The sequence below is a fragment of the Lissotriton vulgaris genome, chromosome 2_1 (genome assembly GCF_964263255.1).
Source record: "Lissotriton vulgaris chromosome 2_1, aLisVul1.2, whole genome shotgun sequence".
In the NCBI taxonomy this organism is placed as follows: Eukaryota; Metazoa; Chordata; class Amphibia; order Caudata; family Salamandridae; genus Lissotriton; species Lissotriton vulgaris.
Genome location: NC_141687.1, coordinates 597,134,143 through 597,278,321, shown reverse-complemented (window position 1 = coordinate 597,278,321; position 144,179 = coordinate 597,134,143).

The following is a 144,179-nucleotide window of genomic DNA, read 5'->3' as shown; positions in this document are numbered from 1 at the left end:
ACGGGACTGAAAAAGCCTTCCACTTTCAATCCTCCCGTTGCTGTTTTACCTCCAAAGGTCTTGACTTTCGAAGCGGCAGTGGAAAATGACATTAAACGTCTCTATGAAACAGAGACTAGACCGTTCATGAATCTCTCGAGGGATGAACAGCTTGCCCTCCGTTCATTATCATCTAATGACAGGATTACTATCAAGCCTGCTGATAAAGGTGGTGCTACAGTCATCTTAGACACTGAGACATACCGAAATGAGTGCCTTCGGCAATTGAGTGACCGGAAATCATACCTCCCACTGAGAGAGGATCCAACAGAGAAATTGCAAACCAAAATTAGCAATTTGGTAGAGGAAGCAACCACTGAGGGTTGGATTACGCCACAAGAAGGACAGTATTTAATCACCAAACATCCTACAACTCCGTACTTTTACTGTCTTCCTAAAGTGCACAAACCCCAGAGGCCGCCACCCGGCAGGCCGATCATTTCGGGTATTGGCTCGGTCCTTGAACCTCTATCAACCTTTGTTGATCATTTTTTAAACCCAATGGTCAAGGCCATGCCCACGTTCCTGCAGGATACGAAAGATGTCCTAAGACTACTGCCTACAATACAATACGACATCGAGACTGATATCCTTGTATCATTTGACGTAGAGTCTTTATATACGTCAATCCCACAAACCGAAACGCTGGAGGTAGTAGGTGTTCTGTTGGAACAGAGTAATCCCCAATCCATCACGCCTACGAGCTTCATTATGCACTTGGCTGAAATTGCCATGAAAGAAAACTACTTTCGCTTTGAGGACACCATTTACCTGCAAACATCCGGGACCAGTATGGGCAGTGTTTTCGCGCCGAGCCTGGCGAATCTTTACGTCCATAACTTTGAACAGCAGGAAGTCCTTACGCCCGCCAACCCATACTTACCATCACTATATGTATGGAAACGTTATATTGACGACATTCTGGTGGTATGGCGAGGCACGGAAGAAGACCTAGTGCTATTTCATGGTTGGTTGAATAGTAAGAATGCTTACCTCAAATTTACCATCGAATACAGCAGAACATCTTTAGCTTTCCTTGATCTGAGGTTACATGCTACCAACAATGGTATCGAATCGGAGCTCTATCGGAAGCCAATGGCTAGAAACGCACTATTGAGGTACGACAGTTGTCATCCGCGAGCCCTTAGGGACAATTTGCCTTTCGGCCAATTTCCAAGGGTACAAAGAAACTGCTCCTGCAAAGAAGCCTTCAAAATCCATTCGAAGACCCTGGAAACCCAACTGAGTGAAAAAAACTATCCGAAAAAGATTATTCGCCAGTCAAAAAAGAGGGCGTCTAACAATAACAGGGAGTCCCTATTAGAGATACACCCACCCAAAGATAAGACCAACCGAATTGCATTTGTTAACACATTTAACAGCCGATCGAATCAAGTGCAGAAAATTATAAAGAAACATTGGTCGATCTTGAAGACTGGCAATGACTACATCGCTTTACCCATCTTTGCCTTTAAAAGAGGACAAAATTTAAAAGATCAACTGGTCCACACACGCCCACGCAATAAAGAATCAAGGCAAGTGGGGATGCTGTGGGACTTACCTCCTGTCGTCGGACATCACCCTTGTGGGGCTTGCACCGTTTGTCCCCAAACCTGTAAATCCACCGTGGTCGACATAGGGACTAACCGCCCTTGGACACAAAACAGATTTACAAACTGCAACAGCAGTAATCTCATATATCTGATAACGTGCCCATGCCCACTACGATATGTTGGCATGACGACCCGGAAAATCAGGACAAGGATACAAGAACATAAAAGTACAGTGCGATGCCGAAAACAGGCTACTCGTCTCACCGCACATTTTTTGGAGAAGGGACACGGCCCTGATGACTTTTGTTGGACAGTCCTGGAACAACCACAAATCCCTGATTCTTGTACTGACATCAGCCGTTTCTTGTTCAAAATTGAACAAAAGTGGGTTTACCGCCTGAACAGTGACAAAGAGGGACTCAATGAGCCAATACCTTGGATGTCCCTCTAATCAATGCCATCTTACTGACACTATGAACCCTTAACTGGCAGATAAGAAGCTCTAATGTAACTAATTGCACGGGTTTTCGCTAGTTTCTCTGACCTACCTCTCAGTACCCCCATAACACCACTACTGGGTTTTGCCATTGTAGGCATCATCTTACTGACAATACCCCTGGAACCTTAATCTAATATACTGCCTTCGCTTGCATGCGCAACCTGCCCATAGACTAATATGCCTTGTTGGCAGCATATTGTTCGCCAACATCCGTTCGGGACTACATGTCCCAGCATGCCCGGCATCACGTGATCAAATCACATCACGTGACCCCTACCCTGCCGTGCTGAACGCGAAGGTACAAAACAGTTCCCTTTGAGGAGCGCCGGTGCCCCCCCAGACAGTACGGATGACTGCCAGGAGACACCGACGGACAGGTAAGCGAGCGCTCGCTTCCTATGCGCACGCTGGCAGCCTGTTTTACACAGCGCGCTGAAACTTGACAAGACAAACGCGCTGCCTTGAAAGCGATCGCGCCTCCATTACCGATGACAATGCTTACACCCGAGTTTGGCTAATTTTTAAAAAACTCGATCAGCGGACAAGCGCACTGAAACGCGCAGCTTTTAAAGCGATTCCGCCTTTCATTATTGACGCCATTTCTTCCATCTTAGTCTGGCCTCATATCTATAACATGATCAACGGACTATTGTCCGCGTCCTTGTCGGATTGATGGAGCATAGTACAGGCGGGGTGACCCGCACAATACCAACGTTGATTCTGAAGGAATAATTAAGTAATCTGCCTCCCTGTGAATTCCCTTTTAATTTTGATTTTCAGCTCTAAAAGTTACTTGTGAATTGTTTTTAGAGCGGTGCTCCTCATACCTGCGCTGCAGCCAGGTGGGGTGAAGCCTCTCAACCATCATATATGGGTGAGTCTGCGAAGCGGAATGTTTGTCCTAATACATGTGAATGTGTACTCATTACAGTATATAAACCATTGGAATATGATATCTTCATGTTCTTTATTTGTTTGTTTGTCTCTCTGTGTGGATCCAATACCGTGCGATGCAACAGTATACGGTTGAGTACGTACCTGAAGTTCAGGTGATATTGTTCTTAATTTTTCATTACTACAAGCAGCAGTGTTTTTATATAAGGTCCTGAAGAATGCATTTGAAACTATGTTCTATGTAATGCAGAAACATGTTGACCACTATTAAGTACGGATATTATTTAAAACCCGCACTTACACTTGCTTTTTAAACTTTAGGGATTGGGAGACACTAATAAATTTTGTTTGTCCACCCGATTCACCTAATTTTATTTCATTTCCCTCACTCTCTCACACCTCAACACTGCTTTTTCAGTAGCCACTTCAATCTTTGTACATAATACACCACCCACTTACCACATCTATCGGTCACGGTAACATCTGACCGGCCGTTTTGTCTCCTGGGTAAGGAGAACCCAAATGATGAGAAAGAGGGCGGTACAGTGTGGCTTCTGATGGGAACTATTTCTCCATATGCTCTTGAGCCTTTACTTGGCCTGCATTCACTAACATGCATGGCGTCCTCACTGGTGTCCTTTGTGTAGTATTTGTGTTGTGATCCACTCTGTTTGACTAACTATTTTTGACCCCCATGTATTATTTGTTGTGATAACATTGTGTTTTGGGGTATGTACCTGGTTGGTCGGTAAACTCGCCCTTAGACCCTCCTCCCATTGTTTGTTGTGTGTGCCACTTGAAAGGGAGTCAAGGGGAGACAGTGTAACCCACAATAGGGGGCACAAAGTGCTACCGCCTGGAAGGTGCTTTTACATATTGTAGGAAATATGCTTTCCTCATGGCCACCCCATATTTTTTGCTTTTCGCTGGACCCTTTATTTTTGCCGGTTGAAAAACTCTACACTTTAAACCCTGCTATCCAGTATCAAAGTGCTCCCTCTTTAGGCGTACTCATAATTGGTATATTTAACTTGTCTATAAGTCTTAGCATATGGTACCACATGTACCCAGGTCCTGTAATTGAAATATCAAAAGTGAACTGCAGCATCTGATGTGCCAAACACTACAATGATAATGTAAAACACGGCTTCAGGTCTACCATTGTAGCATGACTGGCAGTTTAGCCACTGTAATTCGACCCATCAAAAAAAAACCTTTGCCAGGTCAAAACATCCCTTTTAAATATTAATAAGTCACCCTTCTGTAGGATTTGTCGCCCACAAGGCAGGATGCATGATATTCAAAAGAAGGATATGAAGAAATGTAATGTTAACATGTCCTTACAGTGACTAGGACACATAAGCTATTTTTCAGTTTGGCAGACCTAGCTGTCCTATATAGAAAACTAAAGTGCAGATTATAATGCTAATACTCTGTTTTGGGAATAGGACTAGCTACAGAAAAATGTAAACAACAATTTTTAACAGTTTTTAAAAATCAAATGTAATAGTGAAGTCAGATTTTTCATAAATATTAAGTAAAAATCACTTTTAGAAAGACACTTTCTCTGCCTGCAGTTCCTGGGGGAGAATTTGCATTGGCTATCATATTTTTCAGCCAGGGATTAGCATTTGAATAGGTGTGAAAAGGGTGTGCAAAAGACAGAAACAATAGGCTGGCCTAAATGGGCAGAGATGATTTCTCTGAGCTTCACAAAATATGTAGGGCGGGCGCTTTGAGAATCTTTTTAGACACTGCAGTGTCAGATCCTGCTGAAGTGTCCAATTAGAATAGATTGGCGTGCTGGGTTTACATATAACACTGGGGGTGTGCTTGAAAGGATGGGAATAGGATGACAAGACAATTCTTGTTATCTACTGTCTGTTTGCTGAGGCCCAAGGATCTCAGTGATTTGGGAATAGGTAAGGCTCCTGTAATCCTTATTTAACTCTGACAAAACTGTATTCCATAGTTTGTTTAAGTGATGAGACTTTTCTGCTAAGTCATATGCATTTTTTTCATTGTCCCAAAGTTTGTGCTGTTATAGTTCATGTCACAGTATAGAGTTTTTCCCCAAATTGACAAACTGGTTAGCTTTGCCACTAGTAGTAGGTTTACCTGCTGTAGAGTGTGAAGAGTATGCTCCTTCCGCGTGTCGTCTAGGGAGGCAAACTCCAGCAATTTGTAAATGTTTATGCAGTGTCTCTGGGAGATAGCAAGAAATACCTTGTCTCAGAATTCCCTCATCTGCAGGCAGGACCACAGAGTGTGAAGCAGAGCCCACCCCACCACATCCCCTCCAGCAGGCATTACAGTTTGTCGCATCAATAGTGTGGAACAACGCAGGGTAAGATGTCAACAGAACACAATCCGGTAAAGTGTCTCTTCATACCTAGCATGTCACAAATAATTGTCAGCTCTTAGGAAAATTTTGTGCGATTGTCCTGTGTCGAGGGAGGCAATAAGATCCCTCTTCCATTGTATTTGACGAGGGAACTTATGCACATTTACTTGGAAATTAAGGAGCGCACAGATTTGGAGACTATGTGCTTGGTGAAGGATAGGTTCTGAAGGGATCTCAACGTGTGTCAGCTCTCTAGTGGCCCCTTGTTTGAGCCCGCTGTGAGTACCCAGTGTCGGATTTGGAGATAACGAAAGTGCTCTATCTCGGGTTCTCATATTCCAGTTCAATCTCTTTGTATGGTTTCAATGTACCTAAAGAATTAAAGCCTGAAACACCCCTCCTACCTCAAAATCTCAAAGTCACTTGTCTCTATCCTTGGTGAGACCTCAGTGTTACCAACTATCAGTTTAAGGGGTGATGGAAACATGGTACGGTCCTCTATACATACTATAGAATCCCAAACCTCTAGTGTGGCTCTATTGATTGAAGAGACATAGAGGAGTTGGCCTCATAGCGTCTTAGAATCCCAGGGGACCTCCTCATAGGTCTGGTTTCCAGGTTTTGATCAATGAAGCATCACTGTTTATCTGTTAAAACCTCAGTCACCACTCAAAGGCAGCAAGTGGGTACACCAGCAGCCCCCTCGACTAGAGCCTACAAGCCTTTATTGGAGTCTTGGTCTCCAGTCATCCTGGATGTAAGCCAGTTAAGCCACCTGTTGTCGTCCTGTGTCTTCTGTCCTGAGTGGAAGAGGCACTGCATGGAAGACATACCAATTCCACTGCAATGGAGTCATTTTCAGGAAAGCTATCCTCCCCATCTAAGAACTTCTGTGGCTTCTCCAATTGGCCAACATTGACATAGTCTCTTGAAGTAGGAACTCAAAGTTCGTCCTGGCACAAGTCATGGCACTGGGTATGAGTTGGGGGTCCTAGCTACTTAATGCTATATAGAGTCCAGCGGACGGGTTTAGAATTTTTCAATTTAATATTGAGAAAATGACCTCCAAATATCACCAAAGCAGATAATATTGATTTGGAAGCCTGCCACCTTTCGCGAAAGTATTTAGCTTGAATGTATCTTGTCAATGCGAGATACCCCTAATCAGAGGATACTTAAATGTTTTGTAGAAGGGGCCCCAAGAAGAAATCAACCAGGAGAGGACAAGAAGGTATCCCTGCTGGGTATCCCTCTTTTTTCATGGATGCTCTGAGGACTGACTGTTGCTCTTTACCTACACTTTGAGGTTGCAGCATAGGACTGCAGTTGAATTTAAGAACATAGGGGCTTATTTATGAGCCCTTGCGTCAGTTTTGCCCCGCTGGTGCGTCACTTTTTGTGACGCACCAGCAGGGTCACTTTTTGTGACTCACCATGTTGCGTCATATTTACAAAGTGACGTATCTAGTTAGATGCGTCACTTTGTAAACTCCTGAGCCAGGTATAATGTATGCAGGGTGGGCGTTTTGACGCAAGTAAGCCTCGTAGAAATGGCGCAGTGAATTTCACTGTGTCACTTCTAGGACGCAAATGCCTCATTATCTTATGCCTGCCTCACTGCAGGCATAAGACTGACGCAGGCACATTGAAATGGGCTGTGCCCATGTTTAATGGGCAATTGCTGAAGTTGCGTCACTTTTGTGACACACTCCAGCAAAGCGTCATTTTTGCGCCTATAGATCCGTCAGTGACATATCTGTAACTCCTTGCGACATGATGCATCATATTTTAAAAATGACGCATCCAGCATGCTGCAAGGAGGGCGCAATGAAAAAAGACCCATTGCTGTTTTCATGCAGCGATGCGTCACTTTTCATAAATGAGGCCCCTAGCATCTAGACCGAATCATTTCAGTAATCTAACACCATCCCCCAGTCCACCCTGTTGAATACTGCTTCAGCATCTATGAACAGGAAGGCTGCCTCTCTCCACCTCCTCCTAGCAGTGTTGTTCAGGTGCAGTGCTTTTTTTGTGTTGTTGCTTGCTGTTCTGGGAAATACAAAGCCTCCCTGGTCTAAATGGATCATATCTGCCATCATTTTTTTAAAACTGGCTAAGACAGTAACAAAAATCTTAGCATCCAAGTTAACCGGCAACATGTGATGTGATGGGCATGCCGGTGGTTGCTTGGATGCTTGCCACATTTGGCCAGTAGAGTAATACTAGACTTGGCCATCTATATTGAAGCCCCTTTCTCCGTATGCAGATCGCTCAAGAGTGCTGTAACGAGAGGGAGGAGTTGGGGTGCACGACAGTTATTTACTAAACTGCAGTGAATCCAGTGTTAAAGGGTGTTGACTGTGCCATGCATCAGTCAAGGCCTTCATTTAACCATTCTCGTCCCTCAACTGAGAATTCTGGGGTCCCATGAAGACGTTGTTGCGCTCTCTACCCTGGATCGCATGAATGACTATGATGAAGTTCCCTCCCCTGTGAGGGAACTTACCCCATGTCTTCCGAGTCAGAGAGTCAAAAATCCCTTAGCAAGGCAGAGAGAGCGCGTTGTTTAACTAACTGGCTGTAGCAGCTTCCCACGCCATTGTTTCATTCAGATGTCACGCCTGGATTCAACACAGATGATGGAAGATCTCCCGCATCAGGTGAACACAGGTTGTGATAATAACATGTCTTTCTTCATCTTGGTTCCAAGTAAGGACCACGGTGCGGTTCTCGTACTCGGAGATGCCGAGAGCTAGTTTGGAAATGTAATAAGGTAAACCATTAAAACATCTGAGGGTATATAAATTTAGGCTCGGTTATGGGCTACCATGGGAGATGCAGCAATAAAACCAGAACCCCAAATATAATCATTCAGTAATGGGGGTGGGAGGTTTCTTTCCAAATGTGGCTGTAAATACGAGTCTAGAAGCCCACATACTAGTACTTTACCAACATGTACGATTAGAGCTGTGAACAATGTTGTAACTAATGCATGCCTAGTCAAAATTAACAAATACCAAGAGGTTGAAGAATAATGAAATGTACATATGAAATGGCGGATAGTTTGTAACAAGCTGTAGTTTTCTTGACACTGTGCACAAACTATGAGCAAATTTGGAAATCTGTAAAGCCTCAATTGCGAACAGAGGCAACATAAAAATGATACCCTGTGTTTTTTATGAAATACACTGATTTCAATATGTTTACCAACAGGATTTCCATGCACGAGGCAACCATCCAGTGCCTCAAAATAGGAGAGACTTATTTTCTAGTCTTGACAAAGATGGCACATTATTGAAAAAGTCCATCGAAAGGCGTCGACGCCCAATATCGCACAATCGAATAATCAAGCTCATCCTGAGAACAACATAAATGAAGCGGGTCTAGGATTGAGCTTTAAATGAAGGTTTTGATGTGCAAACCCTAATGACAAATTGTTGTTATCTTTGTTTGTCTCTCCCTTTTTCTAATTGCATAACCTTTTCTATGCCATTGTTTTAATTTAGGTGATGATTTGCGTTTAGATGATTGATTACAGTACGAGAATTTGTGAATTTTAGATGAACTATGACTGTGATTAAACTGTATAGGAAGTTTATGAAATGACAATGCATTTTTATATGTTTTAGAGGATTTGTTTTAATAAATTTCATATATTTTATATACAAAAATGTTTACGCTTATGTTTCTGCTTAATTAGCTTTGTGTCCATTACTAGTATTTGGGCTTAATTTCTCAGCACCTCTGCCAAGGGAAGTTGTTTGATTTCACTGAGAGCTAGTTTGCTCCACTCACGATCAGAACGCACTGACGCTTCGAGGCCTCCAGCGAGAGGCCCCGGCGCACCCGATGCTCCAAGCCAGCCAGCGCGAGGCCACAGACGTGTCCTGGCCACAATCCCTCCCTCCGTCTCTCAGTGTTTGTCGCATGATGGCCTGGAAACTTCCTTTGATTGCATAACCAATGTGCCTTGGCAGAAGCACTTTATCCAGGATGGTTTCCAAAACAGGAAAAACGGATCATGGGGCCGATTAGTGGCTCTTGGGAAAAGAGGTAAACAACGAACGTTTAGCTTCAAGGTCTCGTGCACCTCCAACAGCTGGCGGGCTGGCCTACAGGGGCAGTGAGCCAGTTCGGAACAGGTCAGTGCTTTCTGAAGGCCGGTGGGGGCTGAAAGGGGACTAATTAAATCTTCCCCATGCAGACCCGGCTTGTCTGTTCAGATCACAATTCATCTCTGGAACAGCCTGCCTCCGTCCGGACCTGAGAAAGCCTCTCTTTGCTGTACCTACTGCCTTCTACATTTAATGGGATGCATTACATCCAGCTCAAAATTCCCTGTAAACTGTTCTGGTTATCCTGAGTGTATCACGGAATAACAATCCACATTTATAAAGCGTGTAAGGGTCTCTAGGCGCTGGAGGCCGTCGGGAAGATTAAGCAAGCTATTGTCCAGAGTCACATGGTGCTGGGCTTATCTGCCGCCGGTGCCGGGGACCGAACCAACCGTGATCCCCAGATTCCGGAGTCAGTCGCCCTAGCCGCGGTGCCACACCTCTCCCACAGAAGAGAGTACACAGGGGAAGGGGCATTCGGCCATTTTCAGCTTTTCAGATATTGCACAGAAATCATTCAGAAGGCACAAGACACGAACTACAGCCCACATCTACTCAACACACTACAGTTATTCCGACTGAACAAATACTTTCGACTCCCAACAAGACACCATACTCTGAATTATTTCACATGCATACTTCAAGGTTAGGGTGCACAGACCGCTGTGCAGCACGTACCAACTGGGTAAAGATTTCTGGATACGCACACCACACCCACAAGCACAAATCTAACATAATATTGTTGGTAGTATCTACTCTACATGCACTGAGACTAACTACAGACACTAAGCTCCATGTAATAGAATAATGGACGAGGGTCCGGCTCATTGTCCATCAGAGTAGGTATGGGTCTTATGTGGGTAGAAAAATTTTATTCTTTGGTACTTCCTCAGTGGGACATGATAGGATTTCCAGGCATATGTTGTAGATGATGTACTTTTAAAACATATTTCAAATGCTCCAACTCCTGAGCCCTCCTTCTTTTGAGCTCATTCCCAATACTATATGGTACATTCAAGTTTTAGAAATATCCTGATTGAAATTTACACCGCTGAGGAGTTCGCGTACCAGGTGAGGCTTTTGGAAACCATCATGCCTGTCTCTCCTCTTGGCAGGTCTCAGAAATCTGGCAATCTCTCACCTGCACGGTGGCTTGTGTGAGATGTATTGATTCATTCATTAATCCATAGTGGGGGAAATAAGACATACATACCTGCCCCCCTGAGATCCGTACTTTCATCCAATGATGGCTTCACTTGATACCACATAAATACCATATACATATATAACCCTGGACCCAGGCAGGGTTTTCATTTTATATACTGTTTCTGACGTAATGAGTGCCTGCAGAAAGAATACAATATTTGCACCTGGCGCCAGTTGAAGTACAGAGATCCAACATAGTGAGATTCTACAGAAAACCAGAGGGGGAAGCATGCAGGGAACCTAAGAAATCCTCCCTTTGCTGTACCTACAAATGCAATACAGTTGACCCACAGTAGCAAAGATTGCACAGTCAACTTAGTCACTCAATCTACAGTTTATGTCTTTTTCGTAGATAATAGGTAGCCAAGACCTTTCTCCAACTGCCCAACAAAGACTCTCTGTACAAGCCAGTTACAGGCTTTGCTGTGGCCTCAGTTCCTCTGGCGGATGGCCTCCCACCATGTTTAAGGATCCCTGGTGGCTCCATGAATGTATTGAAGCTTTGCTGAGGGGGTTCTGCATTTGACCTGCCAGCTAAGCAAAGTTCTGTATTATTCAGTTATTGAAAAAGAAAAAAGGAATGGCCCTGAGGCACTTGAGGAATTTCTCCAAGTGAGTGATGGTAGTTCCTTTTGTTACCTGTTCTGGACCTCGGGGATTTCCCTGATGGTCCCAAAGAGAAACAAAATGTAACAAATGCTCCAATGAGAGCGCACTTCCTGATGTGCTTTGCCATACAGCCCTGTGACGGGCTGTCATTCAAAGGTTCTCACTGGCGGAACCAGCTGAATTTCTGCTGACGGAAACCTAGCACCTGACTGCTTCTAAATAGGGCTGGCAGACCACACGTTTAGTGGAGAAGGCATCCGCCACATTTTGACAGATGCTCTCTTTCCACCAAACTCTAAATGGTTCTGTCTTTTCTTAAGGTTTTATGATTCTGAGAATCAGAAGGCTGGCAAAGGTCTTCTCTTTACCTACCTCTCTGTGCGGTTTTGATAAATGTGTGCCCATTTCCCAGGGCGACTTCTTGTCTCTTTCTGCTCATCACAAAACATCCTGTGCACACTTGTACCGTGATGTGCTCTGGTAAGGTCAGCGAGTTTTGTGGTTTGGAATCATCCTACAGGAACCCAGGCAGCCATTAGCTATAAATGGGGCACATTGTGTACGTCCCTTTGAGATTAAAAGAGGGAGAAATAAAGATGTTTCAGAGGCAGGAATGTGTGTCTGTCTCTCTGGCAGCACGCCAGGAATATGTCTTTGGAAATTTAAGAAAGACTCTTTTTGCCATAATGGCATTATTTTTTACGCCTGTACCTAAGAACATAGGGCTAGATTTATCATTCTTTCTTGCAACGCAACTGTAGTAGCGTAATTCTGGTTCCACCCTTGCACGTCATAAATACGCAATATATACATGCATTTAGTACTACATACTTTTTGTGTTCTATTGTTAAGTGTCACACTTAAATCCAGTACTTAAGTGCATTCATTGTAGAACTAGATATTCATATATGCTGGGAACTTCAACCTTATTAAACAAAATGTAGTCTTTAACAATGGGATAAAACTATCTTCACATTATTAACATGTATTTGCTTTAGAAACAATAACGATTTATCTAAACGTGTGCACTAATGTTTCATGTTTGCATTTAAAATGCAGTTGTTAGGCAAGCTTATATTCATGCATTTGAAGATACATTATGCTTGCCTAAAAGTACAATTTGAATCTAATTTTGTATTTATGTACTGTAGTGTCATTTAGGACGCAAAGGAGCAGAACGGACCACAATGAGACTCCCGAATGTGTGGAAAGACCGCTTTATTGAAGACAGGTGCACCTTACAAAAACATACACTTGGCCTTTGCCTTCCAAAACTTAAACCTCGCTATAGATTGCTTCATCTACTTATCCTCCTCCCCACCTCTAAGGTTTCCCCACCCTTCTCATTTCTTTTCAACAAATTAACAACTCCAACTCAGACAGTAATTTTTGACCCTTTAAACCTTGTAACCTCTTCTCTACTTCACTAAAGATCTAGCTAACTGTGGGGCAAATTACCAAGCAATAGCGATAATTATCGCTATTGCTTGGTTAGAGACAAAAATTTACCGCTGAGCTGCGGCGATTTTTACCGCAAATAAACCTTGGTAGTACCAAGGTTTATCGCAAATGCGATAAAAATCGGCCGCAATGCATGAATATCGCTGAAAAGTCAGCGATATTCATGCATTACCGAGCTAATGCTCTTAGGCATGTTATCCACCTCCCATTGGATAACATGGCTAAGAACTGCTCAGGGGCAGGTGTTAGCTTTTGGAGATATTCGCGCTTAGCGCAAATATCTCCAAAAGTTGGTGATAGGAGATAGCGATGTTAGCGACTATTTCCAGTCGCTTACATCTTGGCACGCTCACTTTGCATGTCATTAGTGATAAATATCACTGACATTCAAAGTGGGGCCCAAGATGGTCGCTATCTCCTACTAGCTGTCGCTAACTAGTGTTAGCGACAGCTAGGTAATAGAGAGATAATTTTATCTCCGCTTTCTTGTCTTTTAAAGCGAAGAAAGCGGAGATAAACCCCCTTGATATTATGCCCCTATATCTTTTCTTAACCTTATTACCTGCTCCTGTAGTAACTTGTGCCCAACCCTAAAGTAAACTGTAAACTTGTACAGAACTAGCTACCAAACACCTTGCACCTGCTTCCTGCGACAACCAAATACATTCTTATTACTCCCCTGGTGCACCTGCACTCAACAACATCATCCCCCGGGCCTACATATCTGCCCCCTAAACCTCCTATTCTACCAGGTGGGTGGGAGGGAAAAATGCTAGCAAACTGTCCCGAACTAAACAGACTGCTTTGTCACCTTCTCACAATGGTGACACAGAGCCTGAAATGGCCGGTTTTAAACCCCCCTGTCTGCCAGCCCAAAGGAAGCCCAATGAGAGCCAAATTGGGCCCGGATTGATCCAAACGGCCCAAAAATAACAGGAGTGCGAGCCTTCCTGTTGTTTGGCCGCCCCTCAAAGCCCCATTGGTCTGCAAAGGAGCAGAATAGACAACAATGAGACTCTCAAATTGCTGGAAAAGGGCAGTTTATTGAAGACAGGTGCACCTTACAAAACATACCCTTGGTCTTTGCCTTACAAACTAAACCTCGCTATAGATTGCTTCATCTACTTATCCTCCTCTTCCACCCCTAAGGTTTCCCCACCCTTCTCCTTTCTTTGCAACTATTTAAAAACCCCAACTAAGTTATTAACTGTTGACTTTTAAACCCTGTAACCTCTTCTCTACTTTTCCAAAGATTTACTTAACTAAGTTTTTCCTATCTTAACCTTATTACCTGCTCCTGTAATAACTTGTTTCCAACCCTAAAGTAAAATGTAAACCTGTACAGAACTTGCTACCAGATGCCACTCAGAAACAGTCCTTAAGACTTTTCTGACCCCCCCATAAGCTACTCTGGAGAATCTTCGGATATTTAATAACATGTCCAATACCTCCTTTATTTGGATTAGGTACAGCTCCATCCTGTAGAGAGACAAATGGACTCCATCGCCTCTGAAAAACTATACTGCTGCATATCTCAATTTGGGATGCTTCACCCTCCCGAAACCTGCTTCGGCACAAAAACCCCTCATGTCCCTATTTATTTTCCTCCTGGCATTGTCGATGGCTGCAGGTATTTCAGCCCTCCTCTACTGCCTTCTAGGTATGAATTCAGTCCAGATAAGATGAAATCCTGACCACCGCTGCCTAATCTTCAGCAAATCTCTTTTCTTTTGTTTTATTAATACCAAACCTCTGCAAATCACTAGATCATTCTCCCCCAGGTACGTTATTAACGCATCAGGACAAACATTGCGATGCAACAACAAATGTAATGCCAGAAGGAGTTTGTGCCAACGCATCCCACCCTTTCTGTGTCAACTTATGGAAAACAATGCAGGGTCCAATCCAGGATTTACACGTTTTCCTTTTTGTATCTCATGTCCTTCTGCCCATTTTACAAAAGAATGCTGACTATCCAAATTGATAGTGACGCTGACTCCGACCCGCTACTGCACCTGAAAAGACACATGCATGAGAAAGGCAAAATACATATTACTTTTCCCCCATCTCCCCAACTTGATGTAATGCTTATAGCAATCCAGCGTCCAATGCTGCAGGAGCAAGATTCTCTCTGGTCTCCAACCCGTCCATGCAACATCTGTTGCTACACCTATCCTAAAAGAATGAGTGCCACATTCCCCTGCTACCTCCCCCAACTGTTGCAGAGCTCTTCTCATAACCCACAGTAGCTGTGCTGCTGTCACCCCTCATTCTGACACTCTGCGAAAAACTTCCCCAGACTCCCCTCTCTGTCAAGCCTTTCAAAATAACCCCTCCCACCCCCTCACCGTACAAGGCAGAACATACGCTTTTCGCTGGCCCCCATTACCACCATTATCCCTGCACCCCTTTGTTCCGTCTTTGAGTACCGGAGAATTTTTTTTAACCCCCTGTCTGCCTTGTCATGCACCACTACCCCCTGCCAATGAAGTCCTGCGATCCCTTTTCTACTCAACAATTCTGATACTCTGAAAGCCCCAAAATATTCCAAGACATTAATGATGCAAATAACTCAACTTCTTCCAGGCTGGAACATATCCCTTGGAGAACCACCAGTATCCTGGCTAATAGCCCCTTGGACATCGGCCTCCTGACTCGCTGCCCTTTGCCCACCTGTCTGGGCCAGTCCTCTAGCATGCACTTTCCTAATTACCCTTCAGACAGCACATAACCCTACCACAACTTGCCCATAAATGCAATCCATGCTAGTTTTGCCGCAATGGTTAATCCTGACAAACCACTATCTATCATTGACATAATGAACTGTATGACATCCTCCTCACTTGACTACATTCCTGTTCTTTCCTTTGCCCCTCTCTTCAAGAACTCCTGCCAAGCTTGGCTTATATGCCCTTCTCGTTGAGACAGCTAAAGACCCTAAATCCAATTGCAGCCCTTTGTCTCCTACAGACCACATCCCACCGGCACTGGTGTCTAGTGAGTGTCTGCTTCCGTGGCCAGCCCATGGAACCTCTCCCACCATGAATGAGACAAAGCATCCACTATGTCATTGTCCACCCCAGGGACGTGTCTTGCCCGAAACTGAATGTCATGCTTCAAACAATCCAATATGAATACTCTCATAAACTTCAGGACCGGCTCATCCCCAACTGATTGCCTGATCACCACCTGCACCACGGACATGTTATCCACTCTGAAATGACCTTCCAATGGGCTAGGCTCTGCCCCCATACTGTGACCTCTATGACTAATGGAAACATTTCCAAGTAGGCGATACTCCTACTCTGATTCTTCCAATGTCGAGGCCACTCCTCCGCTCACCACCTGCCCTGCCAGTACAGCCAAAACCCTACAGCTCGTGCTGTGTATGAAAATATCAGTACATCCCATTCCCAATCTGACAGGCGGCCATGGGAATCCCATTGAATTCCTCTAAGATCCTGCACCACATGCGTAAATCCTCCTTTGTCCCTGCTGACAGTCTCATGTGAGGATGTGGCAATGTGAGCCTCGCCAGTGACCTGATCAATCTCATGCAAAACATCCTTCCTGACCTGACCGCCCTGTATGCAAAGTTCAGATGCCCTAATAGCAGTAGTACTGTCCTCATTGTCACCTTTGTCCTAGCCAACATATCATCAATCAACAACCTCATATGCAGTTTCTTATCAGTCGATAGCCGTGCCTCCAGGGCCACTTAGTCCAATTCAATACCAAAGAAATGACAACACTGTGCATGTGACGTTGTGTCTTCTCCGGTGCCAAAGGCACCCGTAGTACCCCATGACCTCTTGAAAACTTTTGAGCTGTTGCTGACAGTCCGTCGAACCAGGCCGACCCATTAGGAAGAATATGGTAGATAAAGTGAGCAACCCAGTAAACCTTTGGGGGCTTGGGTAAAAACGAAGTAAGATAGGTAAAATTGCCTCCAAAGGAGTTTGTTGTACTACCGAAGTTAACTTACTTATGTAAATGAATTGAGTACAGGTAACTTACTTATCCTGCATAAAATTAATTATGAAGACTTCACAGAACATATACTCAACTAAACATGACAATACTTAACATTAAGACAAAAACAAATGGACATGTGTATAGGCAAAAAAGTAAATTTTATCAGAATTAGATCATGATCATGATCTAATTCTGATAAAATTTACTTTTTTGCCTATACACATGTCCATTTGTTTTTGTCTTAATGTTAAGTATTGTCATGTTTAGTTGAGTATATGTTCTGTGAAGTCTTCATAATTAATTTTATGCAGGATAAGTAAGTTACCTGTACTCAATTCATTTACATAAGTAAGTTAACTTCGTTAGTACAACAAACTCCTTTGGAGGCAATTTTACCTATCTTACTCCATTAGGAAGAAAGCATCAAGGTGGTGTGTCACCGTCTCTTTACCAGTTTTCCAGGAGAAGACCCATTGTAGGAAAGAACTAGACTTTTGAAATAAAGCACATGATATCGAACATCCCATGGACAAGGCCTTATCCACAAAAATCTTCTCATCCAGCTGAATGCCTAGCAGCTGAAAGTCATCAGTGTGTACTGGCAGCAGCCAGAATGTAGCCTTGATGTTGCCCTTTGTCATCTCGGCACCTCTTCCAACCCTTTCCACCAACCCCCTGGCTACGTTCACTGATGAGTATGGCATGGATGTTAGCTTCTCAACTATGAAGTTATTCACTGACCCCCCCCCCTTGTAGCAATGACAGGTGCTGAATCAAATAATTCTGGCCTGGCTCTTTTTTGGGGACCACCCCCACTGGAGAAATGATCAAATCCCTGATTGGACTTTCCTCAAACAGGCCCTCCATGCGCCATTCTGCAACTTCCTTCCTCAATTTGTTCCAAACAATTACTTTATGTGCCGCTACTGTCTTAAGATTTTCTGCCCATCGTGCTGACCGAGGTGTGAGAAGTTGGCCTGATATATAGTGCTCACTATTCTAGTGATCACTGTGTATCATACCAAACGACCCTTATTGATGATTGGTTGTAAGTCAACCTTATAGACCAGCTATCCTAGTAGCATGGACAAGAGCAGTCTTTAGGCTAAACTCTAGAGGGCGTGTTAAGCCAGCTGTTATACCATCACATCTACCCCTTGAACACCAAGTGAAAGGACACCACACAAGTTGTTATGAAAATAAAGGATATTTATTTATAACAAGTCTACCCTGAACTCTTTATGAGTCAGGGAGCTAAGCACAATACAAAACTCTTAAAAAAATACTTCAAGTTGCACAATTTACACAAATGCCCGAGGGGCACGAAAAACCATATACACTAAAAGTGGAATGCGAAATACTAGCAGGTAAGTAACAAGATCCAGAGGCTTCAGGATCGCTAGGACTACACTACTGAACCCTAAGGTTAGGAGCAGGAGGCCTAGGGAGATCGGGTGCAGAGTGTGCACTCTCACGCTGGATGCGGGACAAAGTCTATGGAGGCTAGTATTCGTAAAGTTACTGTTATCGGACGAATCCGACTAGATAGACTGAAAACGAAAAAGGATCTGGACACTTAGATAGTGAACCTACGTTGGAGCACCGAAATGCTCAGGTTACCTAGCCCAGGGGCTGCCGCTGCATAGGGTTCAAAAGACGTCGGGAATCCTCGTTGTAGTCTATGGAGCCTGAAAGAAGAAGTTGCTGGCAGGCGACCAGTGAAGAAGTTCGATGTGATCCAAGCCTTGATCGGTGATGGAGACAACCTGAAAGCAGAGAGGACTCAGTTCTTAATCACTAGCCAGTGATTATGTGGGCACCAGGATGGCACCGGCTGAAGTCACCTCGACCAGGTGAGTGGGCGACGCTGGACTCTGCAGTCACACGGGCTAGGAGTCAAGTCAAGTCAAGTCAAGTCAAAAGATTTGTATAGCGCGCTACATACCCAGAGGGTCTCAAGGCGCTTGAAGAAGGGTGGGGAGTTACTTGTCCAATATCCACGTTTTGAGTTGCTTTCTAAATGCTAGGTGGTTCTGAGTAAGGCGAAGGTGACTGGGAAGTGAGTTCCAAGTTTTAGCTGCTAGGTAGGAGAAGGATCTACCTCCCATGGTGGTTTTGTTGATGCGAGGAACAGTGGCAAGGGCTTGGTTGGAGGATAGTAGCTGGCGGGAGGGGGTGTAGAAGGATAGTCGTGTGTTGAGGCATTCGGGTCCGATTTCGTAGAGTGCTTTGTGTGCGTTGGTTAGGAGCCGGAAAGTGATCCTCTTATTGACGGGGAGCCAGTGTAGGTTTTTCAGGTGATCAGAGATGTGTTCTTTACGCGGAATGTCTAATATGAGCCTGGCTGAGGCGTTCTGGATGCGTTGTAGTTTTTTCTGGAGTTTTGCGGTGATGCCAGCGTAGAGGGTGTTTCCGTAGTCCAGTCGGCTCGTGACCAGAGCGTGGGTGACTGTTTTTCTAGTTTCGGTAGGGATCCAGCGTAATGTTTTTTTGAGCATGCGAAGAATGTTGAAGCAGGATGAAGAAACGGCGTTGACTTGTCTGTTCATTGAGAGTGATGAATCCAGGATGACGCCCAGGTTCCGTGCGTGGTCCGTCGGGATGGGTGCTTTTCCGAGGGCCTCTGGCCACCAAGAGTCGTCCCAGGCGGAGGGGGAGGTACCTAAGATGAGGACTTCTGTTTTGTCTGAGTTCAGTTTCAGACGGCTGTGCTTCATCCATTCGGCTACTTCTTTCATTCCTTCGTGTAGGTTGGTTTTGGCCGTGTTAGGGTCTCTGGTGAGTGATAGGATCAGTTGAGTGTCGTCGGCGTAGGAGATGATGTTGAGGTTATGTTGGCGTGCGATGGTCGCGAGGGGGCTCATGTAAACGTTGAAGAGGGTGGGACTGAGTGAGGACCCTTGAGGTACTCCGCAGATGACTTCAGTAGCCTCTGACTTGAATGGTGGAAGGCGGACTCTCTGGGTTCTTCCGGAGAGGAAAGAGGTGATCCATTCCAGTGCTTTTCCTTGGATTCCGATGTTTTTGAGGCGCTGTAGAAGGGTGCTATGGCAGACTGTGTCGAAGGCTGCGGAGAGGTCGAGGAGGATGAGGGCGACTGTGTCTCCATTGTCCAGTAGAGTTCGAATGTCGTCTGTTGCTGCAATGAGGGCGGTTTCGGTGCTGTGCTTGGCTCGGAAGCCGGACTGTGAGGAGTCGAGTGATTTGTTGGTTTCGAGGAATGCGGCGAGCTGGTTGTTGACAGCTTTCTCTATGACTTTGGCCGGGAATGGAAGGAGTAAGATAGGGCGATAGTTTTTGAGTTCGGTGGGGTCAGCTGTGGGTTTCTTCAGGAGGGCGCTGAGTTCGGCATGTTTCCAGCTTTCCGGGAAGATTGCGGAGTTGAGGGAGCAGTTGATGACGTCTCGGAGGTGCGGTGCAATAATGGAGTCTGCTTTGTTAAAGATGTGGTGAGGGCAAGGGTCTGTGGGGGATCCTGAGTGGATAGAGTTCATCAGACGGATGGTGTCCTCGGTGGAGATTGGCTTCCAGTCATTGAGGATGTTCAGGGGGGGTGGGGGTCCTGCAGGGGATTGGGTGGGTTGGTCTCCGGGTTGGTTGTCGAAGCTGTTGTGGATGTCTGCAATTTTGTTGTGGAAGAATGAGGCTAGGGAGTCGCAGAGGGCTTGAGAGGGGGTGATGTTGTTGGAGTTGGCAGAGGGGTTGGTAAATTCCTTGATGATGTTGAATAATTCCTTGCTGTTGTGGGCGTTGTTATCTAGACGGTCCTTGAAGGCTGCTTCCTTGGCATTTCGGATTAGTTGGTGGTGTATGCGGGTGGCGTTTTTGAAGACGTCCTTGTTGCTGGTCGTTGGGTCTTTTTTCCAGGCCGTCTCGAGGGAGCGACAGAGTTTCTTGGATTTCTTAAGGTCATCGTTGAACCAGGAGGCCTTCTTGCTGCCTAGTTTGATTTGTCGTTTTTTCAGTGGTGCTAGGATGTCGGCGCTGTTGGATAACCATTGGATGAGGTTGGTGGCTGCTTGGTCTGGGTTTGAGGAGTGGGCGGGGGGCTTTTGAAGAAGCGATGAGGAGATCTGGTTGATGGTGATTTTGTTCCAGTTTCTTTGCAGAGTGGGTTGGGGGTGGTTGTTGGATGTGGGCTTGTTGTAGGTGAAGTGAACGCAGCTGTGGTCAGTCCAAAGGAGAGCTGTGGTGTGGCTGAAGGAAACATGCTTGCTGGAGGTGAAGATAGGGTCGAGTGTGTGACCTGCGATGTGGGTGGGGGTGGTGACCAGTTGTTTAAGTCCGAGGTTTGCGAGGTTGTCCAAGAGGGTGGTGGTGTTGCGGTCGTTGTTCTTTTCAAGGTGAAAGTTGAGGTCTCCCAAAAGGATATAGTCCTCGGAGGGGAGCGCGTGTGGAGTGATGAAGTCCGTGATGTCTTCACTGAATTGTGCGCGGGGTCCTGGTGGCCTGTAAAGGAGGGTGCCTCTGAGTGTGGTCTTGGGGTCGATGTGGATCTGGAAGTGAAGGTGTTCAGAGTTGGCGAGATTGAGTCTGAGCTGGTTGAGATGCGGATGGATTTCTTATGGACGATAGCGATGCCTCCTCCTGTGTGGCCGGTGCGGTCCTTGCGAATGATCTTATAGCCTTCCGGGATGGCAATGGTGATGTCTGGGGCTGAAGAGGCATTCATCCATGTTTCTGTTAGGAAGGCGACGTCCGGAGAGATGGTGTCGAGTAGATTCCAGAGGTCAATGGCGTGTCTGTGGACCGAGCGGGTGTTGAGCAGGATGCATTGTAGGTGGTTGGTGTCACATCTCTGTTTGGTGTTCGTGGATGAGGAGTTGTTCTTGGTGCCGTCGAACTTGCAGGAGTAGCAGGAAAAGGGTCCATGGGTGTGTCCAGGAGCGGCTTGGACGCAGTTGGGGGAACGGCCGGGGTTGAGGGCTAGGAGGGTGGTGGCATCGTATGTAATGCGGGAGGGGTGGGCATTACGAGGACCAGGGGGTCTGGCGCTGGGCGCGGTCCAGGCGCGGACGGGCGCAGACGGGCTTACCTTTGGCGCACCTTCGGCGCGAATGGGGCGCGATCGCTGCGCGTGAACGCTGCGCGCAGAAGCATCAGTCATATATGGCTAGTGGCGGGGGAGGGGCGAGGGAGGGTCAGCAGGGAGGCGGGACGGGCTGTGGGGGACGGTCTCTGAGGCACCACAACAACAAGTAAGATGGCGGCAGTGAAATGAAACGAAACTGGAGGTAGGCTGGGGCACAGGCAATCAGCAATGACTATAGTTTACTTTAGAGAGCAGTCTATGTAATGGACACTCAGCCTAGCTGTAAATTCGCACTGCAGTTGTGAAAAGCGCGACTCAAGCGCTCTATTCAATGACCCCAAAAGCGCTAGCAGATTCGAATGCAAATATTTGGCTTTTTTTAAAAAATTTACTCGCACTATAGCGCTATACAGCGCTATGCTCGCACTACAGCGCTATACAACGCTATGCTCGCACTACAGCGCTATACAGCGCTATGCTCGCACTACAGCGCTATGCTGTGAAGGAGGCAGCAGAGGCGATACAGGCTTGAGCAGCCGTACAAGTAACGATACCAATCAGGAGCAGGGGGCGAGGGGAGCGGCCGCCTTCAGCAAGCGTCAGGACGGTCACAGAGAGTATGGGTGTGGGAGCAGGCTATGTGGTCCGTGGGAGGGAGGGTCAGCAGGGAGGCGGGCCGGGCTGTGGGGGACGGTCTCTGAGGCACCACAACAACAAGTAAGATGGCGGCAGTGAAATGAAACGAAACTGGAGGTAGGCTGGGGCACAGGCAATCAGCAATGACTATAGTTTACTTTAGAGAGCAGTCTATGTAATGGACACTCAGCCTAGCTGTAAATTCGCACTGCAGTTGTGAAAAGCGCGACTCAAGCGCTCTATTCAATGACCCCAAAAGCGCTAGCAGATTCAAATGCAAATATTTGGCTTTTTTTTTTAAATTTACTCGCAATATAGCGCTATACAGCGCTATGCTCGCACTACAGCGCTATGCTGTGAAGGAGGCAGCAGAGGCGATACAGGCTTGAGCAGCCGTACAAGTAACGATACCAATCAGGAGCAGGGGGCGAGGGGAGCGGCCGCCTTCAGCAAGCGTCAGGGGCGTTGTCGGCGACCAGGCTGGAGGTGCGAGCTGTCCCACGAAGGTATCTGCTGTCGGCGATGCTGGACCCAGGATTGGGGCAACAAACCTTGGCAAAGTCAAGCCCACGCGGTGGAGTCAAGATGGCGTATGGAGTGGATCAGGAGGGTCCGGGGTGCTCCTCTGTTGGAGGGGAGCAAGGGCCAGTCTGGAGCAACCAGACCAGCGATGCAATCGTCGTGGTTCGTCGTCAGGAGGGCCACAAGCCAGCAGGCAAGTGACCGGACAACGCGGTGAGCAGCAAAGAGCAGAAGGGCCCCACGCAGATCTCGTGGATGCTGGGGGGCTGGACTTCGGTGCTGGAGCTGCTCAGGGTTAGGGATTCTCAAATCCCAAAGCACTCACTCGAGGATCCCTCGGCAGTCGTGCTGGTTAAGCGTCGTGCAGTTTTGAAGATGGCCGGTCCCTTCAGGTCTCGTCACACCCACGAATCTCAGCTGGGCTGATGATGCAGGTAGAGGTCAGAGATGCCAGGGAATCCGGGTCTCGTCGAGCTGGGCAGTCTTGATCCAGAGGATGGACTTACAGCAAACCGCGAGGCTTAGATGGTGCCTGCGGGTGCAGGGCGGCTACTCCTTAGCCACAAGGGAGAGTCTTCAGAAGGTATCAAGAGTTCCTTTCGTGGAAAGTAGTCAAGATTCAGAATTATCCAATTTGGGAAGGGGGCCTGCTCCTACCTTTATTCTAAAAAAAGGGGCTGGCACGCGACTAGGTCCTGCCCATGGGTGGGACCAGGAGGGGGGTGGTTACACCCCTCTCCCTTGTCCGGACTTTCCCCAGCTCAGGGGCTGGTGTGCCCCTGGAACTGGTTCAAGCCGGCATATGCACAGTGAGCACCGGGGTGCCACTTGCAGTCACCTTCCTCTCAGCCCTGCCTACCAGGGATACACAAAACCCTGTCTGGGATGGTGCTAGCACCGCCCCTGACAGGAATCCCTTTGTCCAAGCTCTCCTCGCTGGAAGGACTCCCAGCAGCAGGAGGTCAGACTTGTGTCTGTGGTGGCAGCATCCATTTTGTGATGCTGTGGCTCGAGTTAGCTTTAACCGGGGTTCTCAGTTACATACATGTCGTGTCCCTCTAGATGGGTGGAATGCTAACCCCGTCGCCAGAATTGGCGAGGGGTTAGTATTCCAATTCGTATGACACCTTACTCGACATGTTTTGATGAAGCGATACCAAAGTTGGCAAATAACCACAAGGATTATAATGCACTTAAGAGTATATGGTACGCGTTATCATGGAACAGCTATTAGGACTTGGTTCCCCAAGCTGCAGACAGGCTCAGCTCATGCCAGAGCACCATCTCACATAATTCCAAGCACTCTGCCTTCAGGATTGATAAGGCCTGCCATAGGAGTGACTGATAGGAATACATGTGTCCATTTTAGGGTTAGAAATAGGACTACTATATCTGAAGCAAAGGGTGATCACACCACCTTGCCCCAGCTGTCGTGCAGCCAGTTGTGTCAGATTTGGATGGCCAGCTAGGGGTGGCATAATACATGCTGCAGCCCCTAGTAGGCCCTGGGTGCACCTATGCCCTGGGTACCTAAGGTACACTGTACAGGGACTAAGGTGACTCAGTATCCAATTAGATATGTACCTAAGGTACATGGAATGCATTTTACAGAGAGAGCAGTGGGCCTGGGGCCCTGAATAGCAGGGTCCCAGGTCAACTAAGTCGAAAAACCAGCAAAACACCAGGCACAAAGTTGGGGGTAACCATAGTCAGATATCCACCTTCCTACACGAGGGCCCTCATAATCCAACTTAAAACCCTCTCTAAAACCATTATTCAATCTCCATGCCTCTTGTTCTTTTGGGTAATGTGTCAGAGAGGCATTCAAACACTCCCCGTTAATGGGTGTATGAGCCATTGCCCATGTAACCTTGTGTTCCTCTTCCACTTCTGTCTCCCTCCCAGTGTTCCCCCTGCTGACCATTGTAACCACTGAGTTGCTGAACGTCTTGCCCCCTGCTGTCCCTGTATCCTGTTCCCCTCCCTGTGTATCTGCAACATTTGTGTCTAAATCTACAAAACTCCCTAGTGCAGGTTACTTTGTTGTAATCCTAACAACCCCCCCACTGTCCATGGCCTTTGCTGTATAGCTCACCCACCAACACCCGGGTGGGGCGATTTTGAAAGGGACGATAAACGAATGTCAGCCCGCTGGCCGTATATGTGGGTTTCCCGAATTTGACCGCCCCATGGTTTGCTGGTATTGGTCGGTGTTAATTTCTCCCCATATGGCCTCCGGGTCCCATGCTAGCCTGGCTCTGAATTCCTTGTCCTACTGCGACCAGGAGTAACGCTGTATGTTAAGTGTGCCCATGTTACCACGTCCATGTATTTAAATTAGGACACACTTTTCAGGGTACTTCTCACAATATACACTCGCAAATATAAAAAACACTGCCGTCCAGTTTTCTATAGAAATGGTCACCTTGGGCTTTTCGAGCGCTCTAGCTCCTGTTCCTTCGATCTCCCTTTGGATCTCAGTTCCCTATGTCGCAGCTTCAACATTTCCTCATACTCTCCCTTCCATATTTTCTCCTTTGTGGTCAACATGAGATGTGCCCCCAATGGCTTTCTCCCCACCATGTATGGCATTTTTGGCAGCTTAACCTTGTTACTCTCTTTAGCCTCTAGCTCCTGACCTGTCTCTTCACTTGACCTACCCTCTCCAGAGTCGTCTGTGTCCAATACTGCCTTCAGTGCTTTCTTGCCTACTTTTTCTGTTGCCCTACCTGTCAGCCCCTCCCCCTCTGCCTTCTGCCCCTCTGTCCCCACTCCTGTGTCCCGCACATACCGTCCTTTGCGCAATTTGACCTCTCCCTCCACTTTTTCCCGGCCCGCATCAGTCCCTGTGGATACCTTCCACTTAGTTCCAGCTTGCCGACCATACTCTCCCCCTTTCTTACCTGGCATCAAAGTTGGTGTCCGCACCGGATCTAGCCAACTAACCAGTCATGCAGAGGGTTGAGGTGCGTGAGCCTGAGCTGGGCGAATCACTCCTTTTCCTCTGTTCTGTAACAGACACATCATTACATGTCTCCCCCCAAACATTGTGCAACCCCCTTCTTCTTTATCCACCATCTCCTCTTCTTCTATACTGTCCTTTTCATAATCTAATTGTATGTCCTGCCATGCCCCCCTCTTGCTCCATTTGAACTCTGATTTGTACCTCCCTATGCTCCTGCCTACTGCAGATAAGCTCCTCAATATCAAGCACTGAATGCAGCGGGGCTCCCATTACCCTTCCATCCCCGCTTCCCGTTCCACCGCTGGTCCTCTCACCCCTGACCTAGAGGCCGCATCGGCCCAAGTGGGCTGTCTCCCTGCCATGGCCATCTCAGACCTCCTCTTAGGCATGCTCCTGCCATCCCTTGCCATGGTCTGACTGGCTGCCCTGGACCCTGCCATCTCTTCCACTTGGTATCATATAGCCGCATGGAACTCGCCGGAGTTTTGTGCCTCCTGCATCTGTTGGCCCTGTCATAAATGGCAAGGTCCCGCAATCCGTGGTTAGTATCCCTATCTGTCCCTGCCTGTAACGTGGTCAGACACCACCGCCAATTCCTCCCTAAACTTTAAACCCACGCCTGCCAGCCCAAAGGAAGCCCAACAAGAGTCCAATTGGGCCCAGGCTGAACCAAACAGCCCAACAACCGTGGGGTTGTGAGCCTCCCTGTGGTCCAGCCGCCCGAAGCCCCGTTGTAGCTGCGTGTGCATAAATAACACATATTAATGTGCCCCATTTAATTCTATGCTAGAATTGGCCCAAGTAGGCCCTTTTTTTCTTTTTGCATAAAATTTAGTTTTGTATTCTGCTTGAAAATATTTTTTCCTTGAAGGAACGTTCACAGGGTTTGTTAATTTGAGAATAGATATAACTCTGTTCTAGTGATAAAAACCCTGAGAAGACCTTAACAATTCAATTCAATTCAAGTACTTTATTCGATTTTCACCAAGTAAAAAAATCATAAAAGCAGTACATAGTAAACAAATTACACATTATAGATATACACAATAAATAGTTATAAAAACAGCATTAAATCCAAGTGTGGTGACAAATCGATAATTAATAAATTCATGATAGATTCCGTGATTTTACGACACTTTTTAAAAACATCGACATAGAACTAATACATAGGGGGTTTCCTAATTGTTGGAGATGTAAATAAGCTGGCCTACATTGCCTCCACGCCCCATCTCTAAGATAAGATTTCAGCCATCTCGCCCGTTCTTTTTTATACCGTTTGCAAAATAGTACCAAATGGAAGGTAGACTGGATAGATATGTTGTCGCATGGGCATGGCGCAAGAGTTCTATTCCAGTCATTTTTCTCCGGATATGAAACCAGGCGATGAAATATATTGAACCTGAATCTGGTCAGGACAAAGCGCTCAAAACCCAAAGTGATCAGAGTTAGGTAGGGTTGCATTTTGAGGGTAATCAGCAGCGGCTGATGTTCGAAAACAGTTCTTTTGCTGACTTCATTCCCAAGCCTTAAGGTGTTAAAATGTTCCATACACAGGTTTTTTAAGACTTTTTTAGGAATTTTCCCAATTGATTCGGGTTTATCACACCATTCTGGCTTGTCAATGTCCGTCAGGGCTTTCCTCACATACTCAAGCCATTTGATTCTTTTTGCGTTGGCTAATTTTTTAACATCCAGGATAATTTCTCGATTGAGAGCCAGTTCTTGCGTTGCCCAAATTCTCCTCCAGAGTAAGATTGGCTGGATTTTAATCAGATCTGTCAAATAGTCCATGCCTAGTTCTACATGGCAATTATAATTTGACATACTTGCCGGAAGGGACAAAAGGTAGCGAAAAAAATTATTTTCAATAATCTGGAGCATCGTTACATCCTGATATCCCCATATCCCTGCCCCATACAAGGCGATGCTTCTACATTTGGCCACATATATGTTAAGCATTATACCAGGTTGTTTTCTGCCCAATTTACTGGCGAAATGCTTTATCGCCGCAACTGAGCGTTTAAATGCTAGCGCTCTGTTTTTTACCTCGGGGCCCCATCCCCCTGTTGCCTCGATTGTGACCCCTAGATATGGGAATGTTTTTGTAGCTTGTAGTAGGGTGCCTGCCGCCTTAAGTAGTTTACATCTGGCTCCTCCTTTACCAGAAGCCATCACATAGGACTTTTTTGCATTCAGGTTTAGGCCCCTCTCTTCCATGTATGTTATATATTTATGTAATACCTTTTGCGCGCCGACCTTTGTTCTTGCCATCAACACAGCGTCGTCCGCATACAAGAGGGAGCTGATCTGCGTGTCCCCGGCCTTAGGAGAGTCAATGTTGCTGGCACCCAATTCCCTCTACAAGCTGTTAGTGTAAAGAGAGAAAAGGAATGGGGCCAGCACACACCCTTGCCCCACCCCCTTCTGTATGCGGAAAGACCCTGTGCATTCCCCCCCCAGCCCATACCTTACTCTGGCAGAGGCATTCGAATATAATTGTCTTAGGAAGAGGACTATCGAAGAATCCACTTTCATCTCTTCTAATGTCAACCACAGTTTCTCATGTATAACACAATCAAACGCCAACGAAAGGTCGACGAAGATTGCGTAGAAACACCCCTCTTTTGCACTGGTATATTTCCCCTGCAAAAGAACAAAGTTTAGCACTTGTTCCACAGTACCCATCCCTAGTCGGAAACCATATTGTACTGGGGTCAAGATATTTTGATCTTCAGCCCAGTCCTGGAGCCTAGTCAAGATTACTCTTCCTGCAATTTTTACTATTGAATCCAGTAGTGAAATTGGTCTATAATTTGATGGGCTTTCCCTATCCCCCTTTTTATATATCGGGATAATCAGTGATTCAGCCTAGGTTTTAATGAAGCCAATATCACAACATGCCCCCATTACACGTAAACATATAGGTGCCCAAAGATCTGTGTTCTTTTTGTAAAGGTCACTTGGGATCCCATCTGGGCCCGGGGCTTTATTGTTTTGAGGGGATTTAATCGCAACCTTGACCTCCTCTAATTCGAACTCTAGTGGGATCGGGTGATGCTTACTTGGTAGTTGTGGCTCGGTTAGGGTATCACTATACAATTTAGAGAAAAACTCTACCCATGCATTTTCATCGATAGCTATATCTATTTTAGCTGTCGCCTTGTTATTAATAAATGGCGAGTTAACTACCTGCCAAAATAGCTTAGGGTCTCTACTTTCCGCTGCCTCCAATAAATCTTGCCAAGCCTTCTCCTTGATTGCTTTCTTCCTTTGATCTCTTGTTACCCTATATGCTTTCCTTAACAAAGAACATGGAAAGCTGGAGTGTTGGTTGAATGTTTCTACTCAGTAATGTATTGAGGTGTTGCCCAAGGATAATATCATTCTCAAGACTGGCCTGGGAGAGTCTGCTTATGTTGCAGTTTACAACGTGAGAATGGAAAGGACAAGGGACCCGCTGATGATGTGAATAAAGGGTGTTACAAAGAGGATTTGTGTGGTATTAACAGGTTGATGTGGGCCACTGTACCTTTTCACTTTGAGAGGGACAGACCTCTATGCTTACCCCTTTTATTCTTTGCTGTGTGTGGCTTAGGCTAACACGGTTTTCCTTATCCCTGGAAAACTCTTGACCAATCTTCTGAAATGCTGATACCTTCTCACACTTTCCAAAACTTTCTCTTATCCTGAATTTCTGCAACTTTTTGAGACTCCATTAGATTAAATCACCTTTGATGGTTTTAGACTCTTAAAATAGATGACTTTAGACTTTGCTCATGTTTAGGAGAGATGATCGAAGACTCTTCTCTGAGCAACAGGTTATGCTGTTAATTCTTTGTATTGCTGTGACTGAACTTCTTGCTTGTCTCACACTGCTGCGCTTGAACTTCTTTAGGAGGTTTGGTTATCCAGTTGTTATTGTATACCTTTTCAGCATGGTATTGAGATTCATTTACATTAACCTAACTGCTAACTTGTAATAACACTTCTTGAAATTATTTACAGATTCCTGGTCCTTTTTGTGTAGCAAATGGGCTACACTGTTAAAGTTGTAATTTGTTTAATGCTAACTCCCTGCACTTCTCAGTCAACCACAAAGGTCTATTAAATGCAATTTTGTAACCCCGGCCAATGCACCATCACAACGCAGCAAGACAACATGGAAGAACCAGGAATCCGCCATATTTACAAATATATGGTGCATTCCTGTTCTCTGCCTGCGCTGGCACACAATCTGCTGCATAGTGCTTACGCAGACATCCTTGCACAATGGCACAAGGGTGTTTGCGTTGCAGGCAGAATTTATTTTGTGCCGGAAGAAATACCTTCCTGCACAAAAACAATCCACTAAGGTTTTTAATCTTTCTATGTGTGCTGTCGAATGCAGCCCACGTAGAAAGAGGAAACAAGGAGGAAAAATAAAGATATTTCTCCTTGTTGTACTTCTCCTGGAAAGGAGTAGCATTTCAACGCATTCCCAAGTTTACAAGTGATTGGCAAATCTGGAAAAACTCCAAAATCTGTGAATGGATGTGTGGGAACACCCACCCTCCATCCATGTAACACCTTCCCACCACAAAGTAATGCAAGGCAGCCACTTGCGCTGGCTTGCAGAGACATGCAAGGGTTCCTTGCACAGTTTAGTAAATCTGACGTAAGGATTGGGTTTCCCGTGCGTCAAAGTTAAGTTCAAAGTTCAAAGTTAAGTTTATTATGATTCGGCTCTCATTGAGGGCCACATAAATATACATACATATTAACATAGCAATAATACATAAAAGCTACATACAGCAACAGGAATAACCACTAATTATCTGTGAATAATACAATCATCAGCATCTCCCGGAAACACATTAATATATATCTAAAAACTCTTTAAAATATTTAAAAATTCTAGAGCAGAACATTTCGTTAGGGGGGCAATAAAGTGCATGGGAAAACATTTTTACATTCACAATTCCCAATTGTAAACAAATTGGTTTTATCCATTTTTGGCGCATAAGGCGCAATACCGGACAAATAAACAGTACATGGTTAAGATCTTGAGCAGCATTATTACATAAATTGCATAAAGGAGAAACTCCATACCATTTTGCTAGGAGTGTATTAAGTGGAAGCAAATTATGTCGTAAAAGGTACCATAATCTACGGACACCGTGAGGAATATTCCAAATTAAGTATTGTTGGGCTAGTTTTGGTGTATAGGTTAGAACCAGGGCTTCCCTTTCTTTATACTTCTGTTGGGCAAGTATATCCAGCTTATAGCAAAGCTCCCATGACATTCTTTTTAACTTTAACTTTAACTCTAATGGAGAAAGCAAGAATAACGTGCTTTCATCCAGTTCAAGCAGCGAAACCGCTTTTCTAAAATTTTTTACCAGCTGCGAGAACTCATTAAAGTTGCCCAATAATTCCTTTTTTAAGATTTCTCGTAAGGTGCCCGGTTTACCTCTAGCCAAGCAGGCTACCCATCTTACGAGGGCAGCCAACCCCTGAGCCCAACAACTTCGTAGTCCGAATTCCAGCCTGCATGAAGATGTAGAGCAGGCTGAATTAAATGAGGAGATTTTCCTTAGTACCTTTCCTTCCATTTTTTGCATAAAATCCCATTGTTTCAGATCCACTAATTCCATTCCATAAAGGAGAGTAGCAGGAATTTTCGCTCGGAATACATCCAAGCATAAGGAGAAATGCCTCTTCCCAGTCGCTTTATACAAAGAACATAATCCCCTACCATGGGCCATTGCTTTTCGAGAACTATGTTCGATGTGGGGCTTCTCACTAAGATTAGCAGATATTATTTTGCCTAGAAACATGTAGGATTTAACTACCTCAAGTTTTTCTCCGCTAATTGTCCAGTTGAAGCTACTAGATCTGCACTTCTTCTTACCAAAGATGCACATGATTTTACTTTTAGAGCTATTAATTTTCATATAATGTGCATCAGCAAATTGATTCAATGCATGAAGACGATTAGCGAGACCTTTCGGGGTCAGATCTAAAACAAGTATGTCGTCCGCATACATTAGAATTGATATAGCTGTCCCTCCAATTTTCGGGGCTAGTCCCTCACAATCTGCAACAGTAATTGGTAAATCGGCCATATACAAGAAAAACAATATGGGTGCCAATATACACCCTTGTTTTAATCCGTTCCGGGAGGGGATAGATTGAGAAAGACCCCTTTCGCCGCCTTGTAACACCTTACACCATGTGTTCAAGTGTAGGGACTTAACTAAATCCAATAAGTGTCCCGGCATACCCAATGCCGACAACTTTCTCCACAACGTCGGACGGTCCACCCTGTCAAACGCTGCGGAGAAATCAATAAATGCTGCGTATACGCCACCACCACGTACACGAGCATATTTATCCATAATTACATGTAGCAATGTTAAGTTATCTAAAGTTCCATGCTCTTTTCGAAATCCTGTCTGTTCCTTAGGTATAATATTATTTAAATTTGCCCAATCTGTTATTGACACTAATAAAAGTTTAGCAAAAATTTTTCCTATTGCGTCTAATAAAGCTATTAGACGATAATTGGAGGGATTATCCCGATCTCCTTTTTTAAAAATTGGGATCAGGATACTACCCCGCCAAGAGTCGGGGACTGTTCGAGTTTTAAAACACGCCAGAAATACTGGAAGAAGAATCCTGCTCCAAGTGGTTACGTCTTGCTGAATTATAGACATGGGCAATTCGTCAGGTCCCATAGCCCCGGAGGAGCGCATGCTCTTTATTGCGGTAGCTATGGATTGCTCAGTGGGGAGTTCCATTTTAAAATCACTATTAAGCCCTGGAACCCATGAATCGCCCCCTGCATCATTAGGCGCATATAAGGTGGTCACAAATTGGGTCCAGACATCTTCAGTAATAACTATAGGAGTGGACGTTTTTACGGATCCACAGCCTTGCCTTATTATGGACCAAAAATCTCTAGAATTTTTACAAGTTGATGCCTCTCTTAGCTTGATCCATAAAATATCTTCTTTGTCTCTTTTTAACTTGGATCTCAATCTTACCCTCCTTCTTTTTAATAGAGCTAGCTGAGACTCATTCTCCCCTGATCTATTAAGGTATTGCTTCCTAACAAGTTTATTGATCTCTTTATTTAACCTTAATAAAGGACTAGGAGAAAAATATTTCTTTATGTGATTTCCTGTAATCCTAGCCATTGCGGTAACTTTTATAATGAGGTTTTCAAGGAACAGGAATTCCCTACCTTGCCAGTAGTCAAGCTCAGTTAGTAATTGGGTAAGGATATTTTGTACGTCCTTGCTATTAATAAATCCCCAATAACATCTATCTGTGTGACAATTAATAGTAAAACCTCTGTTCTTTAAGGACCAGAGGTTAGTTTCAGGGGGTATTAATGAGACAGTTATGTTGATAATTTTATGGTCACTCAGGGGGGTATGAGAGATCACTAAATCTTTAAGAAAAGAGAACGTGTCAAAGTCTGTTATTACATAGTCCAAAATAGATTCTCCCCTAATTGAACCATGTGTATAATTAGCCGGGGTATCTGAAGGCATCCTGCCATTTATAATAATTCCCTCCATGGAACTGAGTTCCCCGAGAAGAATCTTGCCTCTTTTATTGGATTTTATTTTATTGGGCAGGAGAGCTTGGGGGATATTATATGCTTCTTCCTTTGCTTTATTTCTAAACATGTCTAAAGAAGTATTAGACACTTTACAATTTAGGTCCCCCACCAATAGTAAGTATGGGGGGTCATCCACCTCTATTAATTTTTTTACATAGGAAAACATACGTTTTAAAACTATCGTAAAATTATCTTCTGGAGGAATGTAGGCATTTAGTATTATAAGCGAGGACCGTTGAGCAACGGAGTCCAGGTTAGAAATGGTTATGGCTTGGAATAGATTACTCTCGTCCTTGTAATGTGAGAATTGCCATTGTAAAGCATTAGATAACAAACAGGCAATTCCGCCTTTAGCATGGCCTTTTTTAGATGGAGTCGCAGCGGCCTCTAGGACGAAGTAATCATTCCCTCCATATGGAAGAGTTTTACACCATGTTTCTTGGATACATACCACATCCGCATTCAAGGAGAGAAGAAAATCAAATTTCTCAGGGCAATTAGACAAGCCAGCGGCATTCCAAGAGACAATTTTTAAACAGGTGTTAAAGATGTGAAAATGGTCGTGGGTTTCTCGAGGTGGTATTTGAGAGAACTCCAGGTAACCAGTTCCACATCGAAGTGTCTTCAGTTAGAGGGTTATCTGTGCTACCAGGTAATGGAAGAACCTGGGAAACCATTCGTTTACCTCTGGAGAGCCAAATTTTTAGGTCATTATTACATATAGGAAAGTCATCCTGTCCAGAGGTCAACTTTGTATTTCTTTCGGTAAAGGAAAGACACAAATTTTTATTAACAAAAGGTAGCACGTCAATTCCTCTACATTGAAAGGCTTCGGCTTGTTGAAGGACTAAATTTGCAATTATTTTAGAGTAAAACTTTACCCTTATTCGTTGCCCATTTATAGATCTTATTGGGAGAACTAAATCAATGTCATTTGTTAAAACCAACTTTAAGCTTTCAATCTCATTAAAGCAATTGAGTAGCCAGGATCTATTCATTTTTAGATCAGAATCAAATAATGGGAGAAAATCCAATGAAAGAGTATCCACATGTAAAATAGGGCTTTTTGCTGATTGAGGTATTACATTCCTAACTACCTCCGTCTGAGGCAGAAAGATAGGTGCAGTTGGATTAAATACTCTTGTTACTACCGGGAAATGTATATTATCATCGGTACTTATAGATTGGGGAGCAGGAGCATCGACTAAAGAACCTGAAACCACCCTCTTCATAGTTACTTCAACCGGGGTACTCCCACTGGCATCATTTATGATACCTTCCATTTCCACCATATCAGGGATATCTGAAGGTGGACTATACCCTCTTTCTATAAGAGCGGGCGTTTCAGATATTGTATGTTTTTGAAAAATAATTTGTCTGGGTCTTTTCTTTTTATATTTACGTATCTGTTTCCCATTTTTCCCTCTTGATTTTACTTTGGCAGCTCTGGGAGTCCCCGAGGGACCTCCAGGCTCCTTTTTATCATGTCCAAAAATGGGAAAAAGATCATGACCCCCCGTTTGAAGTTCTTCAATCACATTTTCTTCCTGCTCAACCAGCACTGGTTCTGTTCTCAGAAGCAGGGGAGATGAGGCGGATTGATTAGGGGACTCATGGATATCCGCCTCTATAGATAGTCCCAAAGGGGCATTTCCCTTCACCTCAGTAGTGTTATCAACCTCTTTTTGGACAACAAGAACAGGGTTAGCAGAATTAATGAGAGTATTAATCACATTTTCAGCATTTTTCACATTTTGTGCCAACAGTGCCTGCAATATCTCAGTAACCGAAGACAAAATACAATCAGAGTTCACAGCAAATTTACCCATTAAAAGTAATATGGAAGACAGAATTTGCTCAAGGGCTATGAGTGACTCAGAAATAGGTTTATCATTTTTTGGATAGCTGGATGATGTAAGGGGGCAAATCCCCGATAAATTAAAATGCGGAGATTGTACATCACTCTGCGGAGAAAGATTATCTGTGGATTTAATGGAGGGCGTACTGCTATATAATAGCAGACCAGATGGTGTTTCTCCACTAGGAGTTTTATTAGCCACTAGATGGGATAAAGATGTCTTATCCACATATCGACCGTAGAGTTCCAAGTCAATGCTGGTAGCTATTGAGGCATCACCCTTATCTTCTTCTAGATTATCATTTCCTTTGAGAATATTATGGTCCAAAGATTGCGATGATACTATCAAAGGATCAGCTTCAGCCACGTATACTGGACATATAGGAAGGTTTACCACACTTGACTGACTCAGTGACCTTTTTGTTTCCACCATAGGGACCAACAGACTGACTTCCTCCACATTGGGACAAAGTTCCAACTGTGGTAATTGATCAGTATCAGATTTCCTAGGAACTTCTAGGGATTTATTCAAGCTTTTCTCCCAGATTTGAATTAATTGCATCTGACCTTTCAAGATGACACTGTTAGCTTGCTTTTTCCTCAAGTGACTCGGACCGGGTATTGTACCAGGATTCTCCATTACAACTTTCCCGGAACGTAGTGTCTTTGCCTCCATAGAGCCGTAAAGGAATCTTATCCTACAATGGGATTCCCAGACTTAAAAATGTACACAGTTTAAAATTAATATGAGTTCACAGAGGGTAAGAACGGGAGAAGAACTAGCTGATAAAGGACTTTGTGGCTATAATCCTATCGCCGTATTAGTATACCCTTAAAATGTAGTAAAACAAGCAGCAATCTGAAAAAAGAGAAAATGAATTCAAGATACCGGGACCCAGCCCGGCCTACCTCGGCCACTGAGGGCCACAGAGGGCCTGCCCTTTGCCCGGGCTTAGCCCGGCGTCACCCGCGCGCGTCCCGCGATGCGCGTTACCTCAGCGCAATTTGTTACAGCTGAGGGGGGCGTGGCAGGGAGGTTCTCAGAGCCCAGCTGGCTTATGGGCGTTGGTGTTCACTGGCCTCCAGGCGACCAACAAGCCCTCAACAGCGAGTGTTTCCCGCGAAGCGGGAAACGCGAGAGGTGATTCACAAGCGCTGGCTGATAGCGCTACGAATGTCAATGGAGCCCTAGCGCTTCAGGAATCACAAGAGCCTTGCAGGATCAGGCCACGCAGCGAGGAATAAAGTTTTCAAAGGCTTGGCAGCCGACTTCTTCAGCAAACAGGAAAGAGAATTCCAATCCTCAGCGCTGCCTCAGCGCAATTTGTTCCAGCTGAGGGGGGCGTGGCAGGAAGGTTCTCAGAGCCCAGCTGGCTTATGGGCGTTGGTGTTCACTGGCCTCCAGGCGACCAACAAGCCCTCAACAGCGAGTGTTTCCCGCGAAGCGGGAAACGCGAGAGGTGATTCACAAGCGCTGGCTGATAGCGCTACGAATGTCAATGGAGCCCTAGCGCTTCAGGAATCACAAGAGCCTTGCAGGATCAGGCCACGCAGCGAGGAATAAAGTTTTCAAAGGCTTGGCAGCCGACTTCTTCAGCAAACAGGAAAGAGAATTCCAATCCTCAGCGCTGCCTCAGCGCAATTTGTTCCAGCTGAGGGGGGCGTGGCAGGGAGGTTCTCAGAGCCCAGCTGGCTTATGGGCGTTGGTGTTCACTGGCCTCCAGGCGACCAACAAGCCCTCAACAGCGAGTGTTTCCCGCGAAGCGGGAAACGCGAGAGGTGATTCACAAGCGCTGGCTGATAGCGCTACGAATGTCAATGGAGCCCTAGCGCTTCAGGAATCACAAGAGCCTTGCAGGATCAGGCCACGCAGCGAGGAATAAAGTTTTCAAAGGCTTGGCAGCCGACTTCTTCAGCAAACAGGAAAGAGAATTCCAATCCTCAGCGCTGCCTCAGCGCAATTTGTTCCAGCTGAGGGGGGCGTGGCAGGGAGGTTCTCAGAGCCCAGCTGGCTTATGGGCGTTGGTGTTCACTGGCCTCCAGGCGACCAACAAGCCCTCAACAGCGAGTGTTTCCCGCGAAGCGGGAAACGCGAGAGGTGATTCACAAGCGCTGGCTGATAGCGCTACGAATGTCAATGGAGCCCTAGCGCTTCAGGAATCACAAGAGCCTTGCAGGATCAGGCCACGCAGCGAGGAATAAAGTTTTCAAAGGCTTGGCAGCCGACTTCTTCAGCAAACAGGAAAGAGAATTCCAATCCTCAGCGCTGCCTCAGCGCAATTTGTTCCAGCTGAGGGGGGCGTGGCAGGGAGGTTCTCAGAGCCCAGCTGGCTTATGGGCGTTGGTGTTCACTGGCCTCCAGGCGACCAACAAGCCCTCAACAGCGAGTGTTTCCCGCGAAGCGGGAAACGCGAGAGGTGATTCACAAGCGCTGGCTGATAGCGCTACGAATGTCAATGGAGCCCTAGCGCTTCAGGAATCACAAGAGCCTTGCAGGATCAGGCCACGCAGCGAGGAATAAAGTTTTCAAAGGCTTGGCAGCCGACTTCTTCAGCAAACAGGAAAGAGAATTCCAATCCTCAGCGCTGCCTCAGCGCAATTTGTTCCAGCTGAGGGGGGCGTGGCAGGGAGGTTCTCAGAGCCCAGCTGGCTTATGGGCGTTGATGTTCACTGGCCTCCAGGCGACCAACAAGCCCTCAACAGCGAGTGTTTCCCGCGAAGCGGGAAACGCGAGAGGTGATTCACAAGCGCTGGCTGATAGCGCTACGAATGTCAATGGAGCCCTAGCGCTTCAGGAATCACAAGAGCCTTGCAGGATCAGGCCACGCAGCGAGGAATAAAGTTTTCAAAGGCTTGGCAGCCGACTTCTTCAGCAAACAGGAAAGAGAATTCCAATCCTCAGCGCTGCCTCAGCGCAATTTGTTCCAGCTGAGGGGGGCGTGGCAGGGAGGTTCTCAGAGCCCAGCTGGCTTATGGGCGTTGGTGTTCACTGGCCTCCAGGCGACCAACAAGCCCTCAACAGCGAGTGTTTCCCGCGAAGCGGGAAACGCGAGAGGTGATTCACAAGCGCTGGCTGATAGCGCTACGAATGTCAATGGAGCCCTAGCGCTTCAGGAATCACAAGAGCCTTGCAGGATCAGGCCACGCAGCGAGGAATAAAGTTTTCAAAGGCTTGGCAGCCGACTTCTTCAGCAAACAGGAAAGAGAATTCCAATCCTCAGCGCTGCCTCAGCGCAATTTGTTCCAGCTGAGGGGGGCGTGGCAGGGAGGTTCTCAGAGCCCAGCTGGCTTATGGGCGTTGGTGTTCACTGGCCTCCAGGCGACCAACAAGCCCTCAACAGCGAGTGTTTCCCGCGAAGCGGGAAACGCGAGAGGTGATTCACAAGCGCTGGCTGATAGCGCTACGAATGTCAATGGAGCCCTAGCGCTTCAGGAATCACAAGAGCCTTGCAGGATCAGGCCACGCAGCGAGGAATAAAGTTTTCAAAGGCTTGGCAGCCGACTTCTTCAGCAAACAGGAAAGAGAATTCCCGTGCGTCACATACGGTGTTACAAGGGCAGTGCAATTCCTTGATAAATCTGGCTCTGAAACTGCAGGAGCAGCGTAGCGGAGGGAATCTACTTCAATATGATGCATACCTGCTTATCATGAGATGGGGCTCACGTGCATAGAAACCTAATAGTTTAAGGTTTTTGAAATATGAGAAGAGTATGTGGACTTACAGTCAGAGCTGCTGTCATTGGAGCTTGGGAACCAGGGGGCATATTACCAAGGGCTAGTATTGCCGCTTTCTCGGCGAATTGTGCCGAGAAAGTGGCGATACTGCTAGAGCCTTATTAACAAGGGCACTTTAAAGCCTGGCTCAAGCCCACTTTGCATGTCGGCGTTAAACATCGATAATGACATACAAAGTGGGCGTTCAAACGTCAAACCACATGAAAAATGTGGTTTGAGGTGGGAACACCCTATTACCAAGAAAGGCGATGGGAGGAAAAGACCTGCAATAAACTCATTTATCGCAGGTCTCCCAACGCCTGCTCAGACCAGGCGTTAGGCATTGTTAACATGGGGGTGTGGATCATAAAGCTGAATCCACCCCCCCATATTATCAAGGCCCACATTAGCGTATGAAAACAACGTTTGTTTTCATGCGCTAATGTGCCATATCGCCGACTATCGCCAGATTTCTATTCGCCTGCCTGATGCGCCTTGATAATTGCGCGCTAATAAGGTGATGAAATCAGGCGATAACTGGCGATACTGGAATGTGCGTTGTGCGTTTTCCAACGCACTCCTCGGTAATATGCCCAGGTTCGAGCCTCGGTGTCGCTCAGCATACTGTGATTCTAGGCAAACCACTTAATCTTCCTGTGCCGGCTCCCAAAAATTAATGTCTGCTTGTGTAACGTAACTGGTACTCATGTAAAGTGCTCGCTATATAAATCTGCAAAAAAAAAAATCAAGAAGAGAGAAGAGACTTCAGAAATGGAGATGTGGGCAGACACCACCGACGATCAATTCCGGTACGTTCATAAAGTCCAGAAAACGCCAACACAAAAACAATCGCTCTTCACTTTGCTAAAAAAAAAAATCCAGCATAATGGGACCGCCTCATTGCTGACGTGCTTCCATTGGATCCTACCCAGGCCGGGAGAGCAACCTGGCCTGGATCTATTTATATAGAAGAGGCCTTGCCGCCATGTCATTCTAAAGAGTGGCTTCATGCAGGAGCTCGGGTTTATTGGGAGTTCAGCGAGGAAGCGAACAGGTTTCTGCAGCTGTTCCTTGAAGAACAGATGATTTAAGGAAAACAATGGTTCGCAATTATCAGCAAAGAACTTGTAAACAACCGCAGGCGAAAATAGGCAAAATACGACTTCTGCGGCAACAGTCCTCTGTAGCTGTCATGCTTAAGCCACACAAGAGGCTTCAAAAATCAGTATTATGCCAAAAAAAGAAAGTACTCGAATCAAAGAAAACAGAGGAAAATCCTATCGAAATACAAAATATTTATGTCTGTCTGTCTGATTTTCAGGCCCTAACACACAAGAACATCCTGAAAAGAACTGATTGATAACTTCCTCCACTTTACAATGAATACGTTCAGACACATGTTTGCATATCCCCACCCGTGATGCTGAGCAAGGTCACTTGACATTCACTGACATCACTGCTTTCTAGGAGGATGAAGTATCCATGTTCATTAATATGGTAATACTCATGGCACCTCACAAAATGTATTCAATAGGTAGGTTATCAAACTGTTCCACTCTCACATCCCTCACTGCAAAGGTCAAAAATACTTTTCTTATAAAAGAGGTGACGTAAATAATTAATTTACTCTCTTAATTTCTATGCAGGTAAGTACTTAATCAATAATAACTCAGATCGGGTGAAAAAAGACAGAGTCCGTGGTGTTAGAGTTCTAAGGGTTTTATTCCTTAAAAAGGAATGGTCATGGCCAAGATATCATGTTCTGACCACCACACAGGGTGTCAGAAGGGATAGATGAGCGCGCTAACATTTTATTAACAGTACATAGCTTATATACTTATTGTACACCATTTAAAACAGTATAGAAGGCGTAACAGCTGAGAGAAGACAAGATAACAATATACACGTGGTACATGTGCGTAATCAAGAGGCGTGAACTAGAGGTGTGTTCTGGAAACGTCACTGATAGGTGTCACAAAAGGGGTGGCACTAACAGAAAATGTGGCAATGTCAGCAGAAATCGGAAGCTTGGATGCGCACGCAGCTGCATGACGTGTAATTGGAAGGGTGCAGGGGACTTGACATTTACACTGACGGAAAGAGACAAAAGTCTGGCATGTCAGATCAACTTGTGCTTCTATCATATCTGATATCTGATGTTTAGGAACTAAGCTATCTGGGCAGAAAGGTCTCTAGAGCAAAAGCTATTTTATACTTGCTGTGAGTGCGTGTATAAGCGCCTGAGTGTCTGTATGAGAAGCGTGGGGGCATGGGGCCTTCCATGGAAGCATGGCAACGAAGCTATGAATTACTTGCACAGAGACAGGTCGGCCCTTCAGCCCTGTAGCTGAGGAAGGATGTTTACTGAAGCTAGCAGGCTGGAATGTATTTTCGGGGAGGGAAACAGATAACTCGAAGGTTATAGTCAATCTTGGCAGGCAGCAGGCTGAGCCGAGCGCGAGGGGCCACGCTGAAAGTAAGTCAGAGTTCACGAGTACAGGGGCTGCCTGGGCAGAGATTTCTCGGAGTCAGAAGCCAGAAAAGAGGCTCGGTGGCAGAGATTCAGGGCCTACTTCAGCCAGAGCTGAAAAACGTAGGAGTACACTACAAAAAGACGTTGGCATAGCATACTTAGGAACGGACCATTCGACCCATTCATGGTGGGTCTGAAAGAGGACATGTTAACGTTGGACGCAAATGTATTTGCGTCTTCATAGCTGACACAGGAGGGAAGTTACATGCACTTTAACTCGTACATGGAGACGGTGGGGTACTCGCTAGGGAACACAACTTGACCATTAAAATTTAGATTACCTCAGAGGAAGTCCCCTGATGCTTAAGCATGGGCAGTTAGCCTATTGCTGAAGAATCCCATTTCTCATATAGTTTATTTTGTAGCAACAGACTTATCTTTGGCCTCCAATGTTTATCAAAGTTATTGGTGACTGTGTTAAACTCGAAAACTGATAGCAACTTTCAATCTGCACTATGGTTTGACAAGAGCTTTTCACTTTCAAAGTCAGGCATTTTCATCAACATCTCAGTGGTGTTGAATGAACAATGTTGTAGGAAACCTGTCTATTCCGCGAGGTCACCCACTGTCTTTTACTTTTGCTGGACCCTATATGTTTGCTATCATGAAAACAGTGTGCACTTTAACCCTGCACTTGTAGGGAAGTGCCTGTGCTTTCCCCTTAAACATGGTCTAATTGGAATACTCTTAATTGATAAAAGTAACTAACCTGAAAGTTTCTATTATATGGTACAAAATGTACCCAAGGCCTGTGAGTTAAAGGTCACTAGTGGACTGCAGCACGTATTGTGCCATCCACTACAGTGACCGTGTAAAACGTGACTTTAGGGCTACCACTATAGCTTGACTGTGGCAATTTAAAAAAAGTAATATAACATGTCAAAATAAACCCTTTTGACAGGCCGAAACCTTCCTTTTTAATATTAAGAAATCACCCCAATGTTGGCCTTGTCGCTCACAAGGTAGGAAGCATGATATTTAAAAATAGGACATGTAGAAATCTAATGTTAACATGTTCTTACAGTGACCCAAAAGCTATTTTTCACTGTAGCAGGCATAGCTGTTTGTCCTTTGTAGAAAGACAGAGTACAGATTAATAATTATGAAACTTTATCTCAGGAATGGGACTTGCTAGAAAAACAATTAAATCACTAATATTAACAGTTATGAAAACTCCAATCCAATGAAAGTTGGATTTTTAATAAATATGAAACAAAAGTAACTTTTAGAAAGCTATCTTTCCCTGTCCGATGTTCTTGGAGGCACAATTTGCATTTTCCGTCTTTAGAACAGTGCCCTTTTTTACATGGTCACCTCCACTTTTTGCCTTGTATTTATTGTGATTTTGAAAGGCTGTGCACTGGGTTCCTGCTAGCCAGGTCCCCAGTGTCAGATATATTTCCCAAAAACTGTACAATTGCACCCCAATTGACAATAACTTTAGCACTTCATGTAAGTCCCTAGTACGTGATACACTTAGTACCTATGGCAAGGGGGGCTCTTAAGGACTGCAGAACAAATTATGCCATCCTAAAGGACCCCTCACCGAACACATACAGACTGCCACTGAAGGCTGCGTGTCTTGATGCAGACAAAAGTGAAAACACGACATGGCACACATCCTTGTGTGCCATGCCCACAGACACTGTATGCAGAATAGGTTAGTCACACCTACAGCAGGCCTTATAGCCCTAAGGCAAGGTGCACTATACTACACATGAGGAGCTATCTGCACAAGCAGGTATGCTGCAGTGCTGGCCAGCTCTATTGCTGCTAGTACAAGTGAACAGAGAAGCCATTGTAAGTACATATTTTGGACACTGGTGAAAACGAGTTCCCCAGCTACATGATGGCTCCACTGAAAATAGAAATGTTTGGTATGAAACATCCCATATTATTAAACAGACTCTGATGCCAGTGGTCAATTTATTGATACATGCACACAGAAGGGCACCTTAGAGGTGCCCCCTGAAAACCTACCAGCTACTGGTGGGCTGACTGACTGGATTTCGCCAGCTTGCACCAGAGACAAGTTTCTGCACCCCTAGGATGAGGGCCTTTGCTCTCAGGATGCCAGAAAAGAAGCTTCCTTGGGCAAAGGGTGCTTACACCAACGCTCACAGGATGACCTGCAGATTAGCCTTCCAAGGCAGGGGAGCTTGAAAGAGCCCACCACCTTTGGAATGCATATCTGGCTTCTCTCACAGGAGCGGAAGCCAACCACCTTCGTCCAGAGCCCTTTGGCACCTGCGAAGGTGGTAAAATTGGCTAGTCAGATAGGCGTGTCCACCCACAGACCAGTACAACCCCAAAAGTGAGCTACCTGAAGTGGGGGTGACTTTTCAGAGTTAGCCATTTTGGTGAAGACAAACTTAAGAACTCTGGGACAGGGTTAAGCCCACTCCTCACAGAAAGTGGTCATATAGGCGGCGTACGGACCCCAGGGGTAGGTGGCCCATTGGCTACTACCCAACACTCCCCTAAGACCCCAAAAAATCAGAATTTAGGGTAGGCCCTGGCACCAGATAAGCAGATCTTGACGGCCTACAAAGAAGAAGGACACTGAGGAGCCATGTTAACAAAAGACTGAAGAAGAGCAAATGAATTGGCATCATCCCAGCCAACCTGTTTGCTGTTCCCCATTGAATCTGTGCCAAAAATGTCTCGCCCTACAGCTGTCATGCCTTCAAAGCCTAGGAGGATGGCCTACCTTCAATACAGACTCAAAAACTCCAGTGGAGCAGTAGAACTGCTACCCTGCATCCTGAAGACACCTAAGAAGAACGTTAAGTACTTCAGAGCCGCTAAAACCTTATGCCGCCAAGCATCACTGCACTCAAACACCCCAGCCTGAGCCTGAGTAGGCCAATGGTGTCAACGTGGTCCCCATGCCCTCCGGAGACAGAGTCCACTTTGGATTCACCCCTTGTGAACTCCCTGATGCCACCTGCATCCTCAGTTTGCAAGCCCCCTCAACCGCGAGTGGTCCCGGAAGAAGTAACCCTACTCATCAAAGACCTTCTGCACTCAACAAATATTAACAGACATATTTAAGGATCCAACCTAAGTTGTGTTCTACCAGGGTGATATTGGTGTTCAATAAGACCATGGAGGATCACAACTTGACACTGAAGCAGGTTTTAGAGAAGATGGGCTGGCATGACTCTGAAGAAGGAAAAATGTCAATTAATTCCTAGGTACAACATCTGGGATACATAATCTGTGATCATATAACCTAAGTATGGTTTGATTAAAGCCATTAAGGATGCTCCCAATCCATTGACAAGGATGAATGAAGGTCCTTTATAGGATCAGTCGAATATTACATGATATTTGTGAAGAATGTTATGGATTGCATGGAAGCATCAAGGCCATTGTTGAGGAAGGAGGCCACCTTTGTTTGGTCTTGTAATCAAGTCTGGGTGCTTGAGTGAGTAAAAGAAGAAATTGCCAATGCTAACATATTGACCATTGACACCTTTTAATGCTAAATGCAAGGTTAGTCTTGATGTGGATGCAAGCACTGCAGGAACTGATGGGATATTGACACAAGTCCAGAGTGGCCTCTCAATCTTTGACAAATTCTGAGAGAAATTATTTTTATATAGAGAGTCTCTCTCGCTATCTCTTTCTCATTGGCTCTTAGGTAGTGAATGGGACACTTCAACACTTATGTGGGAGGAGTGAATGTGATTTTGTGGACAAGTCATCAACCATTGCTCGGCGAGTTCCAGCCAGATGGTACAAGTAATGTGTCAGCCCAATTGGCTAGGTTAGCTATCAAATTACAAAGTTACAGATATAAGATCGAATATATTTTAGGCTCCCAGTTTTCATTTTTTTACTGATTTTTACAGATAAATTAAGATAGAAAGCTATTTATTTATTTTCCTCTCTGTATTTATTTTTCAATACAGGAAAATACAGAAAATAAATAGACCTTTGGATGATTTCCCCTACTGTCAGTCATGAATGTCAGGTCAGTAGGTGTACAGACTGAGAGGTATGAAAGATGAAAAAAGACAATAGATTTCCTGATAAAGCTTCATAAAGTGCAAATCTACATTTATTAATGATATTCTGAAATGCAAGTGTTTTCACATAATGCTATTGCACTGTATACAGCTAAAACCTTTAGCACATTCAAATGCAAGTATTCATTTATCGTTTAATTAAAAGTCGAAAAATACCCATTGCAGCTTCATTTATACAGTAAAGACAATATAAAAATAGAGAAAAAATTTGCGAAAATAAATACGGTTAAATATAGACGGAAATGTTGAAAAAATAAATACCATAAAACCAGGATCCCTAAATATATTCCAGATTGAACTTATCAGCAAGCAGACTGTTCATTCCATCTACTTTTGCCAATAGCTACAGAAAACGAGAACTCTGGTGTAGACAAAGTCTGATATTATTGCAGAGTGCACGGGGGCACTTCAAAAGAGAAATGGCTAAATGCAATGAAAGAAACACGCATTTGTAATGCAATAGCTCTCACATTCACATGCGTTTGATTTAGGGGCATTGTAAATGAAAATGCCTTTTATTTACGTTTTGGATTTTAAAACATAAATAAAAGGCATTGTCATTTACAATACTAAGAACTTAAACTCTCGCAAATGCGAGACCTATTGCATTGCAGCAAAGGGTCTTCTGCTTGTTAATGTCAGAGGAAGAGACCAGCCTGGAACGTCTTCAAAGTAGTGATAAATAGTGCAGTGAAGAAGATGTGTAAGTACTGTAAATTATACAGACACAAAGTGTGAAGTGGGAGTTACATATGATAGGGCATGCTGTGCTTTATGGCAGGCATGGAGAAAGGGAAGGATGGTCTTGGCTGAAGCTCTAGCCTCGTACAGTGCCCCTGCTATAACTAGTGAGCGAAAGGCGGTGAGGTGGTGGCATTGAAATTGGTGGTGGTGGTTTTGGTATTGGTGGAGGTGGTGGTATTGGTGGTATGGGTGGTGGTGGTATTGGTGGTGCTGGTATTGGTGGTGGTGGCATTGGTGTTGGTAGTATTGGTGGAGGTGGTGGTATTGGTATGGGTGGTGGTATTGGTGGTGGTGGTACAGGTATTGGTGGTGGCAGTATTAGTGGTATGGGTATTAGTGGTGGTGGTATTGGTATTAATGGTGGTGGTATTGGTGGTGGTCATACTGGCGGTACTATTGGTGGTGATATTGGTGGTGGTATTGGTGATGGTAATATTGGTGGTGGTTGTGGTATTGGTGGTAGTGGTATTGGTGGTGATGGTGATATTGGTGGTTTTGGTATTGGTGGTGGTGATTAAGTATGGGCGGAAAATCCGTTCCGCTCGCGGATTTTGCGGATTTTCGGTAAATTCGCAATCCGCGAGATTCGCGAATTTCCCGCAAAATCCGCAAATCCGCGAGCAGCGGATTTTATGGCTTGCTCGCACTGTTCGCATGAGTTCGCGGCTTCCCAGTTCAACTTCGCTCCCCGCCAATAAGCGCTAAATTGCAGAAATACGATCTTAGCAAAACTGAAACTACTTACCAGGTTCAAAAGTTCAAGCTCATCATTAGTAGCCATTTCCTGTAGTGCTTCCTGAGGGGCCCCTCCAGAGTTCAGTTGCCTACTTGCAACTATTATGTGACCCTGCTCTGACCCTCAGAATAGTTACACATATGCCACAAAGGTCCTGAATTACAGCTAAGGGAGACAAGCAGGAGCCAGGCTGGAAGTTCAAATCCAGTGACACATTAATCAGCCCCTAATTCATTATTGTCAGTTGGGGCAGGGCAGGTGTTGTAACTAATTTTGCAACAATGAAAGCACTTAGCAAGTGCAAAAGATCACTAATCAGGAAGCACTAAGGAAGCAGGTGCCAGCTAAAAAAATATTCTGTGACACATTAATCAGCCCCAAATTAATTCAGGTCACTTGAGGCAGGGAAGGTGTGCTTTGCTTTGCCACAATAATGTACACTGGACAACCAGAGGGTGCTGTGATGAAACAGAGGGTGGCATGGGTGAGCCAGAGGGTGGCATGAGTAGTCAGAGAGTGGCAGTGGTGACAGAGGGTGGCAGTGATGAAGAAGAGTGTCCCAAACAGGCTGGACACGTAGAAACAACAAGTTCGCAAAACTTGCGACCCAACAGGTAAGTTCGCGTTTGCGAAATTGTACAAAAACCCTCGCGAACTGGCAGAAACCCGCGCGAACACAAAAAAAAAAATCTGCAAATTCGCGAACGCGAGATTCGCAAAATTCGCCCATGCTTAGTGGTGATAGTATTGGTGGTGGTATTGGTTTTGGTGGTGGTATTGGTGGTATTTGTGGTGGTGGTATTGGTGGTGGTTTTGGTGGTATTGGGGTGGTGGTATTAGTAGTGGTGGTGGTGTTGGTGGTGGTAGTATTGGTGGTGGTTGGCATTGGTGGTGGTGGTATTGGTGATGGTGACATTGGTGGTGGTGGTATTGGTTGTGGTATTGTTGGAGGTGGAATTGGTGGTGGTGGTATTAGTGGTGGTGGTGGTATTGGTGGTGGTGGTATTGGTGGTGGTGTTGACAGTGTTTTTGGTATTGGTGATTGTGGCATTAGTGGTGGTTGTATTGGTATTGGAGGTGATATTAGTATTGGTGGTGGTTGCATTGGATTGGTGGTGGTGGTATTGATGGTGTTTGAATTGGTGGTGGTATTGATGGTGGTTGTATTGGTGGTGGTATTGTTGGTTGTGGTATTGGTGGTGGTGCTGTTGGTGGAATTGGTGGTGGTGGTATTGGTGGTGGTGGTAATGATGATGGTATTGTTGGTGGTATTGGTAGTGGTGGTATTGGTGGTAGTATTGGTGGTGGGTATTAGTGGTGGTGGTGGTGGTGGTAGTTGTATTGGTGGTGTTGGTGGCATTAGTGGTGTTGTTGAAGGTGGTGATATTGGTGGTGGTATTGGTGGTGGTATTGGTGGTATTAATTGTGGTTTTGGTGATGGTGTTATTGGTATTTGTGGTGGTGGTATTGGTGGTGGTGTTTGTGGTATTGGTGGTGATGGTATTGATGGTGGTGGAGGTGGTGGTATTGATGCTTCAAAGTCGGCCGCTGTTATCTCCTCTGATGACTACTGGGCTTGCCCGAGCAAGTTTGTTGATGGAGTGCACAGCTGCAAAGTTGCATCCTGAGTGAGGAGTGGAAGTAACAGGTGACAAACTCGATCAATTATAAAGTGCTGGGTTTATGTAGTGTGCACTGAAACAACAGAATCCCTAAACCTGAAAGCCTGCTCTAAAGAAGACAGTTACATCGTTACCAGGCAATGGAGAATATTCCTTTCAGATCTAGCCAGTCAAAACCTGGTGCTCTGATGGCAAGTGCAAGCAACTGACACATGAGCAGCCCTGGGATAGTCATCAAGTAATAAAAGAACAGGAAAAGCTTTCAGTGGAAAAGCAGAAAAGGGAGAGCGGCGACGCTGAAACAAATATCTCCAAACGTTTATCCACTCCCTCTGTGTCTTCGTAAGGGCATCATGAAGAGGCATAGTCAAAGAGAGATGTATTTTTTCACCACTTTAAGTACTGGGGACCAGATTTATCATACTTTCACGCAGCTCAACGCAGCAAGTCAACTTGCTGCGCTACGTGAAAGGGCAGGAAAGCGCTTTATTGAACATTGTACAGCGCATTCCTGTCCTTTACTTGCGCTGGCGCACAATGTGCTATCTTGCACCAACACTGGCACCCTTGTGTCATGGTGCAAGGGTGGCGGCGTTGTTGGCTCGATTGTTTTTGTGCAGGAATGGACACCTTCCTGCACAATAACAATCCTCAGAGGCATTTTCCTTGTTCTAGGTTTGCTAAATGTTGCAGCACAGGTACAAAAGAGGATGAAACTTAGCGAAATAAAGATATTTTGCCTCGTTACGCCTCCCGTAGAATTTTGACACATTCCCAGGTCTACCACTAATGGTAAATCTGGGAATGCACCAAAATCCATGGGTGGATGCATGGAAACACCACCGCTCCACCTATGCAAAACTGCCATGGGGCAGAGCAAGTGCACAGCAGTGATTCAGGCCGCCTTGCGTTACTCCAGAATTATCAAGTCATGCAGTGCTGTGCAAGGTGGTCTTGCGTGGCGTGATACATCTGACTTTAGTGTTGTGTCACCCTTGGGCCCCCTTGCATGGAGCAAGTGCAATGCAAAACTATGTTAAATATGAGCATGGGTACAACCTCTGATCCCATTGTGCTGCTAAAGGCGAGCTCCCTGAGTTTAGAGGCATTTTGGTGTCAGGGAGAGGCTGTTGAGCTTGACTCCTGTTGACCTCGTCCCCCTGAAAATTAAAATACAATTTTCAAAGTAATTTGTAAAACTGTTCATTCTATATCATTCATTATATGATTAGCAAGCTATTAGCCCACTGTATCACTTTGTATTTTTGCATATGTATCCATTTTTTAACACTTTGATGCACCAACGACATATTTAGACCTAGTCATTTTTTGCTTCAGGAATACTATAAACGTGCAAGAAATTCAATTTGCAGGTACACAGAACAGTGCAAATACACTTATTTAGCAGGCCACTGCAATTACACCTATATAGTTTTTAGATGTTTTGGATGTATTGTTTCTCACTCTTTGAAGATGTTGATAGGTGAATGCCTGCTGGCTGGAGCGGGGCCCGGAGCTCGAGAGACCCTGCTCCGCGCTGCAGAACATCTTTTAATAAGTACTACCAGAGCTGGGTAAGTCTCCGAGTTGAGCATCAGTTGACATATCACTTCACAAGGCTGCACACATCCTCAACTCACAACCCCCACCAGCTCCGAGCCCCAGGATAACCCATTCGTATGCAAATCAGTGTCATTTTTATTCAGACAAGAAGCTCTGAATGTGAATTAATTGCATACATATGCAAATTTAATCTCATGAAAGCTAAGAGGATCGGAGTAGGGAATTCGTGTTGCAATGTCCAGAGAGGCAGAGAGAAACGCGTAATCCCCAAACCATTGGTCTAAATCGGTTTTACGGCAGAGACCCTCTGCGTTTTCATGTTGTTGCAGCTCTGACGCCCTTCAGACAGCAACCCCTTCCCCTTTGCAGCATTCCTCCTCTCCAATTAGGGTTCCTTGCCTTAGGCACAGTTGTGGCTGGCTGTGTTGCTCATGTTTTTTCATTGTAACTGTGCACTATAGGTGAGTGATTCCTGCAGGTTTAACTTCATTGATCACTGCCTCTGACTTTGGTGCACTTCGCAGAAATAGCCAGCATGCTCAGTAGTACTAGTGCAAGGCTCTAAATAGGGCGTTAGAGGCCCAGCAAAACACCTCCCAAGAGCAAACCATGTGAGATTGATTTAGACAAAACAAAGCTTCTTCTGACACGTTCTGAGGAATCACTTTTCATATATAACCAGCTCCAAGTTTCAAACATTAAGGGGCATATTTACAAAACAATGATGGAGCCCGGTGCTATGCCAAATTTGGCAACGCCTCACTCTGACATTTTTAAAACAACGGAATGCACTGTATTCACCAAAACACAGCACATCCCTGTGTTTGCCCTGGAGCTAGCGCCAAAAAAGCAGCCTAGCGCTAGCACAGAGACACTGCTGCCATGTTTCCAAGGGTACCTGCGCTGTAAGGGCAAATGTTTACATGCAGGAAGGGACACCATTCTGCACATAAACCATCAATAATGGTGATTTACTCTTTCGAAGAGTACTACAGGATGCAGCACACATAGAAAGAGAGAAAATTGAGGAGTAAATAATATTTCCTCCTCGTATTGCCAGGCGAAGACCAGCTATTCCGTGGCATTGGTTTTTGGCGCTGCCTCTGCCTTGTAAATCTGGGGAAGCGTCAAAAAGCAATGGGTGGTGCCGTGGAATGCCCACACCAACACCCATTTATTTATTGCATGTGTTTTTATATAGAACGCACTTTACCCAAAGGTGTCTGAGCACTTTACAATAGAACCAGTTACATTACATAAGGACTTCAGAGTACAAGAATTACATATAAAATACTAAACAGATACATTCATCTAAGCACCACTGCACGCCCCTATGCCGCAGAGGACTTTGGCGGAAAGGGGCATATTTACAAGATGGCGTTAAGCCACTCTAAGTGGCTGAGCACCACCTTGTAATTATGGGAAATGCTGCTATGCCACCGCCGGTGGCAATAGGGGCTTGTAAATATGCAACTAAGTTGGGATCATTTGAGATGGAGAGGATTTTGAAACACATTATTGAAGTTTTAATGACTTGTACCTATATCACCTTCCCAGCGTGGACTACCAACTTATTGCCAAGGTAAGTGGATGTGGAGTGAAAAAGAGTACATCTGTTCATCCCTTTGTAAGCTTACAATGACCATCTGTTGGTAGTCGATGTTGTGAAGCTGATGTATGTGCAGGTCAATATGTTTGACCTTGATATAGTGACGTACAACCTAAGATTACGCTTCCCTCCAATGCATTGGACAAAATAAATCATTCAGAGTCTCTTAACAGAAACCAAATCACCAATTAAAAAACAAGTTATTAGTGCCTGCTGATATCTAAGTTATTGCAATCCACAGCACAGAACAACTGCATTTCTGCTACTGTGTGGCCCAGTTACTGATCCTTGTTCTCTTGTATGTATAGCTGACAGCGGCGGGGTGTGTAGCGCCCCAAGGTGGTGCTTGTCTGACTATTAGCTGCCATTCTCTGTCTTGCACACTACGGGCCCGATTCACAGAATGAACTTAAGACATTTGGTATTCACAGAATGCACTTACTACTATCTGGTATTCACAGAATGCACTTACTACTTTCGGGATTCACAGAATGCACTTACTACTTACGGGATTCACAGAATGAACTTACTACTTTTCGGGATTCACAGAAGAGACTTACGACTACTAACTTTACGTCCGCCGCCGGGCCGTAATTTCCACCACCGGGCCGGATATTACGGCATATAGGCGGACTTTACCGCACACTTGCGTAAAATGCGATTACGGGCCGTAAAATGCGATTACGGGCCGTAAAGTACGATTACGGGCCGTAAATTGCGATTACGGGCCGTAAATTGCGATTTCGGACCGTTTGCCATGTTAGTCAAGAGGAAACACCTGGCTAAGGTCCGCCCATCCCCCAACATGGATCAGCTGACACACAGCAGCCAATCCCAGCCCTGCAGCATGTATGAATGCTGAGCAGACACAAAAAACCCTTTTCAGGATGTCACTGAACGTGTTTGTAGCACTACCCCTTGCCATGCGGCAAAACTACTTGAGGAGGAGGAGGAGGAGAGCACAGAGGATCTACAGGAAGAGGATCAACCTATTTGGAATGTCCAGCCAGGATGTAAGGGCCAGGTACCGTTTCCCACCTGAAGTAATCCTGGAAATGGTATGTGAGTGGGAGCAGGAACTTGACTCTGTGACCTGCTGCTCACATGCTATACCAGCATACCTCAAGATCCTTTCTGCCCTCCACTTCTTTGCTACTGGCTCCTTCCAAAGGGTCACTAGTGACCATGTGGGCATTTCCCAGGCGAGCCAGTCGCGGTGCCTGCATCAGGTACTGAGATGCATCACTGAGAGAGCCCCCAACTACATCAAAATGCCATATTCACTGGACATGAGACAAAAGGCAGCAAGAGATTTTTATCTCCTTGCACAATTTCCACGTGTGCTGGGTGCAATAGATTGCACCCATGTGGCCCTTCAGCCACCCCGCCACATTGCACACATCTTCTGCAACAGACACAGATGGTATTCCATCAATGTTCAAGCAGTCTGTGATGCCAGTGGAAGGTTCATCAATGTGCATGCAGCGTTCCCAGGCAGTACACATGACAGCTTCATATTCCGCATGTCACCTCTTGCTCGGCGTATGGATGCTGGAGAATTTGGTAACATGTGGCTACTGGGTAAGTACCAAGCACTGAAAATGGGTGATATGCGTCAAGTAAATATATGAATGCCCCACAATAGTAACGATTGTACAATAAGAAACATGGCCCAACAGACACTGCATGTATGAATGTATAGATCATGTCCTGTCAAAGTCAAAGAGTGAAATGTTAACAACTTCCCATTCTTCCCTCCTCAGGTGACGCTGGGTATGCACTCTCTCCACATCTCCTCACCCCTTACAGGCGTGCTAACACTGTACCTCAGCGTAGGTACAATAGGGCACACATACGTACTCGAGCCATCATCGAGCGCACTTTTGGTCTGTTGAAGTCGCGATTCAGATGTCTCGACCGTACAGGGGGTGTGCTTCTGTACTCCCCAGTAGTTGTGTGCAAGATTATACTAGCCTGTTGTGTTTTGCACAACATTGCTCTAATGCATGGCTTACACATGCCTCTCCACCCTCGACTAGCTCTGAATGTGGGAGCCCGGGCTATTGCACATGACCGACGTCAGGGCATGCAAGTCCGTGATCTGCTAGTTGCCACATATTTTGCATGAGCAACCTGTAGTACCACGGACAACATGTGGTTTGCTGTCTGTTGTCAATGATGAAATGTGGACAGACACAACAGTGTCCATAAATCCCACCCTGAGACGACTTTCCAAACCACACTAACTGCATGCAAATCACAGCTGCTGACAGAAGTCAAAAGGTGGATTGTGCCTCAGGTCACGTGCCCATGTCAGCGATCAGCGTAGTGGACATCCCTTAAACAAACTATTCACGCTGATGACAAATAATACATGTCCTGAGAGACATACCTGGACCTCATAAGGATGGGTCACCAAATCACAAAAGGTTGCATACTCAGGCCTAAGACCACTAGAGAATTGACTCCCCCACAAATGATGGGCCCAGAATGTGAGTGATGATGTCATGTTAGAATCATGCACCATGGGTCAGATTTACAATAAGAGTTGCATCTCTGCATATCAGCAGGGATGGCCAAGTAATTGTGCCTCACAGCAGACATCCCTTGCGCCATCATGGCTGTGCCGCATGTACAAAGCTGTGCGCTGTGGACCAAGTATAGACAGAAGTGTGAAGCCTATGCTGTCATAAAGGTGAAGCACCACTGGAGTTGGGTCGCAAGCGCAACGCAGCTCCAGCAAGGCAAGCGGCGAGCCGATGCCCAACATGCAGCATCAATTCTCACGTCTCCTACAAGCAGGTGCAGGGTTGGGACGCAGCATGGCTACGAAAATGACAGTGTAATTTTGTACTTTTCATGCTCCCACCGTTTGGTGGCGTATGTGTGCTGGAAGGCCGTCCCCCCCCCCCCCCTGTGCAGGAACGCACAACTGCGGTGCAGGGCCATACAATATGACACATTTCACAGATGCGTCACGTTGAAGATACCCCACAGCATGGAGTTGGCGTAGCGCTGCTGCGCCAATAAACTTACGCTACTGTGGCGTAATTGGGGCACACAGCGGCCCCCATATGTATCTGACATATCCACACTTCTCCACACCAATGTTACATGACACGTCATGCAACTCTGATGCTGAGTACTCAATATGAACTACATGTCCCATAATGCAAAGTATGAGAATAGGAAAGTCGGATGGATGTTGTCAGCCCCCTACCCCCTGTCAGTGCATAAATGACATGAAATGAACTGTTCCCCCTTTTGCTACATAATCATGCATAACACCTGCATTGTCCTTTCACTTTTTCCTACATCAGAACAACAGGATGGCAGTGGATTTGTTTACTGATTGTGGATGGCCCAGGATGAATAAAAATGGCAGCAAAATACTTCCTGTGATGTGTTTCCTGTCTCCCACTACCTGTATAACATTTCCTGTATGAAATAATGTGTTCCGGGTCATTTTCGCAAGTTACGGCGCAAAACCGTAGTTTCCGGTTGCGTAGCGTAGTGCGCGTGCGTGTAAACGACGCTCCGGAACCGGAAACTACGAAATCGGGCCGTAAATTACGAAAATAAACTAGACCACATCATTGCATACAGGCAAGGTGATACATCAAGTGGGAGACAGGAAATACTTTACAGGAAGTACTTGGCAGCCATTTTGTGGTCATTCAGAGTCATCCCCTTTCACTGATCAGATCCACAGGCATCCTGCTGCTCTCATCTTACCAATTTCCCCATAATGGCTGAGGAATATGAGGAGAGAGCCCCCCCCCTTTCTCAGACAGGGAATTGGACATCTTGGTGGAGGGGGTGCTGGAGAAATTCCCTCAGCTATATGGGGACCCTGAGCAACAGCTGAGCACTGCAGCCCGGGGCAGGGTATGGGCCAACATCGCCGAGCGCTGCAGTGCAGTGGGAGTGTTCACCAGGAGGGCTAGGACGTGCCGCAAGCGCTGGGAGGACCTGAAGCGGTGGGCCCGTCACAAGGCTACGGAGCTGGCTGGCCTGTCCACCCAGCACCATGTACATCGTCCTCGCCTCTCACCACTGTACAGGAGGGTCCTGCGAGCAGCGTGGCCAACCCTCCATGCTCAGCTGGAGGAGCACGAGCAGCATAGACCTAGTAAGTTCATCATATGCAATATGAGTCTGGGAGTAGGATGTGAGTGAAACAGTGCTGTACCATTGTGTGTCCCATGCCTCCATTAGCCAATTCCATGTCCAAGCAGCAGTCACCAAGTTTTGATAGGCACACTGTGGCATATGGACTATACAGGCCAGAGTGCACTTTGGGAGTTGTAATGTTCTCATGACAACTGGGTAAATGAGCCACACTCATGCATCCATATTGAATTCTGCTCTGCCAGCACCACTACAATTGTACCAAGTCCATCATAACGGATGTGTGCATTGGATGAGCGATGGTACAGAGACGGTCCAGTCTGCACATGGCAGGCCATGGGGGATTGGATGTTGTGATTAGCATTGCACCTGTAGCGTTGTGTTACAATTGAGACAGATCATCATGTGCCTTGGAGTCAAGACAGATATTGAGATCCTTGCATCACTCACAAGTTCTCATAGGTCTGCAAGGTGTGACCACTGACAGACGTCTGACCCTCAGTGGCCTGTATGACATTTCACATGCACAGATAGCTGACACAACTGCCCACCACTGTTCAGCGGTGATACTGCACTTCCGTGTCAGTCAAGTAAGTCACTATGTGGCACTGGATTGTCTGAAGATGTGTGGGGACATCAAAAGGCTAGACACACAATGTAGCTAGAGGAGTACTCCAGACCCCACGTGGATGTGTGACCCACATTTGTCTTGTCCCATACAATGCTACAATGCAGATGACACTTGTCCAGACGTTAAATAGCTGCAAATCAATATCAATGGGCAATATCATTTATATCTGGACTCTTCATGTTCTCCTCTGGTGGACTTGTAGTTGAACTGGTACATGCAGCAGTGACACGACACACAGATCACAACAATGCCAAGGTTGAGGTTTGGATAATTCAGTTGGGCAAGCCACAATAATACACATGAGATGTCCATGTCAAACTCAAATCAGTATATGACAGTGTGCATACATGTAATGTAAGTGCATGGACAGAATGGGTGTTGGGAGCACACTGCCTCACAGTCCCAGCACGGTTTGTCCCTTTGCATCCTGGTAAATGCAGTACACATTCCAAAGTCACTTAGGAATAATCTGGAGTGATACACCAAAATTGCTGCTGACTTTGCTGTATATCCCTAGACACGTGTTCCTGGAATGAGCGCTTCATCAGTAGAGAGCTGCAGTTTCATGGAGAGCAAAGTAAATCATCTTGCTTTGCTGTGTTCCTGTGAGTGTTACTGTGACCTCAGAATAACTTGGCAGCATTCCCAGCAAACACAGATGAATCAGGAGTTAGTTAGTACTGTACACAGCATATACCCGGATGCAAAGGGGCAAACTGTGCTGGGACTGTGAGGCAGTGTGCTCCCAACCACCACTTAGTCCATAAGGACTGATGGGCAGATCAACAAGGCACTTGCGCCTCTTTGCACCGCCATTGGGTCACTTTAGTGACGCAGCGGCGGAGCACACAAAGCGCCATGCTGCTGGATTATTACAACGTGACGCATACGGTGCAGGATTGCATCCTAAAAGTGGCTGAGTGAAACTACAAGATACCACTCAGTCACTATTAGGGCCAAGCGAAGTCAAATCTACGCACCTGCTTGAAGCAGGTGTCAGGATTGCCGCAGCATGTTAGCGATCGTGCACCCCCGAGCCTTGCTGGAGGCGGCTCCGCAATTGCCACGCCACTACAGCAAAGCTCGGCTCTTCCACCGGGGATGCATCACACATCTGCCCACCCAAGCGCCACAGTGTGCCGCTTGGTACATGTGGTCCAACAGGGGTGACGCACGGGTGGGCTGATGCGTTACAACTCATCAGACACACCTCTGCTGATTAGCGGAGATGCGCCAGAAGTTGTAAATCGCCCCCTGATAACTGTACAGTGTGAATAGAGTTAAACAAATTTGGACCTAGGCTATTCTATGTATGTGTAGCGTCATGCATGGAACAACCACCACATCAAGATTTTGCTTATACTTCTGCAGGCACGGTTGATGAGACAGGAGATCCACAGGAAGAAGTCCGGAGGATTAGACCATCTGTTCGGCGACGGCTAAACCCTCTTTCCACTAGCGATGAAGGGGAGGAGGAGGAGGAGGAGGAGCCATCAACATCTGCAGGCCAGAGGGTTTCACCCACCCGGGATAAAGACGAACACTACAGCGGTACTATGTCCCAGGTGGAGGCTGTGGACAATGAAGGGGGGGGTGACGAACCGGACACCTCGGACCATGATGTGGGGGATGGCCCCTCACCCACACATACATCACTAGTGGGTCACAAAGAGGTGTCCCCGGGGAGGGCCAACATTCCATCTGGGCCTGCCATCTGCCCCACCGTACCTCTAGAGTCCCCCATGCCATCGGGGGCTCCTGCTCAATCCCCTGATACCAGTCTCCATACTCTTGGCCGCCAAGCCAAACACATCGGCTCCGGATCGGAGGCACCACGTCCCTTCTGTGTCCCCCCCCCCCCCAGTGCCGGTGCTGTTCCTCTTGTGGCTGTGCCAGGGGACTTGAGTTGGATGGTCGAGGGTCAACCAGACATGTCCGCTCGCATCTTGCTACAGGTGTGTCTGGAGATACGCTCGATGCGAGCGGACCTAGTCCGATCTATGGACAACATCGGCATCCAACTCCAGTCCCTGACCACAGCCATTACCTCTTTCATCTCCCAAGTGCCTTCCCATACCACCGTCAATGTGTCCCCCTGTCCGTTGGCCCACACTGGTTCCCCCCATACGCCTCGTGTGTCACGTTCCCGTGTGGTGCCTGTTCCTGCATCAGCCAGACGTGTGGATGTATCCGACCCTGAGGAGCTAGACATTGTGCTCCTGGATGATGACCAGAAAGACACTTGACTGTTGGACTGAGACATTGTTTTGGACGATGATTCATTTCTCCCCTTGTGAATAGACTGGTTCCCATGACGCTACCTGACGTATTATATTTGTTTTGCCCCACCCAAATCCAAGTTCCCTTCTCCTTCTGCATTAAGATCATCATTTGTTTTCCTTTCTCCCTTCCAAACCGACGGTTTCTTTGTGTTCCTACATAAATGACTTTGCAGTATTATACTTTGTCTGACTAGTTTCACTTCATTTTGAATGTCTATTGCCAAATATAGACACATATTTAGTAAGTCATATGCTATGCATACTACAACGTGTTGCCATGATGTGTTACACTTGTACCTGTCTCACACACACACACACATGCCTACATCGTCAGAAGAGACATACTACACAACAGAATATTACAGTAGTAGATATTTATTGTCAAAATACTCCTAAGGAGCCCAAAACAAATAAGCCATTTTAATGGCGGTCATGTTTGCGTTGCCGCAATCGTGGGGGGGAGGAACGCGGTGAGGGGTGAGGTCGTCGCCTTCGTGTCTGTGGGTGTTGTCCAGGCTGATCAAGAGGTGCAGGTGCCAATGGTGTCGGCACATTAGGTGTCTGTGGCTGTACAAGGGCTGGTTGATGAGGTGGTTGAAGTGACTGTGCAGAGGTTGGTGGTGGTTGGGCAGGTGGTGGGGGTGGTGGGAGTGACTGTGCAGCGGTTGGTGATGGTTGGGCAGGTAGTGGGGGTGGTGGGAGTGACTGTGCAGCGGTTGGTGGTGTTTGGGCAGGTAGTGGGGGTGGTGGGAGTGACTGTGCAGTGGTTGGTGGTGGTTGGGCAGGTAGTGGGGGTGGCGGGAGTGACTGTGCAGTGGTTGGTGGTGGTTGGGCAGGTAGTGGGGGTGGTGGGAGTGACTGTGCAGTGGTTGGTGGTGGTTGGGCAGGTAGTGGGGGTGGTGGGAGTGACTGTGCAGTGGTTGGTGGTGGTTGGGCAGGTAGTGGGGGTGGTGGGAGTGACTGTTCAGGGTGCAGGTGTGTTTGTGTACCTTGGCTGTGGTGCTGTGCAGTTTGTGTTACAGGTGTGGGGATGTGCTGTCCTACAGGCCGACATGATTGTCCCCCTCCCTGCGTTGGCTGTGAAGGTAGACTTTGGACCACTCTCACCATGCCCTCCATCATCTTCATGGCCAAGGCATGGTGTCTTGCACTCTCTTCCCTTTGGATGGATATCAGGTCTCTTGTATTTCTAGACATTTCCTGCCAAGTGCTATCCATCCTGTCCAAAGCTTGGCCCACCCTGTCCACCCCCTGAGGGAATTGGGCCATGTCCTGCAGGAACCCAGATATGTCAGACAGGGTAGCCCCTATGGCCCGAATGTCCTGCCTCACATCTGCCTGCTGTTGGAAGAAGTCCTGCTCCCACTGGCCACCATAGTCATGTGCAGGCCCCCTCTGCTGGTGTCTGCCAGGGATGAGATGAGCAGGTCCAAAAACAGGGAGGCTGGCAGGTAGAAGTCTGTGGGCAGGAGAAGGGTTCCCAGGGGATACCTGGTCCACAACAGGGCTGGCACTTCCCACAGATGGTGGAGAGAATGGCAGGGATTCACTGCGTAGGGAAGAGTGGGTAGGGGAACCACCATGTCGGTCCCGGACGTGAGGGCTGTGAGTGAGTGATGTCTGTGAGTGGATGTGTGGTAGCTGTGTCTGTGTTGATATTTGCCGTGGTATTGATAGTCTGAGAGGAGGCAGACGGGCGTTGCTTGTCAGAAGATGTGAGGCGGGGACGTCAGTATTGTCATCCCCGGAGTCTAACAAATTGTACTCATCATCCTCCTCAAAGGCAACGTCCTCTTGCTCTTGATCCTCCTCCTCTCGGGCATGAGTTGCAGCCGACATTGCTGCCTGGAGGATCAGGGGATTCTCCCCTTGGATTTCCCGTCTGCCACTACTGGTTGTCGGTCTGTCAGCCTCTTTAACAGCATCATCTGAAACACAGAGGTTGCAACTGTATTGGTGATTGACCAGGTATTACATGTGCAGCAACACCAGGGTTGTATTTACTGCACCTTGCATCAGCAGATGAGGATCATGTGATCTGGTTTGGATACCACCACAAATGGCCGCTCACACCATAGCCCTGAGGTGTTACACGGAGATCTACATGATACTAGCAAACTCACCAGTTCCAGCCACAACTCTCTGTCCCTTTGCGTTCCCTCCTAGTCTATCCTGCTGCACCTGTCTCACCATAGTAGTTGTAGACATAGCTGTAGAGGGTAGAAACAACATTATCAACAATCTGCCTCACCAAATGACAGACATGCATATGTGTCACTCCTGGTCTGTATTTCACTTAGTAATCAACAACTGTTGATTCCATGTAGAAGGGGATCTTGATCTATGTAATGGCTTTGTAATCTGAGCTGTTGACACTCCTCATGCCCAATTTACCTGAGGGACAGGTGCGTGACAGTTTCACAGCTGCAGCCAGGATGTCATGCATCCCCCGGGATGGTGTGCGCTGCAGTGGTCTCATCCTGTCAGCACCTGTGATGAGAAATACATGTCCATATTTTCGTACAACAGATTGTAGCTATGAGAACAAATGACATTCTCATTAGCCATTTGTGGATAATCAAGGACGCTGTGCAGCATGCATAGCTCATTGACTTAACAAGTGGGCACCTGCTCACAAGCAGCATTTGCAACCTTACAGCCATGCGGCACTTACATCAATTAGATGACACATCAACTGACAGACTTGTATGAGAAGGTTACTGATTTCACCTTACCATTGTGACTGACTATTTTCATGGGTGTAATGTTGTGTGTTGAGAAGTCAGAAAGGAGTTCATGTGTGAGATGTGCAATTGTCAGGGGCCTGATGTTGCCCATATGTGCTTCCCTACCCATGAGGTCACACAGCTCATTATTGAATGAGAGAACGCAGATTACTAATGTCCATCCTTTGAGTGTTCTCTGTTCCCATGCTCCATTTCCAACATCATGGTACTACTCACATGACAACAGATAGTATCTTGTGTGTGCAGCAGACATCCAAACCTCATATTTCATACACTCACCAATACATGTGGATATGGTAGAAGGGAGGCAAGCAGAAGACAACATTTGGATTTGATCACACATTGCAGAGGAGGTGAGAAGCTTTGAATCTTCGCACCTGCACTAGATTATCCTGTTGCTCTTCAGCAAAATGATTTTGCAGGTGTAACTGCATGAAGAATCACCTCAGCAGCCCCTACACCCATCTCACAGGTACACAACTGGCACCAGTGTGTGCCTCAGCCATGCCAATTTCATATTGATTTGTGCATGTTAATTTTGCTAGGTATTTAGCATATCATTGACTTGCAAGCCTGTTGTGTTGTGGAGGTTTCTCATGACACATTGTTCTATTGTATGTCCATTGTGCACACACTTGGCATACATTTTGTGTCAGCATCTCATTTGCCACCAGGGTCTGATCGGCCATGTGTTCAAATGCCCCATGTGAGCATATTGTGATGCAGGATAACAGTGTTGTACAACACATATGGTGGAGGTGAAAGGCACAGTTCATAGGCATTCAGCAAGCTTGACTTACCGTGGCCCAGCACCGGATCAGTCTGTGGTCCCTGGGCAGATGTGAAGTCCAACCTAGTAGCAGGAGTCAGTGGGCGTCTGGGGTTATGGGAGGACGGCATTGTACCTAGAATGATAAGTTTGTTTGGCAACTTTACATTCCTGCTGCCACATGTGATGCATTGGATTCCTGGCACAGGACGGGCACAAGCAGTCATGGTCACCACCGTTGCAGTAGTGTGTCATACATTATGTAATGTGTGATCCCACATATAACTTAGATTGGGCCCACTACCTTGATGCTACCTATAGCACAATGACATGCCTACGACTCCAGAGGTAAAGTCCACTATCGTGTTTTGTTGAAGTCCGAAATTTATCCATCCAATGTACGCAGTACATGATCAGCTCTGTGGACTGTGCTGAACAAAGTATGTATGAAAGATTTGAAGTTGGACAGTGTATGCATTATCAATACTACAGAGACTGCTATCTCCCCGTTTGGTCTTCATTTCCGTATCGGTGCAAATGCTACTTCTTGATTATGTCTACAAACACTATTACAATATGGTGTATACACCCTTCTGACTTGTTGTGGCCCTCGATTACAGGATTGCTTTCCCCGTTCTGGGTCTGTTGATGTAATACATGTTGTGTACCACATTTACTAAGGTATGATGAGGCAAGACATGTTATAATTTGTATTTCGCTGTTCACAAATGTCATAAGTAAATGGTGAATGTCCATTGACGTCTCCAATTGTCATGCAGCAAATGTAGCATAAATGGTTGTCTTACATAGCTGGGCACTATTTGTCCCTCTGTTGTCTACTGACCATGTATGCTTTTTGACCATCTCCTTTGACTTACCAGTTAGTGTGGTTGACATGCCTTCATCAGTACGTTGCCGAATCCTCCTATGCGATGCGGTGACCTCTGCTACTGAAGTTGTCGGTGCTCTGGCTGGATGTGTCAATGGGTGAGAAGAGAGAAAAGTAGACAAATGGAAATGTGCTTGTGTACAGTTTCGGGGATTTGCCCATATCTTCTGTGTGATAACAGTATTGCGTGGAACTGCCGCAGACTGGGCAGGTAGGAGCAGTGGTGTGTTGGGGATGTAATGGCGTGGCAGATTGGAAATTGGACAACAGGATAGGTGTTGGACATGTTTACATCAGAGGATACTCTCACCATCTGCTTTGTGATTTAGGCCAGCACAGGGTGATGTACTGTTTGGAGACTTTAGTGGCAGGTTTACAAGCCCCTGGGGAAAATAGATTTACACTGTGGTTGCATCACTCCTGTGACACAACAGTGGTGTACAACAGACAACACATTTAGGAGTATTTGCACCGTGACGCTACTATGGTGAATCGTCATGTTGTGAGGCCCTGCGCTACGTCAGCTTGGAGGTGGCAGGGTGTGCACTCCTTTGGAGTATGCCGCATCCAAGTGAGTCAGTGTAATCTACATCAGTGGTTCCCACACTTCTGACTCCTGAGGACCCCCATTGAGTCACCACTGGAAGCCGAGGACCCCCATGCAATTAGTATGAGTTAAATTTCAATCATTTTAACAGTAATTTGAGAAAAATACACACGTGTGCACACAAAACAAATACTCAAAGTACTAAGTATTTTGGGTCAAGATGTGTGACTATTTAATGTAGCGCCTCGCAATTTGCTACACTTTTCAAGTGGTAATTTGCGAGTCACTAAATGAAATGTACAACAGTGTGTTTGACACTGTCTGGGATTCCCAATGGGGTCGCTAATTGCGAGGTTCATTTATATTATTGAGCCGCTCGCAATTTGCAAGCCCATTGGGAATGCCAGCCCTCCCAGGTATGGTGGCCTGCTGGGCTCTGCAGGCCACCATGTCGGGGCCAACTTTTCAATATAGCAGTTTAGAAAAGAAAATGCTGCCTGTTTACAATGCATTTTGTAAAATCAATCAAGTAACAGTAAAGTTGTCTTTACATTTTGCTAAGGGCAGGCAGAGGTCCCTGGGACCACTGCCTGCCCTTAAAATAATATTTTGCTTGCTTTTGCTAAGGGGAAGGGGTCCCCCGGAGACCCCTTCCCATTAGCAAATGCATTACCATCTACTTGAAGTAGGTGGTAATTGTGACTGTTTTGCGACCACAAACATTTGTACATGTTTTTGAGACTCGCTAATTGGAAGGGAATGCTGCTTCCAAATCGCAAGTTGCTAAACCTATTTAGAGAGTTGCAAACAAATTTGAACTTGCTAAATTGGCTATGTACATGGCCCCATAGGTTTTTGCATGCACAAACGGGTTAGCGAACCCGTTTGCGCATTTGAAAACCGATCGTACATCTGGCCCTTAGTGTTTTATGTAGAAGTAATAGGCCCTCTGTCAAATGTATTTCATTTGTTTTATAGCATCTTTCATACCAATGTAGAATGTCAGAGCACTTTCCATCACACACATATAGAGACATAGAATCGTACATGTAAATGTGTGTATATGAAATGTTTTAAGAGTTCTTGGTCTGGAAAAGCACAAACTCAGTATTCAGAACATGACACAGGGGCTAGCATTGACTTTAGCATACAAAACGTTTTTCTACCCAATAATTTCTTCTTAGCAGCATCAGGATAAATAATAACTGGGAGATGTTTAAGTTACAAACTGGTACCATGCAATTTGCAAGCAGCTCTTTGATGACAGTTTATAGGTCCCTCTGCTAGATTATGATTGTCACTCATGAAGAGCACAGTAACAAATGAATCTCTGTAACAAAAGCAGTAACCACAATCCTAGGTACATACAATACTGCTTTTCAAGATGATTTTTATACTTTCTTTGCAGTAGGCACATTTCTACTCTGTGCTACATTTGTTACATTGCAGCTGCCACAGAACAACATTCTCCTCATGCTCCAGCAGGTACATTGATCACTGGCATTATCTTGACACGTTTATTGTTGCTGGTAAGCTGCTAATTATACAAGAAAATTTCTGTGCTTTAAAAAATGATGCCTATGGACCCCATGGTAATGTGTTACGGACCCCTGGGGTTCTGCGAAGCACAGTTTGGGATACACTGATCTACATTATTTCACAGTATCACCTATCAGAGGCTGCTGTGACGCAACAATACGCCTGCTTGAGGCAGATGTCAGGAGTGGCACAGCACGTTAGGTATGGGCAGTACATGGATATTGTTGGAGTTGCAAAGCTCTTCCGACACAACTTCAGCAAAGCCCCCCCTACACACCATCAGATTCAACACACATCTGTCTATCCCTGCACCACAGTGCACAACCATATGTACACGACACATCAGTGTTTGCGCAAGGCTTGAATTGGTCACATGTCACATTGGTACTGGCGCTTCCCTGCTAATGTTTGTCTTTAGCTTATTTATTTATTAAACTTACTTTTAAATTTCCATTTGTCATTGCACATTTTCTGTCAATATGTACAGTTATTGAATTAGCTGGGTTGTGTATGTATGGCATCAGTACTGTGCACATGTTTTTAATTGGGTGGGGGGGTATTAGCCTTTTCTGATGCAAAGCATTCTGGGACTTGTGGTGCTGCGTAGTGGGTGACACATGAGTCTCTGACTAACCATATTTTTATATGCACTTAGGACTATTTCCATGATCACTATGACAGTGTAACACAGACAATCTCTTCATGCACATTTTCTTTTCATTCCACTTACCTGGTACCACGTGGCGGACGTCACTGACAGGCAGCCCATGGACCAAGTGGGGGTGTATTGTTGTCAGGATGTCCTCCTCCTGTCGGGTGAGCTGGATGCGGGGTCCAGGGCATGCAGCAGGGAGGATTCTGCGCAGTTCTATCGTGGAATATTTTTCCTTGACCCTCTGCTTTTCGTCCTGCCACTTTTTTTTAATGTCCTGTATGGTTCGCCTCTCCACCCCCAGGGCTGAGACAGCAGTGGCTATCTGCTGCCATAGTTCTTGCTTCTGTGCCCCACTGGTGCAATATGGTGGTAGCCCATGTAGGCGATTGTGGTGCCTTACAATGTATTCCACTAGCATGGTGGTCTCCTCTGCAGTGAAATTTTTTTTCCGTCTCTGCTCCATGTTCACTGTCACTGAAAGCATTGTAGGAACAGTCTCTCTGTGTCCAAACCTGTTTCTTCACTGTGTGCTGCTTTTATGTGTTTTGTGGTACTGGTCAATTAGTGTTAATTAGCTTCAGCTGGAGCGTGGTGGGGGATGGTAGGCAGTGGCAGCATACACCATGGCAAAATGGAGCTGTTGGCTGGGATTGGCTGCTGTGTGTCAGCTGGTCCATGTTGGGGGATGGGTGGACCTTGGCCAGGTGTTTCCTCTTGGCTAACATGACAAACGGCCCGTAATCGTAATTTACGGCCCGTAATCGCAATATACGGCCCGTAATCGTAATTTACGGCAGGTAATCGCATTTTACGCAAGTGTGCGGTAAAGTCCGCCTACATGCCGTAATATCCGGCCCGGTGGCGGAAATTACGGCCCGGCGGCGGACGTAAAGTTAGTAGTCGTAAGTCTCTTCTGTGAATTCCGAAAAGTAGTAAGTTCATTCTGTGAATCCCGAAAAGTAGTAAGTTCATTCTGTGAATCCCGTAAGTAGTAAGTGCATTCTGTGAATACCAGACAGTAGTAAGTGCATTCTGTGAATACCAAATGTCTTAAGTTCATTCTGTGAATCGGGCCCTATATGTAGAGCACTTATGTGTGTATGTTCTGTAGTACACAGCCAGTGCGAACACTGGTGCTTCCCTCCTTATGCCTAGGGAAATACGGGTAAAGCACTGGAGAATGCACAAAAGCACTAGAGTGTCCTCACTCTGTGCTGATATTCGGTAACAGATCCCAACGTTTGATCTTTCATCTCTCTCATTTGCCTTCCAGCTGCTTCTCAGATCCTGTTTGGCCTCCAGGATTTTCCGCTCTTCAATCATCTTCCTTATTCTTCTCAACAGCTCCCTTCCAGTTCCAGATCATTTTCTGAAAGTAGAATCCCTTTCGCAGCATACTCCAGCTGAGCATGTGCCTGTACACATCATGGTAACCCTAATCTAGTTTTTTGTATGCTAATATTCTTTCTATGCTCAGAAGTTCTTAAAACAAGTTCAAGTGCATGTGCTATGAAGTTCAAGAAGACACTTACCATTTTATCACCCAACCTTGACCCACAGTTCTTGCTCAGACAACTTCCAGCACGAGTCAGGACTGCACTTTACGTGGTTGTATGCCAGAATATTATTCGTAAAAATATCGTTTATTATAGTTAACAACTAAAATGTTGTGTCGAGTGCAGATTTTCTACTATTAGGTCCAAAAGTTTATATTTTTCGACACAGAATTTAGGGCAGGATGTTCATTTCAGATTTTATTTTCGTTATACGGCTCTGATTAAGTATGAGCGAAATTTGCAAATTTGCGGTCCGTGAATTCGCACGAAAGCGAATTTGCGGTCTGAAAAATCCGCGAATTTGTACGAACTTGCATTTTTTTTTATTTTGGCGTGTTCACATGGTTTTTTTTCAGCTCGGCCACCGCGAACTTACCCATGCGGTCGTATTTGGGCATGGCCATCTTGTTCCCAGGAGGATAACAAATCAGCAAACTCAGAATCAAGGTAAGTCAACGCAGCGCAAGCGAGATTGTAATTTTGAAGCACAAAAAAGCAAAAAAAAATCACGAACTTGCGAATTGTAGATTGTTTGGCAATTTCGCGCGATTCCCGGATCGTAAAATTGCTAAAAATCCGCAAATTTCACGAGCAGAACGAATTTTCAGCCCATGCTTAGCTCTGATACCAAAATTCCAGTACCACATAAATTGGTGTTTGGGTTCCTCAGCAAACAATGTATCCACCTAAGACAAATTTGCACCAAAACATGGCTCCAGACATCAGACCTGACTCTCAGTTGAGACTCTGCCAGCAACGTCGATCCCAGATTCCACCAAGTCCATTCTCACGAGAAGAGATGGGATAGTGATTTGGACTCTCTTTTTATACTGCCTCTCCTCTAGGTGAGGGCACAATTGGTTGTGTAGCCTCTCATAACCCCTTCATCCCTCTCACCATAATGACTCACTCATAGAGTCCCCTGAGCCTCCAATCACAATCCTTTCCCACGCATAAAAGTCCCACTCCCCCTCTATATTTCCTGTTCCTTTTTTGTGCTCCAATTTTCACACTATTCATGGCCAGGTGGAGTGTGTGTGCTCCAGCGACTGTCGGTGCTCTGTTCCCTGCTGCGGCATGCCACCCGGGTTGAGCAGTCCACATGGCCGGTGTTGCGATCTGCCTGCAATTCCTTGGTGGGCGGTGTAGGAGAGTAGGGTCTGCTTCCTATGGTTACTCCCACGTTTTTCTGTGAGTCTCTGGTTTTTCGACTTTAGTGTGGCTGTGGACCTGCTAATCAGGCCCACAGTCCAGCTGTTCTATCTCTAAATTGATACCATGTACTTTAGGTACATACCAGATTGGTTACTGGGTTGCCCTTGTGAGCCCCTGTATAGTGTACCATAGGTACCCAGGGCATAGGTGCACCCTAGGCCAACCAGGGGCTGCAGCATCTATTGTGCCACCCCTGGTTTGCCTTCCAAACTGACACAACAGGTCAGTTCACACAGCCTGGGTTAGGTGGTGTAATCACCCCTTAATTAGATACAGTATACCTATATCTATATATACATCTAGACACATAGACACCTATAAGTCACTCCTATGGCAGGCCTTAACAATCCTGGAGGCAGAGTGTTTGGTTTTATGTGAGAGGGTGCCCTAGCATGAGCTGAGCCCTTCTGCAGCTTTCGGAACCATCTCATAATAGCTGTTCTATGATATAGCCATACCATATACTCTTCAGTGCATTATAATCCTAGTGGTTAATGCTAACTTTAGTTTGGCTTTATCAAAGCATGTTGTGTAAGGTGTCAAACACTTTGGAATACCACCCCCCCCCCACCAGTTCAGGCGGCGGAGGTAGCATTCCACCCTTCTAGAGGGAGAAGACATGTAGTTACTGGTTTGCCCGGTTAAAGTTAAGCACAGCCTCAGCATCACAAAATGGATGCTGCTGCCACAGACACGAGTCTGCCCTTTTGCTGCTGGACAAAACTCCGGCAGGGGAGGCCTGGACAATAGTTTTCCTGCCCAGGAAGGTGCTGACACCTCCCCAGACAGGCACTTTGCGTATTGGGGCAGGGAGGGCTGCATTCAGTGAATGCTTTCCAGACACTGCCTGGAGCACACTAGGTGCTCCATGCATCTCCCAGTTCAAACCGGTTGCTGGGGCACTCAGCCCCAGCTCTGGCGCAAAACTGGACAAAGGGGAAGGGATGTAACCACCCCCACCCCAGGTCCACCCATAGGAGGGACCTTAAAGTTAGTCCAACCCCTAAACTTAGTATAAGTATAGGATCCCAGTCCCTAGGACTTTAGATTACCCTGGACAAAACTCCGAAACGTATATCCTGGACCTTCGACATTCCATTTCGACTGGAAGACAGAAGATATCTCCCTTGTGGTCAAGGAGTGACCACCCTGTTCAAACAAGCACCAAAAGCATCTTTGCCGGTCTGGATTTTTGAGGCTCGATAGATTCCGAAGAATCTGTGACACAAGACATGGACTTCCAGACATCTCTGACCTTGACCTTCACTCACAGGAAAGCTGAGACCCGTGGCGGACACGAGAAACATGGAACCGGAACTCCTATACATCCTGCATTTTGCTACCTGCATCAACTTCCTGAGGTATCCTGAAGTTGTGCATTGGGATGCTTGAAGCCCCAGACCAAAGCACCTTTTGCACTGAAGCACAGAGCTCCACACTCCACGAGTGGCCTGTGGGCTTGCTTTGTGCATTTCCGCTCGATGCATCTTTGTGGTTCCTAGTACACTGGCTAGTGAGCCCCCAAGAAGAACATTTTTTACTTTAACTTGCTTTCCTGGTTGCTCCAGGCTTGATCCAACTTTCTTGCAAAGGAGAAGTTCCACAGATCTTGCTGGTCTGCACTGAAGCCCATCTCAATATCCGGCATGGGTTGCGTTTGCTAAGGCTTGCTGGGTCCAATATGGATACCAACACCGCAGTCAACTAGATCATTTATGGGACAGCTCGAATCCAGCTTCTGGTTATCATCGACGCCTCCTGGTCCTCGTGGCTGAAGAGACAAACTTCATCTTTTCACCTGACATCACCCGACATCTGGTGGCATCTTTCTATCGCCGCCCGGGTCACTAGCAAGTGGCCCAGACTCTGTCCCTTCTGCTTTCAGGTCCTACAGATCTTTGATCCACCCTTGATCCACCCGGACACTTTTCCTCTGGTCGCCTGCAGCACTTCTTTGCAGATCTCCATTGAAATCGACGACGAAACCCGACACCAAAGGAGACCTATGCACCCAGCTTCCGTGGGTGAGGTAACACGAGTACTCTGGTAGTCTCAAGGGTATTGGCCCTCCTAGTGTCTAAGTGTAAAAGGGTTCCATCGTAGTTCATTTAGAAGTGTCCTTAAATTGTAAATTTGTAACTTGTTTGTTTCCCATAGAAAGACAATGGTAACCCACGGCTGTGTTTAGAAACTGCATGCGTCTCCCGTGGGCCTCCTACATCCTAACCTTTGGTTGTTTAGAGTAGCCCCAGCAATTCCACAGGCCCCAGGCCTTCTTTCTAATTCTCACGTGGTTCTTATACCACTGTTTTAGTATATGGTTTTTGAGGCCCCTAGGGCAAAACGTATACTGTGCACCTTATTGTATGCTAATTAAGTAACTTTTATTGTACTTTTACCTCTGACCTCATAAAGAGTGCAGAGGGGTTGTGTTTAGAATAAATACATATATATTTGATATGTATCTTGCGTGGTGTGCTTTCATTTGGTACTCAATGGATTATAATTGGTAAAACAACTAGCTGAATTCGCTCTCTGAAGTCTTAGCCTGAATACTGCTCACCATTGCTGACACTAGGATAGCTTTGTATAAGGTTGACTTTGCAAACACCATCAATAAGGGTCGATTAGACTGGTGCAAGGTGCCCACTAGAACTAGTGTACATCATATGCCAGGCTAACTTCTCACAGGCGGTCCACTGAGGTTAAGCATTGCATTGGCCATGAGGCATGTGGTTTGGGCTGGCAATTCAGATGAGTGATGGGGGTACATTTCTGCCTACGGTGCAGCAGATCAGTATTCTCCCCTGCATGCATGACTGCTGCAGGGCCAGAGGTCTGCGGTGCTTTTTGCCAGCCGGCTATTTTGGCGTGCCCTGGTTCCCTGAGGGTCAGACTCTTCCTGCCTCAGCCTCAGCCGACCTCTGTTGGAGGGGGCGGTCGCTCGGCTGGTTTTGGCGCAGGTTGGTCACTATGCTCTAAGTGGTATCTGCCCGTCCGGGCAGGGTGGGTGTTGTCTGGTTTCAGAGATCTGGGTTCTCCTGGCCGGAGGTCTGCTGTGATGTCTTCCATCCATGGCTATATAGCCGTGGTGTTGTGCTGTTTGCCATGCTTTCCGGAAGGGTCTGACGCTGTGGCTCCGTGGTGGGCCGAGAGATAGTTTTTCGAGGCGGTGTCATGCCCTTTTTGGTGTCGCAAGCCTCCCTGCTTCGAGGATTCATGTTCCTCCAGTGGAGGAGGGGTGTTGTATGGTCATCCTTTCACATCCCACTCCTTTGCACCTTCATATTTGGATTGGGCTGTATCCAGCTGTTTTGTTATTCTGGGCCTGTTACCTAACCTTGTGGTGGTGCAGGCTCTCCCTGGACATGTATTCGACTCCTGGCGGTGCTGTCACATTGTCTTCAGAGGGCAAAATATCAAACAGTGTTTTTAAATTTGCTATGTCTTGTGACTTGATTGTATCCTCTCCTTTTTCTTATTCTCATATTCCCTACTGCTCAGCCAGGATGAGTGCTGAAATGTGTGATGCGGTCACAGAATGCTTGGTTGCTTGGTTATTTGTGGAGTGCCCATTGGTGGGTGCAGGCTGAGCAGCAGGGAGGCTGCTCCTGGTGGGGCTACTATAATCTACTTACCATCGTTCTCACTTGTAACTGAATCTAATAAACTATCTCCTTGGAACCTACTACTTGGCTACATTTGGACTTCATTTACCTACAACACTATGCTTTTTCTTTGGTGGTACTCCTCATTATCATGGTGCATTGTAATTGCCAGTAGTTTCTACTTAGGCTTTCATTTCTTTTTGCAGCTGCTTGGGCAAGTCACTAATTGTGAGTTGTCAGGTGACGCTGCTCTTCCTCACCAGTCTGCTTGTATGTCATTGGCGTACAGCTCTGCGTACTCTGATGTATGCGTCGTATTTCTTCCCCTTATTGTCATCTACACCCAGGGGGTTTTCGGGCTCTATCCCGCTCTAGATCTGCAACGGGGGACAGCCAAGGCATCCTGTGCTCCCTGTGATGGGTTTCTATGGTTTTGTTTTTCATGATGCAGGGGTACTAAGGCACTTCTGTTATGCTTCAATGGAGCCTGTCGAGGATCATCTTTTCTTGTTGCTCGTTTGTTATTCATGCAGTGCTTTTCTGGATGTTTCAGCAGGGGTGTGACTCCTTTAAGGACGTCGGTGCTCCACTCCTCAACCTGTCAGTGTTCTGAGGGGGTGCTGTAGCCTGGGCCTTTGCTTTTCTCCCCGGCTCACACTTGATGTCTGTGCCTGCTGCCGTTTCGGTACCTGTACGGTGGTCTGCAGTGCTTACTTCTGGCTGGGGTTGGTGCAGGGCACTCGGGGCTGAGCTGCCCAGTCGGACTCCTTTTGTGCCTCCCAATGGCTGTGGTGGGCATGGCTATCTGCCATATATTGCCCTGCCTGTGGTCTGCAGTGTTTTCTCTTGGGCCAGTGTATAATTCACTTTTTGGTGGCCCACTTGCGTCCTGGTTGCCTTCCTGGATGTGGGGGCCGTTAGCAGGCGATGGATGCCGTTGCTTGCGCTTCTGGCTTTTCCTCACCTGTCTGGGCAGTTGCCTGCTGGCTCTGCTGTGGTGTCTTTTGGCCTTTGCTTGTGGGAGTCAGTCTGGAGGGCTGCAAGCTCAGTTTTCCTGCACAGCCGCCTGTTACTGTGCAGCAAGCTTGTGCTTCAGTCTTCTTCCTCATGCCACTTCCTCTGCTGTATTTGGTGTTTTTCCCATCATAGCCTTTACTCTACCTCTGTGTCCCTGGGCTTGAGGGACAGGAGGCTGCTTATAATGGCCCTGGTTACCAGGTGGACTCTGCTCCTGGCTAGTTGATTTTGGGTCCTCCGTATGTGGGGGTCTATGTGGCGGGCTACGCGCCCTGTTCGCTATCCATTATAGGTAATGGGGTAACCCAAAAAGTCATCACCGGACCTGGGCACAATGCGGGAATGAAAAGATTGGTCTGTGACTTTTTCAAAGATAAGTGAATTCAAACCTATATGATCTGTGTTGTGTAAAGACTACAACACTGGTATTTAATCCCTAACAGTAGTGCTCATGTTGAGTGACTCAACGCGAGCACTACTGTGAGCTGCATCGTCTCCTAAAATAAGGAAGCGTGATTCAATTCACCTTATATACAGGCGCACATTGGGGGCCCTTTTCTTGGATTTAATTTGAGTTAACCCCATCCAAGTGGATAGGGAGCTTAGGCTCCTGTGTAGTTAGCGATTTCAGGTACTGCCCCCACTATCAGTTCTTTGGCTGTGTGACAGTGAACACCGGCCCATCATGAATTTTGGACACACCTGTGATCCCTGGATGGCACCAGGAGTAGGTTACCCCACCCCATCCTGAAGAAGACTCGCAGCAGAGGTCCAAAATAACCCCCTCCTTGCGTTAGTCACTTCTAAACGTCGATGCTCTCTATCCACACGAGGCCTGTACCTATCTCCCCGCCCTACACTCTGAAGATGCATTGATGCATGATTGGATTATATGATTTATTGTAACGAACATGTTTGTGTATGGACAGGTCTCTTGATACTGGTCTCCATTACCAATTAATTGTTAAAATAATTGAATTGTTTTGTCTTAAAACCTGTGATCCTCACCTTCTCCAACCCCACACGAGCACATCCCAACCCCTTCTCCTAATTTGCAACTTAATTTATGAAATTAAGATTGGAGTCTATCTTTAAGAATACATTTATTGCAGATGAATCATGCTTCTCTGGCGCTCTATTTTTGTTGTTTGTTCTTCTGAAATTCAGTGTATGCAATAATACCATAATTGTGATTGCATAAACGTAATGGTATCTACATGGGATTAAATACCAGTGTTGTAGTCTTTACACAACGCAGATCATATAGGTTTGAATTCACTTATCTTTGAAAGAGTCACGGATTGATCTGTTCCCTATCCAGCCATCTGTTTGTTGTACCATAGACTTTCCTCCTAATTTTCTTTTTTATGGAAGTGGGAGTGCGGTGGCTCCCTCTAGCTGGCTGGGGAGGGTGTCTGGTTGCTGGGCGCTGGTTGATGCCAGATTTACTGTTTCTTTTTGATCCTACTTCTCCTTGGATCTTGGGCTCCCGGGTGTGGCAGGCAGTCAGCCTTGGCTTGGGACTGGTGCATGTCTACGGCATCCTCTGCCAATATGGTTTCTGTCTGTGCACTGAGTTGTTGCAGGTTGGGGCCTTTGGGTTCTGATGGCTCTGTGTATCCCTTCTTGTGGTTTGGTCTGGTCCTGGGCTTCTCTCTGCTGGGTCTCTTCCTGTCTGCCTGCTGTGTTTCAAGCTTTCTGAGGTTTGGATGCGCTTTGGGTCACGCTTGGCCTGTTATGTTTCATATAGGTACCCTAATATAGGCCAGGATAATACCATACACCTTCACCTACATTACCTCCTTTATACTACACACTAATGAGCCTTTAGGATTGAACCTTTATCTAGTTCTAGTCCTGGGTGCTGAACGTGGCGTTCTCCTGAACTATTGCATCCTATAACTTCATCAATGGACTCTTACAGTATGAATGAATATTCATCAGGTTTCTTGGAAACCAGGCAGGGGCTACACCACCTACCCCATCATATCTACGTACAAGGTTCATCCCATACGTCATCCTCACATCCAACAATGGCTAATACATGAGACAAGAGACAAAGAAGTCCTAGATACTTTTAGTATAAATACAGCACATCTTTCTATGGTTAGTTGAGGGAACCGAGACTTCCAGTCCGACACACTGACCAGAGACTCTTAGGCTCCTGCATGCAGACGCTTCAGATGACTATGATCTAAACATCCCTCACGTGGTGTCCAACTCGAGACCAGGACAGGCTCCTATATTCCTTCACTTCAGGTAATGGGGTTTGACTAAATCCTAGAAGGATTCTTGGCTTCACACTTACTCGCATGCTAGGTACACTTAGGTACATCTAGACAGGCATCGTAGGAGAACACACACTTTTATCCTGCATATTATATTCAAGTATTTATTCATGCTTATTGCAAGATGGTAGAACTGTACTATCCCTTTATATTCACTGTACTGCTAATCATATATCTCTGCTACTGTCTAGTGGTTGTTGCAGCCCATATATTCTATGTAAGAATAACAACTGTTCCATAAATCCTTATTAAAATGCCCAGACTGCTTATTCAGTGTATCTCCGAGACAAACTAAGTGAGCATGAGGGACTGAGTGAAAAGTAGTACATTGTTTCCACGATCCTGAGGGATCAGGGTTGTTATGTTCTAAGGATGTCAGAAACTATCCTCTGCCCGATAAGAGGAGAAACTAGTGGCACTGTGAGCTAGCTAATGCAAACAGGCTAACATTTCTCTGTGGGGGTGCACGGAATCAGTCTGCCACCCATCCCACATTTCATGTTATCCAAACGTGCAGGTCCTGCATGGGTACTATAGGAACTACACGGCAGGCCTGTATTGACTCTTCTGCTCCTCAGCTGTTTGGTGGCATCCACGCCTTTCAGTAGCTGACCTTGTGACTACATCCTCTGATGCCCCCAGTGGCATTGGTTGGGGTTCCTGGTGGCCATCGGTACTGACTGCACTCCCTGTTTTGGTGCCTTGCTGCCCGTCCTCAGGAGTTGTGGGATCTGGAGTCCTGCTGTGCAGCTCGGTCCATTTCCTCTCCTGCCCTGTGTCACCCTGCCTGGTCAATGTTCTGCTTGTGCATGCTCCTGGGCCGTCTGTTTGGTGCGATGGCTGCCTATTTGTATAATTTGTGCCTCTTCCTCTGCTTTGCAGTGCCTGTGCGCCGTCACTATGTCCGCTGGCCTGGTGCAGTGGTGCCTGTCTTCTCCTGCTTGCGGTGCAGCGAATTGTTGGTGGTGGCTTTTGGTGTCCTCGGGATTCAGAGCTTCTGTGGTGGATGCTAGGCGGTGTCTTGTGTCTGCCCTTCTCCTGCGTTTCTGCCCTTCTGCTGTTCTCGACTTGCAGGGGGCTACAGTGGTGGGTGTCTCAGTGAGCTGCTGCGCTCCTGCCGGGGTCCCTGTTTGATGCAACGGAGTCTGTCTGAGCGGTTGTACATCAACCAGGTGGATTATTAGGGGTTTTTCCCCCTTTGATATGTCAGTGGTCTGTGTCTTCTGCTTCCCCTGTGCGCTGGTTGGTGGGGTGCTGTTTTTGCTGTGGAGAAGTGTGGCTCAATGATTAGAGCCCCAGACCCTGATGCAGAGGTCTAGCCCGGAACCAGGGTTCAATTCCCCACCTCAGCGGGTCTTGGGCTCAAAAATTCCACGGACCTGATAATTCTCACCTCGGTGCATATTCCAATGATGGAGTCCCACTCTGCAACTCTGGGCAATAGCTTGCTTAATCTCCACAACGGCCCCCACAATGCTAAGGATGCCTGGCCTCCACCTTGGGGGTCCCCAGGAGTGGACGCCTCACAGGGAAAGCCAGGATGGGTTCCACAGCGGTATTCGTACAAGCGCCTTGAGACCCTTGCGGGTGAGTAGTACGCTATACAAGTATCAATTTACATTACATTACATTACATTTGCTGCTTTCTGGCCTGGTTCTACCTTCGTGGAACTGCCTATTGGCTTCTCCTTGTTCTTTTCTGGGGCTTTTTGCTGTCTTCTTGGGCAGCGTTTTTTGCCTCTGGCTGTAGTTATGTCAGTGGGGTTTGCGTGTTGAATGTTCACGTATGGTTGTTTCGATGTGTTGTATTCATGGACGTTGTTGCTGCAGTACTTGTTGGGGTATCTGTGATATCCTCCTCTACTGTCCTGACGCTTTCTTTGGTTGTGGCCTGCTGGACGTATCTGTCTGTCCATCTTCAGTGGACTTTGGGGGTGATGCACTGTTCGGTGGCTTCTGGGGTCCCCATATTCTTCAACCATCTGCATTGGGGGTTGGGGTTTTACCACCTTCCCTTGGGTTGTTTTGTTTTTGACTCCTCTTTTTTGCTGGCCCTCGTTTTCTCCTGGGGGTTGTTTGTCATCAGTTCCTGTGGTTCACCTGGTTGGATGGTTGTCTGCAGCCGTCTGTCCCCATGTCTTCTCTGTTGCCCGGGGTACGACGTTGGAGCGCTGCCTGCTCCCTTGGAGTGGCGTTCCTGGGTTGGCCTATCCAGTGGGACCTTTGATGCTGGCCTGGCCTGGTATCCCTTTCAGCCTGGGCATTTTCCATTGGCATTTCTGCTCCTGTACATTTGGTATTGGTATTGGTATTGGTATTCGGTATTTGTAGAGCGCAACTATCGCTCCGGAAGGAGCATCCTGGCGCTAACTGGAAAGTATGCATAAAGTTGTGGTTACAGAGGCAGGATTAGATGGCATCCAACACATACTCGTCTGATAGACTGAAGATCCATGTTTTTAGTTGTTTCCTAAAATGAGTTTCTTTGGTCAGGGACCTCAGGTGGTGGGGCATGGAGTTCCATGCTCTGGAAGATAGATGGAAACAAAACGATGGATTTGGGCCCAGATCTTTGGACTGGGTTGAGTGTGTGACATTGATCCACATTCGGTCCATCACCTGTTGTTTTTGCAAATTCCGCCCTGAGTGCGCTGGGGATGCCCAGACGTGGGTCCCAGGCACTCCACACCACTGGAGTCAAGCTAGCCGGGCTGATGAGAGGTGTTACCTCGAAACCGGTCCGGTCCTCGGATGCTTGATTCCGTTCTGGGAAGGACATGGCTTTTGTAGTTCGGACTGGACTGTTCCCATGGGGCACAGGGTCAGAGCTGATTTGCATATCGCCATTGTCTAACCCGGGGTGGTGTGGAGTGCAAAAAAACGATGGATTTGGGCCCAGATCTTTGGACTGGGTTGAGTGTGTGACATTGATCCACATTCGGTCCATCACCTGTTGTTTCTGGAAGATAGATGGGTCAGGGTTTTACCTCCTTTGGTTTTTAAGTTGAATTTAGCTAGTTTTAGCAGGTTGTTGTTGGAGGATCTCAGGGTCCTCTGGGGGTTGTAGTGTGGTTAGCGTTTAATTAGGTATTTGGGGCCAGTGTGGTTAAATGCGCGGAAGGCAACGATTAGGATCTTAAAAAGAATCCTTTTGTGCAGAGGCAGCCAGTGGAGGGTTCTCAGAGCAGTTGAAGCTGAGGACTTCCTGGGGAGTTTGAGCACCAATCTAGCAGCGGAATGCTGGACGCTCTGCAGTTTTTTGAGTGTGACTTTTTTCACACCTGCCATTAGGACGTTACAGTAATCAAGGCGCGAGAGGATTAGCGCGACCGCTACTGCCTTTCTAGCATCCGTTGGTAGGAAATCAAAGAATTTTTTGAGGGATTTGATGATTCCGAAGCAGCTTCTTGTCCTTGTCTTCAGCGATTCTGGGTGTTCGCTGTGGTGGAGTGCTTTGCTGGTTCCTGGTCTGGCTGTGCGGACAGTGTCACAATCTCCAAGTTGGTGCATAACTGTGTGCTTCTATGCTAACTGTTCTTTTGTGGTGGGTTCCTACTGCCATGTTGGTCAGCTGTTGGTCCACAGTGGCCTCTTCTCCCCTGATGCTGTGTGTGTTGGAGTTTCTGCCATGTCCTGGTGTGTTGTGCTCCGTCGCTTGGGGTTCCGCTTTTTGTTTCTGTGTCTTTGGTGCGGGTTTCCTCCAGACAGGGCTTTTCTGGCTTCTGGTCCCATTGTGGGAGTCTGGTGGTTTTCCTGGGCCTGGTCTGGGTATGCAGCCTCTGCAGGTTCACCGCTTGTGCCTTTGGCCTCTGTGGATCCTTTCTTGGCACCCTGCTGGTGCTTTTTTGGTTTTTGTCTGCTTGACTGTTGACTGTTTTTGACTTTTGCCTTTCCTATGTGCCTGCCACTGGTGTTTGTGGCCGGTTTGTTCTTTGGAGAGGCCCGGCTTTGTGCTGGCGGGCCTCCTTCTCTTTCATTTTCTTGTGCTTCTTGCTGGCGCTCTGTTGGTTTGGCTTTTGTGGTAGCTTGTTTCTCCTTTTGGCTCTCTCTTGGGGGGTTTTTCGTCCGGCTTGTACGGTTTGTGGAGTTCTGCAGTGCTGCCTTTCATCTTGTCCTTGATTTTGCCTGTGGTTTCACCTTGTGTTGCATTTTCTGTGCGGTTGTCCTGGCCACTTTTTGGTTTTGGTACACCTCAATGAGTGAGTCATCACAGCGGTAGGGTCGAAGGGGTAATGCTGCGATTACTTAATCAACCATCTTGCAAAGGACCTCCTGGCGTCATTCCTATCGGACCGCACACAAACTGTCAAAATGGGTACTTACTACTCTCCCATTTTTGCGCTCCCCTGTGGGGTACCGCATGGTTCCTCGCTAAGTCCCACGTTATTCAATATCTACGTCTTGGACTTGGCGAGGGTAATTAAATCATACGGACTGAGCTTAACCACCTACGCTGACGATACCCAGCTGGTCCTAGCAGTTCACAAAAATGGAGCAGAAGTAGCCTCAAGATTCCAGGAGGGGATGCTAGCCACCAGCTCGTGGATTACCAATAACTGTTTAAATTTAAACTCGGATAAAACCGAGGTCATGACGTTTGGAAATCCATCTCCCGTCTGGTGGTCCATCAGGTGGCCCAAAGATCTGGGCCCTCCACCACAACCTGTCCCCAAGGTTAGGAACCTGGGAGTGATGGTTGATGACAAACTTATTTTCAACCATCACGTAAATAATGTGGTATCCTCCTCCTTCTATCTCTTAAAGAAAATCAAAAAAATGATTCCCTATCTTCCATCTTCCTCGAGTAAAACCCTTGTCACCACCTTGATTTTTTCGAAAATCGACTACTGCAACGCACTCCTTCTTAATGCCCACGAGAAGGTACTGAATAAACTCCAGTCGGTGCAGAATGCTGCAGTTAGGGTGTGTTAGAACTGGCTATTTCTGGTAGGCTAAGGCTGACGCCAAAGCCAGGCAGAAACCACCATTCTAGTCAGGGCAAGGAAGTCACACGCCAAGATAACCCCTGCTCACCCCCTTGGTAGCTTGGCACAAGCAGTAAGGCTAAACTCGGAGGCAATGTGTAAAGCATTTGCGCCAGCGCACAACAGCAACAACATACTAGGCCCACCACAAAAGAAACTCCACACAAGGTTATTATAAAATAACTTTTGTATTGTCAAAACACATATCAGATAAAAATCACACATGTACATTGTGCCAACTGGCACGGCAACATTCATAAGGGATTATTTACAAGACAGGGCCACATGGGCCACTGTCAGATTCAGATATAGCACTTCTAGAATAAGAAATAATAAACATAAAATGGTAATCACAAAGATCACAACCAGTATCCACTGGTAACAGGAACCAGGACCTTACTAGGACCACCTGTACTAAAAAGGACAACCACCTAAGAATAAAACATATTTAGGGGTATACCAGAACACATTACCCATGATGCAGGAACCACATTCAGAGGAGTAATAAAGAGAAACACATGATGCATAGACCTACACATTCAGCGGTGTTAAGAACAGAGCACATGATGCAATAAAAATACATTCAGGGGTGCAGCGCAAGAAGACACATGATACTTAAAACATTCAGAGGTGCAGCGCAGGAAAAGAAAGACACAGGATGCATAAACCTACACATTCAGAGGTGCCAGAACATAAGTCAATAGCGCAAAAACACACAGTAGGCAATTACTATTAAAAACATAGGAATCACATTGCGCATAACTTACATAAGCCACCACCTGTGGCAGTCCCTAGGCCAACTGGCCTTGTTGGGGCTCAGACGCCCTGTGTCCAATGTTAGGGTGCGCTGCCATGCAGCACCAGTCCAAAAGTACCAAAAGCCTAAACGTGGCAGCTGCCCACAAAGTGCTGGGCAGCTGGGGTCAAAAAGCTGTGGCAGGGCTCTCAGTAGCCCCTAGAACAAATCTGCGCCACCTGAGCCACACAGGCTCTGGAACTACTGTGCACCCAGCGTTGGAGCCTCTCAGGGCTCTAAATACAATGGTGCCCCCATGAGCCTCTCCTGGGCTCTCTATCGCGTTGGGGCGGCCCACTGGCAAACGGGGCCGCCCTGACTCTCTCTTCACAGTGGAGTCCTACTTCTCAAAATGCCCCCAGAGCCTCTCAGGGCTCTAAATACAAAATGAGGCGGGCAGCCTCTCCGGGCTCCGTGCACGTTGGGGCGACCCACTGCCAACCGGGGCCGCCCTTGAAGCCTTCATGGCTTCCTACTGGCACTAGGCGCGAGCTCGCACTTCGGGGGGGGGCGGACACCGACAACGTGTCCCGGCGCCCCTCCTCTCTTCTGCCCCACTCACCGGTTGCCGGCGAGCGGGGGCTCTCCACACTCGAGGCTCTCCCTCCATTCGGGGAGCCTCGCGCTGGCCTTCCTCTCTCTCGCCGGGGCTCCCTCGACACCCGGGAGCCCCCAGCAGCGGCCACGCGACTTCTCCTCTTCCCGGGCCCGGCGGTGATCACGGCCATCCTCAAAACACGCCCGGGAGCCAGCCAATGACAGCGCGGCTCCCGGGACCAGCCCCTGGAAGATGCTGAGCCGTCAGCCAATCAGGGCGCGGCCTCGGCGATGACGCGGCGGCGCTGGGCCAATCCCAGCGCGGCGTTACTGGAGGGGCTCGTCTCGCTGGGCCAATAGGAGCGCGGCGGCTTCGATCTTCGCTACCGCAGCTCCTGGTCACGGACAGCAGCTTCTGGGCATCTTCCTGGCCCCGGGCAGCGGCAATCACGGCGTGGGCAGTCAAAGTTAAATAAAATTAACAATAAGCGAGGTGGGCACTCGCCAGGGTGGCCAAAGCGCTCCTCAGCGCTATAATCCAAATAAAGCGCTCTACAGCGCTAGAAAACAGGCAGAGCGCTCCCAGGCGCTCAGGGGGAAGCACAGCGCTTCCTGCAGGCAAATGCAGCTCCTCCATGCTGCAACAAGGTCCCAGAGATTTCAAGGGGCAAGCAAAGTCCCCCCCACAGCCCAGCAAGGCAGAGGGGTCCCCCAGGAGTCCAGGAACGTCCATCAGAGGTCCAGGAGCTGGGCAGCGCCCAGGGATTCCCCTGAGCCCCAGCAGCAGCATGCCCCAGGCAGATTCAAGTTAGAAACAAGAACCTTTTGGAAGGGGACACAGCCCCTTCTTATACAGTGAAAAGTCTATGAAGTCTTTGAAGTCTCAGTGTGAGAACCAGCTGGACTGGTTTAGAGGGAAGTCCCTTCAGTATCAGGGACAGAGGTGACAGTCGCCCAGCGGGAGGTGGAGCCAGCTATGTAGTTAGGCAGGCACAGCCCTTCACTATCAGGTGCCATCTCCTCCCACTTCCCTGGCAGCAGATGCTGCCTTTTATCCATGGGCTGACTCAGACAACCTCCTGGGCTCTCCAGCCCCTGTCACCCTCAAACCAGACAGTTAATCCACAAGCAGGCCCAGGCACTCTGGGCCAGGCTCACCAGCCAATCACACGCCAGCACCAACTTACACAAATATGCCAACTTCCAAAAGTAGTACTTCTAGACTAGACACAGTCATGCCGCATATATCATTTTGCAGCATTCATTCTCACGAGTTCATACATATCAAACTCGCCCCTGCACTCCCCACACATCAGGAACTACCATGGGCATACATATTCCCTATTCATTCCTATGGGAGGGCAGGTCACTCACCACTCATTCACAGAGAGCTCAAGCACTTTACACTGTACCACAGTGAAAAAGTGCGCAGAGGCCTAAAATCTCCAACACCAGGTTCCATAAACAGGCTAGGAAAAAGCAAAAAGTCTAAGGGTGAACCTGCCCAATGGGCCGGGTCCAACAGGGTGTTACTCTGGATTCCCAAATTTAAATCAATCACGAACGCCATTCGCCATCTCCATTGGCTTAGGGTCCGAAATCGGATCAAGTTCAAGGCCCTTTGCATCGCCTACAAGGCTATTCACAACTCAGAGCCTCAGTTTCTTGTGGATGCCTTCCGCATTTACACCCCCACTCGAAGTCTTCGCTCTTCTACTGTAATGTAGTTCCTATTTTCCCTATAGGCTCTGCGCATTGGAATAACATAAACAGCAGTGTAGACGTAGGACTGCGGTCTTCTAGGTCTCAACTGACTATGTTAGACTTAATTTAGGTTTGCGCCAGCTAGCTCAGAGGTCACTGGAAACTTTCTTGACTGAATAGGAAGTGATCAGCTTCCCTGGCTCAGACAAGAAGGGATTCAGCTTTCGACAACCGCATAAACATGACAACTTTGCTCCCCAGAATAAGAGTCAATCTCTAGAGTCGTGTGAAACAATAGACAGCTATTTCACTCAGTCAGTTGTGCAGATTTAATTTCACCAGGGTGCAGAGAATAGAGAGACTGGCGTTTTCAATAAAAGATATTATTTATTGAGCAGTCTTCCTTCTCATGCAAGAGAAATGAATTGCCACAATTGCAAGACTTGTTATTATGAAAAGTGCGTACAGTAAAAGGAGTATTACGAAATAATACTGTAAAAGCATTGATATGGTTTCTTAGCCATTAGATGGTTAAAATGAATAAAATATATACATTCATATATACATTGGTTAACGACCTCAACTGGTGCTTCTAACTACGCCTACCCCGGTGTACCTGACCTAAGCCTAATACATGGGAGGGAGTAAGTAAGTAGCAGTTTAAGTTAAGTTGGTTTTGCCAAGAGTTTGATTCAAGAATTCTCTCTAATGGTTTAGTCAGCACCGTACCTCTGGAATAGAATGTAGGAGGTCTGGTATCTTCTTCTTAGGACCCGATATCCCAGTCACCCGCAAGGGTAGGCTGGAAACGTCGGAGCTGGATTTTCTCGGCAGGAGAAAAGACAGCGTCTTTCTCAGGGCATCAAGGAGAAGGGGCAGCGTCCGTGGGCTTCTCGCATCTGCTGGGCTCTCTGCAAGGGGACAGCTGTTCGTCTCCAGTGTTCACCACCACCGTGTGTTTGCTTAAGGCAACGTTGGTATATTTATACCTGAAAGGTATAACGTAAGTTTTTGGACATTACACGACAAAAAAGATGTCATTAAGAACTGGTCGTTCTTACAGTGCTCACAGAAGTTCTATTACTAATCAAAACAAAGCAAGCGGGGCTTTCCCAGGTTGCTGGGGGTTTGGTATGTCGAAAGAACTCGGTGTGCTATCTAGGAATCTAAGGAAGTGGCTTCTGCTGTGTCATGGGCTGCAGAGGCGAGTTACAGAAATATGGTTCTGATTCTTATGCCATTATAGGGATATGTATTGATTATAGCAGTATAGGGGCATGAGGTCACAATATTGATCGGGTCCTAGATAAAACACATCACCCACTCCACGAATTTATGTCCATCAAATTACTAAAAACTAAAGCAATAAGAAGCACGTGTATTCCTACCCACCCCAAAATACATTTTGCCTTTGAAATGGTGTATATGAAATACATGAAAATGATAATAGGTACTGTACGTTATCAAGCAGAGTAATCATTCCCAAAACTTTTGCATATATATTCAGTTGAACGATTTTGCGAAGAATTACACATGAAATGTCTCTTAATACAGAAAAGAAGGGCGAGACTATTTCATCACATATAAATACAATTGCTGTAAAACGTGCTAGAGGCTGAGGTAATATTTTGTCTCTAGATCTACTAAAAATAGAAGCTCTGTTCTTTATGAATAGTTCTACTTTAAGCAAAGTACTTGTGCCAGAAAAAAGGTAAATATTTTGGAATTTTTTGTAAAAAAATAATTTCATGGTGAGCGGGGCAAAAATAGTTCCGAACGTTATTCAGTAGCTTTTGTTATCAAAGCTGAAGGCCGAATTCAGAGTTCATGGGAACGCTGTGTGCCGGATTGTTTTCCAAAAAGTTATTGTTTCTGTTTAGGGGAGAACATTAATTCAGACAGGCTCGCAAAGAATTGGTCTACATATTCAGGTGACAGTTCGACCAAGTTCGATAATGCTGTAACTTGGCAGTTGTGAGAATGATTGCTATCATCGATTTCAGGATCAGCAATGCTCACAGAGGGTCGTACCTGGGTGATTTTGCTTTCACTTCTTGCTTCACTGCCACCACCTAGTCGTAGCGCAGGAGTCTCAACGAATGCCGTCATCAGGCTTGGTAACCGCTGGGGACAACACGATGCGAGAGCCGTTACTGGACTTAGCAAAGTATCGACATCCAATGGTACTGCTGATTGTAGTGCAAGACAGGTGTCTAACACGCATTCCTCTCCGCATAGCATACATCGAAGCACAGGTAAGATGCAGGTCTGCCATATAGGTCTAAATGAAAGAAACCAGGTCATATTCAGATCTCTTAGCCGGGCTAGTCCAAGGACTTTAGTTATGCGGTCCCGGTAGCGTATTGCTAGGATCGTTTCTTCCATCCTTACCGGAGTCATGTCTGCGTTTTGGTTTGCCATATCGGAGCAGGAGGGTCAAAAATAAAATACCTGGGGGGCGTGGCCAACACCATGGCCGGTTAGGACGTGCAACAGCGGAGCTCCTCTAAGGCTGCCTCATGATCCGACGTCGAAACTCATCCTGCACCCACAAAAATCGGCTGACTTGTGGCTGAAGGTGCCCTGCACCGGTATGAGGCGAGAAAACGGAGATCTCCGATGTCACGGGCCAAGGAAACGCTCCGGAGTCCCTTGCTCGCTCACCCGACTACACCAACATGGCGGCCGTCGGCCTCCGTGTGCTCGGAGCGTTGTGAGCTTGGCTTCCTGCTCCAACCCCGATCAAGTGTGCCGAGGGGTGGGACGCAGGGAAGAACAACTGCACCTGGAGCAGGCCCCAGCACCGATTCCCCCCCCGCCCTCCCCTATCCTGTCGAGGACCTGGTGTCGGAGGGGGACCTCCACCAAAATGGCGCCTGGAGCGAGGAATGTGAGCCATTGGCTCTGAGGGGCACAGACTGACCTGCCGGCCGCTTGGCGAGAGGAGGCTGGTGCCTACCGCGGAATGAGTGGAGCACCGACGCGGGTGGGTGGTGGTCTACCCGCACGGCGAGCGAAGCTCCCTAGAGGTGAGGACCGGGACCCGCCCACTACCACGGACCTTGATCCAGATCCCCAGAGGCATGGTGTGGAGTACCCAACAGGAGCGGTGCTCGTAGTGGAGCCCCTGGGCGGGAATCCCGGCTGAGGAAAGGCTTTCACCGCTGCGGGTGAGACACACTGCAGGCGCGGCCCCCGCCCGCCCGGACTACACCACTGAGGGCGGGAGCCGTGACTGAGCCCTGATACAGGCCTGTCCCCGGGTGATCCACCGAGCGGCTGGGAGCCACTGCTGGCGGAGCCTCCGCTAGAAACAGGAGCGGCCTAGAGGACCCTGGGTCCAGCTGACGCCCCCTGGTTGCTGCCTCCGTACGGGCCAGAACACCGGTACAGCAACGACGAGGAGCCAGGAGTAAAGGTAGGGCGAGTACATGCCGGTGGAGAGGGGCGGCTGCGATCAAACTAGGAGCACCCGAAGGCGCGAATGAACACGACCACCCAAACTCACAACACGGAGCAGCGAAGGAATCTGACAGGGCGCACTGCCCCATAGCAAATACGCAAGGAGGTCACGCTCTGGGGGCACACTCGCAGCGGCGCAAGAACGAGAGACGGTGTGAGGCCCAGGGAGTCCGTACCTGACGGACAGTGGTTCAGAGACTGTTCCTGGTGGGAACCAATGACCCGGGAGACAGGCCCAACACTTGAGGTAGGCCGCATAGGCCGGAGGCAGTGCGAAGACGCGGGCAAAGCTGTAGCTGGTCGAGGATACGACCGGAGGACCCGGGCCTCGGCTCTGGGACAGAGGGGATCAGAAGGGGAGCCATAACAGGTGGAGCCCAAACGGGCAGCAACAGAGGACTACGGGAGCCCTGGACTTGGGGGGAGCGTCCGGAGGCCTTAACCAAGGTCGGTGACTGGATATACGCACAATCCGGCTGCGGCCACTCGAAGAACCATGGGGAAAAAGGAGATCCCGTCGAAAGGCCCCAAACAAGGCCCAATGGACAACTTTGCTGCGCCACGTCAGGTGGCGGAGGGCCTCCCGGCTGCCCCAAACGTGCGATCCGACACAGATTTACTAATGGGGACGATACAGGCCTCCCGCACAGATATCCAGGAGTCCAGGGCAGCGCTGGAGGTCAAAATTGGTGAGGTGGGGTCAGAAGTGACACTTCTAAGACAGGACTTCCGAAATTTGTCCGACAGGGTCACTTCGGCAGAAGCGCAAATGGGTGAGGCCGAGGACTCGATCACGACCCTCGGAAGAGACATGGCGGAGCTGCAGGCCTCCCACTGCCAACTTGTCTGGAAGGTGGATGATGCCGAAAATAGAGCCAGACGTAACAACCTGCGCTTTGTCGGATTTAGAGAAGGAATTGAAAAGAACGATATGGTATCCTTCCTGCACACGTGGCTAAGAGAAACGTTCACACAGGTACAATTTTCACTGTGTTTCATAATAGAAAGGGCGCACAGGGCTCTCCTTGCGAAACCACCTGAGGGGGCGAGACCACGACCGGTCATTGCTCGTTTCTTGAACTTTGCGGACAGGGACCTCATACTGAGAGAGGCGAGGAAGATGGGCGAGATTCGTCTGGAAAACTCCCAAGTCATGATCTTCCCAGATTACAGCCAGGAGGCGATCCTTTGATTCGGTGAAGGCTAAACTTAGAGACCTAAAAATTTCGTACATGCTACTGTTCCCGGCGAAACTTAAAGTGATCTTCAACGAGTAGACACTTTTTTTCACTCATCCGGAAGACGCATGGCAATGGCTGGAGGAGCGCCCCATCCTTAACCCCTTCACTGCGGCGGCTATTCCGCCGCAGTGCTAAGGGGGTGGGGCGGCCACGCGGCGGCCGCATGCTGGTGACGGAACGGCTCCGTCACCAGCGTCGGTGGCGCTGTGCTTATGACGGAGCGGTTCCGTCATGGCCCGCCCCGCTCAATGGAACGGTCAGCGTAGGCGCGGAATTCACGCCGCGCAGGCACTCAGAGCGGGCCATGACGGAACCGCTCCGTCATCAGCACAGCGCCACCGCAGCTGATGACGGAGCGGTTCCATCATCAGCAGGCAACGGGTTAATAGCAGGGAAACAGCGAGGCGTGATGCACTGGATAGTTCACTGAGGAATGCACTCACCTGGATCTCCCGAAACCCCAAAGACTGAAATCCAGGCGCTCAAAGAGGTCAACCCCAGCAACGCCATATAGAGGACGTGATACCGGGAGGACACGGAAAGGGCGTTCTGCCTCGCCGAGAGTTGCAACAGCACAGGGATCGAGATTTACAGTGCTGCGCAACATGACAAGATTGGAAGGAGAAGAGGACGAGATACTTGATAGCCACACATCAGGTGGAGATGGAGAGGAGGAAGAGGGGCAATCGGACCACCCGTTGGTGAAAGAAATCCGAGTGCTGGAACAGGACTTGTCGGGACAGCATAGTGCTCCCGAGTCTGACACTCAAGATTCCAAATCCTAGCGGTGAAGGGCTCACTATGCGCAGTGCACTCTGCATACAATGACACGGAGAAGCAGATTGCGAATCGAGGACTCGATGGACTTGCAGGAATGGAAAGGCAGCCCGCTGCAGGGAAGCACGTAAGATGACACACCCCCTTAACAGTGTTTTGTTTGACTTGTTTATAGGGTTGTTTGGTGTTTACTAGGGAGGGTGTGGTGGGTGGGCGACAGGCCTACTCCTTCGGAAAGCTATGTCTGTCAATCGGACACAACTGGAAGGGGAGGGAGGTGGGGTGGGGGAGGGAGGATTTCAAACTTGTTGGGGCAGGGTACGGGGAGGGACTCGGGTGGGAAAACTGAAGACTCGGGTGGAGGAACACTTAAGCAAGTTGTGCCTTCGCAACACCTCTAACTGTAAATGTTGGGTCACTCATGGTTACTGCACTCTTCCATGGCCGGTACCGTAGAAGCATCGCAAGTGGCAGGCAAGAGGCTGAACATCCTGACGTGGAATGTTAATGGGTTGGGGTCGAAAATCAAGAGAGGGCTGGTAAACGCATACATTAAAAAGACAGACCCCGACATTATTTTCCTGCAAGAGACGTATCTTAGGGGTTCTCAGTGTGCCTACATTGCTAGGGGCAAATACAGGGTATTGGTCCATGCGGGTTACACTTCCGATTCCAGGGGAGTGGCAGTCATAATTAAAAAATCCCAACCTTTCGCCATCACACGTACGTGGCTTGACACACAGGGCACATATGCGGGAGTGCAGGGTAACTGGAACAGGCATACATATACCCTGATCTCTGTATATGCACCACCTAAGCTACAGTCGCGCACGAATTCCTCGATCGCGAACATCCTCTTAGACACAGCAGACACGATACAGGTGGTAGGGGGGGGGACTTTAATGATGTGATGGACGTTACCCTTGATAGATCAGGCACCAGAGTTGACGGCGGACATAGGACTGCATTGTTTGACCTGATGTCTACCTTGGGGCTGTCGGACACATGGCGGTGGCTCCACCCGACACAGCGCGCCTACTGCTATTATTCAGGGGCGCATCGGACGTTCTCACGTCTTGACTATGTTTTCCTGCCCAGACAATGGCTGAAAGTAGGAGATGTAGCTGAATTCAGAGCCAGGGGTATCTCTGACCACTCACCTTTGTATGTAAGTGGGGCGTGACAGAGCTAGGGACGCGGGGTACTGGCGACTCGCGGCCTGGGACCTCCAGAACGCAAAAATACTAAAAGATGTGAGGACAGACATAAAGATATATTTTGAGGACAATGTAGGCTGGGTTGACTCAAAAATCACTTTATGGGAGGCCCTGAAACCAGTCATGCGCGATAGGATTCGACTTAGACTAGGGGAAGACAGACGGAGACTTCAGACAGAGGTAGCAGCCCTGGAACAGTGTATTCTAAAATGAGAGGGCAAATACTTAGCCCATAAGTCCGAAGACTCCCTACGGCGGTTACTCGATGCCCAGAAACAATATAGGGAACTGGTAATCAACGAGTCCAGGACCCAATCCTTAGCCACCCTCCATAGACTATATGACGTGGGAGACAAGTCAGGGAAATTATTGGCATGGCTCAGCAAAAAAGAGAGAGTTGTGAGGTGGATAGACAGTATTGATACGGCTGAGGGTACTGTGGTCAGCACCGACACAGAGATAGCAGAGGCCTTTGCTACCCATTATGAAACCTTCTATGCAGCTCGAGACCTAGCGACGCATGAAGTGGCCCTCCAATGCCTAGATGGTACCAACTTACCGGTTCTCCCCCCGGAAGACATGGAGACTCTGGAAGCAGACATAACATCTGACGACATCACGAGTGCCATAGCCAGGCTCCGACCGGGCAAAACCCCAGGCCGAAATGGTTTCCCCGCAGAGCTTTTTAAGCGCACGCCGGACCTACAGACCCGCCATCTTAAGGGCCTCTTCACTAGTGCTTTCAAGGAAGGAGAGGTCCCACCGGATCTCACTATGGCCACGATAATTCCGCTATATAAGGAGGGCAAACCGCGGAAGAATTGTGCCTTCTGCCTGCCGATATCCCTACTCAATACGGAAGTGAAATTGTTGGCAACCATTTTGGCGGTCCGCTTGAGGGCGGTCATCACGGGCCTGGTACATATGGACCAATCGGGCTTCTTGCCTGATAGAGCAACAAAGCTAAATCTCAGGAGAGCCCACAACTGGCTCCAAGAGGTGAAGGAGAGAAGTGATCCACACTGGTTCCTCTCCCTGGATGCCGAAAAGGCGTTCGACGCGGTTCATTGGCCCTTTCTGTTTGCAGTGCTTCAGAAGTTTGGTTTTGGGCCAAAGTTTATTACATGGATCCGATTACTCTATACTGGCCCGAGGGCCAGGGTGAGGGTGAACGGGATACTCTCATGTGAGTTCCAAATCCAGAGAGGCACCAGACAGGGCTGTCCCCTATCCCCTCTCCTCTTCACGCTCGTCATTGAGGTGCTCGCGGCCAGAATCCGGCACAATAAAGACATTCATGGCTTTACTACTGGTGATACGGCACTGAACCCTGAAAAGGTCTCGCTTTATGCAGACGATGTCTTGCTCTACATTACCAAGCCGGAGACCACTGTGCCGGTGCTCTTCCAAGAACTAGAGCGATACGGAGGGATGGCGGGCCACAATATAAATTGGCACAAATCAGTACTCTATGACCCGAGGGGACGCAATCAGTGGGGGAGACTGCCAGATTGAAGGACTGGGTTATTTAAGACCCAGCGGTGCCAGGGAACAACACCTGAAACCTTCGTGGGTAACCTGCTCCGGCGTACAAGTGACAGAGACACGGGACACTTCCTTCGGCGTCAAAGATTCGAGCTTTATTTACTGCAGGGAACACAGAAATCACGGCAAGTACAACATGTGCTACTTGTGGAGACTGCTTCAAATTGGTTCTGTGGATCGCTCCTTTTATACACAATTTACCCATAGGTTTACATGGTACACAAAGGTTTATGGCTTGGTTCCCATAGTTATCCCCCAGAGGGGTCGTTTTGGTCACTTTGATACACACAAGGTCCGGAACATAAGTGCGGAAACATTTGGCGGTTCCCAACTGTAAAAACCCATCTTCCCACCATTAGTACATTCCAATCAGCAGTAAAACAGATCGAAGAAGGAACAAGGACAGGTGTGGAGGAAGGTGGAGACAGTGGGGGATTGGAAAGGGTGTAAAAAGGGAGGTATCAGGAAACGCGAGCTACAGGCACCAAAGGGACGTGCCTAATGAGATGCACGGCTGAGACAATAGACCGGCACGGCAAGATGAGCCTCGAGCGGGCCATCTGCCTTACAGTATCATCCCCCTCATCCTAAAGACAGTTTCAAAGGACATGTGGCTTCCGCAAGTATCTTGGGAGTCCCAGGGTCACGAAGCGGACAACGTCCGTTCGCTGGCTACTTGAGGGCAAGAGACAAAATGGATGCCGTATCTAAGATGGAACCCATGGGTACAGATAGAAAAACCCACGTAACAAACGAACGGTTTAGGTTAGCACAGCGAAACTGCACATATCCACTAAACTCGTTATTTGCGGTTCATAGATATCAGACTCGACCATATTCGTGCGAGTCAAAAACATCACTTACAATTGTCACGGAACCTCAGACGCTCCTTTTGCCCTCATGTAGGCAAGCACTAGTCGGAATCATACTCGATATTCATCAGACCATCTAGATGTTGCTGTAACATAGCTCTGTCCAATCGAGCTTCTTTGGTAACAGGCGGCTGTCTTATACACGTTGTAGCACAGAGGCCACATAAGGCAGGACCACACTGCGCGCAAAGGCAGCACGTGAACAGGAACACCACAACAACTCCGATAATCATCAGAATCTTCCAACCCCAAGTCGACATCAGGCCCCAAAACCACCCAAGCAGCGTCCAATCCCCTACGTCCACGTGTATGGACTCAGAGATCTTATGCAACTTTGAGATGGCTTGATAAACAGTCGGAGCGTTATCTGGAATGAAAATACAGCAGCTCGAATGGATCACCTTGCATACCCCACCTCGATCTGCTAAGATCACGTCTAAAACCATACGGTTTTGTAACGTCATAAGTCTATCCGCCTGAAGTTCTGTGGTGATATTACCAAGGGCACTGGCAGTAATATTAGCTGTCGATTCCACCACTCGAGTCAACTGTCTCAGGTTCCTACTATTAACCATAGGCCCCCAAAACGGGAGGAAACCCTTGAAAAAGTCCCCTGCTTCTTGACCGGCAGTGTCTTCTTCGCTAATTACGCCTCTCACAACTCTAGTCTTGTGATAATCTGCATCTACAGTAAACGTCGGAGGCAACAAATTTGCGATAAAACATGAGCCCACAAAGTCGAAGGGCAACCATGCATACGCACGATCATGGCAGATAAAGTATGTACCCTTGGCAGCCAGAAACACAGGGGACGAGACCATCGGCAATATGTAATTTTCAGTGCAAGCACTCTCTCCAAGTCGGGCTTTCGATCTTCGGCCACGACCTATGAGACAAAAATTACCAATGTGGGGTACGACCCATATCGGGGGTGAGCTTTTAAGCTGTTTCTCACTAGTGAACACACTATACTCGCCTCTACTCAGGACCCTATAGGCTTGTACCTCTTCTTCGGGAATAAGCGAGGGATCATAGATATCGCTATCTAAATCCTCTATCGCTATAGACAAAGGATTCTGATACGAGCCAGGGCCAGAGTAGGGAGAACGTGGTTCTCGAATGGGGTGGAAACCTAGTGCGCTTCGGAACATTGTTTGGAATGCTTGAGCAGAACCCTGGGAACTATACGGTAAAACCAAATATGGAATTCCCTTATCTGTGGTATGTGGCATTAACCCACACACCCAACAATTAGTAGTGTTAACCACTAACTGGTGCTGGTGAAGGAGCTGAATAAAGGAATTGTTGCGAAATTCTGCACGTCTAGCCTGCTCGTGTTCGGGTAAGATATGGAAGGAATGAGGAGACACTGTAGAGGTGAATTTAGAGTCAGAAGTAGGAATAGGTGTAGGTATGGCAGAAGGTAAGAAGTACGACATCATATAGTACACCCCACCCGCCAAAAATGCAGAAACAATCAAAAACAATACAAATATCTGAAACATAAAACATTTCGTACGACTAAGTCGCTGCAGCTCAAATCTTTGTGCCTGTGCTCTTTCCACATCCATCAGCTTTGAAAACGCCATCCCCTATGACCGTCCGCAACGTTTCTTGACGCACTTCGTTCTGTGTAGCAGTAGTCAATTCCCAGGAGTTCCCAGGAACTGACGGTCTTTAACCTAGTGTCAAGACCTACTAACCAGAAAGAAGTACGCGCGCGGCCCTACGGCCTTTATTTATAATCAATGTCTCTCAGCTGTGGAAGCAAAAATACGTAGGGAAAAAAACTTTCAATATGTACAAGAATAATTACAATGATACAGGTGTTCAGACTGATCGTGGAAAACGGGATAATGCAGTTGTCAAGGGACAGAACAGGATCTTTTTATTAGTCTTTAGTGCGGGATCGCAAAAAGTATCGAGTTTTCCCAGAACGTGTCTGCTCGTCAAACAAAGGATCCATTGAAGAGACAGCATCCTGCTGATCAGTCGAATGTTCTGGTCTTGAGTCTTTTGATGACAAATGTTCAACAGTGTCTTCCTGCTGCACTGAGGATTCTCCGACAGGTTGTGCGTCGCTGAAAGGAACAAACGCCGACAACCCTTCGGTTTCAGTTGATGCAATGCCTCTCCTCACCCACGAGTCTGCCGGCAACGGAATAGGGACTTTCTTCGTATGGGTGGCGTGCACCCAGTTTTTCCGTCCCTCAAGACGAACAGCAGTTCTCGTGGCAAGGAGGACCTGGTAGGGTCCGGTGAACCTGGGCTCCAAGTTCTTCTTCCGAGAAAAATTTCTGGTAACCACCCAGTCTCCAGGCTGGAGCTGGTGGCCTGGACCCTCAGTCTGCGTCGGCAGTGCTTCGTAAACCTGTTGGTGAATTAACCTCAGTTTAGCAGTCAAGTCATGAAGATAGTCAATCAACATTGGATACTCAAGGTCACGGAACACAGCCGGTCTAGGGACCCCCCAAACATTTGCAGGGCGACCGAACACTATTTCATAGGGACTGAGCCCTACTCGGGAGTGTACGGTTGCCCTTGTTGATAATAAAGCTAAAGGTAAAGCATCAGGCCACGAAAGACCAGTCGTAGCCTGAATCTTCGCTAATTTTAGTTTAAGGGTGCCATTATACCCTTCAACCAAACCAGCTGACTGGGGATGATTGGCGCTGTGGAATTTTTGATTAATTCCAAGGCCTTTGCACACACTCTTCATCACACTCCCCACAAACTCACTTCCGTTATCGGACCACACGACCCGAGGCATTCCATACCGAGGAAAGTATTCCTTCAGTAGGATTTTTGCCGTTGACAAAGCAGTGTTGTCCTTGAGAGGATAGGCTTCAATCCATCGGGAGAACGCGCAAACCACAACTAAAATGTATTTCAGGTTATTGCATCGCTCCATATGGATGAAGTCTAATTGAATCACCTCAAAGGGACACGAAGGGGGAGCAAAACTACCAGGAGGAGTTGGGGTTCCCTTACCAGGATTGTATAACATACATACCATACAGTTCTTAACCAATCGTTCAGCACATTTCATGATACCATCATTCTTCCACACAGGAGACAACAACTTGCAAATACCTTTCACGCTAATATGTGCTAACCCATGTGCCATTGTCACAACGGCCAGCACATACGCATCTGGTAACATCCATCTTCTCTGTTCCGACAAATCAATCCAACAACCATTCACATCCAACTTTCCCGTACTTTCATTCCACTTCTTCTTTTCAGTATCAGTGGCCTCATTTTGTATCGCCTTCACGCTCTCAATAGTGTCTTCACACATACTCGACTCTGTAGGCCACCTAACTGAACTTGTCACATACATTCGAGTGCTAAGGTTCCGGGCAGTCTCCTTAGCAGTCTCATCCGCAAACGCATTACCACGACCAACATCATCCGTCACCTTACGATGTGCACCACATTTAACAATCGCTACCTGCTTAGGCAACGTAAGTGCATCCAAAAGATCATTCACAAGCTGGCCATGCTGAATCTTCGTACCATGCGATGTCAAAAAACCTCTCTCTCTCCACAATCGTCCAAAGCTATGAGCGACGCCAAATGCATACTGACTGTCAGTATACACATTCACACGTTTATCTTTTGCTAACACACACGCTCTAGTTAAGGCAATCAGCTCCGCAGCCTGGGCAGAATTCTGATTCAATCTCGCAGCTTCCACAACAGTACTCAAAGTTACAACAGCATACGCAGTGGTCACATCACCGTTCGGCAATTTAAAACACGAACCATCTACATACAGTGTTCCATCTGGATCTTCTAAAGGAGTGTTTTTAAGGTCCACTCGACCTTTTGTTTCCTCCTCTGTTCACAAATAGCAGTCATGGGCTGCTATTTCATCTGACTCTGTACTAATGGGTAACAAGGTTGCCGGATTCAAAACATTGCAACGTTTTATCTGAATATGACTTGCCAGAAGCGTCAACTCGTATCCGGACAACCTCGCACTTGTCAAGTGCTGAGTTTTCGTACGATTTAAAAGAGTGTCGACTGCATGCGGAACCATCACCGTAAGCATATTATCCATGACCAATCCTGCTGATTGTCGAATGGACACCGCCGCTGCCGCTGTTGCTCTCAGACAACTCGGCAACGCTCTAGCTACCGGGTCCAAGGTCGAGGAAAAATATGCACATGGACGTTGCTTACCACCAAAAGGTTGCGTTAAGACACTCAAAGCACAACCTTCTCTCTCGTGAACATATAACGTGAATGGCTTACTGTAGTCAGGAGTACCTAACACAGGAGCCGAGCACAATGAGTCACGCAGTTCAGAAAAACTTTTCTGACATTCTTCCGTCCATGGTAAAGGAGTAGAAACATCCTTGCACGTAAGAGCCACCAATGGTTTCGCTAGCAATGAAAAATTTGGAATCCATTGCCTGCAGTACGACGTGAAACCTAGAAAGGCACGCACATCTCTTTGTGTTGTTGGCACAGCCATTCGCGCAATCGCCGCAATTCTCTCTGGGGTCAACCGCCTTCCCTCCTTTGACAATAAGTGACCTAGATAGGTTACTTCTTGACAACAATATTGGAGTTTAGAATGTGACACCTTGTGATTTAACTCGCAGAGATGTTGCAGCAACGACACCGTAGCAATTTTGCAAATGTCCTGAGTATCTGCAGCTACCAATAAGTCGTCGACATATTGGATTAAGGCCGCACCAGCCGGCAACATAAACGCATCCAGTTGACCCTTCAAGGCTTGGCTGTAAATCGATGGACTCTCACAGTAGCCTTGAGGAGCGCGTTTAAACCGGAAGCTGCGCCCACCAAGAGAGAAACCGAAAAGGTCTCTGCTCTCCTCTGCGATCGGGATGCTGAAGAACGCATTCTTCAGATCGATCACCGAAAACCAAGACGCAGATGCTGGAATCAGAGTCAGTAGCGCCGTGATGTCAGGCACAACCGGGAACTGAGGAATCACAATTTTATTAACCTCCCGTAAATCGATAACAAAATGATAAACAGGTGGTTTCGAAGGATCAGTACGTTTTAAAATAGGCAGTACAGGGCTGTTGCACACGTTTCCCCGAGTCTCTTCAATAACGTCTTTGTCGATCAAATCATAGATGATCGCTAACAGTGCTCGTTCACCATCAAGGGAAATACGATATTGGGGAATACGTGGCAATCGCACATTGGATTTCAACTGAACAACATAAGGGGAGATGTAAAGCAGGCCCACATCATTGGGACCTGTTGCCCACAAAGATGCAGGAAGGGAGCTCAATTCCGGTGGAAGCTTATCAAGAGACAAGTACATAGGAGAGACAACCTTCTCTCCCAACGTAAGCTTTACACCCGCAGGAGAACAATATAGAGTTGCATACAAACGTTTTAGCAAATCCAGACCCAAGAGATTTTCACCACAACCAATAGTCAAAATCAACGGAGCTTCAAGCTCACATGGCCCAATTGTAAGAGGCAAAGGGCGTGAAACTGGATTGCTAACGGGGGCGCCAGAAAAACCAACGGAAACATTTGTTAAGCCAGACAAAGGTGCGCCAGGGAGTTTCGAATACATAATAGAACTTTTCGCTGCACCAGTGTCCAACAGAAAAGGCTCAACGACGCCCGATGTAGCAACTGCGACGTAAGGCCCTCTCTGATCAACCGGAACTGATACCACTCCCTCTCCTTGTCTATGGCTGTCCTAGTAATTACTGTCGTCAGTTCCCTGATCGACGTAATAATCGTCTACATTGTACTGCGCAGATCGCCCTTGGGATGATCCACGTTGATCGAAACAGTTATTAGAATTCGATTGGTTATCTGAACGATCATTTTGAACACCGCGACCCCTACCGCGTGATGTCTGTTGAGAACCACCACGACCTCCTCTAGATGAATTACCACTATTACGGTTGGTCAAAACAGGACAATTGAATTTTATATGACTCTCCTGTCTACAATAGGCACACTGATTGTACCCTAAAGAGGATCTTTGGGAAGAGGAGTCATTTCTAGATTGTGGTCGGTTAGATTGCGACTGCGATCTATTTTGTTGCGAAGCATTCTGATTCGAACGTGGAGGATACGCTTGCTGTAACAATACTTTAGTTTTAAGCTCTTTCGTCTTTTTATCAGCGCGGTCATTCTCTTCTTTCTCTCTATTCTCATAATATTGTGCTGTGGCCAATATCTGAGCTGAGGTAGAAACGGCCCATGCACTTTCTGAATTCTTCAATTTATTGCTCAAATCGGGCAATAAGTTAGAGACAAATTTATCCACAAACAACCGTTGGCCACCCTCAGTACCCATATCCTGACCACTATGGTCGATGAATGCCTCCTCGAATCTCGTAAAGAAGTCGGAGACACTCTCGTCCTTCTTCTGTTTACAAGCCGACAATTTGTCCCAATTCACCCTCATAGCTGGCATAAGAGTTTTCATTAGCGTAATTATTCGTTGAGGAAGAGCAGCAATCAACTGCTCGGGTTTAGCACCACCAGTTTGTCGACCATCTGCCGCTACAATGGCAGCCCAATCACCACCTAGTTCATTCGGATGATTTTCCTGACGGATTTTAGCCCATACTGGTTGCGGTACGACATTGCCGAACAGCATATCGATATCAGCAAGGTTCATTATCGTAGCATCTACGAGCTGCGATAATTCCTTGTAGTACCCTATAGGATTTTTGCGAGGGTCAGGCAATGATTGCTTCACCTGTAACACCTCTGAACGTTTCCATGGGAGGTGTATCCACACTCTCTGGAAATATGGCAAGATCGGTGGAGCAGCTGCAGGATTACCTGGCATCCATACCGGTGGAACTTCGCGCATAGGAAATTGACCAGACTCATCTGGCTGCCTTTCAACATCCTCAACAAACAAGGCTTGAGGTATAGGAGTAGGACGGAAAGATAGCAACCGCTCAACAGCACGTCGAACGTTGGTATCCACTATCAGTCCATTCGAGAACTGGAGCTGTAGATCGGACAAAGCGGACAGCACCTCGTCAGGTGCATCGGCAGATATCTGATCACGAAGGACCTTACACATTTCTTCGAACACAAATCTTTGGGTTGGTATATTGAATTGACAGAACGTATCGAGTACAACACGCGGTGGATTTCTAAGAGGATGTGTCATCCAACCCATCGCCATATTATATAACGAAGCGCGTTCCCTATTACCGGGAAGCTGACTACGTCTCTGAGGACCATCTGAACCAGCGGACCCAAGAACAGGTCCGAGAGAATGAAAGAAGTTAGCCGCAACAGGAGAAGTACGACTACGAACAGAGGGAGAAGTATAGGACACAGGACTGACAAGGGAAGAGGTAGAAACAGAGGCAACAACAGGAGTTAACAAAACAGGAGCAGTAGCGGGAGCAGAAGTATGTGGAAGTGGAGGAGCAGTAGGGATAGCAACAGACAAAGGAGCAGGAACAGTCGGAAGAACAGGTGCAGGTTGAGGAACAGGCTGAGGAATAGGTGAAAGAATAGGTACAGGGGGAACCACAGGAGCTGCGGTACCCTGTACATATGGAGGTGGTGACTTCAGAAGATAAGACATTAAAGGATCCTCAACTGGTTCTTCCTTCTTATCCGACCCCGTAGGCAAAGCAGGATAGCATTTATCTATGGACATACGCTGTAGCCTATGGAACACTTCCTTTTCCTTATCCTCCTTAGCACGCTGAAACTGCTCTGCTTTCTTTACAATGGTAGCAACACCATCTCTCTGATTTCGTTTAGTCTGTCTGATTTCTTTCTGTCGGGCTTCTTTACGCCACAACCGAAAGGCATCAAACATGGCCGGCCTTGACTTTTTCGCAAATAATTTAACCTCTAGATTATCTAAGATTGGAGTCTCGAAGCTACCATGAGGTGGCCAACTAAGGACACCATCCTTCTTAGTATACCGAATCCAATAATCATTAAAAATAATCGGGCCCAATCCGTGCTTACTGTACAGTTCATAAGTGGGAGTTCCAACCGGAGGTATCGGGCACGAGTCCTCCAGTCGGGAATCCGTGCCACAACGTCTGAAACAACTAAACAAAGTACCACGACCAGGCATCTTGCACACTAGCCGAGTTTCACAAACTTCAAGGGTTACAGGATTTACCAAGTCCCAGCAAAGAGCGAAAACCCTCGGTTTTTGGCGTCTGCAGTCGTCAAATATCACAACAAAGTACCAAGAACCATAAATGCAATGGAACCATGCAACAACTAAGAACCACAACCAAGAACACTGGGAGCGACCCACAAATACTTAACTCAAAGATCGATGGCGTCACCAGGAAGGCCCGTCAATCGTCTCGCTATACCAAGGTCTACGCCAGGCGCCAAAACAGGTCTACAGTCAGGGCAGCAGTCCGTTGCAGCCGTCAGGAGGCGGGAATCTTCGCGGGAAAAGTCTTCGGGCCACTTATTTCGACAACAGGATCGATGAAGCGGAGTGCACCTTCCCTCGGAGATTTCACACGAAGTTCCTCACGATCGTCGGGCTTGGTCCGGTACCACTGATGTAGCCCCACATTGGGCGCCAACTGAAGGACTGGGTTATTTAAGACCCAGCGGTGCCAGGGAACAACACCTGAAACCTTCGTGGGTAACCTGCTCCAGCGTACAAGTGACAGAGACACGGGACACTTCCTTCGGCGTCAAAGATTCGAGCTTTATTTACTGCAGGGAACACAGAAATCACGGCAAGTACAACATGTGCTACTTGTGGAGACTGCTTCAAATTGGTTCTGTGGATCGCTCCTTTTATACACAATTTACCCATAAGTTTACATGGTACACAAAGGTTTATGGCTTGGTTCCCATAGTTATCTTCCAGAGGGGTCGTTTTGGTCACTTTGATACACACAAGGTCCGGAACATAAGTGCGGAAACATTTGGCGGTTCCCAACTGTAAAAACCCATCTTCCCACCATTAGTACATTCCAATCAGCAGTAAAACAGATCGAAGAAGGAACAAGGACAGGTGTGGAGGAAGGTGGAGACAGTGGGGGATTGGAAAGGGTGTAAAAAGGGAGGTATCAGGAAACGCGAGCTACAGGCACCAAAGGGACGTGCCTAATGAGATGCACGGCTGAGACAATAGACCGGCACGGCAAGATGAGCCTCGAGCGGGCCATCTGCCTTACAGTATCATCCCCCTCGTCATAAAGACAGTTTCAAAGGACATGTGGCTTCCGCAAGTATCTTGGGAGTCCCAGGGTCGCGAAGCGGACAACGTCCGTTCGCTGGCTACTTGAGGGCAAGAGACAAAATGGATGCCGTATCTAAGATGGAACCCATGGGTACAGATAGAAAAACCCACGTAACAAACGAACGGTTTAGGTTAGCACAGCGAAACTGCACATATCCACTAAACTCGTTATTTGCGGTTCATAGATATCAGACTCGACCATATTCGTGCGAGTCAAAAACATCACTTACAATTGTCACGGAACCTCAAGATGAACTGATGACAACAGCCGAGGGCTTCCAATACCTCGGGGTTTATATAACGACGGATGCGACCCTTTCGTTCCAAAGAAACCTGGAACGAATCATCACTAATGCAGTGGCGGATATGGACCGCTGGAGACAACTCCCATTGACTCTTCTGGGCAGGGCGGCCACGTACAAAATGATTATTCTACCGAAATTCCTATACGCCCTACAAAATTAATATTACCCACTACCAGTGGTGGTCTTTAACAGGATCCACGCAGATTTGAGAACCTTCCTTTGGCTGGGTAAGCAGGCTAGGGTGGCCCTGTCCACGTTACAGAGGCACCAGTATAGTGGAGGAATCTCACTCCCCAATTTGGAGGCTTACTATTGGGCAGAACATCTGACTCCGATTAATGACTGGCTCCACGCGCCGGTGGAGCACCCGACATATGCGTTAGAAAGAACTAAATTGGCATCCAATAACATACTGAGATATCTCTACGGGAGCGCTAGGGGGGCCCACCTTCTCCCTGCCACAACTATAATGCTTAGGGCATGGACGAGAGCTACACGACGCATGGGCTGGGAAAAGAAACCCACACGGCAGACACCGCTGTAGCACTGCCAATGCTTGCACGAGCTGCATACACTGCGAGGATTCCAGAGATGGGACAACATCGGCATCTCCACCATAGGAGATGTAATAGCCAGGGGGGAGTTGAAATCGTTTGGAGTCCTCCAAGCAGAGTTTGGGTTAAAAAATACGCAGCATTTCAAATATGTTCAACTACGACATGCCTGGATAGCCCAAAATATCACGCTTACTGATATTCCTGAATACGCGCCACTGGAGGGGAGGCTCCTTCAAGAGCAGATGGTGGGAAAGGCGGTCTCCCTAACTTATAAAACACTGACTAATCACATGCTGGGTGACTTAACAAAACTTAGACACACTTGGGAGGCAGAGGTGGGGGAGATGGAGGACCTAGATTGGGAGATAGTCCTGATGCATCCCCGGGAAGTGGCTATCAAATCTAGACTACGACTTATTCAATTTAACTTTCTCCATAGAACATACTTTGACAGAGTGCGTCTATGCAAGATGGGGAAAATAGAGGAACCAAGATGCCTTAGATGCCTGCAGGAGGAGGGAGATTTCTTTCATACTATATGGACTTGTGGTGTAATGCAGAGATACTGGACTCAGATATTTAAGGAATTAGAGGAGGTCCTCGGGGCTTCAATCCCTCTAGACTCAAGTTAGCACTGCTTGGAATGACGAACAAGGTTGATCTGACCTGCCCACTACTCACTTTCCTAGTCCTGGCATTGGTTGTTGCCAAGCGAGATATTGCAAAACACTGGGGAGCACCAGAACCCCCAGACCTGGAGGAGTGGAGAAGAGGATTAGACCTATATATGGCAGCGGAGAGGGTCACATATAAGGCCAGGGGTTGCCCCAAAAAATTCCGGAAAGTTTGGTCCAAATGGAGACATTATCACGAGTTGGATGGGGGGCTGTAGAAGGGTTGTTAATGGAAGGGGAGGTGGGACACAACTCCTAGACCACAGGGGTATATGTTGGGTCATGACTAAATAAGGTTGATCACATAGGAAATAGTGAGCCACCTGTTACTGTGGGCCTTGAACAAATGAGTGTCCTTGACTGATACTGGGGAGTAGGGGGAGGAACAGGGAAGGGTAGCTGATGCATTTTTTCGTGTATGTATTCATTGAAGGATTTTAAATTGAGTTTTCTACCGTTCACCAAAGGGAGAGGGGGGGTGTGTTTTAAAATTTAAAATGCAGAAACTTGGAATACCTATGACCGATGGCAGCTGGGTAATTGTGGGTAGACATACTACATTGAGCATGCTCGCCGCCCGACCTCCGGGGTGTGGGCTAAATGGCTGTGTGTCCCTCCCGGCAGTGTGTAGCAACAGCTGTGATTCATTATTGTACTCTCCGACAGATTGTATATTGGCTCCTTGTGTATCTGCAATAAAAAATAAAAAAAAAATAAAAAAAGGATTGTATAGTCAGCTCCTTTCTGTGCCAAACTGATTTGTTTATCAGTAAGGTTAAAGATAGAAGACAATGACGTTGTGTTGATTAAACGCCATGGCACATAGCCTGAACGGAGATTTTGCAACGTCCACCCTAGCTGTACAATAGAACGTAATTGGGACTGGCCATGTTGTAACATTAGCAAGTCCTGGTCTATTATATCAATAGCAGATGATACAATACTGTCCAGTGAATATATTCTGGAGGACAGAGTCATTAACCCATTGTCCACAACAGAAAGTGATTTTTCCAAATTAATATGATCAATTTGTCGTATTTTCTCTGCCGTTTCAATTTGAGTTTCTTTCCATGCCTCATTGTAAGCAGCATATATGCTGGCCGCTATGAATCGCTTTTGACGCTGTTTGCGTGGTCCCATTATGAAATCGCGCAAGTCAGCACCATCTTTAAGTAAAGACAAGTGTTGCTTAATTTGTGCCAGTGCAGATGTTTGTAGCCATTCAAGGCATAGTTTCCCTACACTGTAAGTTGTTACTATCCCTGGATGTTGTCTCTGGAAGTATCTAGGGTCTGGTCTGGTCATTTTTAACCCCTGTAATTTGTTCAGGAATCTATCTTGACAGTTATTTGTGTCTGTAGGCCAGATTAACCACTTTTTCCAATCAGAATGTGTTCTGTTTTCATTTAAGATATGGGATACGTCTACTTCAATATCTGTGGTTGCATTATCAGGTATTGGCTTTGGAATAGACGGTTTGTTAAGGTCTTTAATCTTGGCTAGGCCAAGACAGGTTGTTTGTTGAATTGTGTCATTCAAGAACATTATTTGTTCTGGGATCATGCAGGCTCGAAATAATGCTTCTAGGCCTTGTACCTACCAATCTTTTGTACCCCAGATGGTTTTTGTTTCAATGTTATTTTTCCAGAAATCAAAACCAAATGTAATCATTTTTTCATAAAATGCTTCTGAATATATCAATTTAGTATTTGTCAGCATGGTTTTTGTACCTGTTTTATCCAATAGTTTATAATAAAATGTTTCTGCATTACTTGTGTTAAACCCTGAGAAGTATTGGAATTTCTCATAGAATGTTTTTGAACTGTTTTTAGGTGGAGTAGCACAATGTTCCCATTGGTTATATTTAAAAACATTTCTAGGTTGAGCAGATTTATGTAAATAGTGGTCTGCATAATGAGTAAAACAGTACATCTGTTCATAATTAGATGAACCTTGCAAATAATCATGTTCTGTAAATGTTGCTGATAAAACTAAATCCGACATCATATCATTTATACTTTTATAGTCCCAATCATCAGAGAATGTACTTGGTTTTACAAAGTCACTTAATGAAACCTTAAACTGATGAGGATATTTCAAGAGCTCGACCGGGCCATATATTTCATAGTCTGTCTTGTCCCAAACTATCCCGCAGGGTATTGGAATGGCTGTGATATTCACTGATGATAGTTCTCTCTTCTCGATGTGAGATGATTTGTGAGGCTTCAGAACTAAGTTGATGTTCTGGCTTGCTGTGTCCATTGAACTGTATTTTCCCTCAATCAATTTTCCCAAACAAAGTACCATGATGAGCCAAAGCAGGAGGAAAAATACACCTAGCCCAATCCTAAATTCTAACCATGGAGAAATAAGATAGGTTTCTTTGAGTTGATGAAAGAGTTCTGTTGCTTTTTCTTTAAAAGTCTTTGTTTCTGGTGTCACTTCAGGGTCGCTTTGATCTTCAGAGAAGTTATCGAAATTGATGAAGTAGCCAGATGCAGTTCTGTCGATTGTTGGACTTGTTTTTCCCATTTGGTTTTCATTAGCACATTCTGATGCCACATCATTGCAGACTGGTGTTTCATGACGAACTGTTTCAATTTAGTTTTCAAGAGGCACAAGTTCCATGGCATTTCTGCATAGTCCTTTTTTATTAACTGCAGGTTTATCAAATGTGATTAGTCTTTCAGTTTGAACCTCTTGGATACTAGCAAATTTGGGTATTCTGTTACTTCTTGGGAGTCCACTGGGCCTGCTATTGATTATAGGCCACATGATTGTGGTTTTACCAGGTCGATTGATACAACTCTGTTCTCCTTTTTACCAGCAAGGGGCGGTAGTACTACTGATCTTGTTCCATTGATTGCTAAGACAGGTACTGCTTTTCTGTAAGAAGGTCCAAATTCCTTCTTCACCGCTATTATTTCTCTGACCAGACAGGTCTTGCTGGGACAGGTGGTGTGTCTTCAGTGGTGGTTGGCTGTTGCTTTAACTTTATGTTGCTCAGGGCTTTTCTTGTTTCATTTAAGTCCTGTAAAACAGCCAAACGATCTTTGATGTCAAAGTCTTTATTCTTATTTTCTACCACTGAAGCAAGACTATCTAAGTCCTGAACATACATTCTAGTTCCGAACAATAGTTCGTATGGGCTGAAACCTTTTACAGAATTTCTTGGCAAGTTGTTAAGACTACGTTGGACACTTGTTAAATGTTAGACCCACCCATCACCCGAACCTAATACCTTTGCCGTTATAGATTGCTTTATGTCTCGGTTTTTTCTTTCCACTACCCCGTTTCCCTCAGGATGGAAGGGACAAGAGAATCGCAATCCAATGCCCATACTGGTCATGGCCTCCTTATAAGCTCGAGAGCTAAAAGCAGGACCCTGGTCAGAATGAAGCATGGCAATTGCGTATGTGCCCATAAAGACTAGCAAATCTTTTATAACAGTTCTGGCGTCAGCCGAGCGCTGGGGCCACATTTTTAAGTGAATATAGTCTTAAATAATTATTAGGACGCTGAATTTCATGTGTAGCCCTATGCTACCTTCAGAAATGTCCACGGCATTACTCCGCTTGACTTGTTACTGCGATCTCTGTCGCAGTCTGGGCAGCTCTTTACAAATTTATAATGGTGCAGGCTCATCCCCGGCCACCAATATTCTGATTGTAATTCAGTCAGAAATTCCTTCATCTGTTTGTGCCTTGGACCTTCACCCATGTGTGCGTCTGCTATTAATAAGACTCTCCGCTTTGTGTTTGGAATCACCCTATCCCCCACTCCAGGGATTCGAGCAAAAGGAACGGAGTTTGCATCAATTACGTATGTATAATTGAGTGGATAGTTCACAGGTAGTGCTGCACAGTTGCCTTTTGAAGACGTTTTTACCGCCAGCATCATTTCCCCGTCTATGTATTTTTCTGAAAGCTTTTTTGTGGCTACGGAAGCCGGTTTAGTTGCTTCCGCTGTGGCTGTATTAGCCAATGAATTCCCTGCAACGTGAACGCCATCACGTTGATGACTCAAAGTGTGTATCACGTGAGTCTTTTGTAGTTCTTTCTGTAAAAGAACTACTTGTTTCCAAAGCATTTTATGCTTGATTGTGGCACCTGTGTCGTCTTTGTAATCATTATGAACCCAGTTCTGCAAATCATTATTGTAAGAATTGACGCAAAAATGCGAATCGCACACGATTAGTGTCGGCAATTCACGTTCCGCATTTTCAAGCGCCATCTTTAAAGATCTGATTTCAGCTCATTGAACCAAACATTTTCTCAGTGATTCAGTTTTTGTTATTTTCGGTCTGAATTTACCGCAGAGCCAGCGACCTTTAACAATCGCGCAGGCTGCATCGTAGGATTTATCCTCTACATTGTAATGCTGTACAAATCTGTCTGTATATATTATACAAGAGTATTGTTCAAGAGGGAGAATTTCGATTGGCAGAGGATATTCTTTTTCATATTTTAAATCATTCCGTTTTTTCATGTTCGGGACAAAATAGCATTTCACGTCTTCTGCAGCAAGGGAGGTTTCCCACTGTATCCATTTCGGATCTAGTGCCACTGTTTTTAGATTTACTGGGCTGAATAGTGCCTCGAAGGCTGATTCTGCTGTGAAAACAGTTATTCTTTTGCCTTGGGCTAGAGCTCGTTCTCTTGCTACAGCAGTTTGAACTGCCTTTACAGTATTTTCTGTGAGACTGAATTTTTTTTCTGTTTGTGTGTACAAATGTGATTTGTAAGCTATTGGTACCATTTCTCCTTCATTAGAGGTCAGGTATGTGAATCAGCATCTTCCTGGGATGACCCGGATTACAAGGTTGCGTGTATTGTCACGTGTTTCTAATTTAGTTTTAGCTAACATGTCTGTTTGCAGTGATCTCAAAATTTCTGTGTGTTTTTGAGTCCAGTTGATTGGTTTAAAATCAGGTTTAATTAATTCGTAGAGAGGTTTAATCCTCTCTGCATAGTTTAGAATATAAGTTCTTCCGAAATTCAGGAAGCCTAGAATCGATTGTAAGTTCTTCAGCGTTTTCGGTGCTTGGAGTACAGTGCATTTCTCTAAGAAGTTGTCCGCTAGGCATTTTCCTTCACTTGATAATTCGTATCCTAAGAATAAGACTGTTAGATGGGCAATTCTTGACTTTTTAAAGTCGAATTTGTAACCCTCTGCTGCGAACCCAAGTATTGTGGTGTTCACTCTTTTCAAGTGAGTATCCAAGTCGTCGTCAGTGAGATAGATGTCATCAACATAAGATAATGCCTCATCATCATATATTTGTAGTAACTCTGTTACTCTGGCTGAGAATAGTCCTGGGCTGTTCTTGAATCCTTGTGGGAGCCTACAGAAATTTTTCTGTGACCCCATTATTGAGAAAGTGTTCAAGTACCTGCTTTCTGGTGCAATATTTTGACAAAAGAACCCATTAGATATGTCTAATGTTGTTTTTTTTTTTTTGCGAACTATGATATTCATTAGTGCCGCACTGTGCGAATTTTGTACCGCAAATGTTTTGCAACATGAGTTAAGGTGTCTGTAGTCCAAGACTAGACGATACGCATCGTCCGGTTTGGAGACAGGAAACAAAGGATTGTTCATTTGAGAGGTGCATGTTTCAATTACCCCTTGGTATTCAAGTTGATCTGAAATCTCCCTGACCTGTTTTTTAGCTTCTTGCTTAATTGGGTACTGCCTTTGTGCAGTTGGTTGACATTTTAACTGGATTTTGTGAGGAATAGAGTCCTCATCCCATCCTACATGATTCTTATATAATGCTGGTGCCTGGGCTACTGCCCATTTCCTTGCATATATATATTTAGTGTGAATTGGAATGTGATTTGAGAAGGCAGGCATAATCATTTCTTCGCCATGAGGGCACTCCCTGACAAACTCTGGGGGTCAATCTTTCTCGGCTAACAGGATGTCATAGCCTTTTGAGAGGTTATCCCAAAATAGACCCCTTATTTTCTAGTCTTGTCTCCCTCTATTCGCAGTGTTATTTCGTATATCTTATGAGGTTCGCTAACTCTGGTAGCTGCAGTTTCTACTTGAATGTATTCATTCGTGTCGACTGTCTCCAGATGACTCATCAGGATCTTGCGAGCTATGCTGATTTCTGCTGCACTGTCTAGCATTGTCTGTGCCCACGCTCCGTTTTTCAGCTGTGTCCTCAGTATTCTCGGTATGTTCGATTACTCTAATACTGGCTACCTTCTTTCTTGGAAATTGTAATTTTTTACTTTGAGCAGGTTCCTTGTCTTTGGACTTGGTGTGCTCTTCCCTTGGATCTGACCGTCCAATTCTTTCCGATTTCTACGAAAAAGATCGAGCGGGATGTGTATCAATACTTTGATATCTATCAGGCTTTTTCAAGTTATCCCTTTTTCTAAGGTTATATCTTTTCTCAGAGTGCTCCCTCTGGGGAGACTGGTGTTCTCGATTCAGAGTTCTTTCCCTCCGCCGAGGAGACCTTCCTCTGGACTGGAATTTTTTTTTTCTTTGGGAGTGGATTGTTTATTTCCATTCCAGCTCTTTTTAGGAGTGTTTAGATTATTTTTAATAAATAATTTTTCAGGATTTTCAAGTAGTTGGGGTTTTACAAGTTTCCCACCCAAACTATCTCTACCTAATTCTTCATAGCATTTTTCTATTATTCTGGCAAGCTCAATTGGTTGATCTGTTGTATCTGTTTCTTTCAATTTCTGGCGGATCGCCACAGATGCTGCTTCTCCCTTTATGTTGGCTAGTAAGATAGCCGAGACCTGCCTGTAGTCTTTCAGTCATTTCATACCAAGAGTTAAAGCAGGTTCTGGACCGTATTCATTCTGAATTTGTTTTAGCACATCCGCTATTACCGCCATGGACGGAACACCATGTGTTTTTGTGTAAATGGAAGCAAAGACTGTACCCCAAGTGTCACAGTCCTCCACATGTGGTGCGACCCCCATTGTAAGGCAGATAGTCAGAATTCTGTGTTTCTCAATAGGGGTAGTATTTGGGAATACTGCCTCTATTTGAGTAATTTTCTGTGCTAACCAGAAAGGAATTTGTTCCCGTTTTATGGGAGTTTTTCCAAGACATGATTGTATGTTCTGTGGTGTAATTTTATTTGTGTTCCCCTGATGAGGGGTTGGCTGTGGAATATTAACAGCTGTTTGGACTGTTGCAGTCCGCATTACATATTGGACTAACTATCTGTGTATTTTAATTAATAATTTTAGCTGTGCTAAAAGTTCTTCTTTTGACATTTTATCAATGTCTGGATGTGGTGTGTAGCTGGCTAGAACCGGCCACGTTGCTCCTGGTCTACCTAGTGGACCTAGCCTGGTGATGTGATCATTATGTTTTAGGGCGCCTTTAAACCAGAGCAGGTGCTCTTGGTATTTTAATGGGATTTCAATCTCCTCGAAAGGAGCATACTCTTCCGGTGGTTCCTCTATTTTGTAATAGTGGAACTCATGTGTTGTAGCGTTTGCCGCTGGAAAGTTTACCCAAGAATAGAATACCTCTGTCTGCCGATATTCGTGTGCCTCTATCACGAAAATGACTGTACCACCTTGTGCTGTCAGTCCGTTTTCTATAAGTTTTAACGTTATAGTTTTTCTTATGTTTGCCGGGATGATAATCGCTCCCGGTTCATTAATCCCTGTATCATCGGGACCCAGTTGATTCGCGTCTACTGCGACTTCATTGGTTCCGTTGTTATTGCCATTTTCTAGCATTGTATTAATGAAGGTTTGCAGAGCAGGTTTCCAAGGAAACAAAGATTAGGTGCACAATATTTTGGAACACTGTATCCTTCAATTACCCCTTGGTATTCAAGTTGATCTAAAATCTCCCTGACCTGTTTTTTAGCTTCTTGCTTAAACCAGAAACTCTACATAGGAATCTCTTCCTACTAAGTTCCGGCGGATTTTAACCTTTCACCCACTCCAGACGTCTATTGGAGTATTTACGGGAGAAAGGGTCTGTGTGAAAAAGCACGACTGAGTTACTCTAACGTCTTGCGTTAGTTTTACCGCCTTACCAAACGTTGGGCGCCATGTAGTGTAGTTCCTATTTTCCCTATAGGCTCTGCGCATTGGAATAACATAAACAGCAGTGTAGACGTAGGACTGCGGTCTTCTAGGTCTCTACTGACTATGTTAGACTTAATTTAGGTTTGCGCCAGCTAGCTCAGAGGTCACTGGAAACTTTCTTGACTGAATAGGAAGTGATCAGCTTCCCTGGCTCAGACAAGAAGGGATTCAGCTTCCGACAACCGCATAAACATGACAACTTTGCTCCTCAGAATAAGAGTCAATCTCTAGAGTCGTGTGAAACAATAGACAGCTATTTCACTCAGTCAGTTGTGCAGATTTAATTTCACCAGGGTGCAGAGAATAGAGAGACGGGCGTTATCAATAAAAGGTATTATTTATTGAGCAGTCTTCCTTCTCATGCAAGAGAAATGAATTGCCACAATTGCAAGACTTGTTATTATGAAAAGTGCGTACAGTAAAAGGAGTATTACGAAATAATACTGTAAAAGCATTGATATGGTTTCTTAGCCATAAGATGGTTAAAATGAATAAAATATATACATTCATATATACATTGGCTAATGACCTCAACTGGTGCTTCTAACTACGCCTACCCCGGTGTACCTGACCTAAGCCTAATACATAGGAGGGAGTAAGTAAGTAGCAGTTTAAGTTAAGTTGGTTTTGCCAAGAGTTTGATTCAAGAATTCTCTCTAAGGGTTTAGTCAGCACCGTACCTCTGGAATAGAATGTAGGAGGTCTGGTATCTCCTTCATAGGAGCCGATATCCCAGTCACCCGCAAGGGTAGGCTGGAAACGCCGGAGCTGGATTTTCTTGGCAGGAGAAAAGACAGCGTCTTTCTCAGCGCGTCAAGGAGGAGGGGCAGCGTCCGTGGGCTTCTCGCATCTGCTGGGCTCTCTGCAAGGGGACAGCTGTTCGTCTCCAGTATTCACCACCACCGTGTGTTTGCTTAAGGCAACGTTGGTATATTTATACCTGAAAGGTGCAGAGTTTGACGTAAGTTTTTGGTCATAAGACGTCAATAAAGATGTCACTAAGAACTGGTCGTTCTTACAGTGCTCGCAGGAGTTCTATTACTAATCAAAACAAAGCAAGCGGGGCTTTCCCAGGTTGCTGGGGGTTTGGTATGTCGAAAGAACTCGGTGTGCTATCTAGGAATCTAAGGAAGTGGCTTCTGCTGTGTCATGGGCTGTAGAGGCGAGTTACAGAAATATGTCTCTGATTCTTATGCCATTATACGGATATGTATTGATTATAGCTGTATAGGGGCATGAGGTCACAATATTGATCGAGGTCCTAGATAAAACACATCACTACGGCCCTTCGTCTTCCTGTCCCTCGGACAAAAACATCATCTTGGGGAGACGGACGTTTTCTTGTGGCCACCGCAAAATTATGGAACTCTCTTCCCATTTCTATCAGAAACTGCCCCACTCTCCTAATCTTTAGGAAACAACTAAAGACCTGGTTATTTAATCAGTAGTGTCCTCGCTGTTTTAGGCTGGTTCTGTCCTATTCGCCGAGACACCCTAGGGTATTTGTGTGCAATACAAATTTCCCAAACATAAACATAAACATAATAGCCTTACTCAGAGTCCTTCTCTCGCTGTGATGAGTCAGGATTTTTCGGCCAGTCCAACTGCGCTGCGCTTTGGACTTTGGTACAGAATAGGATGTATGGAAGGGGGAGGGACTTTTATGCGTGGGAAAGGATTGTGATTGGAGGCACAGGGGCCTCATTGAGTTAGTCATCACGGCGAGAGAATGCCTCAGAGTAATGGTATTATTGGTAAGTAATCGCAGAATTTATATAAGGAAATAGTAACACAGCTCCACAGAGTTGATATCCAGGTAATGATAGGAAACTGCACAGAGTTTAATTAAGTGGTTTAACACACTGTTTACCACCTCACAAAGTTCCATTTTTTACTAGCCCAAGAAATTTGAGGTCTCCCAGCGAGTTTGAATCTTCAGTCTCCTTCAGCCGGGATCCTTCACAGACTTCTGAAATGCCCTTTCTATGGCTCTGAGAGCACCTGACAGCCATCGCTGGGTGTGATTCACAAGCATTGTCCGGGGCTTGTTATAAAGTCCCAGCACTATCTATTGCTAACTCGGGCCCCTGTGAGAAAATGGACTGCTGCAGTCAGGGCTGCGATGGCTGATTTAAAGCAGTAAGTAAGGAAAGCGGAGCGACGCTGGAAGAAGGACAAGTCTCTTGCCAGTAATGGGTTATGGGCGGCCATTAATCGCAGACATATTCCAGCCATTAAAAAAAGCTGAAAGGACAGAATTCAGGCCCTTGTCAGACTGCATAAAGAAAAGACGCGGGAATCCCCGCAGGTGACATTTAAGAGACAACGGCTGCCTGGGATCTTCCCAGTCACAGAGTAAAGTCTGAGGCCGCCATTCCGTGAGGCAAAGTCATTACGGAGGCAAACTCAACGAGCGCGCGGCCTTTCAATGTGTTCCACGAGCAGCGGGCCAGAGGAGCTCGTCAAGATGAGGGGAAATATTATTTCCTGTCATTATTTCCACACAGCGCGGCCGCGCGCCAGGACTGTCGAGCCTGGCTCTAAAGTAAAAGCCACAAAAGCATTCTTGTCTCAAGGAATATCTTGAAATTTAATATGTCTTTTCGGAAAAACTGTGGAAAACTCAGAGCAAAGGGCTGCACAGTGGACCCTCCCGCAGAAGGGCACATATATCTGTTTCCATTTTGAGTTAAACTTCTTGAGACTGGTCGGCTTTGCCCTCAGTTAATCAGAACCAGCTCCAAGAGGGGGGTGAAGGTGCAGCGTCTCACACTGGATTGCCCTATGTCAGTACAAAAATGAGAGTATAAGCAGCTGATTTGCCTAAGGATTGATTTGCTCCGTCTCAAATAAAAGCAAACAAATTGAGAAAAATGTTAAATTAATTGTAAAAAAAACAGAAACAATAACCTTCTCTACGAATTTAAATCATTCATTTTTTTAGTACCATAACATTAACATGCGGAAAATGTAATGATTTAATTAATTATGCAATAAACCTTTTTGACTTTGACTTTGACATTCATTTTCGGTTTCAGGTCACAGAAAAGACGTCTGTCAGTAAACCTAGAACGTTTCTACGTTGTGCCCCTGTCTGAGGATATTTACTCAGGTTACTGCTGGTGAAAGCCATTGCTATGGTAAATCAATCAATCAACCAATTTCATCTTTATTCGGGTACAAATGTATCCATAAAAGTCTGTTTAAATACAATAAAAAGTCACATGCAATGTGAATAAAACATGTAAATAGTTTAAACATTCAATTCATACAAATAGGTATATAATATCCAAGACAAGTCAGCCAAGCATGACAGCCATACATGGAATGGAGCTGTTTAAGAATAAATTCAAATTTTGACGGGGTTCATCAAGAGGCGCGCTCCTGCCGCGGTTTTCAAGAAAGCACCTATACAAAAAACAGACTCATCAGCATTGAGTTAAAGCAGCATACTGGATGCTACCCTAAAGTCAGTGATCTGCGTTTGATTAAGGGGAGCAAAATCCACTTTGTATATAAGAATTAAAAAAAAAGTGCAGCATGGATTGACCTGAACTTCCATTGCACAGTCAAGGTTAAGAATCAAGGTTTACCTGGAAGCCTAAGAGGGAACATAACAGTGCCAGCCTTACAGAGGAACAATAGGCTGTGCTCCCAAAGGCCTAGTCGTTTAGTCAGATATCTGGAAATCAGTATGTCCATTCCGATATTCCTGTAAGCTGCCACAATCGGCTTCTTAAACTCAGCAGCCAATCTTTCTCCCTGAGAAAGTCTAAACAAGGCTAGCTACAACTGGCTTTTACTAATGGCTTGGCTAACCCGCAGGATTTTCAAATAAATGCATGTAGCCAACCTTACACAAGCAGGATTCCAACACTGCCAACCAAGGGATGCTCTTGCCTTTAGCGCAGATGAGGCAATCTGAAATAATGTCTCTTGTAAGACTTGCCTCCTGGTTTGTCCAAACTGCTAGCCATAGTATAGAAGGGCGGGCACTGATATAGTCTTCAAAAAAGGTATAGCCAATTCGCTGTGACAAAGTTGGAGGTGGAGCTGGGAGCCGCCAGGACTCTTCGGCAAAATCTATTTTCTTCTGCCTGGATTATATTATATTTCATAATGTCCAGATCTCGCCCCATTTGTAGCCATCGGGAGGCATTGCGTTTAAAAAAATCTGCAGAAGTGGCATGAGATCACTACCCCTCCTGGGTTTCGGTAATCTAAACAAAGAGCTAATTGTCCTGGAAAAAGTATTCCTACACCATCCAGGACCCTTTATCTGTGAAAATCAGGCCCAAATAAGAAAAAGTGTTAGTGCATTCTAGCCTGAACTCGCCCACTGTAAGGGAGGCCAAATTGTCCTTTCTCGAACCACAGACCATAATATAGGAATTGCTAAAATTGGTGAATAGGACTCTTAAGTTGCCATAACATTTACGAAACCTTCGACTAACAAATACAGAGACCTAGGTGTACAAGCCTTTAGCATAACATCATCTGCGTACAACTAAGATGGTAACGGAGACCCCTTAACTTTACGCACATCAGGGTGATAGTTAATAAATGAAAAAAATTGAAATGAAAGGAAAAATTACACTTGTATAGTGCACAGACTACCCGTAGGCCTCGCAGCGCTCCTAACTGAAAAACAAGGCAGCAGCTAGGAGGATTAACAGGTATTGCTGAACAAGTGAGTCTTTAAAAGCTTCCTGAATGCCATCCGGTTGTTGTTTTCTCTGAGGGCAAGCGGGAGAGAATTCCACACTCTCGCTGCATTATGCGAGAATGAGCGGCCGCCCCAGCGGGCCCTGTTTATCTTGGTTGTGGTGGCTAATTGCAGTGACCTAGAGCGAAGAGCTCTCAGGGGTCATATATACAATGAATAAAAGTGGAACTAAAACACATCCTTGTCTCACACCCCGAAAGATACCTACAGCTCTAGGCACCTCCCACTGAGTATTTATTCTAATTCTAGCCTTCATGTCCCTGTGCAAATAAACCAAAAAGTGCACAGGTGCTTCATCCATCCGATAAGTTAAAATATTTGACCACAGCTTTGAGTGATTGATGCAATCGAATGCTAATGTCAAGTCTATAAACTCTAGGTATAATGGAGAGTTATGGGCTAATGTATATTTCACAATGAGCAGATTGAGATTAAGGGTGTGCGACAAACTCCGCTCGCTGGCGGAGTTCAAGAGGCCTCATTTATGAGGCCGTGCGTCACTTTTACACCGCTGGTGCATCACTTTTGGTGATGCACCAGCAGCGTAAAAAATGTGCCTTGTTGCACCATATTTACAAAGTGACGCATCTGGGTAGATGCGTCACTTTGTAAACCCCTGCGCTACATTATACCTACGCCAGGTATAATGTATGCAGGGGGGGGGGCGTTCTGACGCAAGACTAGGCCATAGAAGTGACGCAGTGAAATCTATAAGATTTCACTGCGTCACTTCTAGGACACAAATGCGTCAATTTCTTACGCCTGCCTCACAGCAGGCGTAAGACTGATGCAGGCCCTTTCACGTGGGGCTTGCCCCATGTGAAAGGACACATTGCTGGAGTTGCGTCACTTTTGTGACACACTCCAGCAATGCATCACTTTTGCGCCATACAGATACATCACATATAATGACATATCTGTAATTCCTTGTGCCAAGATGCGTCATACTGTAAGAATGGCGCATCATTGGTCTCGCAAGGAGGGTGCAGTGAAAAGTTACGCATCGCTGTTTTCATGCAGCGATGCGTCACTTTTCATAAATTAGGCCCAAGGTGTTTTGGATCTCCACACTCAACTTGGAGCATGAAGTTAGGCAAAATAAAACCTGGCGGAGCCGGCACGATCACCCCACTGATATGGCCGCAGTGATCAACATAATCCATTTCAAACAATTAAATAAGCCACAGCTGAAAAATGAAGCCTACTACCCTTTAAAATGTTAGTAACAATTAAACTACATAATCCATGAAGCACAGTGGCTAAAATCGGACCTTGACTGATGCACGAACGCTCAGACATGTTTAAACTGACCATTAAAAGTATGCATTAGGATTTGAGTTTGCTGGATGTTTGCGGGTGTCATGATGTTCCCCCAGGGTTGCATGGCTAGTCTACCTACGACCCTCGAGAACTCAAGACTCGCCTCGTGCGGGATGTTGGCAGAGGGGCAGCCTGATAGGAGGGGTGTAAGGAGGAGTGGTGATCAGGGGCGGCTGGTGACATTTGAAAGTGGTGGGGCGTAAACTAATTTGCATATTGCAGCGAGCGAGCCCGAACCACCTTGCATCCATCCATACATCATTCTTGCATCCACCCATCCATCCACCCACCCACCCACCCATCCTGCATCCATACATCATTCATTCATGCATCCACCCATCCATCCATCCACCCATCCATCCACCCATCCATCATCCATCCTGCATCCATTCATGCATCCACCCATCCATCCATCCATCCTGCATCCATCATTCATTCATGCATCCACCCATCCATCCACCCACTCACCCATCCTGCATCCATCATTCATTCATGCATCCACCCATCCATCCTGCATCCATCCTGCATCCATCATTCATTCATGCATCCACCCATCCATCCACCCATCCATCCATCCACCAATTCTGCATCCATCCTGCATCCATCATTCATTCATGCATCCACCCATCCATCCATCCACCCATCCATCCTGCATCCATCCTGCATCCATCATTCATTCATGCACCCACCCATCCAGCCACCCATCCATACATCCACCCATCCATCCACCCATCCATCCTGCATCCATCATTCATTCATGCACCCATCCATCCATCCATCCATCCACCTATCCATCCTGCATCCATCCTGCATCCATCCTGCATCCATCATTCATTCATACATCCACCCATCCATCCATCCATCCATCCATCCATCCATCCAACCATCCATCCTACATCCATCCTGCATCCATACATCATTCATTCATGCATCCACCCATCCATCCACCCATCCATCCATCCACCCATCCATCCATCCACCCATCCATCCTACATCCATCATTCATTCATGCACCCATCCATCCATCCATCCACCCATCCATCCTGCATCCATCCTGCATCCATCCTACATCCATCATTCATTCGTGCATCCACCCATCCATCCATCCATCCACCCATCCATCCACCCATCCATCATCCATCCTGCATCCATTCATGCATCCACCCATCCATCCATCCATCCATCCGGCATCCATCATTCATTCATGCATCCACCCATCCATCCACCCACCCATCCATCCTGCATCCATCCTGCATCCATCATTCATTCATGCATCCACCCATCCATCCTGCATCCATCCTGCATCCATCCTGCATCCATCATTCATTCAAGCCTCCACCCACCCATCCATCCTGCATCCATCATTCATTCATGCATCCACCCATCCATCCATCCATCCACCCATCCATCCATCCACCCATCCATCCTGCATCCATCCTGCATCCATCATTGATTCATGCACCCATCCATCCATCCATCCACCCATCCATCCTGCATCCATCCTGCATCCATCCTGCATCCATCATTCATTCATGCATCCACCCATCCATCCATCCATCCACCCATCCATCCTGCATCCATCATTCATTCATGCATCCACCCACCCATCCATCCTGCATCTATCATTCATTCATGCATCCACCCATCCATCCTGCATCCATCATTCATTCATGCATCCACCCATTCATCCACCCATCCATCCTGCATCCATCCTGCATCCATCATTCATTCATGCATCCACCCATCCACCCATCATTCATCCTGCATCCATTCATGCATCCACACAAAAATGTGGCTACTCCAATGGTCATCCGAGGTGATGCTGCCCTGTTAGTAGTCACCCCACATTCCCAAGATAGCCAGTCTCTCCATTTCTGTGCATCAGACTGCTGCACAGTAAAGAACCCAGTCCTGGCTCCCGCTGACATCATGGGCCACTTCCACCTAGCATTTTAGCCTCTGCTTAGATGTATTTGTATAGTGTATACAAGCGCACAGGCTACCCACAGACAATGGAAGCTTGTATTACAATCACAGCTTCCTTTAAAATTTGCGAAAACTGATAATCACCCGACTCCAGGTTGACTTCAACACACTTTTTTTTAGCAGTGGGTTCCCCATCCTGCGTGAACTCAGGCGAGGTATGCGCTGTTGTGCTCAACGCCGCAGGAGGTCTGAGCTGAGACACTGCTGGTACTGTGCTTATTTCTCGGTTTCTATGTAGTGGGCCTCCTGGCGCTGAGACACTAACACTCAGGATCAGCGCAATGTGTCTGATAGAGACAGTGCTCAGGAGCGCGGCCGGAGCTCCCGGACTTGTGTTCCCCTCTCACCCCACCTCGCCGTGGTAATAACTCAATGCCTTTTTTGAAACCACCTTTTCAGTATATTTGCCACAAACACATTTCCACATGAAACACGGCACGTGTGCCCTACGCCATTGGCAGCAGAGTGGTTGAAGGGACAGGAGTTGACTGACCAGCCAATCCTGGCGCTGTATGCAGCGCCAGGATTGGCTGGGGGGGCCCCATGACTCCTCGCCCAGTCGCCCTGTGTAACCCCGGGGGCTGCGGCCCGCCCCCTGGCCCTCTCTCTAAGGGGGAATTCATAGGAAAATGATCTGTGCATGCGCGGGCATGTTTGTGCCCAAAAATACACTTGCGCAGCTGCAGCAGGCCCATCTTCCCCCCCCAACCCCCCCCTCCTGCGCACTCCGGGAAAGTCGGGTGTCTCCCGGTTTCCCGGCCGGCAGATAGCGCGATTTTTTTAAATATTTGTATTTGGCTTAGTAACGACGCGGTAGGTCCATGGGGCTTAGTGGGGCTACGCCCCTACGCCCCAATGGACGCACCACGCCTGGTGGTGATCGAGTGCCTGGACCTACTAGTATATTTATAGACTTGATGATGTAAAGTGCCCACGCAGTCTGCTTCAGGGCACTGGCACAGGACGAGTGGCCGGCTTAACTGTCCCCCTGCATGGACAGGCGTGTGACAAGCAGGAGGTGAGAGCTAAAGTGTGTTACTGAACGATGTTAGTGCACTTCACCCATAGAGGTGGCAAGATGCACTCTCTACTGGCATAGGACACTGGTGACACGAGATACCCCCCTTGCACCCACTGGCTAGTGCTCAGTTCCCCTCCCCCACCCCTCTTGAACTGCACTCCTGTCCCATAGTGGTGATAAGGCTTATCTCAGATCGATACCCAGCCCCTGAGGCATATTATCAAGAACGGCATTAAAATTATCGCCGGTTTAGAGGCAGAAAACTGCCACTAAAGCGGCAATAATGAGCTTGATAATATGCCCTTGAGAACTCCAATGGAAGCCCAGGTTCAGCACATGGGCTTCTATTGGAATTCTCAAGGGCATATTATCAAGCCCATTATTGCCGCTTTAGCTGCAGTTCTCTGCCACTAAACCGGCGATAATTTTTAACGCCGTCCTTGATAATATGCCCCACTATCTCTACACACAAGGGGGCAGATTTCAAGCCCCTTGCGCCACTTTTGCATCACTTTTCCCATGTTAAAAGTGACGCAAAATAGGCGCAAGGGGCTTGTTGTAAATCTGCCCCAAGGTGTTGTGTGTGATGCACCTTGCGACCTCTAATGACACCCACTGACCCAACATCCGACCTCCCAAACTCCCACCGAACACCGTCAACTGCTTCCCCTTTAACACAAGTTTGTTTTTCTCGAAATTAACTCCCGAATAAGTTTTGAAATTGTTTTCCAATCAGTGGCTTGAGTCATCACAGCAGCGGCAGGACCGGATCTCAAAAGATCTGGCTGCCTCCGGTGCCGTGCTGTGCTGCACGAAGAGTCAGTCTACTACAGTCATCACCCGCTCAGGTATAATTCAAGAGCAATACAGGCACGATGTTGATTTTAAAAGACTATTATTGATCTAATAAAATTTTAGCTGCGAGGCTGAGCTTGCAAGTTACGTATAGCTTTAGGCTGGGCTCAGCTGAGCTGACTGCATTGTCAGGCACCAAGAAAGCCCTGCAATTCTGAGACTTAAGCCAGGTTCTCCAGCGTAAACATCGGCCGCATTAGCCTTTAAGCCACACCTTCTACCCGTACTGCTTCCCGTCTACAAGAGCCCCCTGCTTAAATAAACTTCAATAGAAGAAACATATTCACCCTAATATTTCTTAAAATCCCCCACTTTCCTCCAGGGTCGGATTGGGATTGAAAATCGGCCCGGGCACACAAAAAAAAATCGGCTCCATTTGCAAAATGCCTTTCCTCAAATCACTGCTTCGGCGTAATTGCATTAAAAAGAAGGAGGGGGAGGGCTTAAAAAATGCACGCATTAGTTTACACTAGTGAAACACACCTGAAAACAAGTGAGGCCAATTCTACTGGGGCCCCCTGCCCCGCTCAGTATGTGCATACATTAATGGGCCGGCCAGTGAGACAAAGGGAGTGATACCTTTGCCTGTTGCTAAACGGGGGGGGGGTCCAGCGGTGTTGATGGCGGGGGTGTTAATGAGCGCCCATCTACCTGCAGAAAGGCCACTCAGCCACCCACTGGGCCGCTGGCTAAATTCCAAAAATAGAGACACCCCCTAAATCGGCCCCAGACGGCTAAAAAAAGCAGCCCACAGCAGGAACTCAGACACCAGCCATTCGGGCATTGCCCAAGTGCCCCCGTTACCAATCCGAGGCTGCTTTTCTCTTTTTACATGATGGCATGTTTATGTCCATCCCCCTAGTCCCTGCTAAACCAAATCAGCGCTCAGCTTTTGTCAGTGTCCAGCAACTGGACACAAGCCATTGGAGCGGCTAGAGACTAGGACAATGGATAGATTGCCTTCGCCTCTTTGCCCTCAATGGCCCCCCGCTAACAGTCCTGCAAATACACGCCCAAACCTGACCCTACACCACACGGGGAAATTAACCCTTTCACCTGCGTCTCCTTTTTGTCCACCTACTCCCCCCCCCCCCCCCCGCCCACCACCCAACCACCCCGGCGAGCCTCAAACACCCCCACAGTGCTCACTCACCAAATGTACTAAATTTGGGAATTACCTAGCTACTGGTTTAGAGTGCTACGGCGTTTGAATGAGAGACGAGAGAAGACTGCAAGTGAATGGACATATTCAAACAGGTGCATAATTCTTAATGCTTTATAAATGACTTTGAGGATCCGCGCATTGGAAAATAACGCCATTGCCCGTTTATAACAAGGAAAAGCAACAAAATTGCCCGACAATCAATTTAAGGGAAGACGCTGGCCTGCCCTGGCCTGTTTCAATCCAGCCTTTCCACTGAACAAGAAATGCCACATGCCTAATACTAGAGGTTGATGATTACAGTATCAAAAAGAAGAATTTATCCAAATGATAAACTCAGAAAAATAGAGGATTAGCGACTTTTATATAGGGACTTGAAACGCGTCATCATTCATTATTGAAAGGCGTTATTCTATTCAATGCCGTACAAAAGAACGGTGATGGATAAAACCCAGATCTGTTAACTGGTTGTGAGTGTTGGATTGGTTCAGATGCTCCGTCCATCACCACCCCCTTTTGTACCGCTTTGGCCGCCATAAGTGTGGCAGGGTATGCTCAGACGTAAGTCTCTTGCTCACTTTGCCACTGGATTCAAGCAAGCCTGGCTGAAGACGGCTGGAATGCCAGAAACCGGTCCTAGGATGCTTGTTTCAGGTCCAGGGAAGGCATGGCTTGCCAGTTCGGGATGGACTGTACCCATGAGGCACAGGGTCAGACTGATTTGCATATGGCCATGTTTGAACTGGGGTGGCAGAGTGGGCTAAAGAACGGTGATGGATTAAACCCAGATCTGTTGACTGGATGTGAGTGTTTGATTGGTTTAGATGCTCTGTCCATCACCACCCCCTTTTGTACCGCTTTGTTCGCCATAAGTTGGCAGGGTATGCTCAGACATGAGTCCCTTGCTCACTTTGCCACTGGATTCAAGCAAGCCTGGCTGAAGACGGCTGGAATGCCAGAAACCGGTCCTAGGAAGCTTGTTTCCGGTCCAGGGAAGGCATGGCTTGGCAGTTTGGGCTGGACTGTTCCCATGAGGCACAGGGTCAGACTGATTTGCATATGGCCATGTCTGAACTGGGATGCAGAGTAGGCTAAAGAACGGTGATGGATTAAACCCAGATCTGTTAACTGGGTGTGGGTGTTTGATTGGTTCAGATGCACCGTCCTTCACCACCCCCTTTTGTACTGCTTTGTTCGCAATAAGTTGGCAGGGTATGCTCAGACGTGAGTCCCTTGCTCACTTTGCCACTAGATTCAAGCAAGCCTGGCTGAAGAAGGCTGGAATGCCAGAAACCGGTCCGAGGAAGCTTGTTTCCGGTCCAGGGAAGGCATGGCTTGGCAGTTCGAACTGGACTGTTCCCATGAGGCACAGGGTCAGACTGATTTGCATATCGCAATGTCTGAACTGGGGTGGAAGGTTGGGCTAAAGAACTGTGATGGATGAAACCTAGATCTGTTGACTGGGTGTGAGTGTTTGATTGGTTCAGATGCTCCGTCCATCACCAACCCTTTTTGTACCTCTTTTTTCACCGTAAGTTGGCAGGGTATGCTCCAACATGAGTCCCTTGCTCACTTTGCCACTGGATTCAAGCAAGCCTGCCTGAAGACGGCTAGAATGCCACAAACCGGTCCTAGGAACCTTGTTTACGGTCCAGGGAAGGCATGGCTTGGCAGTTCGGACTGGACTGTTCCCATGAGGCACAGGGTCAGACTGATTTGCATATGGCCATGTCTGAACTGGGGTGGCAGAGTGGGCTAAAGAACGGTGATGGATTAAACCCAGATCTGGTGACTGGGTATGAGTGTTTGATTGGTTCAGATGCTCAGTCCATCACCACCCCCTTTTGTACCGCTTTGTTCGTTATAAGTTGTCAGGGTATGCTCAGACATGAGTCCCTTGCTCACTTTGCAACTTGATTCAAGCAAGCCTGGCTGAAGACGGCTGGAATGCCAGAAACCGGTCCTAGGAAGCTTGTTTCCGGCCCAGGGAAGGCATGGCTTGGCAGTTCGGACTGGACTGTTCCCGTGAGGCACAGGGTCAGACTGATTTGCATATGGCCATGTCTGAACAGGGGGGGGCAGAGTGGGCTAAAGAACGGTGATGGATTAAACCCAGATCTGGTGACTGGGTGTGAGTGTTTGATTGGTTCAGATGCTCAGTCCATCACCACCCCCTTTTGTACCGCTTTGTTCGTCATAAGTTGGCAGGGTATGCTCAGACATGAGTCCCTTGCTCACTTTGCAACTTGATTCAAGCAAGCCTGGCTGAAGACGGCTGGAATGCCAGAAACCGGTCCTAGGAAGCTTGTTTCCGGCCCAGGGAAGGCGTGGCTTGGCAGTTCGGACTGGACTGTTCCCGTGAGGCACAGGGTCAGACTGATTTGCATATGGCCATGTCTGAACTTTAGAGTGGGCTAAAGAACGGTGATGGATTAAACCCAGATCTGGTGACTGGGTATGAGTGTTTGATTGGTTCAGATGCTCAGTCCATCACCACCCCCTTTTGTACCGCTTTGTTCGTCATAAGTTGTCAGGGTATGCTCAGACATGAGTCCCTTGCTCACTTTGCAACTTGATTCAAGCAAGCCTGGCTGAAGACGGCTGGAATGCCAGAAACCGGTCCTAGGAAGCTTGTTTCCGGCCCAGGGAAGGCATGGCTTGGCAGTTCGGACTGGACTGTTCCCGTGAGGCACAGGGTCAGACTGATTTGCATATGGTCATGTCTGAACAGGGGGGGGCAGAGTGGGCTTAAGAACAGTGATGGATTAAACCCAGATCTGGTGACTGGGTGTGAGTGTTTGATTGGTTGAGATGCTCAGTCCATCACCACCCCCTTTTGTACCGCTTTGTTCATCATAAGTTGGCAGGGTATGCTCAGACATGAGTCCCTTGCTCACTTTGCAACTTGATTCAAGCAAGCCTGGCTGAAGACGGCTGGAATGCCAGAAACCGGTCCTAGGAAGCTTGTTTCCGGCCCTGGGAAGGCGTGGCTTGGCAGTTCGGACTGGACTGTTCCCGTGAGGCACAGGGTCAGACTGATTTGCATATGGCCATGTCTGAACTTTAGAGTGGGCTAAAGAACGGTGATGGATTAAACCCAGATCTGGTGACTGGGTATGAGTGTTTGATTGGTTCAGATGCTCAGTCCATCACCAACCCCTTTTGTACCGCTTTGTTCGCCATAAGTTGGCAGGGTATGCTCAGACGTGATTCCCTTGCTCACTTTGCCACTGGATTCAAGCAAGCCCGGCTGAAGACGGCTGGAATGCCAGAAACCGGTCCTAGGAAGCTTGTTTCCGGTACAGGGATGGCATGGCTTGGCAGTTCGGGCTGGACTGTTCCCATAAGGCACAGGGTCAGACTGATTTGCATATGGTCATGTCTGAACTGGGGTAGCAGAGTGGGCTTAAGAACGGTGATGGATTAAACCCAGATCTGTTGACTGGGTGTGAGTGTTTGATTGGTTCAGATGCTCCATCCATCACCACCCCCTTTTGTACCGCTTTATTCTATTCGATGACATCTTTGCATTTGGCATTTGTTTTCTATTTCTAGTGTAAATATTATGTTCAACAAAACATTGGTGAAAAACAGTATTGGTACATTAATTTATGTTATAAATGTTAAGTCTTTTTGTTTTGTCACAACATTCTCAATATGTGTGTATATGTTGTTGTTTATTAATGTATCAAAACGTTTTTCGACTGTGCACAGGCTTGTGTACAATTTAAACAAGGTGTTGCGTGCCTCAGAGGTATCACCTCGTCATCCTAGAGGTGTTAAAGTTAAACAATCACCAATGCGCCCTTTACGATTAAGGGGCGACCCTCCGGGCGCTGCTCTGAAATGAGATCGCTAATGTGACATTGGTCAAGTGTTCAAAATTGCAATCCAACGTATGTTTTCAATCAAACGTTACTAATTTATTTCCATTGAAAATTAGTCGTATTTATTTATTTCATATGAATCCTTTTCACATCGAAAGGTTGTATAGCACATTCAACTGATCAATTGTTCATATATCACAAGGTCCCATGCATTTCGTGCCATGGGGCACTTCATTAGGGGAATTTGAAAATTAATAGGTATAATGAGGAACCACACTCATTTCATTAACCCCTTCGAGGCTATTGACGAGCTGGGCTCGTCATCGCGCTTACCTGTCGTGTGCGGATGACAAGGCCAGCTCGTCATGATTTATGGAGTTTTAGATATTTTAGCGCAGGACGGGAAAAGCCGCCGCAGCGATGCGGTTAAGGTAGCAAAAAGTCTAACAGTGGTACATATCTGAAGGTGAAAATCAGTATCAGTACCGGTAGCTTGTCTCCTTTCTGGTGAAGAATTGGCTTGGTAGTTTAGTCTGCCCTGTTCCCATGATGCACTGGGCCAGGGACAGACTGATTTGCATATAGCCAGGTTCTGAGCTGGGATGGGGCAGTGAGATAAATAACGGTGATGGATCAAGCCTTGATCTTTGGACTGGGTAAGAGTGGTCTGTTTAACTCAGACACTCTGTTCATCACCACCCCCTTTTCTAAATCGTTTTTGGCCTCTATAGGTGTGGCAGGGTATACTCAGACATGAGTCCCTTTCTCACTGCTCCATCAGGATTCAAGCAAGCCGGGCCGAAGAAGGCTGAAATGCCAGAAACCGGTCCCCGGTAGCTTGTCTCCTTTCTGGTGAAGAATTGGCTTGGTAGTTTAGTCTGCCCTGTTCCCATGATGCACTGGGCCAGGGACAGACTGATTTGCATATAGCCAGGTTCTGAGCTGGGATGGGGCAGTGAGATAAATAACCGTGATGGATCAAGCCTTGATCTTTGGACTGGGTAAGAGTGGTCTGTTTAACTCAGACACTCTGTTCATCACCACCCCCTTTTCTAAATCGTTTTTGGCCACTATAGGTGTGGCAGGGTATACTCAGACATGAGTCCCTTTCTCACTGCTCCATCAGGATTCAAGCAAGCCGGGCCGAAGAAGGCTGAAATGCCAGAAACCGGTCCCCGGTAGCTTGTCTCCTTTCTGGTGAAGAATTGGCTTGGTAGTTTAGTCTGCCCTGTTCCCATGATGCACTGGGCCAGGGACAGACTGATTTGCATATAGCCAGGTTCTGAGCTGGGATGGGGCAGTGAGATAAATAACGGTGATGGATCAAGCCTTGATCTTTGGACTGGGTAAGAGTGGTCTGTTTAACTCAGACACTCTGTTCATCACCACCCCCTTTTCTAAATCGTTTTTGGCCACTATAGGTGTGGCAGGGTATACTCAGACATGAGTCCCTTTCTCACTGCTCCATCAGGATTCAAGCAAGCCGGGCCGAAGAAGGCTGAAATGCCAGAAACCGGTCCCCGGTAGCTTGTCTCCTTTCTGGTGAAGAATTGGCTTGGTAGTTTAGTCTGCCCTGTTCCCATGATGCACTGGGCCAGGGACAGACTGATTTGCATATAGCCAGGTTCTGAGCTGGGATGGGGCAGTGAGATAAATAACGGTGATGGATCAAGCCTTGATCTTTGGACTGGGTAAGAGTGGTCTGTTTAACTCAGACACTCTGTTCATCACCACCCCCTTTTCTAAATCGGTAACTTAAAGTGGCACATGGTAGGGCGAACGCAATGATAAGTCAGCGCTCATCCATAAGGATTAGTCAAAAAGAAGTCAGCCAAGATGTAGCTGTGTATGCATGTATGCACACCCAGTCCTTAACAGTAAACAATTGCCGCAGACCCAAACTGAAATTTCTTGATGATACAGCCTGGCAGTATGATTGCTCTACCTTTTGTGTAGTTGTGTTTATGTGTACAGATGTGTACACACTGTTGCAGTAGTCCTGTTTCGACACTACCGGTTACCTAATTGGTTTCACATGGTGATCAAAGTGCACTGAAGCATTAACCTGTCTAATTGTTTTAATTTGTACAGAAGTATTCCTGTTTAACTTGTGTAGGAAAGTGGGTTTCTGTTGCAGTAACCCCCCACTCTTTGCCAGATTTCTGATGCGCTTTGAATGAGTGTGCCCTGGGTCTCTGCAATCAGGCTCCCAGGGCCTGTGTTCTTTCCCTAACCTGTACCATTTTTTCCACAATTGGCACAACTCTGGCCTACCTGTAAGTCCCTTGAAAGGGTATTTATGATACAAAGGCCAAGGTAGCCAGGGAAAGGAATCTGAGGGCTGCAGCATGTATTATTCCCCCCTCAAAGACCTCTCACCACAAACATGCACCGCTGCAATTGCACTCTGCATGTTTTGGTGCAGCTAAAAGTGAAGAGTCGGCATGGCAAACATCACTGTGTGTCCCGCCTGCCTAGCACTGCATGAGGTCTTGGTAAGTCACCCTTAAGGCAGGGTGCACTATCCCTCATGGGAGGACCCATCTGCATGAGCAGACAGGCACCTATAGCATATAAGTAAATTCTTAGATATTAGAAGTGCCCAGTAAAGCCAAACTGAGTATATGGTTTGTGAACTGGCCATTATGAGTTTCCTAACACCATAATGGCTTTACTGAATCCTGCAATGTTTGGTATAAAACATCTAAAAATAATAAACCTGTACTGATTACAGTGCCAGATTTTTTATCCCATGCCCTCAGGGGTCCCTTCTAGAGGGCACACCTGAGCCAAACCAACCACTGGTGGGTTGCTGACTGGTGAACACCAGCCTGCCACCACGAGACAGGTTACTGGACCCAGGGGTGGAAGCCTTTGCTCCAAGGGCCCAGAAACGCCTTTTTGGGAGGAGGTGTTCACCCCTCCTCCAGGTCAGAAAAAGCCATCTGTGGCAAGGGAGCTTCAAAGGCTTTGCCGCATTTGCAATAGGACCCCAACCTCCCCTGGTATCAGGAGCAGGCCTCCTTCCTATATCACTCTCTTTTTTGGAGAGAAGACAGGCGGGAAATCAGGACATCCCATCAGGTGTATCAACCTCTGCCAACCCCACCCCTCAGGTAGGGGAGGCGAGGTGAATCCCACTCTTCCATGCCGCCATCTTGCAGATGGCAGGTACCCTCTAATAAGGGTGAGCACACTAAGGGTTTAGTAACCCTAAGGTCAGTAGCCCATTGGCTACTACCTTGCTACCCCAGTAACGCTGAGGTTCCGCGATTCTGAACTCGTTCAAAAAAGGTCGTCGTATCAAGACGATTTTGGTATCAGCGAACTGCAAATGACGAGTGCGGTATGTACAAGTGTTTTCGTCATAATTGATTAATGGAAACACTATGTATTTAGGGATTTCGTTCGAACATTCGGGTTCCATTTTGTGTACCGCAGCCATTTTGTGGTTGCCATCACATAGGCCGATGACTGCGGCAGAACGAGTCCTTGGGACACGTACATCTTAAGCTGACTTTTGTGTGACCTGAACGAACTGACTCCCTTGCCCGAGGCTGACCTCGATGAGCCAGTTCCTTGTTAGGCAGCTGGTCAGATAGAGATCAAAGAGCAGGACATTGCTGAGTTTATGGTACATGCACACACCTTTCTATCTTGCTTCTCATCTGTTTGTGCTCCTTCCTTTATGACCTATTTATGGCTCGGGTTGAGGTCCTTTTATTATGGGTTTGTCCAGCCTGTCGGAGCAAGAATGTTGGATTTTGCCTGCTCATTTCTGGTGGGCTGGACAACTGAAAGTGGGCTTGTCGTTATGCGATACTTTTGAAATGTCACTACGTGATTGGATAGTTTGTAAATAATTGATGCTAGTCAGGAATGTGATTTTTGGCATAAAAGACGATGTCTCGCTCTCCTAAGGTGTGCAGTCCCTGACGAACCACCCCTGTTGTGCTTCGTAGACCTCTGTTCCTGGTTGCCGCCAATAAACTTGGTCTTTGACGTCACCAAGAAGTGTCCCGTGTCTCTGTTTGCCAAGACAGAAGAACTCGAAGACTTCTGGCGTTTTCCCTGGCGCCGCTGGGTTCTAAAACCCGGTTCTTCAGTTGGCGCCCAACATGGTGCGACTTCAGCGGTACCGGTCCAAGCCTGAAGATCGTGAGGAGCTTCGTGTGAAAATTCTGGAGGAAGGCCTGCCACTTCATCGACCCCTGTATGTCGTCGTGGCCCGAAAGTCTTTGCTGCGAGGTTCCCTGCTTTCCGACGGCTACGAAGGACTGCTGCCCTGACTGTCGCATTGTCTTGGAGCGATTAGACGATTTGTAAAGCGAGACAATAGACGAGTCTTCTGGCGACGTCATCGATATTTCAGTTAAGTATGAGTAGAGCGTCTCCCAGTCCTTAGTTTTGTTTTGGGTATCCCCTTGGGATCTTTGATTTGGGACTTGCAAGCTCCAAAGCCGAGGGACTTGTGTATTCACGAGATTATCGTATTCGATATTCTCTTGAAGTTTGAAGCTAGACTAGAGAGCGAAGATGCCTGGTCTTAGCAGACTTGGAAAGATATTTTGTTGTGGTTGTAATAGGGATTCCCAATTGGAGGACTCGTGTCCGGTGCCTCCGATTGGAACTATGAGCTCTATTTAAAACATGGCGTGGGCCCTATCACGTATAATGAAGTGTGGGTTCGCTATAGTAGGAAGGGCGGTGTCCTAAAGTGGCCCCAATATGGTAGCTATGATACGGAGATTTTAGATAATCTGGAAGTCAAACTGTTCAAGAAGAAAGCCCGGCCGGCGATGTTTGACTCTTTCCGCCTTTGGGGAAAGGAAGCCAAACAGAAAGAAATTAAGTTAGCGAAGAGAAATAAAAGAGAAAGAGGTATTTCGGTAATGCAAGCTACTATACAGTTTGGAGATAACGAAGAAGAACAAGAGAGTGAACAATTGCACGAGCAACGTAAAATGGCGATTGATAAATGTTATCCAGCTTTGCCACCTCACCAGCAAGGTGCAACGAAGGACCTTGCGAAAGATCCTTTGATGGCACATTTGTTGAGTTCGCCACCCCCTGATGTGCAGAGTGCTACAGCACCTCAGCCACCTTTAGTTCTGCAACCTCTTCTTGCTTTGCCACCTGTGGTTCTACCACAGCCAGCTCCTCTTCAGTTGGCTTCTGTTCCTTTGGTGCAGCCTTCTCAAGGACCGCCGACTTTGTTACCTGCTCCGTCTCCAATTCCTACGACTTTGTCTCCTGTATTGTCTACGTCTTCTGATACTCCTCTTGATACTGCTCCTATGCATACTTTGTCTCATCCTGTGTTTCCTCCTGTTCTTTCGTCAGCTTCTCCTTCTGTTCGACAGAGAATGACTGATACTGTTACTGGTCTCTTTTCTCCTCTCTTTGGGTCATTGAGTATGACCCCTGTTTCAGCGCGTACACAGTTGCGTAGCCAACTGCCTGGTCCAGATGAGCGGGAAGTATTGGATCACTTAGCGCGCAAATGGGTTACTTATACTTTAAGATATGATTTGGAGTCTGTTATGGATGTCTTCCGTCAATGGGAAGCACCGAAGCAGTGATACGTTTTCGAGAAGATGTGTACTTTCCTTCGTGAAGAATGGGCAGATGGCAATTTGGGACAGACTCCGCCTGAGTTGTTCCGTGTACAGTCTGAGTTTGCGAAAGGAACTATAGTAGGTGTTGACGTTGAGAGAGCAGTTGCGACACTGTTGTCGTTTAGGAGTGAGTCTCCTTCTAGGCCGTTGTTTGAGCCTGATTCTTCAGTTAGGAGAAAGGCGCGACAAAATCCAATGAGAGAGGTTCCCCCAGTTTGGAGAGAGAGAAATCCAAATGCTATTCCAGTTGTTCCGCCTCATTTTCAGCGTGTTTGGGTACATGATCCATGGAAGCGAGTTGAAGTCTTGGACCTTAAACAGTCTTTGCCTGATCCACATAAAAATCCTGCAGTGTACTATAAGAAATTATCACAGACTGCAGACTCATGTATTATGAATTTGGCTGACATAGACATGTTGTTTGGGAATGTAGTTCCGCAGCCTGTATGGGGATTGATTCGTCATACGGATCATGCGCAGGAGTTAGGTGATACATGGGCTAATATTGGTGCTGCAGATGGCAGACAAGTTGGTGGTGCTAAACCTGAGGCTTTAGTTGCAGAACTTCCTAGTAGGATTGTTAATTACATGAAGACATTGATGCCTGCTGTAAGTGTCAATTGGGACAAGTTGTCTGCATGTAAGCAGAAGAAAGACGAAAGTGTGACTGACTTTTTCACTAGGTTTGAAGAGACGTTTGTCGACCATAGTGGTCAGGACATGAGTACGGAAGGTTGTCAACGGTTGTTCGTTGACAAGTTCGTGCATAATTTGCTTCCAGAGTTGTGCAATAAGTTGAAGGATTCTGAGAGTGCTTGGGCTGTTTGTTCGTCGGCACAGATTTTGGCTACTGCACAGTACTACGAGAATAGGGATAAGGATGAGAAAGATAGAGCCAACAAGAAGACTAAAGAGTTCAAAACGAAGGTTCTTTTGCAGCAAGCGTATCCGCCTCCTAATAATCAGCGTGATTATCAGCAACCTCAGCAATATCAGAGAAACTCGCAAAGGTTCGAGTCTTCTCAACAGCGTTTTCCTGTAGGCCCTAATCAGTGTGCGTATTGTAAGGAAGAGGGTCATTTAAAAAAGAGTTGTCCGGTTCTGTTGCAGCGCGCGAATGGTGCTTCTGGTATGAGAGGTCGAGGTGTTCAGCAAGCTCCTAGAGGTAGAGGATGTGGTGTGTTTCCTCAAAATGCGCGTTCCTTGCCTCCACAGAATTCGATGAATAGCTTTGATCAGCAGAATGGTGCGTCTGGTAGGACGGCTCAGTACGATGCGGACGACTACTATGTCGAAGGTGAGACTACGGATGGTAATGATTGCTAGGACAGCCATAGACAAAGAGAGGGAGTTGTTTCAGTTCCAGTAGGTCAGAGTGGACCTTATGTTAAAGTGATTGCATCAGGTGTGTCAGAGCCTTTTCTGTTGGATACTGGTGCTGCGAAGAGTTCTATTATGCAGTCTAAACTCCCTGGCGCACCTTTGTCTGGCTTAACAAATGTTTCAATAGGTTTTTCTGGCGCCCCGGTTACTAATCCGATTTCTAGTCCGTTGTCTATTTCTGTTGGACCTTGTGAATTCGAAGCACCCCTTATTCTGACGACAGGTTGTGGTGAGAACTTGTTGGGATTAGACTTGTTGAAAAGATTGTGTGTGACGCTACATTGTTCCCCTTCAGGAGTACAGCTTACATTAGGAAAGAGAGTGATCTCTTCGATGTATCTATCTAAAGATCGACTTCCATCTGAATTGTCTTGTCTCCCCGATTCTCTTTGGGCTACTGGTCCTAATGATGTGGGTCTTCTGGAGATTCTGCCATACGTTGTGACGTTGAAAGCGAATGCTAGATTGCCACGTATTCCCCAATATCGGATTTCCAGTGATGGTGAAAGAGCACTTTTAGCGATTATCTATGATCTGATTGAGAAAGGTGTGATTGAAGAGACGAGAGGTAACGTGTGCAATAGTCCGGTTTTGCCTGTTCTGAAACATACAGATTCTTCGCAACCGCCTGTATGTAGGTTTGTGATCGATCTTCGCGAGGTGAATAAGATTGTAGTTCCGCAATTTCCTGTTGTACCTGATATCACTGCTTTATTGACTTTGATTCAGCCACGTGGTTTTCGGTGATTGACTTGAAGAATGCTTTCTTCAGCATCCTGATTGCCGTGGAGAGTAGAGATATTTTTGGCTTCTCTTTGGGAGACCGAAGTTTCCGGTTTAAGCGCTCTCCTCAAGGCTATTGTGAGAGTCCGTCGATCTATAGTCAGGCTTTGAAAACACAGCATGATTCGATTATTTTACCTGATGGTGCTGCCCTTTCTTCAGAATGTCAACGATTTATTAGTTGCTGCTGACACTGAAGAGCTTTGTAAAGAGGCTGCTTTGAATGTTGTTGCGTCATTTGTCTGATTTCCATCATAAGGTGTCTCTTTTGAAGTCGCAATATTGTCGACAAGAAGTAACCTACTTAGATCACCTCTTATCGAAGGAGGGAAGAAGATTGATCCCAGAAAGAATCCAAGCTATTGCGAAAATGAGTGTGCCAATGACACGTGCTTTTCTGGGCATTACATCGTACTGTAGACAGTGGATCCCTAATTTTTCTCTTCTTGCGAAACCTTTGATCGCTCTTACTGTTAAGGATACTCCAAATCCTATTCCTTGGACTGACGAATGTCAGAAGAGCTTTTCAGAATTACGTGATGCGTTGTGTTCGGCTCCTGTGTTGGGTACTCCCAACTACAGTAAGCCTTTTACACTCTATGTCCATGAGAGAGAGGGATGTGCATTGTTAGTTTTGACACAACAGTTCGGCGATAAGCAAACTCCATGTGCTTATTTTTCATCGACTTTGGATCCCGTAGCTAGAGCGTTGCCGAGTTGTTTGAGAGCTACAGCAGCAGCGGTTGTTTCTATTCGACAGTCTGCTGGTTTGGTGATGGATAATACGTTGATTGTGATGGTCCCACATGCAGTGGATACCTTGTTGAATCGCACCAAGACACAGCACTTAACTAGTGCTCGGTTGTCAGGTTACGAATTGACACTCTTAGCGAGTCACATGCATATAAAGAGATGCAACACGTTGAATCCAGCTACGTTGTTGCCAATTTCAGTTGAGACAGATGTTACTGAACAGCATGATTGCTTCCTTAGGACGGAGGAAGAAAAGAAAGGGAGAATAGATCTTAGGGACACTCCTCTTCCAGAGTGTGATGGGACCTTATGGGTTGATGGTTCGTGCTTTAAGCTTCCGAATGGTGATACGACTGCGGCATATGCTGTTACGACTTTGCATACGATTGTTGAAGCTGCACGAATCCCACATAATTCAGCACATCCAGCAGAGGTGATTGCATTGACAAGAGCGTGTGTGTTGTCGAAAGGGAAACAAGTGACTGTTTACACTGATAGCCAGTATGCCTTTGGTGTGGCTCATAATTTTGGACGTTTGTGGAAAGAGCGTAGGTTCCTGACTTCCCATGGAACTAAGATTCAGCATGGTCAGTTGGTGAATGAACTTCTTGAGTCGCTTACTTTGCCGTTGCAAGTTGTGATCGCGAAATGCAGTGCGCATAAGAAAATTACTGATGACGTTGGTCGTGGTAATGCGTTTGCAGACGAAGTCGCGAAAGAAACGGCGAGAGATGTGATGAGTCGAATGTATGTTGCGGGTCCGGCGAGATGGGTTCCGGATAGAAGTATGTGTGAAGATACGATAGAGAGCGTGAAGTCCATTCAAGCTGAAGCTACAGAGAAAGAGTTGAATGAATGGAGATAAAGTAAGGGTAAATTGGATTCGAATGGTTGTTGGATTGAGTTGTCAGAGCATCAGCGATGGTTGTTACCCGATGCGTATGTGCTTCCAGTGATTACAATGGCTCATGGAATGGCTCATATCAGTGTGAAAGGGATTTGTAAGTTGTTAGCTCCAGTATGGCAAAATGTTGGAATTCCTAAGTGTGCAGAGAATTTGCTTAAGAATTGTATGGTTTGTTTGATGTACAATCCTGGTAAGGGAACTCCAACTCCAGCTGGTCATTTTGCACCTCCGACGTATCCGTTCGAGGCTTTGCAGCTAGATTTCATCCACATGGAGAGGTGCAACAACTTAAAGTATGTGCTCGTGGTTGTTTGCGCTTTTTCAAGATGGGTGGAAGCATACCCTCTGAAAGATAATACTGCCTTGTACACAGCTAAAGACCTTCTAAAGGAATTTTTCCCTAGGTATGGATTGACGAGAATGGTCTGGAGTGACAATGGGAGTGAATTTGTGGGTCAAGTGATGAAGAGAGTGTGTGATGGTTTAGGAATACGTCAAAAATTCCATGCTGCAAATCACCCCCAATCAGCTGGCTTGGTTGAATGCTATAATGGCACCCTTAAGCTAAAACTAGCCAAGATTCAGGTGAGCTCCGGTCTACAATGGCCCGATGCCTTGCCGTTAGCGCTTTTGTCCACAAGAATGACTGTGCATTCACGAATGGGACTTAGTCCGTATGAAGTAGTTTTTGGATGCCCGGCGAATATATCGGGAGTGCTGCTAAAGCACCCTGTGTTGCTTGATTACCTTTATGAATTGACAGCTAAATTGCGTGTTTTGCACCAACAGGTTCATGATACACTGCCACAAGCATCTGAAGATCCGGGACATGCTATCGAACCTGGATCTTGGGTCTTTGTGAAAAATTTCCAGCGGACCAAGAACGATCAACCCCGCTGGATTGGACCATACTTGGTGCTGTTATCCACACGATCAGCAGTGCGAGTGCGCGGTAAAAAAGAACTGGATCCACGGCGTACATTGTAAGAGGGCCCCTTTGCCTCTGCCGTACGATCGGTGGGTCCAGAAAGGTATTCGTTACTCTGAGACTGAAACCGTGCCTCGTTTTCTGCCTTTTAGCGATGCACGTTTGATTGGAACGAACACTGAACGAGAAAGTGACGATCTTCGGCAAGAAGCTGTGCCTCCGTCGATTCGTTTGGAAACTTCTGAACCTGAGCTTTTGTTTCGAGAACAGACACTGCCTGGCAAAGGCCGTTATAATTTGCGACCAAGAGTCGTGGGACTAATAAAAAAATTAATTCTTTCTTTGTTATTTTTAAGGTTAAGCTCTCCTCCAAGGAACTGTTTTGATTTTTGTTTTTCGAACTGCCATCTGGGTTCAGCTGTAAGGTCGCGGTTCAAAGTCTTTGGAGTGCAAGCCGAAGACACTAGGTCGACGGTTCTGGTTGGTCTTTGGGCGTTCCCTGGACTGACAGACGCATTCCTTAGCACGGAACACCTTACCGCCGCAAACAGCACAGTTAGAGGATGGAGTTTTTCGAGATGGAGAGACCTGTTGAAAGAATGAGCTTTAAGAGCAAAATATGTACTGTAATGAGCAGAAAACGTTTTTTAATATTATGTCTGTTTATGTTGTTTAGTTTAATGATGTTTTTAATGGGGTATGTGACATACTCTTTTCAAGGAACGTTTGTACCCACTACACAACCTATGCCTCCTCCTACTGTTTCTTAGCATTCTTTTCACCCTCTGCCCAAACATGAATCTGTCTGAAGACTGGAATTCGCTAACAATTCCTTTGTTCAGCTTCTGCACCAACACTAGCTAGTAGTGTACACGACTAATTGTTGGGTGTGTGGTCTTATGCCCCATACTACCGATAAAGGTATTCCTTACCTGGTTCTGCTTTTTAGCTACAATGGTTCTGTGTGGGCATACAGAACGATGTTCATCTATGCTCGTGAAGTTTACCCCCTACGTTCTGTGAAGGATTGTCCAAAGACTAGTGCTCTAGTCAAGGGTATATTCGACATGATTAGAGGAATCAGTTCCTATGAGACTATCCCGAGAGATGAGACACAAGCATATATTGGATGGAACGTGACTGGATATGGAGTTAGTCTGAGTGTTAACCAGCGAGCAAAAAGATCCTCTTCGATTTGGATAGTGACCCATCAGGGTCATTATTGTCTGCAAGGTAATGGCAAGAATCCGAGAGCTCCGTTAGGGAAGAGTGTCTGCACTGAGACGTATGTTTTTGCGTCCCAGTCTTCCCCATCGTTTTTAGCAGCTAAGGGTACCTATTTCATCTGTTACGATAGAGCGTATACATGGTTGCCCCTTGATTTTTCAGGCACATGTTTTGTCTCGTTCCTGTTGCCTCCTACGTATACAGCTGCGGCAGATTACCACAAGACGAGAGTTGCTAGAGGTGTCTTCAGTAAGGAAGATACTGCAGAACAAGAATTGGGAGATTTCTTGAAGGGTTTTCTGACGTTTTGGGGACCTATGGCTAATAGCAGGAACATTCGACAGTTGATGGGAGTGCTTGAGTCCACCATAGTCGAAATTGCCGGTGCCCTTAGTAACTTGACTGCTGAGCTCCAGTCGGATCATCTTATGACTCTTCAGAACAGAGTTGCGTTAGATGTCATACTTGCAGATAGAGGAGGGGTATGTAAATTGATTCAATCGAGCTGCTGCGTTTTCATTCCAGACAGCGCTCCGACAGTTTTCCAAGCCATTTCCAAGCAGCATAAGATCTCCAAGTCTGTACATGTGGACGAAGGAGATTGGTCGTTGATGAGATGGTTTTGGGGATTGTTATCCACTTGGGGATGGGAGATTCTGATGGTCATTGGGATGATCTTAGCTATCCTTTTCCGTTCTGTCTTTGTGTGCAGTGTGCTCCTGCTCCTGCTATTTGTGGGCTTTGTGCTACTTCGTGTGCAAGGAGACCTGTCCATAGAGAGTTGCTAAGTACTAGGATGATGCTACAGCAACATCTTGATGATCTGATGAATATAGACCTGGATTCAGACTGATTGGGTTTGTTGCCTATGTAAGGGCAAAAGGAGGGCCTGAGGTTCCGTGATTCTGAACTCGTTCAATAAAGGTAATTTTATCAAGACGATTTTGGTATCAGCGGACCGCAAATGACGAGTGCGGTATGTACGAGTGTTTTCGTCATAATTGATTAATGGAAACACTATGTATTTAGGGATTTCGTTCGAACATGTACATCTTTAGCTGACTTTTGTGTGACCTGAACGAACTGACTCCCTTGCCCGAGGCTGACCTCGTTGAGCCAGTTGCTTGTTAGGCAGATGGTCAGATAGAGATCAAAGAGCAGGACATTGCTGAGTTTATGGTACATGCACACACCCTTCTATCTTGCTTCTCATCTGTTTCTGCTCCTTCCTTTATAACCTATTTATGGTTTGGGTTGAGGTCCTTTTATTATGGGTTTGTCCGGCCTGTCCGAGCAAGAATGTCGGATTTTGTCGTGTCATTTCTGGTGGACTGGACAACTGTAAGTGGGCTTGTCGTTATGCGATACTTTTGAAATGTCACTACGTGATTGGATAGTTTGTACATAATTGATGCTAGTCAGGAATGTGATTTTTGGCATAAAAGACGAAGTCTCGCTCTCCTAAGGTGTGCAGTCTCTGACGAACCACCCGTGTTGTGCTTCGTAGACCTCTGTTCCTGGTTGCAGTCAATAAACGTGGTCTTTGACGTCACCAAGAAGTGTCCCGTGTCTCTGTTTGCCAAGACAGGAGAACTCGAAGACTTAGGGCGTTTTCCCTTGCGCCGCTGGGTTCTAAAACCCGGTTCTTCAACGCCCCTAAATACAGTATGTATCGGCAGTTCTATTGACCTAAGAAGATTGTCAGAGAGATACGCCGCAGACAAGAAACATGGGGACAACTGCTTTACCCCCAGCCCTACTGGCCTGCCTCCTCCTTCCACGAAACCTGCAGCATGACGATTCCCAACCGAAAACCAGTGACCTCCACAAACCCCAGGAGGTCTGATCATCTTTGAAAAAGACCCTGACTGCAGCAGACAGTGGCTCTGTCAAACAAAAGAAGCTCAGTCTGGTCCAGAGGAGGTTCCCCGGTGGCCGTGAGCTCGAATCCGACAAGGGATGACAACTCCAAGCCCTGGTGATGATGCATACAGCCCTACTACTGGGACTCCCCTCCACTGCGTCCAGACTGGTAAGCGGGATTCCTGACAACAAAAGGCACCCATGCAGTTTCTGACCCAGCGTCTTGATGACCAATTCTGAAAGTGACCTGACGTTAAGGGACATCCATACTTACCTGCCTAGAAGTTGGTTCCTCCTGGAAGACTTCCTGGACCGAGCCAGCTGCCAAAATTAGAAGACAATCACCTCCATAATATTGCATTGGGCTCCTGACACCATCTAAGAACCCTGCACCCGGCCGCCCTGTGCCACTGGTGGTGTAGTCATGGTGCTAAAATGGGACCCCCTTTGTCCTCACCTGAGCCCTAGGACCTTGTCTCCCAAAACTGAGTGGCCTGTCTGTGAGCAGCCACCAACCGAAGTACCCACTAGCCATATTGGCTAACCTTGGCATCCTGCACTCTGCACCTAGCTGCCCTAGTGCCGCTGGTGGTGCACCAAAGGTGCTAACCTGAACCTTGGAGAACCTTGGTTCTACCCCCCAAAACCCAGTTACCAAAACCGTTTACTTACCTGCAAACTTAACACTGCATTTTCCTCCATAGGATTGTATTGAATGTTTTTTCTGCTAAAGTACTAAAGGGCAGATTTACAAGGCCCTTGTGCCTCCGGGGCATCACTTTTTGTGACGTACGGGTGGCGTATTTTACTTCTCCATATTTACAAGGACAGGAAAAGCCACCCTGTATGACTTTTCCTGTGCTTGTAAATATGGCCCCTTTGCACGCAGCACTTTGCGTGAAAGGAGTGTGCCATGGGAGTTGCTGTGGGTGTTCCCACACAACACCCATGGAACCAGACACATTTCCAGATTTACGAGGAATCGTACGTCTGGAAATGCGTTTGAATGCTGGGCCTCCCCAGGGGAGGTGTAGGGTGGCGCAACGAGGAGAAATAGATTCATTTCTCCTCGTTTTTTCCCTCTTTCTATGCGTGCTGCATTCTGCCGCAAACATATAAAGAGGAAATCACCTCTGATGATTTTTATGTATAGGAAGGTGTCCCTTCCTGCACATAAACAATCATTGAAACAATGACGTTTTTCAACTTCTATGTGTGCTAATTCAGCACACATAAAAAGTTGAAAAACTGCATTTCAGAATGTTTTTGTACAGGGAGGGAAACCTTCCTGAACAAAAAAAATCTCCCTGGTGCAAGGATGCCTGCATCATGGAGAGATATTTTTTTTGCACCCCTGCACCATGGTGCAAGGGGGCCTCCACCAGAGCATGGCAGTAGTTTGTGTGCCAGCGCAGGGGGAAGCACAGAGATGCCACAAATTGTTGTAAATATGTTGCATCCCTGTGCTTTGAAAGTGACTCAGTCCGGCACACCCAATTGACTTGCAGCAGGCGCTGAGTCACTTTCTTGTAAATCTGCTCCATTGTGTCACTCTTACTTATCTTGCATATCCAAAGTGTATCAATTCATGCAAAAGTATTACATTGCCTCCCCTAAAGTATTGCAGGACCCTTTTTAAGCTTGCACTTTAAAAGTAACTGAAAAGTAACAAAAAAGTACTTACTCTGTATTCCAAAATGCAATCTAAAATAATCTCACAGTACTCCAAAGAGCTAACAAAGTATTTCTTATACTGCAAAGTAACTTTTAGGCTTCTACAAAACCAGTGCACACCGTATGTTGAAAAGTATAATTGTTTTGAAAGCATCACTTACCTGCTACAAAGTAAATAAAAAGTAACAACTTTTTAAACAAACAATAGGTCTGGATTCACTCTTTCAGTGTGTGCCATCATTTGTTGCATGAGTGTGTACAACAAATGCTTAACACTACCCTCTGATAAGCCTGACAGCTGAACCACACTTCCACAAAAGAGAGTAAGGTATTATCTGCTTTAGCCTCTACTATACCTCTGGGGATCCACTGGATTCTGTGCACACTATACCTTACTTTAGCATAGTATATACAGAGACAGCTTCCTACAGCTTGCTTACCTGCTAGTGAACACAAGGTCAAAACAATCTGCATGTTTTTTTAGGTTAGGAGAGCCCTCCATGGAAATGGGAAATGCAAATGGTAGGGTGTTTCTATTTTCTGTCATAGAGCATACCTCCTCTTCCATGTATGTGTTTGGGCGAAGGTAGCTCTCCTTCCTTTACTTCATCCAAAGGGAGAGGTGGCGTAAGTCAGCTGTAATGCTGTTTCTCCTATTTTGAGCATAACTATCACCTACCATTCAAAAGTGGAACTAGCTATTGTCCAGCAGAATAGCATCTCGATCTAGAAATCGCCACATAGCCCAGGGCAGCGCTACATAAAAGGGTCCATCCAATGTAGACAAGAAAGTTATTTTTACCCAATCCTGCATCTTCAATTATCATTACCAATATACATTCTAGAATACTGCTTTGCTTGATGATGTCATCTGGGGGTTTTAGTTGCATTTGGACACTTTTACTGAATGACTCCTTTAATGGTTGTAGGGCTCCTCACCTGCTTGACCCAGGCCGCCTCACCAAAGGTGTTCAGTTCAGAATTCCTCTATTAGCATCATTATAAGCATTACTATGAAGGACACCTAATGTATTGCGCCCCTTCCTCCTGCTCTTTTAGTCTGTGGACACACTGGTCCCTCACGGGCTCCCCTGCAGAGCTCTTGTCCACAGTGTCCCGGATGAGAAGAAGAACACCAATCATAGGCCATTCAGGGGTCATCCAGCCCGGCTACACATCCAGCTTGGCCTGCTCAAAGCCTGTCAGTCCATCCTGGTTGTCCAAAGACATTTACAGTATAAATATAGTTCTTCAATGTATTATACAAGTCTCATGTAGACTTTGAATAGTATAAGTGATAGAGTCAACCTGTGGGGGACCCCAACAATGTATAGTTTTCTAACATTGGTCAGTGTTGCATGTAAAATGCTGTTGGCTGCAGCCTTGGAGAAACAATTGTATCGGCGTCAAAAGAGTTCCTGTCATCTCTTCTTATTTAGGAGACAATTCAATAGCATTTTGCATTTCATCATGTTGTAGGTAGCCAACAGGTGCAACTGGATCAGCAATTTTCACTGATAATAGGCTCGCGTGAGCTGCCCTAAAGCTGATGACCCTGCACTCTATGGGTGGAATTATACCTGAGAAAATTGGCAGCATGTCCAGCAACTCGTAAATATTCTCTACTGATGAGGGAGTGATCGCAAAACAATGGTGTCTAGAGATACCATTTCGAAAGATAGCATTAGCTGAAAAATAATATGGACTTTGTGTGAAAACTGAACTACAACTACCAAGACACTGTGTGGTAATGGCACAGTTACATGTAGGCAGTGCATTCCTACTCACTTTCACAGGATCAGCAATGGTGGCCTGCTCTTAGCTAAAGCAGCAAAGAGCTGTCTTTGAAGTGAATCAGTTTGATTGTGTCCTTCTCTCTCCTGTGGGTTTGGCACCAACTTGCCGCTTATGCAGAAGACTGTTGTTTTCATCTCTTGTCGTGCCACTCTTGCATTTCTTGCTCCATGTGCCAACCTCTAGCTCAGGCACAAGAGGTAAGCAACAGTGATTGGTATGGGTTTCACTAGTAGCCTGACAAGAGCATGCTTGAGGGGATTAACCACAGGACAGTGAAGAAGGGACTCGGAAGGAACAACTGTATTGTCAGGGATTTGAGTGATTGCTTTCAGGTGGGTCACTGAGAATTATTGAAGGAGATATTAGAAGTTTCTCATGCAATTTATTTTATTGAGATTTAATTCCTGTGCTTGTAAGGACTGGAAAATATGTGAGACTCCTAGATAATCTCTTTTTACCCTCTCTGGCCCCTGCCCTTCAAGTTCCTCCCCCCCAAAAACTTATCACCAACTTTTTTTGCCCCATGTCCTAGTATTCCTGTACTAATTTATTTGTATTCTTGGCTCTGGAAACCTGTCACGTGATTATAATGATAACTACAAGATTGCCTTGTTAGTCATACGTATATGAACTTA